This window comes from Capricornis sumatraensis, unplaced genomic scaffold (assembly GCF_032405125.1).
Source record: "Capricornis sumatraensis isolate serow.1 unplaced genomic scaffold, serow.2 scaffold1, whole genome shotgun sequence".
Classification (NCBI taxonomy): Eukaryota; Metazoa; Chordata; class Mammalia; order Artiodactyla; family Bovidae; genus Capricornis; species Capricornis sumatraensis.
The window spans coordinates 9312232-9451667 of NW_027184612.1; positions in this window are offsets into that span (position 1 = coordinate 9312232).

Sequence of the window (139436 nt, forward strand, 5' to 3'; positions counted from 1 at the left end):
TCGAGTTACGACGGGGACCTCAGGGACCCGCCCTGGTGGCCTCAGGAGAGGCCAGTCCCTAGGCGTGTTGCTAGGGGGCCTCTCGGGATTTCTCTCCCGTTGATACCGGGGCGAAAAACCTTGTGTGTAGTCAGGGCCGGAACCGAGGATTCCTCTCAGGGGCTGACATGGATCTTTGGGTACTTCTGGAGTCTCCCCAGGGGAGTCAGGCCTTGTCTCGAGTGGGGGCATGCACGTGCGCTTTCCTTCCAGGCTGTAGCAGCAATGTCACGCTTCCCGTGGCGTGGATCAAAGGATCTGTGGTATTCCCTCGAGGCTTTCCCTCGAGGCTTTCCCACAGGGCTGTCCCACGTGCCACCGTGGTGTGAGTCGATCCTCGGCGTGAAAGATGAGCCAGTGCAGGGCAAAGAGGTTCCTCTGGAATGGACTGAGACATCTGGGGGACTCTTGGAATGGTGGTACGACCATGGAGTTCCTCTCGCCTTTCCTGTTGAGAGTGCCTCCTCTTGAGATGCGACGGGAACGCCGGGAATTCTTTCCCGTTGAAAGCAGGGAAAGGATCCCTCATCTCGAGCTACGAGGGGGAAACGGGGCTCCTCTGGATGTGGGCGGGACCATCGTGCTTCCTCTCTAGTGGAGACGGGTATGGTGGTGAACTTCTTGAGTTGCAGCAAGGCTGTGAAAGACCCTTTCGAAGTTCCAGAGGTAAGGTGTCATTAGTCTCCAGACGCCTCATCGGAAATAGGCCTCATCTCGCCTGGAAGGGAGAACTTCCTGGATTTTCTCGAGTTGCGGCAGGTGTTCTCGAGTTACGACGGGGACCTCAGGGACCCGCCCTGGTGGCCTCAGGAGAGGCCAGTCCCTATGCGAGTTGCTAGGGGGCCTCTCGGGATTCCTCTCCCGTCGATACCGGGGCCAAAAACCTTGTGTGGAGTCAGGGCCGGAACCGAGGATTCCTCTCAGGGGCTGACATGGATCTTTGGGAACTTCTGGAGTCTCCCCAGGGGAGTCAGGCCTCGTCTCGAGTGGGGGCATGGACGTCCACTTTCCTTCCAGGCTGTAGCAGCAATGTCACGCTTCCCGTCGCGTGGATCAAATGATGTGTGGTTTTCCCTAGAGGCTTTCCCACAGGGCTGTCCCACGTGCCACCGTGGTGTGAGTCGATCCTCGGCGTGAAAGATGAGCCAGTGCAGGGCAAAGAGGTTCCTCTGGAATGGACTGAGACATCTGGGGGACTCTTGGAATGGTGGTACGACCATGGAGTTCCTCTCGCCTTTCCTGTTGAGAGTGCCTCCTCTTGAGATGCGACGGGAACGCCGGGAATTCTTTCCCGTTGAAAGCAGGGAAAGGATCCCTCATCTCGAGCTACGAGGGGGAAACGGGGCTCCTCTGGATGTGGGCGGCACCATCGTGCTTCCTCTCGAGTGGAGACGGGTATGGCAGTGAACTTCTTGAGTTGCAGCAAGGGTGTGAAACACCCTTTCGAAGTTCCAGAGGTTAGGTGTCATTAGTCTCCAGAGGCCTCATCGGAAATAGGCCTCATCTCGCCTGGAAGGGAGAACTTCCTGGATTTTCTCGAGTTGCGGCAGGTGTTTTCGAATTACGACGGGGACCTCAGGGACCCGCCCTGGTGGCCTCCGGAGAGGCCAGTCCCCATGCGAGTTGTTAGGGGGCCTCTCGGGATTCCTCTCCCGTCGATACCAGGGCCAAAAACCTTGTGTGGAGTCAGGGCCGGAACCGAGGATTCCTCTCGGGGCTGACATGGATCTTTGGGTACTTCTGGAGTCTCCCCAGTGGAGTCAGGCCTCGTCTCGAGTGGGGGCATGCACGTGCGCTTTCCTTTCAGGCTGTAGCAGCAATGTCACGCTTCCCGTCACGTGGATCAAAGGATCTGTGGTTTTCCCTCGAGGCTTTCCCTCGAGGCTTTCCCACAGGGCTGTCCCACGTGCCACCGTGGTGTGAGTCGATCCTCGGCGTGAAAGATGAGCCAGTGCAGGGCAAAGAGGTTCCTCTGGAATGGACTGAGACATCTGGGGGACTCTTGGAATGGTGGTACGACCATGGAGTTCCTCTCGCCTTTCCTGTTGAGAGTGCCTCCTCTTGAGATGCGACGGGAACGCCGGGAATTCTTTCCCGTTGAAAGCAGGGAAAGGATCCCTCATCTCGAGCTACGAGGGGGAAACGGGGCTCCTCTGGATGTGGGCGGGACCATCGTGCTTCCTCTCGAGTGGAGACGGGTATGGCGGTGAACTTCTTGAGTTGCAGCAAGGGTGTGAAAGACCCATTCGAAGTTCCAGAGGTTAGGTGTCATTAGACTCCAGACGCCTCATCGGAAATAGGCCTCATCTCGCCTGGAAGGGAGAACTTCCTGGATTTTCTCGAGTTGCGGCAGGTGTTCTCGAGTTTCGACGGGGACCTCAGGAACCCGCCCTGGTGGCCTCAGGAGAGGCCAGTCCCCATGCGAGTTGCTAGGGGGCCTCTCGGGATTCCTCTCCCGTCGATACCGGGGCCAAAAACCTTGTGTGGAGTCAGGGCCGGAACCGAGGATTCCTCTCAGGGGCTGACATGGATCTTTGGGTACTTCTGGAGTCTCCCCAGTGGAGTCAGGCCTCGTCTCGAGTGGGGGCATGCACGTGCGCTTTCTTTTCAGGCTGTAGCAGCAATGTCACGCTTCCTGTCACGTGGATCAAAGGATATGTGGTTTTCCCTCGAGGCTTTCCCTCGAGGCTTTCCCACAGGGCTGTCCCACGTGCCACCGTGGTGTGAGTCGATCCTCGGCGAGAAAGATGAGCCAGTGCAGGGCAAAGAGGTTCCTCTGGAATGGACTGAGACATCTGGGGGACTCTTGGAATGGTGGTACGACCATGGAGTTCCTCTCGCCTTTCCTGTTGAGAGTGCCTCCTCTTGAGATGCGACGGGAACGCCGGGAATTCTTTCCCGTTGAAAGCAGGGAAAGGATCCCTCATCTCGAGCTACGAGGGGGAAACGGGGCTCCTCTGGATGTGGGCGGGACCATCGTGCTTCCTCTCTAGTGGAGACGGGTATGGCGGTGAACTTCTTGAGTTGCAGCAAGGTTGTGAAAGACCCTTTCGAAGTTCCAGAGGTTAGGTGTCATTAGTCTCCAGAGGCCTCATCGGAAATAGGCCTCATCTCGCCTGGAAGGGAGAACTTCCTGGATTTTCTCGAGTTGCGGCCGGTGTTCTCGAGTTACGACGGGGACCTCAGGGACCCGCCCTGGTGGCCTCAGGAAAGGCCAGTCCCTAGGCGAGTTGCTAGGGGGCCTCTCGGGATTCCTCTCCCGTTGATACCGGGTCCAAAAACCTTGTGTGGAGTCAGGGCCGGAACCGAGGATTCCTCTCAGGGGCTGACATGGATCTTTGGGTACTTCTGGAGTCTCCCCAGGGGAGTCAGGCCTCGTCTCGAGTGGGGGCATGCACGTGCGCTTTCCTTCCAGGCTGTAGCAGCAATGTCACGCTTCCCGTCGCGTGGATCAAAGGATGGGTGGTTTTCCCTCGAGGCTTTCCCACAGGGCTGTCCCACGTGCCACCGTGGTGTGAGTCGATCCTCGGCGTGAAAGATGAGCCAGTGCAGGGCAAAGAGGTTCCTCTGGAATGGACTGAGACATCTGGGGGACTATTGGAATTGTGGTACGACCATGGAGTTCCTCTCGCCTTTCCTGTTGAGAGTGCCTCCTCTTGAGATGCGACGGGAACGCCGGGAATTTTTTCCCGTTGAAAGCAGGGAAAGGATCCCTCATCTCGAGCTACGAGGGGGAAACGGGGCTCCTCTGGATGTGGGCGGGACCATCGTGCTTCCTCTCGAGTGGAGACGGGTATGGCGTTGAACTTCTTGAGTTGCAGCAAGGGTGTGAAAGACCCTTTCGAAGTTCCAGAGGTTAGGTGTCATTAGTCTCCAGACGCCTCATCGGAAATAGGCCTCATCTCGCCTGGAAGGGAGAACTTCCTGGATTTTCTCGAGTTGCGGCAGGTGTTCTCGAGTTACGACGGGGACCTCAGGGACCCGCCCTGGTGGCCTCAGGAGAGGCCAGTCCCCATGCGAGTTGTTAGGGGGCCTCTCGGGATTCCTCTCCCGTCGATACTGGGGCCAAAAACCTTGTGTGGAGTCAGGGCCGGAACCGAGGATTCCTCTCAGGGGCTGACATGGATCTTTGGGTACTTCTGGAGTCTCCCCAGTGGAGTCAGGCCTCGTCTCGAGTGGGGGCATGCGCGTGCGCTTTCCTTCCAGGCTTTAGCAGCAATGTCACGCTTCCCGTCGCTTGGATCAAAGGATCTGTGGTTTTCCCTCGAGGCTTTCCCTCGAGGCTTTCCCACAGGGCTGTCCCACGTGCCACCGTGGTGTGAGTCGATCCTCGGCGTGAAAGATGAGCCAGTGCAGGGCAAAGAGGTTCCTCTGGAATGGACTGAGACATCTGGGGGACTCTTGGAATGGTGGTACGACCATGGAGTTCCTCTCGCCTTTCCTGTTGAGAGTGCCTCCTCTTGAGATGCGACGGGAACGCCGGGAATTCTTTCCCGTTGAAAGCAGGGAAAGGATCCCTCATCTCGAGCTACGAGGGGGAAACGGGGCTCCTCTGGATGTGGGCGGGACCATCGTGCTTCCTCTCTAGTGGAGACGGGTATGGCGGTGAACTTCTTGAGTTGCAGCAAGGGTGTGAAAGACCCTTTCGAAGTTCCAGAGGTTAGGTGTCATTAGTCTCCAGACGCCTCATCGGAAATAGGCCTCATCTCGCCTGGAAGGGAGAACTTCCTGGATTTTCTCGAGTTGCGGCCGGTGTTCTCGAGTTACGACGGGGACCTCAGGGACCCGCCCTGGTGGCCTCAGGAAAGGCCAGTCCCTAGGCGAGTTGCTAGGGGGCCTCTCGGGATTCCTCTCCCGTTGATACCGGGTCCAAAAACCTTGTGTGGAGTCAGGGCCGGAACCGAGGATTCCTCTCAGGGGCTGACATGGATCTTTGGGTACTTCTGGAGTCTCCCCAGGGGAGTCAGGCCTCGTCTCGAGTGGGGGCATGCACGTGCGCTTTCCTTCCAGGCTGTAGCAGCAATGTCACGCTTCCCGTCGCGTGGATCAAAGGATCTGTGGTTTTCCCTCGAGGCTTTCCCTCGAGGCTTTCCCACAGGGCTGTCCCACGTGCCACCGTGGTGTGAGTCGATCCTCGGCGTGAAAGATGAGCCAATGCAGGGCAAAGAGGTTCCTCTTGAATGGACTGAGACATCTGGGGGACTCTTGGAATGGTGGTACGACCATGGAGTTCCTTTCGCCTTTCCTGTTGAGAGTGCCTCGTCTTGAGATGCGACGGGAACGCCGGGAATTCTTTCCCGTTGAAAGCAGGGAAAGTATCCCTCATCTCGAGCTACGAGGGGGAAACGGGGCTCCTCTGGATGTGGGCGGGACCATCGTGCTTCCTCTCTAGTGGAGACGGGTATGGCGGTGAACTTCTTGAGTTGCAGCAAGGGTGTGAAAGTCCCTTTCGAAGTTCCAGAGGTTAGGTGTCATTAGTCTCCAGACGCCTCATCGGAAATAGGCCTCATCTCGCCTGGAAGGGAGAACTTCCTGGATTTTCTCGAGTTGCGGCAGGTGTTCTCGAGTTACGACGGGGACCTCAGGGACCCGCCCTGGTGGCCTCAGGAGAGGCCAGTCCCTAGGCGTGTTGCTAGGGGGCCTCTCGGGATTTCTCTCCCGTTGATACCGGGGCGAAAAACCTTGTGTGGAGTCAGGGCCGGAACCGAGGATTCCTCTCAGGGGCTGACATGGATCTTTGGGTACTTCTGGAGTCTCCCCAGGGGAGTCAGGCCTCGTCTCGAGTGGGGGCATGCACGTGCGCTTTCCTTCCAGGCTGTAGCAGCAATGTCACGCTTCCCGTGGCGTGGATCAAAGGATCTGTGGTTTTCCCTCGAGGCTTTCCCTCGAGGCTTTCCCACAGGGCTGTCCCACGTGCCACCGTGGTGTGAGTCGATCCTCGGCGTGAAAGATGAGCCAGTGCAGGGCAAAGAGGTTCCTCTGGAATGGACTGAGACATCTGGGGGACTCTTGGAATGGTGGTACGACCATGGAGTTCCTCTCGCCTTTCCTGTTGAGAGTGCCTCCTCTTGAGATGCGACGGGAACGCCGGGAATTCTTTCCCGTTGAAAGCAGGGAAAGGATCCCTCATCTCGAGCTACGAGGGGGAAACGGGGCTCCTCTGGATGTGGGCGGGACCATCGTGCTTCCTCTCTAGTGGAGACGGGTATGGTGGTGAACTTCTTGAGTTGCAGCAAGGCTGTGAAAGACCCTTTCGAAGTTCCAGAGGTAAGGTGTCATTAGTCTCCAGACGCCTCATCGGAAATAGGCCTCATCTCGCCTGGAAGGGAGAACTTCCTGGATTTTCTCGAGTTGCGGCAGGTGTTCTCGAGTTACGACGGGGACCTCAGGGACCCGCCCTGGTGGCCTCAGGAGAGGCCAGTCCCTATGCGAGTTGCTAGGGGGCCTCTCGGGATTCCTCTCCCGTCGATACCGGGGCCAAAAACCTTGTGTGGAGTCAGGGCCGGAACCGAGGATTCCTCTCAGGTGCTGACATGGATCTTTGGGAACTTCTGGAGTCTCCCCAGGGGAGTCAGGCCTCGTCTCGAGTGGGGGCATGGACGTCCACTTTCCTTCCAGGCTGTAGCAGCAATGTCACGCTTCCCGTCGCGTGGATCAAATGATGTGTGGTTTTCCCTAGAGGCTTTCCCACAGGGCTGTCCCACGTGCCACCGTGGTGTGAGTCGATCCTCGGCGTGAAAGATGAGCCAGTGCAGGGCAAAGAGGTTCCTCTGGAATGGACTGAGACATCTGGGGGACTCTTGGAATGGTGGTACGACCATGGAGTTCCTCTCGCCTTTCCTGTTGAGAGTGCCTCCTCTTGAGATGCGACGGGAACGCCGGGAATTCTTTCCCGTTGAAAGCAGGCAAAGGATCCCTCATCTCGAGCTACGAGGGGGAAACGGGGCTCCTCTGGATGTGGGCGGGACCATCGTGCTTCCTCTCGAGTGGAGACGGGTATGGCAGTGAACTTCTTGAGTTGCAGCAAGGGTGTGAAACACCCTTTCGAAGTTCCAGAGGTTAGGTGTCATTAGTCTCCAGACGCCTCATCGGAAATAGGCCTCATCTCGCCTGGAAGGGAGAACTTCCTGGATTTTCTCGAGTTGCGGCAGGTGTTCTCGAGTTACGACGGGGACCTCAGGGACCCGCCCTGGTGGCCTCAGGAGAGGCCAGTCCCCATGCGAGTTGCTAGGGGGCCTCTCGGGATTCCTCTCCCGTCGATACCGGGGCCAAAAACCTTGTGTGCAGTCAGGGCCGGAACCGAGGATTCCTCTCAGGGGCTGACATGGATCTTTGGGTACTTCTGGAGTCTCCCCAGGGGAGTCAGGCCTCGTCTCGAGTGGGGGCATGCGCGTGCGCTTTCCTTCCAGGCTTTAGCAGCAATGTCACGCTTCCCGTCGCTTGGATCAAAGGATCTGTGGTTTTCCCTCGAGGCTTTCCCTCGAGGCTTTCCCACAGGGCTGTCCCACGTGCCACCGTGGTGTGAGTCGATCCTCGGCGTGAAAGATGAGCCAGTGCAGGGCAAAGAGGTTCCTCTGGAATGGACTGAGACATCTGGGGGATTCTTGGAATGGTGGTACGACCATGGAGTTCCTCTCGCCTTTCCTGTTGAGAGTGCCTCCTCTTGAGATGCGACGGGAACGCCGGGAATTCTTTCCCGTTGAAAGCAGGGAAAGGATCCCTCATCTCGAGCTACGAGGGGGAAACGGGGCTCCTCTGGATGTGGGCGGGACCATCGTGCTTCCTCTCGAGTGGAGACGGGTATGGCGGTGAACTTCTTGAGTTGCAGCAAGGGTGTGAAAGACCCTTTCGAAGTTCCAGAGGTTAGGTGTCATTAGTCTCCAGACGCCTCATCGGAAATAGGCCTCATCTCGCCTGGAAGGGAGAACTTCCTGGATTTTCTCGAGTTGCGGCAGGTGTTCTCGAGTTTCGACGGGGACCTCAGGGACCCGCCCTGGTAACCTCAGGAGAGGCCAGTCCCCATGCGAGTTGCTAGGGGGCCTCTCGGGATTCCTCTCCCGTCGATACCGGGGCCAAAAAGCTTGTGTGGAGTCAGGGCCGGAACCGAGGATTCCTCTCAGGGGCTGACATGGATCTTTGGGTACTTCTGGAGTCTCCCCAGGGGAGTCAGGCCTCGTCTCGAGTGGGGGCATGCACGTGCGCTTTCCTTCCAGGCTGTAGCAGCAATGTCACGCTTCCCGTCGCGTGGATCAAAGGATCTGTGGTTTTCCCTCGAGGCTTTCCCTCGAGGCTTTCCCACAGGGCTGTCCCACGTGCCACCGTGTTGTGAGTCGATCCTCGGCGTGAAAGATGAGCCAGTGCAGGGCAAAGAGGTTCCTCTGGAATGGACTGAGACATCTGGGGGACTCTTGGAATGGTGGTACGACCATGGAGTTCCTCTCGCCTTTCCTGTTGAGAGTGCCTCCTCTTGAGATTCGACGGGAACGCCGGGAATACTTTCCCGTTGAAAGCAGGGAAAGGATCCCTCTTCTCGAGCTACGAGGGGGAAACGGGGCTCCTCTGGATGTGGGCGGGACCATCGTGCTTCCTCTCGAGTGGAGACGGGTATGGCGGTGAACTTCTTGAGTTGCAGCAAGGGTGTGAAAGACCCTTTCGAAGTTCCAGAGGTTTGGTGTCATTAGTCTCCAGAGGCCTCATCGGAAATAGGCCTCATCTCGCCTGGAAGGGAGAACTTCCTGGATTTTCTCGAGTTGCGACAGGTGTTCTCGAGTTACGACGGGGACCTCAGGGACCCGCCCTGGTGGCCTCAGGAGAGGCCAGTCCCCATGCGAGTTGCTAGGGGGCCTCTCGGGATTCCTCTCCCGTCGATACCGGGGCCAAAAAGCTTGTGTGGAGTCAGGGCCGGAACCGAGGATTCCTCTCAGGGGCTGACATGGATCTTTGGGTACTTCTGGAGTCTCCCCAGGGGAGTCAGGCCTCGTCTCGAGTGGGGGCATGCACGTGCGCTTTCCTTCCAGGCTGTAGCAGCAATGTCACGCTTCCCGTCGCGTGGATAAAAGGATCTGTGGTTTTCCCTCGAGGCTTTCCCTCGAGGCTTTCCCACAGGGCTGTCCCACGTGCCACCGTGGTGTGAGTCGATACTCGGCGTGAAAGATGAGCCAATGCAGGGCAAAGAGGTTCCTCTTGAATGGACTGAGACATCTGGGGGACTCTTGGAATGGTGGTACGACCATGGAGTTCCTTTCGCCTTTCCTGTTGAGAGTGCCTCGTCTTGAGATGCGACGGGAACGCCGGGAATTCTTTCCCGTTGAAAGCAGGGAAAGTATCCCTCATCTCGAGCTACGAGGGGGAAACGGGGCTCCTGTGGATGTGGGCGGGACCATCGTGCTTCCTCTCTAGTGGAGACGGGTATGGCGGTGAACTTCTTGAGTTGCAGCAAGGGTGTGAAAGTCCCTTTCGAAGTTCCAGAGTTTAGGTGTCATTAGTCTCCAGACGCCTCATCGGAAATAGGCCTCATCTCGCCTGGAAGGGAGAACTTCCTGGATTTTCTCGAGTTGCGGCAGGTGTTCTCGAGTTACGACGGGGACCTCAGGGACCCGCCCTGGTGGCCTCAGGAGAGGCCAGTCCCTAGGCGTGTTGCTAGGGGGCCTCTCGGGATTTCTCTCCCGTTGATACCGGGGCGAAAAACCTTGTGTGTAGTCAGGGCCGGAACCGAGGATTCCTCTCAGGGGCTGACATGGATCTTTGGGTACTTCTGGAGTCTCCCCAGGGGAGTCAGGCCTTGTCTCGAGTGGGGGCATGCACGTGCGCTTTCCTTCCAGGCTGTAGCAGCAATGTCACGCTTCCCGTGGCGTGGATCAAAGGATCTGTGGTATTCCCTCGAGGCTTTCCCTCGAGGCTTTCCCACAGGGCTGTCCCACGTGCCACCGTGGTGTGAGTCGATCCTCGGCGTGAAAGATGAGCCAGTGCAGGGCAAAGAGGTTCCTCTGGAATGGACTGAGACATCTGGGGGACTCTTGGAATGGTGGTACGACCATGGAGTTCCTCTCGCCTTTCCTGTTGAGAGTGCCTCCTCTTGAGATGCGACGGGAACGCCGGGAATTCTTTCCCGTTGAAAGCAGGGAAAGGATCCCTCATCTCGAGCTACGAGGGGGAAACGGGGCTCCTCTGGATGTGGGCGGCACCATCGTGCTTCCTCTCGAGTGGAGACGGGTATGGCAGTGAACTTCTTGAGTTGCAGCAAGGGTGTGAAACACCCTTTCGAAGTTCCAGAGGTTAGGTGTCATTAGTCTCCAGAGGCCTCATCGGAAATAGGCCTCATCTCGCCTGGAAGGGAGAACTTCCTGGATTTTCTCGAGTTGCGGCAGGTGTTTTCGAATTACGACGGGGACCTCAGGGACCCGCCCTGGTGGCCTCCGGAGAGGCCAGTCCCCATGCGAGTTGCTAGGGGGCCTCTCGGGATTCCTCTCCCGTCGATACCAGGGCCAAAAACCTTGTGTGGAGTCAGGGCCGGAACCGAGGATTCCTCTCGGGGCTGACATGGATCTTTGGGTACTTCTGGAGTCTCCCCAGTGGAGTCAGGCCTCGTCTCGAGTGGGGGCATGCACGTGCGCTTTCCTTCCAGGCTGTAGCAGCAATGTCATGCTTCCCGTCGCGTGGATCAAAGGATCTGTGGTTTTCCCTCGAGGCTTTCCCTCGAGGCTTTCCAACAGGGCTGTCCCACGTGCCACCGTGGTGTGAGTCGATCCTCGGCGTGAAAGATGAGCCAGTGCAGGGCAAAGAGTTTCCTCTGGAATGGACTGAGACATCTGGGGGACTCTTGGAATGGTGGTACGACCATGGAGTTCCTCTCGCCTTTCCTGTTGAGAGTGCCTCCTCTTGAGATGCGACGGGAACGCCGGGAATACTTTCCCGTTGAAAGCAGGGAAAGGATCCCTCTTCTCGAGCTACGAGGGGGAAACGGGGCTCCTCTGGATGTGGGCGGGACCATCGTGCTTCCTCTCGAGTGGAGACGGGTATGGCGGTGAACTTCTTGAGTTGCAGCAAGGGTGTGAAAGACCCTTTCGAAGTTCCAGAGGTTTGGTGTCATTAGTCTCCAGAGGCCTCATCGGAAATAGGCCTCATCTCGCCTGGAAGGGAGAACTTCCTGGATTTTCTCGAGTTGCGACAGGTGTTCTCGAGTTACGACGGGGACCTCAGGGACCCGCCCTGGTGGCCTCAGGAGAGGCCAGTCCCCATGCGAGTTGCTAGGGGGCCTCTCGGGATTCCTCTCCCGTCGATACCGGGGCCAAAAAGCTTGTGTGGAGTCAGGGCCAGAACCGAGGATTCCTCTCAGGGGCTGACATGGATCTTTGGGTACTTCTGGAGTCTCCCCAGGGGAGTCAGGCCTCGTCTCGAGTGGGGGCATGCACGTGCGCTTTCCTTCCAGGCTGTAGCAGCAATGTCACGCTTCCCGTCGCGTGGATAAAAGGATCTGTGGTTTTCCCTCGAGGCTTTCCCTCGAGGCTTTCCCACAGGGCTGTCCCACGTGCCACCGTGGTGTGAGTCGATACTCGGCGTGAAAGATGAGCCAATGCAGGGCAAAGAGGTTCCTCTTGAATGGACTGAGACATCTGGGGGACTCTTGGAATGGTGGTACGACCATGGAGTTCCTTTCGCCTTTCCTGTTGAGAGTGCCTCGTCTTGAGATGCGACGGGAACGCCGGGAATTCTTTCCCGTTGAAAGCAGGGAAAGTATCCCTCATCTCGAGCTACGAGGGGGAAACGGGGCTCCTCTGGATGTGGGCGGGACCATCGTGCTTCCTCTCTAGTGGAGACGGGTATGGCGGTGAACTTCTTGAGTTGCAGCAAGGGTGTGAAAGTCCCTTTCGAAGTTCCAGAGTTTAGGTGTCATTAGTCTCCAGACGCCTCATCGGAAATAGGCCTCATCTCGCCTGGAAGGGAGAACTTCCTGGATTTTCTCGAGTTGCGGCAGGTGTTCTCGAGTTACGACGGGGACCTCAGGGACCCGCCCTGGTGGCCTCAGGAGAGGCCAGTCCCTAGGCGTGTTGCTAGGGGGCCTCTCGGGATTTCTCTCCCGTTGATACCGGGGCGAAAAACCTTGTGTGTAGTCAGGGCCGGAACCGAGGATTCCTCTCAGGGGCTGACATGGATCTTTGGGTACTTCTGGAGTCTCCCCAGGGGAGTCAGGCCTTGTCTCGAGTGGGGGCATGCACGTGCGCTTTCCTTCCAGGCTGTAGCAGCAATGTCACGCTTCCCGTGGCGTGGATCAAAGGATCTGTGGTATTCCCTCGAGGCTTTCCCTCGAGGCTTTCCCACAGGGCTGTCCCACGTGCCACCGTGGTGTGAGTCGATCCTCGGCGTGAAAGATGAGCCAGTGCAGGGCAAAGAGGTTCCTCTGGAATGGACTGAGACATCTGGGGGACTCTTGGAATGGTGGTACGACCATGGAGTTCCTCTCGCCTTTCCTGTTGAGAGTGCCTCCTCTTGAGATGCGACGGGAACGCCGGGAATTCTTTCCCGTTGAAAGCAGGGAAAGGATCCCTCATCTCGAGCTACGAGGGGGAAACGGGGCTCCTCTGGATGTGGGCGGGACCATCGTGCTTCCTCTCTAGTGGAGACGGGTATGGTGGTGAACTTCTTGAGTTGCAGCAAGGCTGTGAAAGACCCTTTCGAAGTTCCAGAGGTAAGGTGTCATTAGTCTCCAGACGCCTCATCGGAAATAGGCCTCATCTCGCCTGGAAGGGAGAACTTCCTGGATTTTCTCGAGTTGCGGCAGGTGTTCTCGAGTTACGACGGGGACCTCAGGGACCCGCCCTGGTGGCCTCAGGAGAGGCCAGTCCCTATGCGAGTTGCTAGGGGGCCTCTCGGGATTCCTCTCCCGTCGATACCGGGGCCAAAAACCTTGTGTGGAGTCAGGGCCGGAACCGAGGATTCCTCTCAGGGGCTGACATGGATCTTTGGGAACTTCTGGAGTCTCCCCAGGGGAGTCAGGCCTCGTCTCGAGTGGGGGCATGGACGTCCACTTTCCTTCCAGGCTGTAGCAGCAATGTCACGCTTCCCGTCGCGTGGATCAAATGATGTGTGGTTTTCCCTAGAGGCTTTCCCACAGGGCTGTCCCACGTGCCACCGTGGTGTGAGTCGATCCTCGGCGTGAAAGATGAGCCAGTGCAGGGCAAAGAGGTTCCTCTGGAATGGACTGAGACATCTGGGGGACTCTTGGAATGGTGGTACGACCATGGAGTTCCTCTCGCCTTTCCTGTTGAGAGTGCCTCCTCTTGAGATGCGACGGGAACGCCGGGAATTCTTTCCCGTTGAAAGCAGGGAAAGGATCCCTCATCTCGAGCTACGAGGGGGAAACGGGGCTCCTCTGGATGTGGGCGGCACCATCGTGCTTCCTCTCGAGTGGAGACGGGTATGGCAGTGAACTTCTTGAGTTGCAGCAAGGGTGTGAAACACCCTTTCGAAGTTCCAGAGGTTAGGTGTCATTAGTCTCCAGAGGCCTCATCGGAAATAGGCCTCATCTCGCCTGGAAGGGAGAACTTCCTGGATTTTCTCGAGTTGCGGCAGGTGTTTTCGAATTACGACGGGGACCTCAGGGACCCGCCCTGGTGGCCTCCGGAGAGGCCAGTCCCCATGCGAGTTGTTAGGGGGCCTCTCGGGATTCCTCTCCCGTCGATACCAGGGCCAAAAACCTTGTGTGGAGTCAGGGCCGGAACCGAGGATTCCTCTCGGGGCTGACATGGATCTTTGGGTACTTCTGGAGTCTCCCCAGTGGAGTCAGGCCTCGTCTCGAGTGGGGGCATGCACGTGCGCTTTCCTTTCAGGCTGTAGCAGCAATGTCACGCTTCCCGTCACGTGGATCAAAGGATCTGTGGTTTTCCCTCGAGGCTTTCCCTCGAGGCTTTCCCACAGGGCTGTCCCACGTGCCACCGTGGTGTGAGTCGATCCTCGGCGTGAAAGATGAGCCAATGCAGGGCAAAGAGGTTCCTCTGGAATGGACTGAGACATCTGGGGGACTCTTGGAATGGTAGTACGACCATGGAGTTCCTCTCGCCTTTCCTGTTGAGAGTGCCTCCTCTTGAGATGCGACGGGAACGCCGGGAATTCTTTCCCGTTGAAAGCAGGGAAAGGATCCCTCATCTCGAGCTACGAGGGGGAAACGGGGCTCCTCTGGATGTGGGCGGGACCATCGTGCTTCCTCTCTAGTGGAGACGGGTATGGCGGTGAACTTCTTGAGTTGCAGCAAGGGTGTGAAAGACCATTTCGAAGTTCCAGAGGTTAGGTGTCATTAGTCTCCAGACGCCTCATCGGAAATAGGCCTCATCTCGCCTGGAAGGGAGAACTTCCTGGATTTTCTCGAGTTGCGGCAGGTGTTCTCGAGTTACGACGGGGACCTCAGGGACCCGCCCTGGTGGCCTCAGGAGAGGCCAGTCCCTAGGCGTGTTGCTAGGGGGCCTCTCAGGATTCCTCTCCCGTTGATACCGGGGCGAAAAACCTTGTGTGGAGTCAGGGCCGGAACCGAGGATTGCTCTCAGGGGCTGACATGGATCTTTGGGTACTTCTGGAGTCTCCCCAGGGGAGTCAGGCCTCGACTCGAGTGGGGGCATGCACGTGCGCTTTCCTTCCAGGCTGTAGCAGCAATGTCATGCTTCCCGTCGCGTGGATCAAAGGATCTGTGGTTTTCCCTCGAGGCTTTCCCTCGAGGCTTTCCAACAGGGCTGTCCCACGTGCCACCGTGGTGTGAGTCGATCCTCGGCGTGAAAGATGAGCCAGTGCAGGGCAAAGAGTTTCCTCTGGAATGGACTGAGACATCTGGGGGACTCTTGGAATGGTGGTACGACCATGGAGTTCCTCTCGCCTTTCCTGTTGAGAGTGCCTCCTCTTGAGATGCGACGGGAACGCCGGGAATTCTTTCCCGTTGAAAGCAGGGAAAGGATCCCTCATTTCGAGCTACGAGGGGGAAACGGGGCTCCTCTGGATGTGGGCGGGACCATCGTGCTTCCTCTCTAGTGGAGACGGGTATGGTGGTGAACTTCTTGAGTTACAGCAAGGCTGTGAAAGACCCTTTCGAAGTTCCAGAGGTAAGGTGTCATTAGTCTCCAGACGCCTCATCGGAAATAGGCCTCATCTCGCCTGGAAGGGAGAACTTCCTGGATTTTCTCGAGTTGCGGCAGGTGTTCTCGAGTTACGACGGGGACCTCAGGGACCCGCCCTGGTGGCCTCAGGAGAGGCCAGTCCCTATGCGAGTTGCTAGGGGGCCTCTCGGGATTCCTCTCCCGTCGATACCGGGGCCAAAAACCTTGTGTGGAGTCAGGGCCGGAACCGAGGATTCCTCTCAGGGGCTGACATGGATCTTTGGGTACTTCTGGAGTCTCCCCAGGGGAGTCAGGCCTCGTCTCGAGTGGGGGCATGCACGTGCACTTTCCTTCCAGGCTGTAGCAGCAATGTCACGCTTCCCGTCGCGTGGATCAAATGATGTGTGGTTTTCCCTAGAGGCTTTCCCACAGGGCTGTCCCACGTGCCACCGTGGTGTGAGTCGATCCTCGGCGTGAAAGGTGAGCCAGTGCAGGGCAAAGAGGTTCCTCTGGAATGGACCGAGACATCTGGGGGACTCTTGGAATGGTGGTACGACCATGGAGTTCCTCTCGCCTTTCCTGTTGAGAGTGCCTCCTCTTGAGATGCGACGGGAACGCCGGGAATTTTTTCCCGTTGAAAGCAGGGAAAGGATCCCTCATCTCGAGCTACGAGGGCGAAACGGGGCTCCTCTGGATGTGGGCGGGACCATCGTGCTTTCTCTCGAGTGGAGACGGGTATGGCGGTGAACTTCTTGAGTTGCAACAAGGGTGTGAAAGACCCTTTCGAAGTTCCAGAGGTTAGGTGTCATTAGTCTCCAGACGCCTCATCGGAAATAGGCCTCATCTCGCCTGGAAGGGAGAACTTCCTGGATTTTCTCGAGTTGCGGCAGGTGTTCTCGAGTTACGACGGGGACCTCAGGAACCGGCCCTGGTGGCCTCAGGAGAGGCCAGTCCCCATGCGAGTTGCTAGGGGGCCTCTCGGGATTTCTCTCCCGTCGATACCGGGGCCAAAAACCTTGTGTGGAGTCAGGGCCGGAACCGAGGATTCCTCTCAGGGGCTGATATGGATCTTTGGATACTTCTGGAGTCTCGCCAGGGGAGACAGGCCTCGTTTCGTGAGGGGGCATGCACGTGCACATTCCTTCCAGGCTGTAGCAGCAATGTCACGCTTCCCGTCGCGTGGATCAAAGGATCTGTGGTTTTCCCTCGAGGCTTTCCCTCGAGGCTTTCCCACAGGGCTGTCCCACGTGCCACCGTGGTTTGAGTCGATCCTCGGCGTGAAAGATGAGCCAGTGCAGGGCAAAGAGGTTCCTCTGGAATGGACTGAGACATCTGGGGGACTCTTGGAATGGTGGTACGACCATGGAGTTCCTCTCGCCTTTCCTGTTGAGAGTGCCTCCTCTTGAGATGCGACGGGAACGCCGGGAATTCTTTCCCGTTGAAAGCAGGGAAAGGATCCCTCATCTCGAGCTACGAGGGGGAAACGGGGCTCTTCTGGATGTGGGCGGGACCATCGTGCTTCCTCTCGAGTGGAGACGGGTATGGCGGTGAACTTCTTGAGTCGCAGCAAGGGTGTGAAAGACCCTTTCGAAGTTCCAGAGGTTAGGTGTCATTAGTCTCCAGACGCCTCATCGGAAATAGGCCTCATCTCGCCTGGAAGGGAGAACTTCCTGGATTTTCTCGAGTTGCGGCAGGTGTTCTCGAGTTACGACGGGGACCTCAGGGACCCGCCCTGGTGGCCTCAGGAGAGGCCAGTCCCCATGCGAGTTGCTAGGGGGCCTCTCGGGATTCCTCTCCCGTCGATACCGGGGCCAAAAACCTTGTGTGGAGTCAGGGCCGGAACCGAGGATTCCTCTCAGGGGCTGACATGGATCTTTGGGTACTTCTGGAGTCTCCACAGTGGAGTCAGGCCTCGTCTCGAGTGGGGGCATGCACGTGCGCTTTCCTTCCAGGCTGTAGCAGCAATGTCACGCTTCCCGTCGCGTGGATCAAAGGATCTGTGGTTTTCCCTCGAGGCTTTCCCTCGAGGCTTTCCCACAGGGCTGTCCCACGTGCCACCGTGGTGTGAGTCGATCCTCGGCGTGAAAGATGAGCCAGTGCAGGGCAAAGAGGTTCCTCTGGAATGGACTGAGACATCTGGGGGACTCTTTGAATGGTGGTACGACCATGGAGTTCCTCTCGCCTTTCCTGTTGAGAGTGCCTCCTCTTGAGATGCGACGGGAACGCCGAGAATTCTTTCCCGTTGAAACCAGGGAAAGGATCCCTCATCTCGAGCTACGAGGGGGAAACGGGGCTCCTCTGGATGTGGGCGGGACCATCGTGCTTCCTCTCGAGTGGAGACGGGTATGGCGGTGAACTTCTTGAGTTGCAGCAAGGGTGTGAAAGACCCTTTCGAAGTTCCAGAGGTTTGGTGTCATTAGTCTCCAGAGGCCTCATCGGAAATAGCCCTCATCTCGCCTGGAAGGGAGAACTTCCTGGATTTTCTCGAGTTGCGGCAGGTGTTCTCGAGTTACGACGGGGACCTCAGGGACCCGCCCTGGTGGCCTCAGGAGAGGCCAGTCCCCATGCGAGTTGCTAGGGGGCCTCTCGGGATTCCTCTCCCGTCGATACCGGGGCCAAAAACCTTGTGTGGAGTCAGGGCCGGAACCGAGGATTCCTCTCAGGGGCTGACATGGATCTTTGGGTACTTCTGGAGTCTCCCCAGTGGAGTCAGGCCTCGTCTCGAGTGGGGGCATGCACGTGCGCTTTCCTTCCAGGCTTTAGCAGCAATGTCACGCTTCCCGTCGCGTGGATCAAAGGATCTGTGGTTTTCCCTCGAGGCTTTCCCTCGAGGCTTTCCCACAGGGCTGTCCCACGTGCCACCGTGGTGTGAGTCGATCCTCGGCGTGAAAGATGAGCCAGTGCAGGGCAAAGAGGTTCCTCTGGAATGGACTGAGACATCTGGGGGACTCTTGGAATGGTGGTACGACCATGGAGTTCCTCTCGCCTTTCCTGTTGAGAGTGCCTCCTCTTGAGATGCGACGGGAACGCAGGGAATTCTTTCCCGTTGAAAGCAGGGAAAGGATCCCTCATCTCGAGCTACGAGGGGGAAACGGGGCTCCTTTGGATGTGGTCGGGACCATCCTGCTTCCTCTCGAGTGGAGACGGGTATGGTGGTGAACTTCTTGAGTTGCAGCAAGGGTGTGAAAGACCCTTTCGAAGTTCCAGAGGTTAGGTGTCATTAGTCTCCAGACGCCTTGTCGGAAATAGGCCTCATCTCGCCTGGAAGGGAGAACTTCCTGGATTTTCTCGAGTTGCTGCAGGTGTTCTCGAGTTACGACGGGGACCTCAGGGACCCGCCCTGGTGGCCTCAGGAGAGGCCAGTCCCCATGCGAGTTGCTAGGGGGCCTCTCGGGATTCCTCTCCCGTCGATACCGGGGCCAAAAACCTTGTGTGGAGTCAGGGCTGGAACCGAGGATTCCTCTCAGGGGCTGACATGGATCTTTGGGTACTTCTGGAGTCTCCCCAGGGGAGTCAGGCCTCGTCTCGAGTGGGGGCATGCACGTGCGCTTTCCTTCCAGGCTGTAGCAGCAATGTCACGCTTCCCGTGGCGTGGATCAAAGGATCTGTGGTTTTCCCTCGAGGCTTTCCCTCGAGGCTTTCCCACAGGGCTGTCCCACGTGCCACCGTGGTGTGAGTCGATCCTCGGCGTGAAAGATGAGCCAGTGCAGGGCAAAGAGCTTCCTCTGGAATGGACTGAGACATCTGGTGGACTCTTGGAATGGTGGTACGACCATGGAGTTCCTCTCGCCTTTCCTGTTGAGAGTGCCTCCTCTTGAGATGCGACGGGAACGCCGGGAATTCTTTCCCGTTGAAAGCAGGGAAAGGATCCCTCATCTCGAGCTACGAGGGGGAAACGGGGATATTCTGGATGTGGGCGGGACCATCTTGCTTCCTCTCGAGTGGAGACGGGTATGGCGGTGAACTTCTTGAGTCGCAGCAAGGGTGTGAAAGACCCTTTCGAAGTTCCAGAGGTTAGGTGTCATTAGTCTCCAGACGCCTCATCGGAAATAGGCCTCATCTCGCCTGGAAGGGAGAACTTCCTGGATTTTCTCGAGTTGCGGCAGGTGCTCTCGAGTTACGACGAGGACCTCAGGGACACGCCCTCGTGGCCTCAGGAGAGGCCAGTCCCCATGCGAGTTGCTAGGGGGCCTCTCGGGATTCCTCTCCCGTCGATACCGGGGCCAAAAACCTTGTGTGGAGTCAGGGCCGGAACCGAGGATTCCTCTCAGGGGCTGACATGGATCTTTGGGTACTTCTGGAGTCTCCCCAGGGGAGTCAGGCCTCGTCTCGAGTGGGGGCATGCACGTGCGCTTTCCTTCCAGGCTGTAGCAGCAATGTCACGCTTCCCGTCGCGTGGATCAAAGGATCTGTGGTTTTCCCTCGAGGCTTTCCCTCGAGGCTTTCCCACAGGGCTGTCCCACGTGCCACCGTGGTGTGAGTCGATCCTCGGCGTGAAAAATGAGCCAGTGCAGGGCAAAGAGGTTCCTCTGGAATGGACTGAGACATCTGGGGGACTCTTGGAATGGTGGTACGACCATGGAGTTCCTCTCGCCTTTCCTGTTGAGAATGCCTCCTCTTGAGATGCGACGGGAACGCAGGGAATTCTTTCCCGTTGAAAGCAGGGAAAGGATCCCTCATCTCGAGCTACGAGGGGGAAACGGGGCTCCTCTGGATGTGGTCGGGACCATCGTGCTTCCTCTCGAGTGGAGACGGGTATGGTGGTGAACTTCTTGAGTTGCAGCAAGGGTGTGAAAGACCCTTTCGAAGTTCCAGAGGTTAGGTGTCATTAGTCTCCAGACGCCTCATCGGAAATAGGCCTCATCTCGCCTGGAAGGGAGAACTTCCTGGATTTTCTCGAGTTGCGGCAGGTGTTCTCGAGTTACGACGGGGACCTCAGGGACCGGCCCTGGTGGCCTCAGGAGAGGCCAGACCCCATGCGAGTTGCTAGGGGGCCTCTCGGGATTCCTCTTCCGTCGATAGCGGGGCCAAAAACCTTGTGTGGAGTCAGGGCCGGAACCGAGGATTCCTCTCAGGGGCTGATATGTATCTTTGGATACTTCTGGAGTCTCGCCAGGGGAGACAGGCCTCGTTTCGTGAGGGGGCATGCACGTGCACTTTCCTTCCAGGCTTTAGCAGCAATGTCACGCTTCCCGTGGCGTGGATCAAAGGATCTGTGGTTTTCCCTCGAGGCTTTCCCTCGAGGCTTTCCCACAGGGCTGTCTCACGTGCCACCGTTGTGTGAGTCGATCCTCGGCGTGAAAGATGAGCCAGTGCAGGGCAAAAAGGTTCCTCTGGATTGGACTGAGACATCTGGGGGACTCTTGGAATGGTGGTACGACCATGGAGTTCCTCTCGCCTTTCCTGTTGAGAGTGCCTCCTCTTGAGATGCGACGGGAACGCCGGGAAATCTTTCCCGTTGAAAGCAGGGAAAGGATCCCTCATCTCGAGCTACGAGGGGGAAACGGGGCTCCTCTGGATGTGGGCGGGACCATCGTGCTTCCTTTCGAGTGGAGACGGGTATGGCGGTGAAATTCTTGAGTTGCAGCAAGGGTGTGAAAGACCCTTTCGAAGTTCCAGAGGTTAGGTGTCATTAGTCTCCAGACGCCTCATCGGAAATAGGCCTCATTTCGCCTGGAAAGGAGAACTTCCTGGATTTTCTCGAGTTGCGGCAGGTGCTCTCGATTTACGACGGGGACCTCACGGACCCGCCCTGGTGGCCTAAGGAACGGCCAGTCCCCATGCTAGTTGCTAGGGGGCCTCTCGGGATTCCTCTCCCGTCGATACCGGGGCCAAAAACCTTGTGTGGAGTCAGGGCCGGAACCGAGGATTCCTCTCAGGGGCTGACATGGATCTTTGGGTACTTCTGGAGTCTCCCCAGGGGAGTCAGGCCTCGTGTCGTGTGGGGGCATGCACGTGCGCTTTCCTTCCAGGCTGTAGCAGCAATGTCACGCTTCCCGTGGCGTGGATCAAAGGATCTGTGGTTTTGCCTCGAGGCTATCCCTCGAGGCTTTCCCACAGGGCTGTCCCACGTGCCACCGTGGTGTGAGTCGATCCTCGGCGTGAAAGATCAGCCAGTGCAGGGCAAAGAGGTTCCTCTGGAATGGACTGAGACATCTGGGGGACTCTTGGAATGGTGGTACGACCATGGAGTTCCTCTCGCCTTTCCTGTTGAGAGTGCCTCCTCTTGAGATGCGACGGGAACGCTGGGAATTCTTTCCCGTTGAAACCAGGGAAAGGATCCCTCATCTCGAGCTACGAGGGGGAAACGGGGCTCCTCTGGATGTGGGCGGGACGATCGTGCTTCCTCTCGAGTGGACACGGGTATGGCGCTGAACTTCTTGAGTTGCAGCAAGGGTGTGAAAGACCCTTTCGAAGTTCCAGAGGTTAGGTGTCATTCGTCTCCAAACGCCTCATCGGAAATAGGCCTCATCTCGCCTGGAATGGAGAACTTCCTGGATATTCTCGAGTTGCGGCAGGTGTTCTCGAGTTACGCCGGGGACCTCAGGGACCCACCCTGGTGGCCTCAGGAGAGGCCAGTCCCCATGCGAGTTGCTAGGGGGCCTCTCGGGATTCCTCTCCCATCGATACTGGGGCAAAAACCTTGTGTGGAGTCAGGGCCGGAACCGAGGATTCCTCTCAGGGGCTGACATGGATCTTTGGGTACTTCTGGAGTCTCCCCAGGGGAGTCAGGCCTCGTCTCGAGTGGGGGCATGCACGTGCGCTTTCCTTCCAGGCTGTAGCAGCAATGTCACGCTTCCCGTCGCGTGGATCAAAGGATCTGTGGTTTTCCCTCGAGGCTTTCCCTCGAGGCTTTCCCACAGGGCTGTCCCACGTGCCACCGTGGTGTGAGTCGATCCTCGGCGTGAAAGATGAGCCAGTGCAGGGCAAAGAGGCTCCTCTGTAATGGACTGAGACATCTGGGGGACTCTTGGAATGGTGGTACGACCATGGAGTTCCTCTCGCCTTTCCTGTTGAGAGTGCCTCCTCTTGAGATGCGACGGGAACGCCGGGAAATCTTTCCCGTTGAAAGCAGGGAAAGGATCCCTCATCTCGAGCTACGAGGGGGAAACGGGGCTCCTCTGGATGTGGGCGGGACCATCGTGCTTCCTCTCGAGTGGAGACGGGTACGGCGGTGAACTTCTTGAGTTGCAGCAAGGGTGTGAAAGACCCTTTCGAAGTTCCAGAGGTTAGGTGTCATTTCTCTCCAGAGGCCTCATCGGAAATAGGCCTCATCTCGCCTGGAAGGGAGAACTTCCTGGATTTTCTCGAGTTGCGGCAGGTGTTCTCGAGTTACGACGGGAACCTCAGGGACCCGCCCTGGTGGCCTCCGGAGAGGCCAGTCCCCATGCGAGTTGCTAGGGGCCCTCTCGGGATTCCTCTCCCGTCGATACCGGGGCCAAAAACCTTGTGTGGAGTCAGGGCCGGAACCGAGGATTCCTCTCAGGGGCTGACATGGATCTTTGGGTACTTCTGGAGTCTCCCCAGGGGAGTCAGGCCTCGTCTCAGGTGGGGGCATGCACGTTCGCTTTCCTTCCAGGCTGTAGCAGCAATGTCACACTTCCCGTCGCGTGGATCAAAGGATCTGTGGTTTTCCCTCGAGGCTTTCCCTCGAGGCTTTCCCACAGGGCTGTCCCACGTGCCACCGTGGTGTGAGTCGATCCTCGGCGTGAAAGATGAGCCAGTGCAGGGCAAAGAGGTTCCTCTGGAATGGACTGAGACATCTGGGGGACTCTTGGAATGGTGGTACGACCATGGAGTTCCTCTCGCCTTTCCTGTTGAGAGTGCCTCCTCTTGAGATGCGACGGGAACGCCGGGAATTCTTTCCCTTTGATAGCAGGGAAAGGATCCCTCATCTCGAGCTACGAGTGGGAAACGGGGCTCCTCTGGATGTGGGCGGGACCATCGTGTTTCCTCTCGAGTGGAGACGGGTATGGCGGTGAACTTCTTGAGTTGCAGCAAGGGTGAGAAAGACCCTTTCAAAGTTCCAGAGGTTCGGTGTCATTAGTCTCCAGACGCCTCATCGGAAATAGGCCTCATCTCACCTGGAAGGGAGAACTTCCTGGATTTTCTCGAGTTGCGGCAGGTGTTCTTGAGATACGACGGGGACCTCAGGGACCCGCCCTGGTGTCCTCAGGAAAGGCCAGTCCCCATGCGAGTTGCTCGGGGGCCTCTCGGGATTCCTCTCCCGTCGATACCGGGGCCAAAATCCTTCTGTGGATTCAGGGCCGGAACCGAGGATTCCTCTCAGGGGCTGACATGGGTCTTTGGGTACTTCTGGAGTCTCCCCAGGGGGGTCAGGCCTCCTCTCGAGTGGGGGCATGCACGTGCGCCTTCCTTCCAGGCTGTAGCAGCAATGTCACGCTTCCCGTCGCATGGATCAAAGGATCTGTGGTTTTCCCTCGAGGCTTTCCCTCGAGGCTTTCCCACAGGGCTGTCTCACGTGCCACCGTTGTGTGAGTCGATCCTCGGCGTGAAAGATGAGCCAGTGCAGGGCAAAAATGTTCCTCTGGAATGGACTGAGACATCTGGGGGACTCTTGGAATGGTGGTACGACCATGGAGTTACTCTCGCCTTTCCTGTTGAGAGTGCCTCCTCTTGAGATGCGACGGGAACGCCGGGAAATCTTTCCCGTTGAAAGCAGGGAAAGGATCCCTCATCTCGAGCTACGAGGGGGAAACGGGGCTCCTCTGGATGTGGGCGGGACGATCGTGCTTCCTTTCGAGTGGAGACGGGTATGGTGGTGAAATTCTTGAGTTGCAGCAAGGGTGTGAAAGACCCTTTCGAAGTTCCAGAGGTTAGGTGTCATTAGTCTCCAGACGCCTCATCGGAAATAGGCCTCATTTCGCCTGGAAAGGAGAACTTCCTGGATTTTCTCGAGTTGCGGCAGGTGTTCTCGATTTACGACGGGGACCTCACGGACCCGCCCTGGTGGCATAAGGAACGGCCAGTCCCCATGCTAGTTGCTAGGGGGCCTCTCGGGATTCCTCTCCCGTCGATACCGGGGCCAAAATCCTTGTGTGGAGTCAGGGCCGGAACCGAGGATTCCTCTCAGGGGATGACATGGATCTTTGGGTACTTCTGGAGTCTCCCCAGGGGAGTCAGGACTCGTCTCGAGTGGGGGCATGCACGTGCGCTTTCCTTCCATGCTGTAGCAGCAATGTCATGCTTCCCGTCGCGTGGATCAAAGGATCTGTGGTTTTCCCTCGAGGCTTTCCCTCGAGGCTTTCCCACAGGGCTGTCCCACGTGCCACCGTGGTGTGAGTCGATCCTCGGCGTGAAAGATGAGCCAGTGCAGGGCAAAGAGGTTCCTCTGGAATGGACTGAGACATCTGGGGGACTCTTGGAATGGTGGTACGACCATGGAGTTCCTCTCGCGTTTCCTGTTGAGAGTGCCTCCTCTTGAGATGCGACGGGAACGCCGGGAATTCTTTCCCGTTGAAAGCAGGGAAAGGATCCCTCATCTCGAGCTACGAGGGGGAAACGGGGCTCCTCTGGATGTGGGCGGGACCATCGTGCTTCCTCTCGAGTGGAGACGGGTATGGCGGTGAACTTCTTGAGTTGCAGCAAGGATGTGAAAGACCCTTTCGAAGTTCCAGAGGTTAGGTGTCATTAGTCTCCAGACGCCTCATCGGAAATAGGCCTCATCTCGCCTGGAAGGGAGAACTTCCTGGATTTTCTCGAGTTGCGGCAGGTGTTCTCGAGTTACGTCGGGGACCTCAGGGACCCGCCCTGGTGGCCTCAGGAGAGGCCAGTCCCCATGCGAGTTGCTAGGGGGCCTCTCGGGATTCCTCTCCCGTCGATACCGGGGCCAAAAACCTTGTGTGGAGTCAGGGCCGGAACCGAGGATTCCTCTCAGGGGCTGACATGGATCTTTGGGTACTTCTGGAGTCTCCCCTGGGGAGTCAGGCCTCGTCTCGAGTGGGGGCATGCACGTGCGCTTTCCTTCCAGGCTGTAGCAGCAATGTCACGCTTCCCGTCGCGTGGATCAAAGGATCTGTGGTTTTCCCTCGAGGCTTTCCCTCGAGGCTTTCCCACAGGGCTGTCCCACGTGCCACCGTGGTGTGAGTCGATCCTCGGCGTGAAAGATGAGCCAGTGCAGGGCAAAGAGGCTCCTCTGTAATGGACTGAGACATCTGGGGGACTCTTGGAATGGTGGTACGACCATGGAGTTCCTCTCGCCATTCCTGTTGAGAGTGCCTCCTCTTGAGATGCGACGGGAACGGCGGGAATTCTTTCCCGTTGAAAGCAGGGAAAGGATCCCTCATCTCGAGCTACGAGGGGGAAACGGGGCTCCTCTGGATGTGGGCGGGACCATCGTGCTTCCTCTCGAGTGGAGACGGGTATGGCGGTGAACTTCTTGAGTTGCAGCAAGGGTGTGAAAGACCCTTTCGAAGTTCCAGAGTTTAGGTGTCATTTCTCTCCAGAGGCCTCATCGGAAATAGGCCTCATCTCGCCTGGAAGGGAGAACTTCCTGGATTTTCTCGAGTTGCGGCAGGTGTTCTCGAGTTACGACGGGAACCTCAGGGACCCGCCCTGGTGGCCTCCGGAGAGGCCAGTCCCCATGCGAGTTGCTAGGGGGCCTCTCGGGATTCCTCTCCGGTCGATACCGGGGCAAAAAACCTTGTGTGGAGTCAGGGCCGGAACCGAGGATTCCTCTCAGGGGCTGACATGGATCTTTGGGTACTTCTGGAGTCTCCCCAGGGGAGTCAGGCCTCGTCTCGAGTGGGGGCATGCACGTGCGCTTTCCTTCCAGGCTGTAGCAGCAATGTCACGCTTCCCGTGCCGTGGATCAAAGGATCTGTGGTTTTCCCTCGAGGCTTTCGCTCGAGGCTTTCCCACAGGGCTGTCCCACGTGCCACGGTGGTGTGAGTCGATCCTCGGCGTGAAAGATGAGCCAGTGCAGGGCAAAGAGGTTCCTCTGGAATGGACTGAGACATCTGGGGGACTCTTGGAATGATGGTAAGACCATGGAGTTCCTCTCGCCTTTCCTGTTGAGAGTGCCTCCTCTTGAGATGTGACGGGAACGCCGGGAATTCTTTCCCGTTGAAAGCAGGGAAAGGATCCCTCATCTCGAGCTACGAGGGGGAAACTGGGCTCCTCTGGATGTGGGCGGGACCATGGTGCTTCCTCTCGAGTGGAGACGGGTATGGCGGTGAACTTCTTGAGTTGCAGCAAGGATGTGAAAGACCCTTTCGAAGTTCCAGAGTTTGGGTGTCATTAGTCTCCAGAGGCCTCATCGGAAATAGGCCTCATCTCGCCTGGAAGGGAGAACTTCCTGGATTTTCTCGAGTTGCGGCAGGTGTTCTCGAGTTACGACGGGGACCTCAGGGACCCGCCCTGGTGGCCTCAGGAGAGGCCAGTCCCCATGCGAGTTGCTAGGGGGCCTCTCGGGATTCCTCTCCCGTAGATACCGGGGCCAAAAACCTTGTGTGGAGTCAGGGCCGGAACCGAGGATTCCTCTCAGGGGCTGACATGGATCTTTGGGTACTTGTGGAGTCTCCCCAGGGGAGTCAGGCCTCGTCTCGAGTGGGGGCATGCACGTGCGCTTTCCTTCCAGGCTGTAGCAGCAATGTCACGCTTCCCGTGGCGTGGATCAAAGGATCTGTGGTTTTCCCTCGAGGCTTTCGCTCGAGGCTTTCCCACAGGGCTGTCCCACGTGCCACGGTGGTGTGAGTCGATCCTCGGCGTGAAAGATGAGCCAGTGCAGGGCAAAGAGGTTCCTCTGGAATGGACTGAGACATCTGGGGGACTCTTGGAATGATGGTACGACCATGGAGTTCCTCTCGCCTTTCCTGTTGAGAGTGCCTCCTCTTGAGATGCGACGGGAACGCCGGGAATTCTTTCCCGTTGAAAGCAGGGAAAGGATCCCTCATCTCGAGCTCCGAGGGGGAAACTGGGCTCCTCTGGATGTGGGCGGGACCATCGTGCTTCCTCTCGAGTGGAGACGGGTATGGCGGTGAACTTCTTGAGTTGCAGCAAGCATGTGAAAGACCCTTTCGAAGTTCCAGAGGTTAGGTGTCATTAGTCTCCAGAGGCCTCATCGGATATAGGCCTCATCTCGCCTGGAAGGGAGAACTTCCTGGATTTTCTCGAGTTGCGGCAGGTGTTCTCGAGTTACGACGGGGACCTCAGGGACCCGCCGTGGTGGCCTCAGGAGAGGCCAGTCCCCATGCGAGTTGCTAGGGGGCCTCTCGGGATTCCTCTCCCGTCGATACCGGGGCCAAAAACCTTGTGTGGAGTCAGGGCCAGAACCGAGGATTCCTCTCAGGGGCTGACATGGATCTTTGGGTACTTCTGGAGTCTCCCCAGGGGAGTCAGGCCTCGTCTCGAGTGGGGGCATGCACGTGCGCTTTCCTTCCAGGCTGTAGCAGCAATGTCACGCTTCCCGTGGCGTGGATCAAAGGATCTGTGGTTTTCCCTCGAGGCTTTCCCTCGAGGATTTCCCACAGGGCTGTCCCACGTGCCACCGTTGTGTGTGTCGATCCTCGGCGTGAAAGATGAGCCAGTGCAGGGCAAGGAGGTTCCTCTGGAATGGACTGAGACATCTGGGGGACTCTTGGAATGGTGGTACGACCATGGAGTTCCTCTCGCCTTTCCTGTTGAGAGTGCCTCCTCTTGAGATGCGACGGGAACGCCGGGAATTCTTTCCCGTTGAAAGCAGGGAAAGGATCCCTCATCTCGAGCTCCGAGGGGGAAACGGGGCTCCTCTGGATGTGGGCGGGTCCATCGTGCTTCCTCTCGAGTGGAGACGGTATGGCGGTGAACTTCTTGAGTTGCAGCAAGGGTGTGAAAGACCCTTTCGAAGTTCCAGAGGTTAGGTGTCATTAGTCTCCAGACGCCTCATCGGAAATAGGCCTCATCTCGCCTGGAAGGGAGAACTTCCTGGATTTTCTCGAGTTGCGGCAGGTGTTCTCGAGTTACGACGGGGACCTCAGGGACCCGCCCTGGTGGCCTCAGGAGAGGCCAGTCCCCATGCGAGTTGCTAGGGGGCCTCTCGGGATTCCTCTCCCGTCGATACCGGGGCCAAAAACCTTGTGTGGAGTCAGGGCCGGAACCAAGGATTCCTCTCAGGGGCTGACATGGATCTTTGGGTACTTCTGGAGTCTCCCCAGGGGAGTCAGGCCTCGTCTCGAGTGGGGGCATGCACGTGCGCTTTCCTTCCAGGCTGTAGCACCAATGTCACGCTTCCCGTAGCGTGGATCAAAGGATCTGTGGTTTTCCCTCGAGGCTTTCCCTCGAGGCTTTCCCACAGGGCTGTCCCACGTGCCACCGTGGTGTGAGTCGATCCTCGGCGTGAAAGATGAGCCAGTGCAGGGCAAAGAGGTTCCTCTGGAATGGACTGAGACATCTGGGGGACTCTTGGAATGGTGGTACGACCATGGAGTTCCTCTCGCCTTTCCTGTTGAGAGTGCCTCCTCTTGAGATGCGACGGGAACGCCGGGAATTCTTTCCCGTTGAAAGCAGGGAAAGGATCCCTCATCTCGAGCTACGAGGGGGAAACTGGGCTCCTCTGGATGTGGGCGGGACGATCGTGCTTCCTCTCGAGTGGACACGGGTATGGCGCTGAACTTCTTGAGTTGCAGCAAGGGTGTGAAAGACCCTTTCGAAGTTCCAGAGGTTAGGTGTCATTCGTCTCCAAACGCCTCATCGGAAATAGGCCTCATCTCGCCTGGAAGGGAGAACTTCCTGGATTTTCTCGAGTTGCGACAGGTGTTCTCGAGTTACGACGGGGACCTCAGGGACCCGCCCTGGTGGCCTCAGGAGAGGCCAGTCCCCATGCGAGTTGCTAGGGGGCCTCTCGGGATTCCTCTCCCATCGATACTGGGGCAAAAACCTTGTGTGGAGACAGGGCCGGAACCGAGGATTCCTCTCAGGGGCTGACATGGATCTATGGGTACTTCTGGAGTCTCCCCAGGGGAGTCAGGCCTCGTCTCGAGTGGGGGCATGCACGTGCGCCTTCCTTCCAGGCTGTAGCAGCAATGTCACGCTTCCCGTGGCGTGGATCAAAGGATCTGTGGTTTTCCCTCGAGGCTTTCCCTCGAGGCTTTCCCACAGGGCTGTCCCACGTGCCACCGTGGTGTGAGTCGATCCTCGGCGTGAAAGATGAGCCAGTGCAGGGCAAAGAGGCTCCTCTGGAATGGACTGAGACATCTGGGGGACTCCTGGAATGGTGGTACGACCATGGAGTTCCTCTCGCCTTTCCTGTTGAGAGTGCCTCCTCTTGAGATGCGACGGGAACGCCGGGAATTCTTTCCCGTTGAAAGCAGGGAAAGGATCCCTCATCTCGAGCTACGAGGGGGAAACGGGGCTCCTCTGGATGTGGGCGGGACCATCGTGCTTCCTCTCGAGTGGAGACGGGTATGGCAGTGAACTTCTTGAGTTGCAGCAAGGGTGTGAAAGACCCTTTCGAAGTTCCAGAGGTTAGGTGTCATTTGTCTCCAGAGGCCTCATCGGAAATAGGCCTCATCTCGCCTGGAAGGGAGAACTTCCTGGATTTTCTCGAGTTGCGGCAGGTGTTCTCGAGTTACGACGGGGACCTCAGGGACCCGCCCTGGTGGCCTCAGGAGAGGCCAGTCCCCATGCGAGTTGCTAGGGGCCCTCTCGGGATTCCTCTCCCGTCGATACCGGGGCCAAAAACCTTGTGTGGAGTCAGGGCCGGAACCGAGGATTCCTCTCAGGGGCTGACATGGATCTTTGGGTACTTCTGGAGTCTCCCCAGGGGAGTCAGGCCTCGTCTCGAGTGGGGGCATGCACGTGCGCTTTCCTTCCAGGCTGTAGCAGCAATGTCACGCTTCCCGTGCCGTGGATCAAAGGATCTGTGGCTTTCCCTCGAGGCTTTCCCTCGAGGCTTTCCCACAGGGCTGTCCCACGTGCCACCGTGGTGTGAGTCGATCCTCGGCGTGAAAGATGAGCCAGTGCAGGGCAAAGAGGCTCCTCTGGAATGGACTGAGACATCTGGGGGACTCTTGGAATGGTGGTACGACCATGGAGTTCCTCTCGCCTTTCCTGTTGAGAGTGCCTCCTCTTGAGATGCGACGGGAACGCCGGGAATTCTTTCCCGTTGAAAGCAGGGAAAGGATCCCTCATCTCGAGCTCCGAGGGGGAAACGGGGCTCCTCTGGATGTGGGCGGGACCATCGTGCTTCCTCTCGAGTGGAGACGGGTATGGCGGTGAACTTCTTGAGTTGCAGCAAGGGTGTGAAAGACCCTTTCGAAGTTCCAGAGTTTAGGTGTCATTAGTCTCCAGACGCCTCATCGGAAATAGGCCTCATCTCGCCTGGAAGGGAGAACTTCCTGGATTTTCTCGAATTGCGGCAGGTGTTCTCGAGTTACGACGGGGACCTCAGGGACCCGCCCTGGTGGCCTCAGGAGAGGCCAGTCCCCATGCGAGTTACTAGGGGGCCTCTCGGGATTCCTCTCCGGTCGATACCGGGGCAAAAAACCTTGTGTGGAGTCAGGGCCGGAACCGAGGATTCCTCTCAGGGGCTGACATGGATCTTTGGGTACTTCTGGAGTCTCCCCAGGGGAGTCAGGCCTCGTCTCGAGTGGGGGCATGCACGTGCGCTTTCCTTCCAGGCTGTAGCAGCAATGTCACGCTTCCCGTCGCGTGGATCAAAGGATCTGTGGTTTTCCCTCGAGGCTTTCGCTCGAGGCTTTCCCACAGGGCTGTCCCACGTGCCACGGTGGTGTGAGTCGATCCTCGGCGTGAAAGATGAGCCAGTGCAGGGCAAAGAGGTTCCTCTGGAATGGACTGAGACATCTGGGGGACTCTTGGAATGATGGTAAGACCATGGAGTTCCTCTCGCCTTTCCTGTTGAGAGTGCCTCCTCTTGAGATGTGACGGGAACGCCGGGAATTCTTTCCCGTTGAAAGCAGGGAAAGGATCCCTCATCTCGAGCTACGAGGGGGAAACTGGGCTCCTCTGGATGTGGGCGGGACCATGGTGCTTCCTCTCGAGTGGAGACGGGTATGGCGGTGAACTTCTTGAGTTGCAGCAAGGATGTGAAAGACCCTTTCGAAGTTCCAGAGTTTAGGTGTCATTAGTCTCCAGAGGCCTCATCGGAAATAGGCCTCATCTCGCCTGGAAGGGAGAACTTCCTGGATTTTCTCGAGTTGCGGCAGGTGTTCTCGAGTTACGACGGGGACCTCAGGGACCCGCCCTGGTGGCCTCAGGAGAGGCCAGTCCCCATGCGAGTTGCTAGGGGGCCTCTCGGGATTCCTCTCCCGTAGATACCGGGGCCAAAAACCTTGTGTGGAGTCAGGGCCGGAACCGAGGATTCCTCTCAGGGGCTGACATGGATCTTTGGGTACTTGTGGAGTCTCCCCAGGGGAGTCAGGCCTCGTCTCGAGTGGGGGCATGCACGTGCGCTTTCCTTCCAGGCTGTAGCAGCAATGTCACGCTTCCCGTGCCGTGGATCAAAGGATCTGTGGTTTTCCCTCGAGGCTTTCCCTCGAGGCTTTCCCACAGGGCTGTCCCACGTGCCACCGTGGTGTGAGTCGATCCTCGGCGTGAAAGATCAGCCAGTGCAGGGCAAAGAGGTTCCTCTGGAATGGACTGAGACATCTGGGGGACTCTTGGAATGGTGGTACGACCATGGAGTTCCTCTCGCCTTTCCTGTTAAGAGTGCCTCCTCAAGAGATGCGACGGGAACGCCGGGAATTCTTTCCCGTTGAAAGCAGGGAAAGGATCCCTCATCTCGAGCTACGAGGGGGAAACTGGGCTCCTCTGGATGTGGGCGGGACGATCGTGCTTCCTCTCGAGTGGACACGGGTATGGCGCTGAACTTCTTGAGTTGCAGCAAGGGTGTGAAAGACCCTTTCGAAGTTCCAGAGGTTAGGTGTCATTCGTCTCCAAACGCCTCATCGGAAATAGGCCTCATCTCGCCTGGAAGGGAGAACTTCCTGGATTTTCTCGAGTTGCGGCAGGTGTTCTCGAGTTACGACGGGGACCTCAGGGACCCGCCCTGGTGGCCTCAGGAGAGGCCAGTCCCCATGCGAGTTACTAGGGGGCCTCTCGGGATTCCTCTCCGGTCGATACCGGGGCAAAAAACCTTGTGTGGAGTCAGGGCCGGAACCGAGGATTCCTCTCAGGGGCTGACATGGATCTTTGGGTACTTCTGGAGTCTACCCAGGGGAGTCAGGCCTCGTCTCGAGTGGGGGCATGCACGTGCGCTTTCCTTCCAGGCTGTAGCACCAATGTCACGCTTCCCGTAGCGTGGATCAAAGGATCTGTGGTTTTCCCTCGAGGCTTTCCCTCGAGGCTTTCCCACAGGGCTGTCCCACGTGCCACCGTGGTGTGAGTCGATCCTCGGCGTGAAAGATCAGCCAGTGCAGGGCAAAGAGGTTCCTCTGGAATGGACTGAGACATCTGGGGGACTCTTGGAATGGTGGTACGACCATGGAGTTCCTCTCGCCTTTCCTGTTGAGAGTGCCTCCTCTTGAGATGCGACGGGAACGCCGGGAATTCTTTCCCGTTGAAAGCAGGGAAAGGATCCCTCATCTCGAGCTACGAGGGGGAAACTGGGCTCCTCTGGATGTGGGCGGGACGATCGTGCTTCCTCTCGAGTGGACACGGGTATGGCGCTGAACTTCTTGAGTTGCAGCAAGGGTGTGAAAGACCCTTTCGAAGTTCCAGAGGTTAGGTGTCATTCGTCTCCAAACGCCTCATCGGAAATAGGCCTCATCTCGCCTGGAAGGGAGAACTTCCTGGATTTTCTCGAGTTGCGGCAGGTGTTCTCGAGTTACGACGGGGACCTCAGGGACCCGCCCTGGTGGCCTCAGGAGAGGCCAGTCCCCATGCGAGTTACTAGGGGGCCTCTCGGGATTCCTCTCCCATCGATACCGGGGCAAAAAACCTTGTGTGGAGTCAGGGCCGGAACCGAGGATTCCTCTCAGGGGCTGACATGGATCTTTGGGTACTTCTGGAGTCTCCCCAGGGGAGTCAGGCCTCGTCTCGAGTGGGGGCATGCACGTGCGCTTTCCTTCCAGGCTGTAGCAGCAATGTCACGCTTCCTGTCCCGTGGATCAAAGGATCTGTGGTTTTCCCTCGAGGTTTTCGCTCGAGGCTTTCCCACAGGGCTGTCCCACGTACCACGGTGGTGTGAGTCGATCCTCGGCGTGAAAGATGAGCCAGTGCAGGGCAAAGAGGTTCCTCTGGAATGGACTGAGACATCTGGGGGACTCTTGGAATGATGGTACGACCATGGAGTTCCTCTCGCCTTTCCTGTTGAGAGTGCCTCCTCTTGAGATGCGACGGGAACGCCGGGAATTCTTTCCCGTTGAAAGCAGGGAAAGGATCCCTCATCTCGAGCTCCGAGGGGGAAACTGGGCTCCTCTGGATGTGGGCGGGACCATCGTGCTTCCTCTCGAGTGGAGACGGGTATGGCGGTGAACTTCTTGAGTTGCAGCAAGCATGTGAAAGACCCTTTCGAAGTTCCAGAGGTTAGGTGTCATTAGTCTCCAGAGGCCTCATCGGATATAGGCCTCATCTCGCCTGGAAGGGAGAACTTCCTGGATTTTCTCGAGTTGCGGCAGGTGTTCTCGAGTTACGACGGGGACCTCAGGGACCCGCCGTGGTGGCCTCAGGAGAGGCCAGTCCCCATGCGAGTTGCTAGGGGGCCTCTCGGGATTCCTCTCCCGTCGATACCGGGGCCAAAAACCTTGTGTGGAGTCAGGGCCGGAACCGAGGATTCCTCTCAGGGGCTGACATGGATCTTTGGGTACTTCTGGAGTCTCCCCAGGGGAGTCAGGCCTCGTCTCGAGTGGGGGCATGCACGTGCGCTTTCCTTCCAGGCTGTAGCAGCAATGTCACGCTTCCCGTGGCGTGGATCAAAGGATCTGTGGTTTTCCCTCGAGGCTTTCCCTCGAGGCTTTCCCACAGGGCTGTCCCACGTGCCACCGTTGTGTGTGTCGATCCTCGGCGTGAAAGATGAGCCAGTGCAGGGCAAGGAGGTTCCTCTGGAATGGACTGAGACATCTGGGGGACTCTTGGAATGGTGGTACGACCATGGAGTTCCTCTCGCCTTTCCTGTTGAGAGTGCCTCCTCTTGAGATGCGACGGGAACGCCGGGAATTCTTTCCCGTTGAAAGCAGGGAAAGGATCCCTCATCTCGAGCTCCGAGGGGGAAACGGGGCTCCTCTGGATGTGGGCGGGACCATCGTGCTTCCTCTCGAGTGGAGACGGTATGGCGGTGAACTTCTTGAGTTGCAGCAAGGGTGTGAAAGACCCTTTCGAAGTTCCAGAGGTTAGGTGTCATTAGTCTCCAGACGCCTCATCGGAAATAGGCCTCATCTCGCCTGGAAGGGAGAACTTCCTGGATTTTCTCGAGTTGCGGCAGGTGTTCTCGAGTTACGACGGGGACCTCAGGGACCCGCCCTGGTGGCCTCAGGAGAGGCCAGTCCCCATGCGAGTTGCTAGGGGGCCTCTCGGGATTCCTCTCCCGTCGATACCGGGGCCAAAAACCTTGTGTGGAGTCAGGGCCGGAACCAAGGATTCCTCTCAGGGGCTGACATGGATCTTTGGGTACTTCTGGAGTCTCCCCAGGGGAGTCAGGCCTCGTCTCGAGTGGGGGCATGCACGTGCGCTTTCCTTCCAGGCTGTAGCACCAATGTCACGCTTCCCGTAGCGTGGATCAAAGGATCTGTGGTTTTCCCTCGAGGCTTTCCCTCGAGGCTTTCCCACAGGGCTGTCCCACGTGCCACCGTGGTGTGAGTCGATCCTCGGCGTGAAAGATCAGCCAGTGCAGGGCAAAGAGGTTCCTCTGGAATGGACTGAGACATCTGGGGGACTCTTGGAATGGTGGTACGACCATGGAGTTCCTCTCGCCTTTCCTGTTGAGAGTGCCTCCTCTTGAGATGCGACGGGAACGCCGGGAATTCTTTCCCGTTGAAAGCAGGGAAAGGATCCCTCATCTCGAGCTACGAGGGGGAAATTGGGCTCCTCTGGATGTGGGCGGGACGATCGTGCTTCCTCTCGAGTGGACACGGGTATGGCGCTGAACTTCTTGAGTTGCAGCAAGGGTGTGAAAGACCCTTTCGAAGTTCCAGAGGTTAGGTGTCATTCGTCTCCAAACGCCTCATCGGAAATAGGCCTCATCTCGCCTGGAAGGGAGAACTTCCTGGATTTTCTCGAGTTGCGACAGGTGTTCTCGAGTTACGACGGGGACCTCAGGGACCCGCCCTGGTGGCCTCAGGAGAGGCCAGTCCCCATGCGAGTTGCTAGGGGGCCTCTCGGGATTCCGCTCCCATCGATACTGGGGCAAAAACCTTGTGTGGAGACAGGGCCGGAACCGAGGATTCCTCTCAGGGGCTGACATGGATCTATGGGTACTTCTGGAGTCTCCCCAGGGGAGTCAGGCCTCGTCTCGAGTGGGGGCATGCACGTGCGCTTTCCTTCCAGGCTGTAGCAGCAATGTCACGCTTCCCGTGGCGTGGATCAAAGGATCTGTGGTTTTCCCTCGAGGCTTTCCCTCGAGGCTTTCCCACAGGGCTGTCCCACGTGCCACCGTGGTGTGAGTCGATCCTCGGCGTGAAAGATGAGCCAGTGCAGGGCAAAGAGGCTCCTCTGGAATGGACTGAGACATCTGGGGGACTCTTGGAATGGTGGTACGACCATGGAGTTCCTCTCGCCTTTCCTGTTGAGAGTGCCTCCTCTTGAGATGCGACGGGAACGCCGGGAATTCTTTCCCGTTGAAAGCAGGGAAAGGATCCCTCATCTCGAGCTACGAGGGGGAAACGGGGCTCCTCTGGATGTGGGCGGGACCATCGTGCTTCCTCTCGAGTGGAGACGGGTATGGCGGTGAACTTCTTGAGTTGCAGCAAGGGTGTGAAAGACCCTTTCGAAGTTCCAGAGGTTAGGTGTCATTTGTCTCCAGAGGCCTCATCGGAAATAGGCCTCATCTCGCCTGGAAGGGAGAACTTCCTGGATTTTCTCGAGTTGCGGCAGGTGTTCTCGAGTTACGACGGGGACCTCAGGGACCCGCCCTGGTGGCCTCAGGAGAGGCCAGTCCCCATGCGAGTTGCTAGGGGCCCTCTCGGGATTCCTCTCCCGTCGATACCGGGGCCAAAAACCTTGTGTGGAGTCAGGGCCGGAACCGAGGATTCCTCTCAGGGGCTGACATGGATCTTTGGGTACTTCTGGAGTCTCCCCAGGGGAGTCAGGCCTCGTCTCGAGTGGGGGCATGCACGTGCGCTTTCCTTCCAGGCTGTAGCAGCAATGTCACGCTTCCCGACGCGCGGATCAAAGGATCTGTGGCTTTCCCTCGAGGCTTTCCCTCGAGGCTTTCCCACAGGGCTGTCCCACGTGCCACCGTGGTGTGAGTCGATCCTCGGCGTGAAAGATGAGCCAGTGCAGGGCAAAGAGGCTCCTCTGGAATGGACTGAGACTTCTGGGGGACTCTTGGAATGGTGGTACGACCATGGAGTTCCTCTCGCCTTTCCTGTTGAGAGTGCCTCCTCTTGAGATGCGACGGGAACGCCGGGAATTCTTTCCCGTTGAAAGCAGGGAAAGGATCCCTCATCTCGAGCTCCGAGGGGGAAACGGGGCTCCTCTGGATGTGGGCGGGACCATCGTGCTTCCTCTCGAGTGGAGACGGGTATGGCGGTGAACTTCTTGAGTTGCAGCAAGGGTGTGAAAGACCCTTTCGAAGTTCCAGAGTTTAGGTGTCATTAGTCTCCAGACGCCTCTTCGGAAATAGGCCTCATCTCGCCTGGAAGGGAGAACTTCCTGGATTTTCTCGAGTTGCGGCAGGTGTTCTCGAGTTACGACGGGGACCTCAGGGACCCGCCCTGGTGGCCTCAGGAGAGGCCAGTCCCCATGCGAGTTGCTAGGGGGCCTCTCGGGATTCCTCTCCCGTCGATACCGGGGTCAAAAACCTTGTGTGGAGTCAGGGCCGGAACCGAGGATTCCTCTCAGGGGCTGACATGGATCTTTGGGTACTTCTGGAGTCTCCCCAGGGGAGTCAGGCCTCGTCTCGAGTGGGGGCATGCACGTGCGCTTTCCTTCCAGGCTGTAGCAGCAATGTCACGCTTCCCGTGGCGTGGATCAAAGGATCTGTGGTTTTCCCTCGAGGCTTTCCCTCGAGGCTTTCCCACAGGGCTGTCCCACGTGCCACCGTGGTGTGAGTCGATCCTCGGCGTGAAAGATCAGCCAGTGCAGGGCAAAGAGGTTCCTCTGGAATGGACTGAGACATCTGGGGGACTCTTGGAATGGTGGTACGACCATGGAGTTCCTCTCGCCTTTCCTGTTGAGAGTGCCTCCTCTTGAGATGCGACGGGAACGCCGGGAATTCTTTCCCGTTGAAAGCAGGGAAAGGATCCCTCATCTCGAGCTCCGAGGGGGAAACGGGGCTCCTCTGGATGTGGGCGGGACCATCGTGCTTCCTCTCGAGTGGAGACGGTATGGCGGTGAACTTCTTGAGTTGCAGCAAGGGTGTGAAAGTCCCTTTCGAAGTTCCAGAGGTTAGGTGTCATTAGTCTCCAGACGCCTCATCGGAAATAGGCCTCATCTCGCCTGGAAGGGAGAACTTCCTGGATTTTCTCGAGTTGCGGCAGGTGTTCTCGAGTTACGACGGGGACCTCAGGGACCCGCCCTGGTGGCCTCAGGAGAGGCCAGTCCCCATGCGAGTTGCTAGGGGGCCTCTCGGGATTCCTCTCCCGTCGATACCGGGGCCAAAAACCTTGTGTGGAGTCAGGGCCGGAACCAAGGATTCCTCTCAGGGGCTGACATGGATCTTTGGGTACTTCTGGAGTCTCCCCAGGGGAGTCAGGCCTCGTCTCGAGTGGGGGCATGCACGTGCGCTTTCCTTCCAGGCTGTAGCAGCAATGTCACGCTTCCCGACGCGCGGATCAAAGGATCTGTGGCTTTCCCTCGAGGCTTTCCCTCGAGGCTTTCCCACAGGGCTGTCCCACGTGCCACCGTGGTGTGAGTCGATCCTCGGCGTGAAAGATGAGCCAGTGCAGGGCAAAGAGGCTCCTCTGGAATGGACTGAGACTTCTGGGGGACTCTTGGAATGGTGGTACGACCATGGAGTTCCTCTCGCCTTTCCTGTTGAGAGTGCCTCCTCTTGAGATGCGACGGGAACGCCGGGAATTCTTTCCCGTTGAAAGCAGGGAAAGGATCCCTCATCTCGAGCTCCGAGGGGGAAACGGGGCTCCTCTGGATGTGGGCGGGACCATCGTGCTTCCTCTCGAGTGGAGACGGGTATGGCGGTGAACTTCTTGAGTTGCAGCAAGGGTGTGAAAGACCCTTTCGAAGTTCCAGAGTTTAGGTGTCATTAGTCTCCAGACGCCTCTTCGGAAATAGGCCTCATCTCGCCTGGAAGGGAGAACTTCCTGGATTTTCTCGAGTTGCGGCAGGTGTTCTCGAGTTACGACGGGGACCTCAGGGACCCGCCCTGGTGGCCTCAGGAGAGGCCAGTCCCCATGCGAGTTGCTAGGGGGCCTCTCGGGATTCCTCTCCCGTCGATACCGGGGTCAAAAACCTTGTGTGGAGTCAGGGCCGGAACCGAGGATTCCTCTCAGGGGCTGACATGGATCTTTGGGTACTTCTGGAGTCTCCCCAGGGGAGTCAGGCCTCGTCTCGAGTGGGGGCATGCACGTGCGCTTTCCTTCCAGGCTGTAGCAGCAATGTCACGCTTCCCGTGGCGTGGATCAAAGGATCTGTGGTTTTCCCTCGAGGCTTTCCCTCGAGGCTTTCCCACAGGGCTGTCCCACGTGCCACCGTGGTGTGAGTCGATCCTCGGCGTGAAAGATCAGCCAGTGCAGGGCAAAGAGGTTCCTCTGGAATGGACTGAGACATCTGGGGGACTCTTGGAATGGTGGTACGACCATGGAGTTCCTCTCGCCTTTCCTGTTGAGAGTGCCTCCTCTTGAGATGCGACGGGAACGCCGGGAATTCTTTCCCGTTGAAAGCAGGGAAAGGATCCCTCATCTCGAGCTCCGAGGGGGAAACGGGGCTCCTCTGGATGTGGGCGGGACCATCGTGCTTCCTCTCGAGTGGAGACGGTATGGCGGTGAACTTCTTGAGTTGCAGCAAGGGTGTGAAAGTCCCTTTCGAAGTTCCAGAGGTTAGGTGTCATTAGTCTCCAGACGCCTCATCGGAAATAGGCCTCATCTCGCCTGGAAGGGAGAACTTCCTGGATTTTCTCGAGTTGCGGCAGGTGTTCTCGAGTTACGACGGGGACCTCAGGGACCCGCCCTGGTGGCCTCAGGAGAGGCCAGTCCCCATGCGAGTTGCTAGGGGGCCTCTCGGGATTCCTCTCCCGTCGATACCGGGGCCAAAAACCTTGTGTGGAGTCAGGGCCGGAACCAAGGATTCCTCTCAGGGGCTGACATGGATCTTTGGGTACTTCTGGAGTCTCCCCAGGGGAGTCAGGCCTCGTCTCGAGTGGGGGCATGCACGTGCGCTTTCCTTCCAGGCTGTAGCACCAATGTCACGCTTCCCGTAGCGTGGATCAAAGGATCTGTGGTTTTCCCTCGAGGCTTTCCCTCGAGGCTTTCCCACAGGGCTGTCCCACGTGCCACCGTGGTGTGAGTCGATCCTCGGCGTGAAAGATGAGCCAGTGCAGGGCAAAGAGGTTCCTCTGGAATGGACTGAGACATCTGGGGGACTCTTGGAATGATGGTACGACCATGGAGTTCCTCTCGCCTTTCCTGTTGAGAGTGCCTCCTCTTGAGATGCGACGGGAACGCCGGGAATTCTTTCCCGTTGAAAGCAGGGAAAGGATCCCTCATCTCGAGCTCCGAGGGGGAAACTGGGCTCCTCTGGATGTGGGCGGGACCATCGTGCTTCCTCTCGAGTGGAGACGGGTATGGCGGTGAACTTCTTGAGTTGCAGCAAGCATGTGAAAGACCCTTTCGAAGTTCCAGAGGTTAGGTGTCATTAGTCTCCAGAGGCCTCATCGGATATAGGCCTCATCTCGCCTGGAAGGGAGAACTTCCTGGATTTTCTCGAGTTGCGGCAGGTGTTCTCGAGTTACGACGGGGACCTCAGGGACCCGCCCTGGTGGCCTCAGGAGAGGCCAGTCCCCATGCGAGTTGCTAGGGGGCCTCTCGGGATTCCTCTCCCGTCGATACCGGGGCCAAAAACCTTGTGTGGAGTCAGGGCCGGAACCGAGGATTCCTCTCAGGGGCTGACATGGATCTTTGGGTACTTCTGGAGTCTCCCCAGGGGAGTCAGGCCTCGTCTCGAGTGGGGGCATGCACGTGCGCTTTCCTTCCAGGCTGTAGCAGCAATGTCACGCTTCCCGTGGCGTGGATCAAAGGATCTGTGGTTTTCCCTCGAGGCTTTCCCTCGAGGCTTTCCCACAGGGCTATCCCACGTGCCACCGTTGTGTGTGTCGATCCTCGGCGTGAAAGATGAGCCAGTGCAGGGCAAGGAGGTTCCTCTGGAATGGACTGAGACATCTGGGGGACTCTTGGAATGGTGGTACGACCATGGAGTTCCTCTCGCCTTTCCTGTTGAGAGTGCCTCCTCTTGAGATGCGACGGGAACGCCGGGAATTCTTTCCCGTTGAAAGCAGGGAAAGGATCCCTCATCTCGAGCTCCGAGGGGGAAACGGGGCTCCTCTGGATGTGGGCGGGACCATCGTGCTTCCTCTCGAGTGGAGACGGTATGGCGGTGAACTTCTTGAGTTGCAGCAAGGGTGTGAAAGACCCTTTCGAAGTTCCAGAGGTTAGGTGTCATTAGTCTCCAGACGCCTCATCGGAAATAGGCCTCATCTCGCCTGGAAGGGAGAACTTCCTGGATTTTCTCGAGTTGCGGCAGGTGTTCTCGAGTTACGACGGGGACCTCAGGGACCCGCCCTGGTGGCCTCAGGAGAGGCCAGTCCCCATGCGAGTTGCTAGGGGGCCTCTCGGGATTCCTCTCCCGTCAATACCGGGGCCAAAAATCTTGTGTGGAGTCAGGGCCGGAACCAGGGATTCCTCTCAGGGGCTGACATGGATCTTTGGGTACTTCTGGAGTCTCCCCAGGGGAGTCAGGCCTCGTCTCGAGTGGGGGCATGCACGTGCGCTTTCCTTCCAGGCTGTAGCACCAATGTCACGCTTCCCGTAGCGTGGATCAAAGGATCTGTGGTTTTCCCTTGAGGCTTTCCCTCGAGGCTTTCCCACAGGGCTGTCCCACGTGCCACCGTGGTGTGAGTCGATCCTCGGCGTGAAAGATCAGCCAGTGCAGGGCAAAGAGGTTCCTCTGGAATGGACTGAGACATCTGGGGGACTCTTGGAATGGTGGTACGACCATGGAGTTCCTCTCGCCTTTCCTGTTGAGAGTGCCTCCTCTTGAGATGCGACGGGAACGCCGGGAATTCTTTCCCGTTGAAAGCAGGGAAAGGATCCCTCATCTCGAGCTACGAGGGGGAAACTGGGCTCCTCTGGATGTGGGCGGGACGATCGTGCTTCCTCTCGAGTGGACACGGGTATGGCGCTGAACTTCTTGAGTTGCAGCAAGGGTGTGAAAGACCCTTTCGAAGTTCCAGAGGTTAGGTGTCATTCGTCTCCAAACGCCTCATCGGAAATAGGCCTCATCTCGCCTGGAAGGGAGAACTTCCTGGATTTTCTCGAGTTGCGACAGGTGTTCTCGAGTTACGACGGGGACCTCAGGGAACCGCCCTGGTGGCCTCAGGAGAGCCCAGTCCCCATGCGAGTTGCTAGGGGGCCTCTCGGGATTCCTCTCCCATCGATACTGGGGCAAAAACCTTGTGTGGAGTCAGGGCCGGAACCGAGGATTCCTCTCAGGGGCTGACATGGATCTTTGGGTACTTCTGGAGTCTCCCCAGGGGGTCAGGCCTCGTCTCGAGTGGGGGCATGCACGTGCGCTTTCCTTCCAGGCTGTAGCAGCAATGTCACGCTTCCCGTCGCGTGGATCAAAGGATCTGTGGTTTTCCCTCGAGGCTTTCCCTCGAGGCTTTCCCACAGGGCTGTCCCACGTGCCACCGTGGTGTGAGTCGATCCTCGGCGTGAAAGATGAGCCAGTGCAGGGCAAAGAGGTTCCTCTGGAATGGACTGAGACATCTGGGGGACTCTTGGAATGGTGGTACGACCATGGAGTTCCTCTCGCCTTTCCTGTTGAGAGTACCTCCTCTTGAGATGCGACGGGAACGCCGGGAATTCTTTCCCGTTGAAAGCAGGGAAAGGATCCCCCATCTCGAGCTCCGAGGGGGAAACGGGGCTCCTCTGGATGTGGGCGGGACCATCGTGCTTCCTCTCGAGTGGAGACGGTATGGCGGTGAACTTCTTGAGTTGCAGCAAGGGTGTGAAAGACCCTTTCGAAGTTCCAGAGGTTAGGTGTCATTAGTCTCCAGACGCCTCATCGGAAATAGGCCTCATCTCGCCTGGAAGGGAGAACTTCCTGGATTTTCTCGAGTTGCGGCAGGTGTTCTCGAGTTACGACGGGGACCTCAGGGACCCGCCCTGGGGGCCTCAGGAGAGGCCAGTCCCCATGCGAGTTGCTAGGGGGCCTCTCGGGATTCCTCTCCCGTCGATACCGGGGCCAAAAACCTTGTGTGGAGTCAGGGCCGGAACCAAGGATTCCTCTCAGGGGCTGACATGGATCTTTGGGTACTTCTGGAGTCTCCCCAGGGGAGTCAGGCCTCGTCTCGAGTGGGGGCATGCACGTGCGCTTTCCTTCCAGGCTGTAGCACCAATGTCACGCTTCCCGTAGCGTGGATCAAAGGATCTGTGGTTTTCCCTCGAGGCTTTCCCTCGAGGCTTTCCCACAGGGCTGTCCCACGTGCCACCGTGGTGTGAGTCGATCCTCGGCGTGAAAGATCAGCCAGTGCAGGGCAAAGAGGTTCCTCTGGAATGGACTGAGACATCTGGGGGACTCTTGGAATGGTGGTACGACCATGGAGTTCCTCTCGCCTTTCCTGTTGAGAGTGCCTCCTCTTGAGATGCGACGGGAACGCCGGGAATTCTTTCCCGTTGAAAGCAGGGAAAGGATCCCTCATCTCGAGCTACGAGGGGGAAACTGGGCTCCTCTGGATGTGGGCGGGACGATCGTGCTTCCTCTCGAGTGGACACGGGTATGGCGCTGAACTTCTTGAGTTGCAGCAAGGGTGTGAAAGACCCTTTCGAAGTTCCAGAGGTAAGGTGTCATTTGTCTCTAGAGGCCTCATCGGAAATAGGCCTCATCTCGCCTGGAAGGGAGAACTTCCTGGATTTTCTCGAGTTGCGGCAGGTGTTCTCGAGTTACGACGGGGACCTCAGGGACCCGCCCTGGTGGCCTCAGGAGAGGCCAGTCCCCATGCGAGTTGCTAGGGGCCCTCTCGGGATTCCTCTCCCGTCGATACCGGGGCCAAAAACCTTGTGTGGAGTCAGGGCCGGAACCGAGGATTCCTCTCAGGGGCTGACATGGATCTTTGGGTACTTCTGGAGTCTCCCCAGGGGAGTCAGGCCTCGTCTCGAGTGGGGGCATGCACGTGCGCTTTCCTTCCAGGCTGTAGCAGCAATGTCACGCTTCCCGACGCGCGGATCAAAGGATCTGTGGCTTTCCCTCGAGGCTTTCCCTCGAGGCTTTCCCACAGGGCTGTCCCACGTGCCACCGTGGTGTGAGTCGATCCTCGGCGTGAAAGATGAGCCAGTGCAGGGCAAAGAGGCTCCTCTGGAATGGACTGAGACTTCTGGGGGACTCTTGGAATGGTGGTACGACCATGGAGTTCCTCTCGCCTTTCCTGTTGAGAGTGCCTCCTCTTGAGATGCGACGGGAACGCCGGGAATTCTTTCCCGTTGAAAGCAGGGAAAGGATCCCTCATCTCGAGCTCCGAGGGGGAAACGGGGCTCCTCTGGATGTGGGCGGGACCATCGTGCTTCCTCTCGAGTGGAGACGGGTATGGCGGTGAACTTCTTGAGTTGCAGCAAGGGTGTGAAAGACCCTTTCGAAGTTCCAGAGTTTAGGTGTCATTAGTCTCCAGACGCCTCTTCGGAAATAGGCCTCATCTCGCCTGGAAGGGAGAACTTCCTGGATTTTCTCGAGTTGCGGCAGGTGTTCTCGAGTTACGACGGGGACCTCAGGGACCCGCCCTGGTGGCCTCAGGAGAGGCCAGTCCCCATGCGAGTTGCTAGGGGGCCTCTCGGGATTCCTCTCCCGTCGATACCGGGGTCAAAAACCTTGTGTGGAGTCAGGGCCGGAACCGAGGATTCCTCTCAGGGGCTGACATGGATCTTTGGGTACTTCTGGAGTCTCCCCAGGGGAGTCAGGCCTCGTCTCGAGTGGGGGCATGCACGTGCGCTTTCCTTCCAGGCTGTAGCAGCAATGTCACGCTTCCCGTGGCGTGGATCAAAGGATCTGTGGTTTTCCCTCGAGGCTTTCCCTCGAGGCTTTCCCACAGGGCTGTCCCACGTGCCACCGTGGTGTGAGTCGATCCTCGGCGTGAAAGATCAGCCAGTGCAGGGCAAAGAGGTTCCTCTGGAATGGACTGAGACATCTGGGGGACTCTTGGAATGGTGGTACGACCATGGAGTTCCTCTCGCCTTTCCTGTTGAGAGTGCCTCCTCTTGAGATGCGACGGGAACGCCGGGAATTCTTTCCCGTTGAAAGCAGGGAAAGGATCCCTCATCTCGAGCTCCGAGGGGGAAACGGGGCTCCTCTGGATGTGGGCGGGACCATCGTGCTTCCTCTCGAGTGGAGACGGTATGGCGGTGAACTTCTTGAGTTGCAGCAAGGGTGTGAAAGTCCCTTTCGAAGTTCCAGAGGTTAGGTGTCATTAGTCTCCAGACGCCTCATCGGAAATAGGCCTCATCTCGCCTGGAAGGGAGAACTTCCTGGATTTTCTCGAGTTGCGGCAGGTGTTCTCGAGTTACGACGGGGACCTCAGGGACCCGCCCTGGTGGCCTCAGGAGAGGCCAGTCCCCATGCGAGTTGCTAGGGGGCCTCTCGGGATTCCTCTCCCGTCGATACCGGGGCCAAAAACCTTGTGTGGAGTCAGGGCCGGAACCAAGGATTCCTCTCAGGGGCTGACATGGATCTTTGGGTACTTCTGGAGTCTCCCCAGGGGAGTCAGGCCTCGTCTCGAGTGGGGGCATGCACATGCGCTTTCCTTCCAGGCTGTAGCACCAATGTCACGCTTCCCGTAGCGTGGATCAAAGGATCTGTGTTTTTCCCTCGAGGCTTTCCCTCGAGGCTTTCCCACAGGGCTGTCCCACGTGCCACCGTGGTGTGAGTCGATCCTCGGCGTGAAAGATGAGCCAGTGCAGGGCAAAGAGGCTCCTCTGGAATGGACTGAGACATCTGGGGGACTCTTGGAATGGTGGTACGACCATGGAGTTCCTCTCGCCTTTCCTGTTGAGAGTGCCTCCTCTTGAGATGCGACGGGAACGCCGGGAATTCTTTCCCGTTGAAAGCAGGGAAAGGATCCCTCATCTCGAGCTCCGAGGGGGAAACTGGGCTCCTCTGGATGTGGGCGGGACCATCGTGCTTCCTCTCGAGTGGAGACGGTATGGCGGTGAACTTCTTGAGTTGCAGCAAGGGTGTGAAAGACCCTTTCGAAGTTCCAGAGGTTACGTGTCATTAGTCTCCAGACGCCTCATCGGAAATAGGCCTCATCTCGCCTGGAAGGGAGAACTTCCTGGATTTTCTCGAGTTGCGGCAGGTGTTCTCGAGTTACGACGGGGACCTCAGGGACCCGCCCCGGTGGCCTCAGGAGAGGCCAGTCCCCATGCGAGTTGCTAGGGGGCCTCTCGGGATTCCTCTCCCGTCGATACCGGGGCCAAAAACCTTGTGTGGAGTCAGGGCCGGAACCAAGGATTCCTCTCAGGGGCTGACATGGATCTTTGGGTACTTCTGGAGTCTCCCCAGGGGAGTCAGGCCTCGTCTCGAGTGGGGGCATGCACGTGCGCTTTCCTTCCAGGCTGTAGCAGCAATGTCACGCTTCCCGTAGCGTGGATCAAAGGATCTGTGGTTTTCCCTCGAGGCTTTCCCTCGAGGCTTTCCCACAGGGCTGTCCCACGTGCCACCGTGGTGTGAGTCGATCCTCGGCGTGAAAGATGAGCCAGTGCAGGGCAAAGAGGTTCCTCTGGAATGGACTGAGACATCTGGGGGACTCTTGGAATGATGGTACGACCATGGAGTTCCTCTCGCCTTTCCTGTTGAGAGTGCCTCCTCTTGAGATGCGACGGGAACGCCGGGAATTCTTTCCCGTTGAAAGCAGGGAAAGGATCCCTCATCTCGAGCTCCGAGGGGGAAACTGGGCTCCTCTGGATGTGGGCGGGACCATCGTGCTTCCTCTCGAGTGGAGACGGGTATGGCGGTGAACTTCTTGAGTTGCAGCAAGCATGTGAAAGACCCTTTCGAAGTTCCAGAGGTTAGGTGTCATTAGTCTCCAGAGGCCTCATCGGATATAGGCCTCATCTCGCCTGGAAGGGAGAACTTCCTGGATTTTCTCGAGTTGCGGCAGGTGTTCTCGAGTTACGACGGGGACCTCAGGGACCCGCCCTGGTGGCCTCAGGAGAGGCCAGTCCCCATGCGAGTTGCTAGGGGGCCTCTCGGGATTCCTCTCCCGTCGATACCGGGGCCAAAAACCTTGTGTGGAGTCAGGGCCGGAACCGAGGATTACTCTCAGGGGCTGACATGGATCTTTGGGTACTTCTGGAGTCTCCCCAGGGGAGTCAGGCCACGTCTCGAGTGGGGGCATGCACGTGCGCTTTCCTTCCAGGCTGTAGCAGCAATGTCACGCTTCCCGTGGCGTGGATCAAAGGATCTGTGGTTTTCCCTCGAGGCTTTCCCTCGAGGCTTTCCCACAGGGCTATCCCACGTGCCACCGTTGTGTGTGTCGATCCTCGGCGTGAAAGATGAGCCAGTGCAGGGCAAGGAGGTTCCTCTGGAATGGACTGAGACATCTGGGGGACTCTTGGAATGGTGGTACGACCATGGAGTTCCTCTCGCCTTTCCTGTTGAGAGTGCCTCCTCTTGAGATGCGACGGGAACGCCGGGAATTCTTTCCCGTTGAAAGCAGGGAAAGGATCCCTCATCTCGAGCTCCGAGGGGGAAACGGGGCTCCTCTGGATGTGGGCGGGACCATCGTGCTTCCTCTCGAGTGGAGACGGTATGGCGGTGAACTTCTTGAGTTGCAGCAAGGGTGTGAAAGACCCTTTCGAAGTTCCAGAGGTTAGGTGTCATTAGTCTCCAGACGCCTCATCGGAAATAGGCCTCATCTCGCCTGGAAGGGAGAACTTCCTGGATTTTCTCGAGTTGCGGCAGGTGTTCTCGAGTTACGACGGGGACCTCAGGGACCCGCCCTGGTGGCCTCAGGAGAGGCCAGTCCCCATGCGAGTTGCTAGGGGGCCTCTCGGGATTCCTCTCCCGTCAATACCGGGGCCAAAAATCTTGTGTGGAGTCAGGGCCGGAACCAGGGATTCCTCTCAGGGGCTGACATGGATCTTTGGGTACTTCTGGAGTCTCCCCAGGGGAGTCAGGCCTCGTCTCGAGTGGGGGCATGCACGTGCGCTTTCCTTCCAGGCTGTAGCACCAATGTCACGCTTCCCGTAGCGTGGATCAAAGGATCTGTGGTTTTCCCTTGAGGCTTTCCCTCGAGGCTTTCCCACAGGGCTGTCCCACGTGCCACCGTGGTGTGAGTCGATCCTCGGCGTGAAAGATCAGCCAGTGCAGGGCAAAGAGGTTCCTCTGGAATGGACTGAGACATCTGGGGGACTCTTGGAATGGTGGTACGACCATGGAGTTCCTCTCGCCTTTCCTGTTGAGAGTGCCTCCTCTTGAGATGCGACGGGAACGCCGGGAATTCTTTCCCGTTGAAAGCAGGGAAAGGATCCCTCATCTCGAGCTACGAGGGGGAAACTGGGCTCCTCTGGATGTGGGCGGGACGATCGTGCTTCCTCTCGAGTGGACACGGGTATGGCGCTGAACTTCTTGAGTTGCAGCAAGGGTGTGAAAGACCCTTTCGAAGTTCCAGAGGTTAGGTGTCATTCGTCTCCAAACGCCTCATCGGAAATAGGCCTCATCTCGCCTGGAAGGGAGAACTTCCTGGATTTTCTCGAGTTGCGACAGGTGTTCTCGAGTTACGACGGGGACCTCAGGGAACCGCCCTGGTGGCCTCAGGAGAGCCCAGTCCCCATGCGAGTTGCTAGGGGGCCTCTCGGGATTCCTCTCCCATCGATACTGGGGCAAAAACCTTGTGTGGAGTCAGGGCCGGAACCGAGGATTCCTCTCAGGGGCTGACATGGATCTTTGGGTACTTCTGGAGTCTCCCCAGGGGGTCAGGCCTCGTCTCGAGTGGGGGCATGCACGTGCGCTTTCCTTCCAGGCTGTAGCAGCAATGTCACGCTTCCCGTCGCGTGGATCAAAGGATCTGTGGTTTTCCCTCGAGGCTTTCCCTCGAGGCTTTCCCACAGGGCTGTCCCACGTGCCACCGTGGTGTGAGTCGATCCTCGGCGTGAAAGATGAGCCAGTGCAGGGCAAAGAGGTTCCTCTGGAATGGACTGAGACATCTGGGGGACTCTTGGAATGGTGGTACGACCATGGAGTTCCTCTCGCCTTTCCTGTTGAGAGTGCCTCCTCTTGAGATGCGACGGGAACGCCGGGAATTCTTTCCCGTTGAAAGCAGGGAAAGGATCCCCCATCTCGAGCTCCGAGGGGGAAACGGGGCTCCTCTGGATGTGGGCGGGACCATCGTGCTTCCTCTCGAGTGGAGACGGTATGGCGGTGAACTTCTTGAGTTGCAGCAAGGGTGTGAAAGACCCTTTCGAAGTTCCAGAGGTTAGGTGTCATTAGTCTCCAGACGCCTCATCGGAAATAGGCCTCATCTCGCCTGGAAGGGAGAACTTCCTGGATTTTCTCGAGTTGCGGCAGGTGTTCTCGAGTTACGACGGGGACCTCAGGGACCCGCCCTGGGGGCCTCAGGAGAGGCCAGTCCCCATGCGAGTTGCTAGGGGGCCTCTCGGGATTCCTCTCCCGTCGATACCGGGGCCAAAAACCTTGTGTGGAGTCAGGGCCGGAACCAAGGATTCCTCTCAGGGGCTGACATGGATCTTTGGGTACTTCTGGAGTCTCCCCAGGGGAGTCAGGCCTCGTCTCGAGTGGGGGCATGCACGTGCGCTTTCCTTCCAGGCTGTAGCACCAATGTCACGCTTCCCGTAGCGTGGATCAAAGGATCTGTGGTTTTCCCTCGAGGCTTTCCCTCGAGGCTTTCCCACAGGGCTATCCCACGTGCCACCGTGGTGTGAGTCGATCCTCGGCGTGAAAGATCAGCCAGTGCAAGGCAAAGAGGTTACTCTGGAATGGACTGAGACATCTGGGGGACTCTTGGAATGGTGGTACGACCATGGAGTTCCTCTAGCCTTTCCTGTTGAGAGTGCCTCCTCTTTAGATGCGACGGGAACGCCGGGAATTCTTTCCCGTTGAAAGCAGGGAAAGGATCCCTCATCTCGAGCTACGAGGGGGAAACAGGGCTCTTCTGGATGTGGGCGGGACGATCGTGCTTCCTCTCCAGTGGACACGGGTATGGCGCTGAACTTCTTGAGTTGCAGCAAGGGTGTGAAAGACCCTTTCGAAGTTCCAGAGGTTAGGTGTCATTCGTCTCCAAACGCCTCATCGGAAATAGGCCTCATCTCGCCTGGAAGGGAGAACTTCCTGGATTTTCTCGAGTTGCGGCAGGTGTTCTCGAGTTACGACGGGGACCTCAGGGATCCGCCCTGGTGGCCTCAGGAGAGGCCAGTCCCCATGCGAGTTACTAGGGGCCCTCTCGGGATTCCTCTCCGGTCGATACCGGGGCAAAAAACCTTGTGTGGAGTCAGGGCCGGAACCGAGGATTCCTCTCAGGGGCTGACATGGATCTTTGGGTACTTCTGGAGTCTCCCCAGGGGGTCAGGCCTCGTCTCGAGTGGGGGCATGCACGTGCGCTTTCCTTCCAGGCTGTAGCAGCAATGTCACGCTTCCCGTCGCGTGGATCAAAGGATCTGTGGTTTTCCCTCGAGGCTTTCCCTCGAGGCTTTCCCACAGGGCTGTCCCACGTGCCACCGTGGTGTGAGTCGATCCTCGGCGTGAAAGATGAGCCAGTGCAGGGCAAAGAGGTTCCTCTGGAATGGACTGAGACATCTGGGGGACTCTTGGAATGGTGGTACGACCATGGAGTTCCTCTCGCCTTTCCTGTTGAGAGTGCCTCCTCTTGAGATGCGACGGGAACGCCGGGAATTCTTTCCCGTTGAAAGCAGGGAAAGGATCCCCCATCTCGAGCTCCGAGGGGGAAACGGGGCTCCTCTGGATGTGGGCGGGACCATCGTGCTTCCTCTCGAGTGGAGACGGTATGGCGGTGAACTTCTTGAGTTGCAGCAAGGGTGTGAAAGACCCTTTCGAAGTTCCAGAGGTTAGGTGTCATTAGTCTCCAGACGCCTCATCGGAAATAGGCCTCATCTCGCCTGGAAGGGAGAACTTCCTGGATTTTCTCGAGTTGCGGCAGGTGTTCTCGAGTTACGACGGGGACCTCAGGGACCCGCCCTGGGGGCCTCAGGAGAGGCCAGTCCCCATGCGAGTTGCTAGGGGGCCTCTCGGGATTCCTCTCCCGTCGATACCGGGGCCAAAAACCTTGTGTGGAGTCAGGGCCGGAACCAAGGATTCCTCTCAGGGGCTGACATGGATCTTTGGGTACTTCTGGAGTCTCCCCAGGGGAGTCAGGCCTCGTCTCGAGTGGGGGCATGCACGTGCGCTTTCCTTCCAGGCTGTAGCACCAATGTCACGCTTCCCGTAGCGTGGATCAAAGGATCTGTGGTTTTCCCTCGAGGCTTTCCCTCGAGGCTTTCCCACAGGGCTATCCCACGTGCCACCGTGGTGTGAGTCGATCCTCGGCGTGAAAGATCAGCCAGTGCAAGGCAAAGAGGTTACTCTGGAATGGACTGAGACATCTGGGGGACTCTTGGAATGGTGGTACGACCATGGAGTTCCTCTAGCCTTTCCTGTTGAGAGTGCCTCCTCTTTAGATGCGACGGGAACGCCGGGAATTCTTTCCCGTTGAAAGCAGGGAAAGGATCCCTCATCTCGAGCTACGAGGGGGAAACAGGGCTCTTCTGGATGTGGGCGGGACGATCGTGCTTCCTCTCCAGTGGACACGGGTATGGCGCTGAACTTCTTGAGTTGCAGCAAGGGTGTGAAAGACCCTTTCGAAGTTCCAGAGGTTAGGTGTCATTCGTCTCCAAACGCCTCATCGGAAATAGGCCTCATCTCGCCTGGAAGGGAGAACTTCCTGGATTTTCTCGAGTTGCGGCAGGTGTTCTCGAGTTACGACGGGGACCTCAGGGATCCGCCCTGGTGGCCTCAGGAGAGGCCAGTCCCCATGCGAGTTACTAGGGGCCCTCTCGGGATTCCTCTCCGGTCGATACCGGGGCAAAAAACCTTGTGTGGAGTCAGGGCCGGAACCGAGGATTCCTCTCAGGGGCTGACATGGATCTTTGGGTACTTCTGGAGTCTCCCCAGGGGAGTCAGGCCTCGTCTCGAGTGGGGGCATGCACGTGCGCTTTCCTTCCAGGCTGTAGCACTAATGTCACGCTTCCCGTAGCGTGGATCAAAGGATCTGTGGTTTTCCCTCGAGGCTTTCCCTCGAGGCTTTCCCACAGGGCTGTCCCACGTGCCACCGTGGTGTGAGTCGATCCTCGGCGTGAAAGATCAGCCAGTGCAGGGCAAAGAGGTTCCTCTGGAATTGACTGAGACATCTGGGGGACTCTTGGAATGGTGGTACGACCATGGAGTTCCTCTCGCCTTTCCTGTTGAGAGTGCCTCCTCTTGAGATGCGACGGGAACGCCGGGAATTCTTTCCCGTTGAAAGCAGGGAAAGGATCCCTCATCTCGAGCTCCGAGGGGAAAACGGGTCTCCTCTGGATGTGGGCGGGACCATCGTGCTTCCTCTCGAGTGGAGACGGTATGGCGGTGAACTTCTTGAGTTGCAGCAAGGGTGTGAAAGACCCTTTCGAAGTTCCAGAGGTTAGGTGTCATTAGTCTCCAGACGCCTCATCGGAAATAGGCCTCACTTCGCCTGGAAAGGAGAACTTCCTGGATTTTCTCGAGTTGCGGCAGGTGTTCTCGATTTACAACGGGGACCTCAGGGACCCGCCCTGGTGGCCTCAGGTACGGCCAGTCCCCATGCGAGTTGCTAGGGGGCCTCTCGGGATTCCTCTCCCGTCGATACCGGGGCCAAAAACCTTGTGTGGAGTCAGGGCCGGAACCGAGGATTCCTCTCAGGGGCTGACATGGATCTTTGGGTACTTCTGGAGTCTCCCCAGGGGAGTCAGGACTCGTCTCGAGTGGGGGCATGCACGTTCGCTTTCCTTCCAGGCTGTAGCAGCAATGTCATGCTTCCCGTCGCGTGGATCAAAGGATCTGTGGTTTTCCCTCGAGGCTTTCCCTCGAGGCTTTCCCACAGGGCTGTCCCACGTGCCACCGTGGTGTGAGTCGATCCTCGGCATGACAGATGAGCCAGTGCAGGGCAAAGAGTTTCCTCTGGAATGGCCTGAGAAATCTCGGGGACTCTTGGAATGGTGGTACGACCATGGAGTTCCTCTCAATTTCCTGTTGTGAGTGCCTCCACTTGAGATGCGACGGGAACGCCGGGAATTCTATCCCGTTGATAGCAGGGAAAGGATCCCTCATCTCGAGCTACGAGGGGGAAACGGGGCTCCTCTGGATGTGGGCGGGACCATCGTGTTTAATCTCGAGTGGAGACGGGTATGGCGGTGAACTTCTTGAGTTGCAGCAAGGGTGTGAAAGACCCTTTCGAAGTTCCAGAGGTTCGGTGTCATTAGTCTCCAGACGCCTCATCGGAAATAGGCCTCATCTCGCCTGGAAGGGAGAACTTCCTGGATTTTCTCGAGTTGCGGCAGGTGTTCTCGAGTTACGACGGGGACCTCAGGGACCCGCCCTGGTGGCCTCAGGAGAGGCCAGTCCCCATGCGAGTTGCTAGGGGGCCTCTCGGGATTCCTCTCCCGTCGATACCGGGGCCAAAAACCTTGTGTGGAGTCAGGGCCGGAACCGAGGATTCCTCTCAGGGGCTGACATGGATCTTTGGGTACTTGTGGAGTCTCCCCAGGGGAGTCAGGCCTCGTCTCGAGTGGGGGCATGCACGTGCGCTTTCCTTCCAGGCTGTAGCAGCAATGTCACGCTTCCCGTCGCGTGGATCAAAGGATCTGTGATTTTCCCTCGAGGCTTTCGCTCGAGGCTTTCCCACAGGGCTGTCCCACATGCCACCGTGGTGTGAGTCGATCCTCGGCGTGAAAGATGAGCCAGTGCAGGGCAAAGAGGCTCCTCTGGAATGGACTGAGACATCTGGGGGACTCTTGGAATGGTGGTACGACCATGGAGTTCCTCTCGCCTTTCCTGTTGAGAGTGCCTCCTCTTGAGATGCGACGGGAACGCCGGGAATTCTTTCCCGTTGAAAGCAGGGAATGGATCCCTCATCTCGAGCTACGAGGGGGAAACGGGGCTCCTCTGGATGTGGGCGGGACCATCGTGCTTCCTCTCGAGTGGAGACGGGTATGGCGGTGAACTTCTTGAGTTGCAGCAAGGGTGTGAAAGACCCTTTCGAAGTTCCAGAGGTTAGGTGTCATTTGTCTCCAGAGGCCTCATCGGAAATAGGCCTCATCTCGCCTGGAAGGGAGAAGTTCCTGGATTTTCTCGAGTTGCGGCAGGTGTTCTCGAGTTACGACGGGGACCTCAGGGACCCGCCGTGGTGGCCTCAGGAGAGGCCAGTCCCCATGCGAGTTGCTAGGGGGCCTCTCGGAATTCCTCTCCCGTCGATACCGGGGCCAAAAACCTTGTGTGGAGTCAGGGCCGGAACCGAGGATTCCTCTCAGGGGCTGACATGGATCTTTGGGTACTTCTGGAGTCTCCCCAGGGGAGTCAGGCCTCGTCTCGAGTGGGGGCATGCACGTGCGCTTTCCTTCCAGGCTGTAGCAGCAATGTCACGCTTCCCGTCTCGTGGATCAAAGAATCTGTGGTTTTCCCTCGAGGCTTTCCCTCGAGGCTTTCCCACAGGGCTGTCCCACGTGCCACCGTGGTGTGAGTCGATCCTCGGCGTGAAAGATGAGCCAGTGCAGGGCAAAGAGGCTCCTCTGGAATGGACTGAGACATCTGGGGGACTCTTGGCATGGTGGTACGACCATGGAGTTCCTCTCGCCTTTCCTGTTGAGAGTGCCTCCTCTTGAGATGCGACGGGAACGCCGGGAATTCTTTCCCTTTGAAAGCAGGGAAAGGATCCCTCATCTCGAGCTCCGAGGGGGAAACGGGGCTCCTCTGGATGTGGGCGGGACCATCGTGCTTCCTCTCGAGTGGAGACGGGTATGGAGGTGAACTTCTTGAGTTGCATCAAGGGTGTGAAAGACCCTTTCGAAGTTCCAGAGGTTTGTTGTCATTTGTCTCCAGACGCCTCATCGGAAATAGGCCTCAATCGCCTGGAAGGGAGAACTTCCTGGATTTTCTCGAGTTGCGGCAGGTGTTCTCGAGTTACGACGGGGACCTCAGGGACCCGCCCTGGTGGCCTCAGGAGAGGCCAGTCCCCATGCGAGATGCTAGGGGGCCTCTCGGGATTCCTCTCCCGTCGATACCGGGGCAAAAACCTTGTGTGGAGTCAGGGCCGGAACCGAGGATTCCTCTCAGGTGCTGACATGGATCTTTGGGTACTTGTGGAGTCTCCCCAGGGGAGTCAGGCCTCGTCTCGAGTGGGGGCATGCACGTGCGCTTTCCTTCCAGGCTGTAGCAGCAATGTCACGCTTCCCGTCGCGTGGATCAAAGGATCTGTGGTTTTCCCTCGAGGCTTTCCTTCGTGGCTTTCCCACAGGGCTATCCCACGTGCCACCGTGGTGTGAGTCGATCCTCGGCGTGAAAGATGAGCCAGTGCAGGGCAAAGAGCCTCCTCTGGAATGGACTGAGACATCTGGGGGACTCTTGGAATGGTGGTACGACCATGGAGTTCCTCTCGCCTTTCCTGTTGAGAGTGCCTCCTCTTGAGATGCGATGGGAACGCCGGGAATTCTTTCCCGTTGAAAGCAGGGAAAGGATCCCTCATCTCGAGCTACGAGGGGGAAACGGGGCTCCTCTGGATGTGGGCGGGACCATCGTGCTTCCTCTCGAGTGGAGACGGGTACGGCGGTGAACTTATTGAGTTGCAGCAAGGGTGTGAAAGACCCTTTCGAAGTTCCAGAGGTTAGGTGTCATTTGTCTCCAGAGGCCTCATCGGAAATAGGCCTCATCTCGCCTGGAAGGGAGAACTTCCTGGATTTTCTCGAGTTGCGGCAGGTGTTCTCGAGTTACGACGGGGACCTCAGGGACCCGCCCTGGTGGCCTCAGGTACGGCCAGTCCCCATGCGAGTTGCTAGGGGGCCTCTCGGGATTCCTCTCCCGTCGATACCGGGGCCAAAAACCTTGTGTGGAGTCAGGGCCGGAACCGAGGATTCCTCTCAGGGGCTGACATGGATCTTTGGGTACTTCTGGAGTCTCCCCAGGGGAGTCAGGACTCGTCTCGAGTGGGGGCATGCACGTGCGCTTTCCTTCCAGGCTGTAGCAGCAATGTCATGCTTCCCGTCGCGTGGATCAAAGGATCTGTGGTTTTCCCTCGAGGCTTTCCCTCGAGGCTTTCCCACAGGGCTGTCCCACGTGCCACCGTGGTGTGAGTCGATCCTCGGCATGACAGATGAGCCAGTGCAGGGCAAAGAGTTTCCTCTGGAATGGCATGAGAAATCTCGGGGACTCTTGGAATGGTGGTACGACCATGGAGTTCCTCTCAATTTCCTGTTGAGAGTGCCTCCACTTGAGATGCGACGGGAACGCCGGGAATTCTATCCCGTTGATAGCAGGGAAAGGATCCCTCATCTCGAGCTACGAGGGGGAAACGGGGCTCCTCTGGATGTGGGCGGGACCATCGTGTTTAATCTCGAGTGGAGACGGGTATGGCGGTGAACTTCTTGAGTTGCAGCAAGGGTGTGAAAGACCCTTTCGAAGTTCCAGAGGTTCGGTGTCATTAGTCTCCAGACGCCTCATCGGAAATAGGACTCATCTCGCCTGGAAGGGAGAACTTCCTGGATTTTCTCGAGTTGCGGCAGGTGTTCTCGAGTTACGACGGGGACCTCAGGGACCCGCCCTGGTGGCCTCAGGAGAGGCCAGTCCCCATGCGAGTTGCTAGGGGGCCTCTCGGGATTCCTCTCCCGTCGATACCGGGGCCAAAAACCTTGTGTGGAGTCAGGGCCGGAACCGAGGATTCCTCTCAGGGGCTGACATGGATCTTTGGGTACTTGTGGAGTCTCCCCAGGGGAGTCAGGCCTCGTCTCGAGTGGGGGCATGCACGTGCGCTTTCCTTCCAGGCTGTAGCAGCAATGTCACGCTTCCCGTCGCGTGGATCAAAGGATCTGTGATTTTCCCTCGAGGCTTTCGCTCGAGGCTTTCCCACAGGGCTGTCCCACGTGCCACCGTGGTGTGAGTCGATACTCGGCGTGAAAGATGAGCCAGTGCAGGGCAAAGAGGCTCCTCTGGAATGGACTGAGACATCTGGGGGACTCTTGGAATGGTGGTACGACCATGGAGTTCCTCTCGCCTTTCCTGTTGAGAGTGCCTCCTCTTGAGATGCGACGGGAACGCCGGGAATTCTTTCCCGTTGAAAGCAGGGAATGGATCCCTCATCTCGAGCTCCGAGGGGGAAACGGGTCTCCTCTTGATGTGTGCGGGACCATCGTGCTTCCTCTCGAGTGGAGACGGGTATGGCGGTGAACTTCTTGAGTTGCAGCAAGGGTGTGAAAGACCCTTTCGAAGTTCCAGAGTTTAGGTGTCATTAGTCTCCAGACGCCTCAACGGAAATAGGCCTCATCTCGCCTGGAAGGGAGAACTTCCTGGATTTTCTCGAGTTGCGGCAGGTGTTCTCGAGTTACGACGGGGACCTCAGGGACCCGCCCTGGTGGCCTCAGGAGAGGCCAGTCCCCATGCGAGTTGCTAGGGGGCCTCTCGGGATTCCTCTCCCGTCGATACCGGGGCCAAAAACCTTGTGTGGAGTCAGGGCCGGAACCGAGGATTCCTCTCAGGGGCTGACATGGATCTTTGGGTACTTGTGGAGTCTCCCCAGGGTAGTCAGGCCTCGTCTCGAGTGGGGGCATGCACGTGCGCTTTCCTTCCAGGCTGTAGCAGCAATGTCACGCTTCCCGTCGCGTGGATCAAAGGATCTGTAGTTTTCCCTCGAGGCTTTCGCTCGTGGCTTTCCCACAGGGCTGTCCCACGTGCCACCGTGGTGTGAGTCGATCCTCGGCGTGAAAGATGAGCCAGTGCAGGGCAAAGAGGCTCCTCTGGAATGGACTGAGACATCTGGGGGACTCTTGGAATGGTGGTACGACCATGGAGTTCCTCTCGCCTTTCCTGTTGAGAGTGCCTCCTCTTGAGATGCGACGGGAACGCCGGGAATTCTTTCCCGTTGACAGCAGGGAATGGATCCCTCATCTCGAGCTACGAGGGGGAAACGGGGCTCCTCTGGATGTGGGCGGGACCATCGTGCTTCCTCTCGAGTGGAGACGGGTATGGCGGTGAACTTCTTGAGTTGCAGCAAGGGTGTGAAAGACCCCTTCGAAGTTCCAGAGGTTAGGTGTCATTTGTCTCCAGAGGCCTCATCGGAAATAGGCCTCATCTCGCCTGGAAGGGAGAACTTCCTGGATTTTCTCGAGTTGCGTCAGGTGTTCTCGAGTTACGACGGGGACCTCAGGGACCCGCCCTGGTGGCCTCAGGAGAGGCCAGTCCCCATGCGAGATGCTAGGGGGCCTCTCGGGATTCCTCTCCCGTCGATACCGGGGCAAAAACCTTGTGTGGAGTCAGGGCCGGAACCGAGGATTCCTCTCAGGGGCTGACATGGATCTTTGGGTACTTGTGGAGTCTCCCCAGGGGAGTCAGGCCTCGTCTCGTGTGGGGGCATGCACGTGGGCTTTCCTTCCAGGCTGTAGCAGCAATGTCACGCTTCCCGTCGCATGGATCAAAGGATCTGTGGTTCTCCCTCGAGGCTTTCCCACAGGGCTGTCCCACGTGACACCGTGGTGTGAGTCGATCCTCGGCGTGAAAGATGAGCCAGTGCAGGGGAAAGAGGTTCCTCTGGAATGGACTGAGACATCTGGGGGACTCTTGGAATGGTGGTACGACCATGGAGTTCCTCTCGCCTTTCCTGTTGAGAGTTCCTCCTCTTGAGATGTGACGGGAACGCCGGGAAATATTTCCCGTTGATAGCAGGGAAAGGATCCCTCATCTCGAGCTACGAGGGGGAAACGGGGCTCCTCTGGATGTGGGCGGGACCATCGTGCTTCCTCTCGAGTGGAGACGGGTAAGGCGGTGAACTTCTTGAGTTGCAGCAAGGGTGTGAAAGACCCTTTCGAAGTTCCAGAGGTTCGGTGTCATTAGTCTCAAGACGCCTCATCGGAAATAGGCCTCATCTCGCCTGGAAGGGAGAACTTCCTGGATTTTCTCGAGTTGCGTCAGGTGTTCTCGAGTTACGACGGGGACCTCAGGGATCCGCCCTGGTGGCCTCAGGAAAGGCCAGTCCCCATGGCAGTTCCTAGGGGGCCTTTCGGGATTCCTCTCCCGTCGATACCGGGGCCAAAATCCTTGTGTGGAGTCAGGGCCGGAAAGGAGGATTCCTCTAAGGGGCTGACATGGATCTTTGGGTCTTTCTGGAGTCTCCCCAGGGGAGTCAGGCCTCGTCTCGAGTGGGGGCATGCACGTGCGCTTTCCTTCAAGGCTGTAGCAGCAATGTCACGCTTCCCGTGGCGTGGATCAAAGGATCTGTGGTTTTCCCTCTAGGCTTTCCCTCGAGGCTATCCCACAGGGCTGTCCCACGTGCCACCGTGGTGTGAGTCGATCTTCGGCATGAAAGATGAGTCAGTGCAGGGCAAAGAGGTTCCTCTGGAATAGACTGAAACATCTGGGGGACTCTTGGAATGGTGGTACGACCATGGAGTTCCTCTCGTCTTTCCTGTTGAGAGTGCCTCCTCTTGAGATGCGACGGGAACGCCGAAAATACTTTCCCGTTGATAGCAGGGAAAGGATCCCTCATCTCGAGCTCGAGGGGCAAACGGGGCTCCTCTGGCTGTGGGCGGGACCATCATGTTTCCTCTCGAGTGGAGACGGATATGGCGGTGAACTTCTTGAGTTGCAGCAAGGGTGTGAAAGACCCTTTCGAAGTTCCAGAGGTTCCGTGTCATTAGTCTCCAGACGCCTCATCGGAAATAGGCCTCATCTCGCCTGGAAGGGAGAACTTCCTGGATTTTCTCGAGTTGCAGCAGGTGTTCTCGAGTTACGACGGGGACCTCAGGGACCCGCCCTGGTGGCCTCAGGAAAGGCCAATCCCCATGCGAGTTGCTCGGGGGCCTCTCAGGATTCCTCTCCTGTCGATACCGGGGCCAAAAAACTTGTGTGGAGTCAGGGCCGGAACCGAGGATTCCTCTCAGGGGCTGACATGGATCTTTGGGTACATTTGGAGTCTCCCCAGGGGAGTCAGGCCTTGTCTCGAGTGGGGGCATGCAAGTGCGCTTTCCTTCCAGGCTGTAGCAGCAATGTCTCGGTTCCCGTCGCGTGGATCAAAGGATCTGTGGTTTTCCCTCGAGGCTTTCCGACAGGGCTGTCCCACGTGCCACCGTGGTGTGAGTCGATTCTCGGCGTGAAAGATGAGACAGTGCAGGGCAAAGAGGTTCCTCTGGATTGGACTGAGACATCTGGGGGACTCTTGGAATGGTGGTAGGACCATGGAGTTCCTCTCGCCTTTCCTGTTGAGAGTGCCTCCTCTTGAGATGCGACGGGAACGCCGGGAATTCTTTCCCGTTGAAAGCAGGGAAAGGATCCCTCATCTCGAGCTACGAGGGGGAATCGGGGCTCCTCTGGATGTGGGCGGGACCATCGTGTTTCCTCTCGAGTGGAGACAGGTATGGCGGTGAACTTCTTGAGTTGCAGCAAGGGTGTGAAAGACCCTTTCGAAGTTCCAGAGGTTCGGTGTCATTAGTCTCCAGACGCCTCATCGGAAATAGGCCTCAACTCGCCTGGAAGGGAGAACTTCCTGGATTTTCTCGAGTTGCGGCAGGTGTTCTCGAGTTACGACGGGGACCTCAGGGACCCGCCCTGGTGTCCTCAGGAAAGGCCAGTCCCCATGCGAGTTGCTCGGGGGCCTCTCGGGATTCCTCTCCCGTCGATACTGGGGCAAAAACCTTGTGTGGAGTCAGGGCCGGAACCGAGGATTTCTCTCAGGGCCTGACATGATTCTTTGGGTACTTCTGGAGTCTCCCCAGGGGAGTCAGGCCTCGTCTCGAGTGGGGGCATGCACGTGCGCTTTCCTTCCAGGCTGTAGCAGCAATGTCACGCTTCCCGTCGCGTGGATCAAAGGATCTGTGGTTTTCCCTCGAGGCTTTCCCTCGAAGCTTTCCCACAGGGCTGTCCCACGTGCCACCGTGGTGTGAGTCGATCCTCGGCGTGAAAGATGAGCCAGTGCAGGGCAAAGAGGCTCCTCTGGAATGGACTGAGACATCTGGGGGACTCTTGGAATGGTGGTACGACCATGGAGTTCCTCTCGCCTTTCCTGTTGAGAGTGCCTCCTCTTGAGATGCGACGGGAACGCCGGGAATTCTTTCCCGTTGAAAGCAGGGAAAGGATCCCTCATCTCGAGCTACGAGGGGGAAACGGGGCTCCTCTGGATGTGGGCGGGACCATCGTGCTTCCTCTCGAGTGGAGACGGGTACGGCGGTGAACTTCTTGAGTTGCAGCAAGGGTGTGAAAGACCCTTTCGAAGTTCCAGAGGTTAGGTGTCATTTGTCTCCAGAGGCCTCATCGGAAATAGGCCTCATCTCGCCTGGAAGGGAGAACTTCCTGGATTTTCTCGAGTTGCGACAGGTGTTCTCGAGTTACGACGGGGACCTCAGGGACCCGCCCTGGTGTCCTCAGGAGAGGCCAGTCCCCATGCGAGTTCCTAGGGGGCCTCTCGGGATTCCTCTCCCGTCGATACCGGGGCCAAAAACCTTGTGTGGAGTCAGGGCCGGAACCGAGGATTCCTCTCAGGGGCTGACATGGATCTTTGGGTACTTCTGGAGTCTCCCCAGGGGAGTCAGGCCTCGTCTCGAGTGGGGGCATGCACGTGCGCTTTCCTTCCAGGCTGTAGCAGCAATGTCACACTTCCCGTCGCGTGGATCAAAGGATCTGTGGTTTTCCCTCGAGGCTTTCCCTCGAGGCTTTCCCACAGGGCTGTCCCACGTGCCACCGTGGTGTGAGTCTATCCTCGGCGTGAAAGATGAGCCAGTGCAGGGCAAAGAGGTTCCTCAGGAATGGACTGAGACATCTGGGGGACTCTTGGAATGGTGGTACGACCATGGAGATCCTCTTGCCTTTCCTGTTGAGAGTGCCTCCTCTTGAGATGCGACGGGAACGCCGGGAATTCTTTCCCGTTGAAAGCAGGGAAAGGATCCCTCATCTCGAGCACCGAGGGGAAAACGGGGCTCCTCTGGATGTGGGCGGGACCATCGTGCTTCCTCTCGAGTGGAGACGGGTATGGCGGAGAACTTCTTGAGTTGCAGCAAGGGTGTGAAAGACCCTTTCAAAGTTCCAGAGGTTAGGTGTCATTAGTCTCCAGACGCCTCATCGGAAATAGGCCTCATCTCGCCTGGAAGGGAGAACTTCCTGGATTTTCTCGAGTTGCGGCAGGTGTTCTCGAGTTACGACGGGGACCTCAGGGACCCGCCGTGGTGGCCTCAGGAGAGGCCAGTCCCCATGCGAGTTGCTAGGGGGCCTCTCGGGATTCCTCTCCCGTCGATACCGGGGCCAAAAAGCTTGTGTGGATTCAGGGCCGGAACCGAGGATTCCTCTCAGGGGCTGACATAGATCTTTGGGTACTTCTGGAGTCTCCCCAGGGGAGTCAGGCCTCGTCTCGAGTGGGGGCATGCACGTGCGCTTTCCTTCCAGGCTGTAGCAGCAATGTCACGCTTCCCGTCGCGTGGATCAAAGGATCTGTGGTTTTCCCTCGAGGCTTTCCCTCGAGGCTTTCCCACAGGGCTGTCCCACGTGCCACCGTGTTGTGAGTCGATCCTCGGCGTGAAAGATGAGCCAGTGCAGGGCAAAGAGGTTCCTCTGGAATGGACTGAGACATCTGGGGGACTCTTGGAATGGTGGTACGACCATGGAGTTCCTCTCGCCTTTCCTGTTTAGAGTGCCTCCTCTTGAGATGCGACGGGAACGCCGGGAATTCTTTCCCGTTGAAACCAGGGAAAGGATCCCTCATCTCGAGCTACGAGGGGGAAACGGGGCTCCTCTGGATGTGGGCGGGACCATCGTGCTTCCTCTCGAGTGGAGACGGGTATGGCGGTGAACTTCTTGAGTTGCAGCAAGGGTGTGAAAGACCCTTTCGAAGTTCCAGAGGTTTGGTGTCATTAGTCTCCAGAGGCCTCATCGGAAATAGGCCTCATCTCGCCTGGAAGGGAGAACTTCCTGGATTTTCTCGAGTTGCGGCAGGTGTTCTCGAGTTACGACGGGGACCTCAGGGACCCGCCCTGGTGGCCTCCGGAGAGGCCAGTCCCCATGCGAGTTGCTAGGGGGCCTCTCGGGATTCCTCTCCCGTCGATACCGGGGCCAAAAACCTTGTGTGGAGTCAGGGCCGGAACCGAGGATTCCTCTCAGGGGCTGACATGGATCTTTGGGTACTTCTGGAGTCTCCCCAGTGGAGTCAGGCCTCGTCTCGAGTGGGGGCATGCACGTGCGCTTTCCTTCCAGGCTGTAGCAGCAATGTCACGCTTCCCGTCACTTGGATCAAAGGATCTGTGGTTTTCCCTCGAGGTTTTCCCTCGAGGCTTTCCCACAGGGCTGTCCCACGTGCCACCGTGGTGTGAGTCGACCCTCGGCGTGAAAGATGAGCCAGTGCAGGGCAAAGAGCTTCCTCTGGAATGGACTGAGACATCTGGGGGACTCTTGGAATGGTGGTACGACCATGGAGTTCCTCTCGCCTTTCCTGTTGAGAGTGCCTCCTCTTGAGATGCGACGGGAACGCAGGGAATTCTTTCCCGTTGAAAGCAGGGAAAGGATCCCTCATCTCGAGCTACGAGGGGGAAACGGGGCTCCTTTGGATGTGGTCGGGACCATCGTGCTTCCTCTCGAGTGGAAACGTTATGGTGGTGAACTTCTTGAGTTGCAGCAAGGGTGTGAAAGACCCTTTCGAAGTTCCAGAGGTTAGGTGTCATTAGTCTCCAGACGCCTCATCGGAAATAGGCCTCATCTCGCCTGGAAGGGAGAACTTCCTGGATTTTCTCGAGTTGCGGCAGGTGTTCTCGTGTTACGACGGGGACCTCAGGGACCGGCCCTGGTGGCCTCAGGAGAGGCCAGTCCCCATGCGAGTTGCTAGGGGGCCTCTCGGGATTCCTCTCCCGTCGATACCGGGGCCAAAAAGCTTGTGTGGAGTCAGGGCCGGAACCGAGGATTCCTCTCAGGGGCTGACATGGATCTTTGGGTACTTCTGGAGTCTCCCCAGGGGAGTCAGGCCTCGTCTCGAGTGGGGGCATGCACGTGCGCTTTCCTTCCAGGCTGTAGCAGCAATGTCACGCTTCCCGTCGCGTGGATCAAAGGATCTGTGGTTTTCCCTCGAGGCTTTCCCTCGAGGCTTTCCCACAGGGCTGTCCCACGTGCCACCGTGTTGTGAGTCGATCCTCGGCGTGAAAGATGAGCCAGTGCAGGGCAAAGAGGTTCCTCTGGAATGGACTGAGACATCTGGGGGACTCTTGGAATGGTGGTACGACCATGGAGTTCCTCTCGCCTTTCCTGTTTAGAGTGCCTCCTCTTGAGATGCGACGGGAACGCCGGGAATTCTTTCCCGTTGAAAGCAGGGAAAGGATCCCTCATCTCGAGCTACGAGGGGGAAACGGGGCTCCTCTGGATGTGGGCGGGACCATCGTGCTTCCTCTCGAGTGGAGACGGGTATGGCGGTGAACTTCTTGAGTTGCAGCAAGGGTGTGAAAGACCCTTTCGAAGTTCCAGAGGTTTGGTGTCATTAGTCTCCAGAGGCTTCATCGGAAATAGGCCTCATCTCGCCTGGAAGGGAGAACTTCCTGGATTTTCTCGAGTTGCGGCAGGTGTTCTCGAGTTACGACGGGGACCTCAGGGACCCGCCCTGGTGGCCTCCGGAGAGGCCAGTCCCCATGCGATGTGCTAGGGGGCCTCTCGGGATTCCTCTCCCGTCGATACCGGGGCCAAAAACCTTGTGTGGAGTCAGGGCCGGAACCGAGGATTCCTCTCAGGGGCTGACATGGATCTTTGGGTACTTCTGGAGTCTCCCCAGTGGAGTCAGGCCTCGTCTCGAGTGGGGGCATGCACGTGCGCTTTCCTTCCAGGCTGTAGCAGCAATGTCACGCTTCCCGTCGCTTGGATCAAAGGATCTGTGGTTTTCCCTCGAGGCTTTCCCTCGAGGCTTTCCCACAGGGCTATCCCAAGTGCCACCGTGGTGTGAGTCGATCCTCGGCGTGAAAGATGAGCCAGTGCAGGGCAAAGAGCTTCCTCTGGAATGGACTGAGACATCTGGGGGACTCTTGAAATGGTGGTACGACCATGGAGTTCCTCTCGCCTTTCCTGTTGAGAGTGCCTCCTCTTGAGATGCGACGGGAACGCAGGGAATTCTTTCCCGTTGAAAGCAGGGAAAGGATCCCTCATCTCGAGCTACGAGGGGGAAACGGGGCTCCTTTGGATGTGGTCGGGACCATCGTGCTTCCTCTCGAGTGGAAACGGGTATGGTGGTGAACTTCTTGAGTTGCAGCAAGGGTGTGAAAGACCCTTTCGAAGTTCCAGAGGTTAGGTGTCATTAGTCTCCAGACGCCTCATCGGAAATAGGCCTCATGTCGCCTGGAAGGGAGAACTTCCTGGATTTTCTCGAGTTGCGGCAGGTGTTCTCGAGTTACGACGGGGACCTCAGGGACCGGCCCTGGTGGCCTCAGGAGAGGCCAGTCCCCATGCGAGTTGCTAGGGGGCCTCTCGGGATTCCTCTCCCGTCGATACCGGGGCCAAAAAGCTTGTGTGGAGTCAGGGCCGGAACCGAGGATTCCTCTCAGGGGCTGACATGGATCTTTGGGTACTTCTGGAGTCTCCCCAGGGGAGTCAGGCCTCGTCTCGAGTGGGGGCATGCACGTGCGCTTTCCTTCCAGGCTGTAGCAGCAATGTCACGCTTCCCGTCGCGTGGATCAAAGGATCTGTGGTTTTCCCTCGAGGTTTTCCCTCGAGGCTTTCCCACAGGGCTGTCCCACGTGCCACCGTGTTGTGAGTCGATCCTCGGCGTGAAAGATGAGCCAGTGCAGGGCAAAGAGGTTCCTCTGGAATGGACTGAGACATCTGGGGGACTCTTGGAATGGTGGTACGACCATGGAGTTCCTCTCGCCTTTCCTGTTTAGAGTGCCTCCTCTTGAGATGCGACGGGAACGCCGGGAATTCTTTCCCGTTGAAAGCAGGGAAAGGATCCCTCATCTCGAGCTACGAGGGGGAAACGGGGCTCCTCTGGATGTGGGCGGGACCATCGTGATTCCTCTCGAGTGGAGACGGGTATGGCGGTGAACTTCTTGAGTTGCAGCAAGGGTGTGAAAGACCCTTTCGAAGTTCCAGAGGTTTGGTGTCATTAGTCTCCAGAGGCCTCATCGGAAATAGGCCTCATCTCGCCTGGAAGGGAGAACTTCCTGGATTTTCTCGAGTTGCGGCAGGTGTTCTCGAGTTACGACGGGGACCTCAGGGACCCGCCCTGGTGGCCTCCGGAGAGGCCAGTCCCCATGCGAGTTGCTAGGGGGCCTCTCGGGATTCCTCTCCCGTCGATACCGGGGCCAAAAACCTTGTGTGGAGTCAGGGCCGGAACCGAGGATTCCTCTCAGGGGCTGACATGGATCTTTGGGTACTTCTGGAGTCTCCCCAGTGGAGTCAGGCCTCGTCTCGAGTGGGGGCATGCACGTGCGCTTTCCTTCCAGGCTGTAGCAGCAATGTCACGCTTCCCGTCGCTTGGATCAAAGGATCTGTGGTTTTCCCTCGAGGCTTTCCCTCGAGGCTTTCCCACAGGGCTATCCCACGTGCCACCGTGGTGTGAGTCGATCCTCGGCGTGAAAGATGAGCCAGTGCAGGGCAAAGAGCTTCCTCTGGAATGGACTGAGACATCTGGGGGACTCTTGAAATGGTGGTACGACCATGGAGTTCCTCTCGCCTTTCCTGTTGAGAGTGCCTCCTCTTGAGATGCGACGGGAACGCAGGGAATTCTTTCCCGTTGAAAGCAGGGAAAGGATCCCTCATCTCGAGCTACGAGGGGGAAACGGGGCTCCTTTGGATGTGGTCGGGACCATCGTGCTTCCTCTCGAGTGGAAACGGGTATGGTGGTGAACTTCTTGAGTTGCAGCAAGGGTGTGAAAGACCCTTTCGAAGTTCCAGAGGTTAGGTGTCATTAGTCTCCAGACGCCTCATCGGAAATAGGCCTCATGTCGCCTGGAAGGGAGAACTTCCTGGATTTTCTCGAGTTGCGGCAGGTGTTCTCGAGTTACGACGGGGACCTCAGGGACCGGCCCTGGTGGCCTCAGGAGAGGCCAGTCCCCATGCGAGTTGCTAGGGGGCCTCTCGGGATTCCTCTCCCGTCGATACCGGGGCCAAAAAGCTTGTGTGGAGTCAGGGCCGGAACCGAGGATTCCTCTCAGGGGCTGACATGGATCTTTGGGTACTTCTGGAGTCTCCCCAGGGGAGTCAGGCCTCGTCTCGAGTGGGGGCATGCACGTGCGCTTTCCTTCCAGGCTGTAGCAGCAATGTCACGCTTCCCGTCGCGTGGATCAAAGGATCTGTGGTTTTCCCTCGAGGCTTTCCCTCGAGGCTTTCCCACAGGGCTGTCCCACGTGCCACCGTGGAGTGAGTCGATCCTCGGCGTGAAAGATGAGGCAGTGCAGGGCAAAGAGGTTCCTCTGGAATGGACTGAGACATCTGGGGGACTCTTGGAATGGTGGTACGACCATGGAGTTCCTCTCGCCTTTCCTGTTGAGAGTGCCTCCTCTTGAGATGCGACGGGAACGCCGGGAATTCTTTCCCGTTGAAAGCAGGGAAAGGATCCCTCATCTCGAGCTACGAGGGGGAAACGGGGCTCCTCTGGATGTGGGCGGGACCATCGTGCTTCCTCTCGAGTGGAGACGGGTATGGCGGTGAACTTCTTGAGTTGCAGCAAGGGTGTGAAAGACCCTTTCGAATTTCCAGAGGTTTGGTGTCATTAGTCTCCAGAGGCCTCATCGGAAATAGGCCTCATCTCGCCTGGAAGGGAGAACTTCCTGGATTTTCTCGAGTTGCGGCAGGTGTTCTCGAGTTACGACGGGGACCTCAGGGACCCGCCCTGGTGGCCTCAGGAGAGGCCAGTCCCCATGCGAGTTGCTAGGGGGTCTCTCGGGATTCCTCTCCCGTCGATACCGGGGCCAAAAAGCTTATGTGTAGTCAGGGCCGGAACCGAGGATTCTTCTCAGGGGCTGACATGGATCTTTGGGTACTTCTGGAGTCTCCCCAGGGGAGTCAGCCCTCGTCTCGAGTGGGGGCATGCATGTGCGCTTTCCTTCCAGGCTGTAGCAGCAATGTCATGCTTCCCGTCGCGTGGATCAAAGGATCTGTGGTTTTCCCTCGAGGCTTTCCCTCGAGGCTTTCCCACAGGGCTGTCCCACGTGCCACCGTGTTGTGAGTCGATCCTCGGCGTGAAAGATGAGCCAGTGCAGGGCAAAGAGGTTCCTCTGAAATGGACTGAGACATCTGGGGGACTCTTGGAATGGTGGTACGACCATGCAGTTCCTCTCGCCTTTCCTGTTGAGAGTGCCTCCTCTTGATATGCGACGGGAAGGCCGGGAATTCTTTCCCGTTGAAAGCAGGGAAAGGATCCCTCATCTCGAGCTACGAGGGGGAAACGGGGCTCCTCTGGATGTGGGCGGGACCATCGTGCTTCCTCTCGAGTGGAGACGGGTATGGCGGTGAACTTTTTGAGTTGCACCAAGGGTGTGAAAGACCCTTTCGAAGTTCCAGAGGTTTGGTGTCATTAGTCTCCAGAGGCCTCATCGGAAATAGGCCTCATCTCGCCTGGAAGGGAGAACTTCCTGGATTTTCTCGAGTTGCGGCAGGTGTTCTCGAGTTACGACGGGGACCTCAGGGACCCGCCCTGGTGGCCTCAGGAGAGGCCAGTCCCCATGCGAGTTGCTAGGGGGCCTCTCGGGATTCCTCTCCCGTCGATACCGGGGCCAAAAACCTTGTGTGGAGTCAGGGCCGGAACCGAGGATTCCTCTCAGGGGCTGACATGGATCTTTGGGTACTTCTGGAGTCTCCCCAGTGGAGTCAGACCTCGTCTCGAGTGGGGGCATGCACGTGCGCTTTCCTTCCAGGCTGTAGCAGCAATGTCACGCTTCCCGTCGCGTGGATCAAAGGATCTGTGGTTTTCCCTCGAGGCTTTCCCTCGAGTCTTTCCCACAGGGCTGTCCCACGTGCCACCGTGGTGTGAGTCGATCCTCGGCGTGAAAGATGAGCCAGTGCAGGGCAAAGAGGTTCCTCAGGAATGGACTGAGACATCTGGGGGACTCTTGGAATGGTGGTACGACCATGGAGATCCTCTTGCCTTTCCTGTTGAGAGTGCCTCCTCTTGAGATGCGACGGGAACGCCGGGAATTATTTCCCGTTGAAAGCAGGGAAAGAATCCCTCATCTCGAGCACCGAGGGGAAAACGGGGCTCCTCTGGATGTGGGCGGGACCATCGTGCTTCCTTTCGAGTGGAGACGGGTATGGCGGAGAACTTCTTGAGTTGCAGCAAGGGTGTGAAAGACCCTTTCGAAGTTCCAGAGGTTAGGTGTCATTAGTCTCCAGACGCCTCATCGGAAATAGGCCTCATCTCGCCTGGAAGGGAGAACTTCCTGGATTTTCTCGAGTTGCGGCAGGTGTTCTCGAGTTACGACGGGGACCTCAGGGACCCGCCGTGGTGGCCTCAGGAGAGGCCAGTCCCCATGCGAGTTGCTAGGGGGCCTCTCGGGATTCCTCTCCCGTCGATACCGGGGCCAAAAAGCTTGTGTGGATTCAGGGCCGGAACCGAGGATTCCTCTCAGGGGCTGACATGGATCTTTGGGTACTTCTGGAGTCTCCCCAGGGGAGTCAGGCCTCGTCTCGAGTGGGGGCATGCACGTGCGCTTTCCTTCCAGGCTGTAGCAGCAATGTCACGCTTCCCGTCGCGTGGATCAAAGGATCTGTGGTTTTCCCTCGAGGCTTTCCCTCGAGGCTTTCCCACAGGGCTGTCCCACGTGCCACCGTGTTGTGAGTCGATCCTCGGCGTGAAAGATGAGCCAGTGCAGGGCAAAGAGGTTCCTCTGGAATGGACTGAGACATCTGGGGGACTCTTGGAATGGTGGTACGACCATGGAGTTCCTCTCGCCTTTCCTGTTTAGAGTGCCTCCTCTTGAGATGCGACGGGAACGCTGGGAATTCTTTCCCGTTGAAACCAGGGAAAGGATCCCTCATCTCGAGCTACGAGGGGGAAACGGGGCTCCTCTGGATGTGGGCGGGACCATCGTGCTTCCTCTCGAGTGGAGACGGGTATGGCGGTGAACTTCTTGAGTTGCAGCAAGGGTGTGAAAGACCCTTTCGAAGTTCCAGAGGTTAGGTGTCATTAGTCTCCAGACGCCTCATCGGAAATAGGCCTCATCTCGCCTGGAAGGGAGAACTTCCTGGATTTTCTCGAGTTGTGGCAGGTGTTCTCGAGTTACGACGGGGACCTCAGGGACCGGCCCTGGTGGCCTCAGGAGAGGCCAGTCCCAATGCGAGTTGCTAGGGGGCCTCTCGGGATTCCTCTCCCGTCGATACCGGGGCCAAAAAGCTTGTGTGGAGTCAGGGCCGGAACCGAGGATTCCTCTCAGGGGCTGACATGGATCTTTGGGTACTTCTGGAGTCTCCCCAGGGGAGTCAGGCCTCGTCTCGAGTGGGGGCATGCACGTGCGCTTTCCTTCCAGGCTGTAGCAGCAATGTCACGCTTCCCGTCGCGTGGATCAAAGGATCTGTGGTTTTCCCTCGAGGCTTTCCCTCGAGGCTTTCCCACAGGGCTGTCCCACGTGCCACCGTGTTGTGTGTCGATCCTCGGCGTGAAAGATGAGCCAGTGCAGGGCAAAGAGGTTCCTCTGGAATGGACTGAGACATCTGGGGGACTCTTGGAATGGTGGTACGACCATGGAGTTCCTCTCGCCTTTCCTGTTTAGAGTGCCTCCTCTTGAGATGCGACGGGAACGCCGGGAATTCTTTCCCGTTGAAAGCAGGGAAAGGATCCCTCATCTCGAGCTACGAGGGGGAAACGGGGCTCCTCTGGATGTGGGCGGGACCATCGTGCTTCCTCTCGAGTGGAGCCGGGTATGGCGGTGAACTTCTTGAGTTGCAGCAAGGGTGTGAAAGACCCTTTCGAAGTTCCAGAGGTTTGGTGTCATTAGTCTCCAGAGGCCTCATCGGAAATAGGCCTCATCTCGCCTGGAAGGGAGAACTTCCTGGATTTTCTCGAGTTGCGGCAGGTGTTCTCGAGTTACGACGGGGACCTCAGGGACCCGCCCTGGTGGCCTCCGGAGAGGCCAGTCCCCATGCGAGTTGCTAGGGGGCCTCTCGGGATTCCTCTCCCGTCGATACCGGGGCCAAAAACCTTGTGTGGAGTCAGGGCCGGAACCGAGGATTCCTCTCAGGGGCTGACATGGATCTTTGGGTACTTCTGGAGTCTCCCCAGGGGAGTCAGGCCTCGTCTCGAGTGGGGGCATGCACGTGCGCTTTCCTTCCAGGCTGTAGCAGCAATGTCACGCTTCCCGTCGCGTGGATCAAAGGATCTGTGGTTTTCCCTCGAGGCTTTCCCTCGAGGCTTTCCCACAGGGCTGTCCCACGTGCCACCGTGTTGTGAGTCGATCCTCGGCGTGAAAGATGAGCCAGTGCAGGGCCAAGAGGTTCCTCTGGAATGGACTGAGACATCTGGGGGACTCTTGGAATGGTGGTACGACCATGGAGTTCCTCTCGCCTTTCCTGTTTAGAGTGCCTCCTCTTGAGATGCGACGGGAACGCCGGGAATTCTTTCCCGTTGAAAGCAGGGAAAGGATCCCTCATCTCGAGCTACGAGGGGGAAACGGGGCTCCTCTGGATGTGGGCGGGACCATCGTGCTTCCTCTCGAGTGGAGACGGGTATGGCGGTGAACTTCTTGAGTTGCAGCAAGGGTGTGAAAGACCCTTTCGAAGTTCCAGAGGTTTGGTGTCATTAGTCTCCAGAGGCCTCATCGGAAATAGGCCTCATCTCGCCTGGAAGGGAGAACTTCCTGGATTTTCTCGAGTTGCGGCAGGTGTTCTCGAGTTACGACGGGGACCTCAGGGACCCGCCCTGGTGGCCTCCGGAGAGGCCAGTCCCCATGCGAGTTGCTAGGGGGCCTCTCGGGATTCCTCTCCCGTCGATACCGGGGCCAAAAACCTTGTGTGGAGTCAGGGCCGGAACCGAGGATTCCTCTCAGGGGCTGACATGGATCTTTGGGTACTTCTGGAGTCTCCCCAGGGGAGTCAGGCCTCGTCTCGAGTGGGGGCATGCACGTGCGCTTTCCTTCCAGGCTGTAGCAGCAATGTCACGCTTTCCGTCGCTTGGATCAAAGGATCTGTGGTTTTCCCTCGAGGCTTTCCCTCGAGGCTTTCCCACAGGGCTATCCCACGTGCCACCGTGGTGTGAGTCGATCCTCGGCGTGAAAGATGAGCCAGTGCAGGGCAAAGATCTTCCTCTGGAATGGACTGAGACATCTGGGGGACTCTTGGAATGGTGGTACGACCATGGAGTTCCTCTCGCCTTTCCTGTTGAGAGTGCCTCCTCTTGAGATGCGACGGGAACGCAGGGAATTCTTTCCCGTTGAAAACAGGGAAAGGATCCCTCATCTCGAGCTACGAGGGGGAAACGGGGCTCCTCTGGATGTGGTCGGGACCATCGTGCTTCCTCTCGAGTGGAGACGGGTATGGTGGTGAACTTCTTGAGTTGCAGCAAGGGTGTGAAAGACCCTTTCGAAGTTCCAGAGGTTAGGTGTCATTAGTCTCCAGACGCCTCATCAGAAATAGGCCTCATCTCGCCTGGAAGGGAGAACTTCCTGGATTTTCTCGAGTTGCGGCAGGTGTTCTCGAGTTACGACGGGGACCTCAGGGACCGGCCCTGGTGGCCTCAGGAGAGGCCAGTCCCGATGCGAGTTGCTAGGGGGCCTCTCGGGATTCCTCTCCCGTCGATACCGGGGCCAAAAAGCTTGTGTGGAGTCAGGGCCGGAACCGAGGATTCCTCTCAGGGGCTGACATGGATCTTTGGGTACTTCTGGAGTCTCCCCAGGGGAGTCAGGCCTCGTCTCGAGTGGGGGCATGCACGTGCGCTTTCCTTCCAGGCTGTAGCAGCAATGTCACGCTTCCCGTCGCGTGGATCAAAGGATCTGTGGTTTTCTCTCGAGGCTTTCCCTCGAGGCTTTCCCACAGGGCTGTCCCACGTGCCACCGTGTTGTGAGTCGATCCTCGGCGTGAAAGATGAGCCAGTGCAGGGCAAAGAGGTTCCTCTGGAATGGACTGAGACATCTGGGGGACTCTTGGAATGGTGGTACGACCATGGAGTTCCTCTCGCCTTTCCTGTTTAGAGTGCCTCCTCTTGAGATGCGACGGGAACGCCGGGAATTCTTTCCCGTTGAAAGCAGGGAAAGGATCCCTCATCTCGAGCTACGAGGGGGAAACGGGGCTCCTCTGGATGTGGGCGGGACCATCGTGCTTCCTCTCGAGTGGAGACGGGTATGGCGGTGAACTTCTTGAGTTGCAGCAAGGGTGTGAAAGACCCTTTCGAAGTTCCAGAGGTTTGGTGTCATTAGTCTCCAGAGGCCTCATCGGAAATAGGCCTCATCTCGCCTGGAAGGGAGAACTTCCTGGATTTTCTCGAGTTGCGGCAGGTGTTCTCGAGTTACGACGGGGACCTCAGGGACCCGCCCTGGTGGCCTCCGGAGAGGCCAGTCCCCATGCGAGTTGCTAGGGGGCCTCTCGGGATTCCTCTCCCGTCGATACCGGGGCCAAAAACCTTGTGTGGAGTCAGGGCCGGAACCGAGGATTCTTCTCAGGGGCTGACATGGATCTTTGGGTACTTCTGGAGTCTCCCCAGTGGAGTCAGGCCTCGTCTCGAGTGGGGGCATGCACGTGCGCTTTCCTTCCAGGCTGTAGCAGCAATGTCACGCTTCCCGTCGCTTGGATCAAAGGATCTGTGGTTTTCCCTCGAGGCTTTCCCTCGAGGCTTTCCCACAGGGCTATCCCACGTGCCACCGTGGTGTGAGTCGATCCTCGGCGTGAAAGATGAGCCAGTGCAGGGCAAAGAGCTTCCTCTGGAATGGACTGAGACATCTGGGGGACTCTTGGAATGGTGGTACGACCATGGAGTTCCTCTCGCCTTTCCTGTTGAGAGTGCCTCCTCTTGAGATGCGACGGGAACGCAGGGAATTCTTTCCCGTTGAAAGCAGGGAAAGGATCCCTCATCTCGAGCTACGAGGGGGAAACGGGGCTCCTTTGGATGTGGTCGGGACCATCGTGCTTCCTCTCGAGTGGAAACGGGTATGGTGGTGAACTTCTTGAGTTGCAGCAAGGGTGTGAAAGACCCTTTCGAAGTTCCAGAGGTTAGGTGTCATTAGTCTCCAGACGCCTCATCGGAAATAGGCCTCATGTCGCCTGGAAGGGAGAACTTCCTGGATTTTCTCGAGTTGCGGCAGGAGTTCTCGAGTTACGACGGGGACCTCAGGGACCGGCCCTGGTGGCCTCAGGAGAGGCCAGTCCCCATGCGAGTTGCTAGGGGGCCTCTCGGGATTCCTCTCCCGTCGATACCGGGGCCAAAAAGCTTGTGTGGAGTCAGGGCCGGAACCGAGGATTCCTCTCAGGGGCTGACATGGATCTTTGGGTACTTCTGGAGTCTCCCCAGGGGAGTCAGGCCTCGTCTCGAGTGGGGGCATGCACGTGCGCTTTCCTTCAAGGCTGTAGCAGCAATGTCACGCTTCCCGTCGCGTGGATCAAAGGATCTGTGGTTTTCCCTCGAGGCTTTCCCTCGAGGCTTTCCCACAGGGCTGTCCCACGTGCCACCGTGGTGTGAGTCGATCCTCGGCGTGAAAGATGAGGCAGTGCAGGGCAAAGAGGTTCCTCTGGAATGGACTGAGACATCTGGGGGACTCTTGGAATGGTGGTACGACCATGGAGTTCCTCTCGCCTTTCCTGTTGAGAGTGCCTCCTCTTGAGATGCGACGGGAACGCCGGGAATTCTTTCCCGTTGAAAGCAGGGAAAGGATCCCTCATCTCGAGCTACGAGGGGGAAACGGGGCTCCTCTGGATGTGGGCGGGACCATCGTGCTTCCTCTCGAGTGGAGACGGGTATGGCGGTGAACTTCTTGAGTTGCAGCAAGGGTGTGAAAGACCCTTTCGAATTTCCAGAGGTTTGGTGTCATTAGTCTCCAGAGGCCTCATCGGAAATAGGCCTCATCTCGCCTGGAAGGGAGAACTTCCTGGATTTTCTCGAGTTGCGGCAGGTGTTCTCGAGTTACGACGGGGACCTCAGGGACCCGCCCTGGTGGCCTCAGGAGAGGCCAGTCCCCATGCGAGTTGCTAGGGGTCTCTCGGGATTCCTCTCCCGTCGATACCGGGGCCAAAAAGCTTATGTGGAGTCAGGGCCGGAACCGAGGATTCTTCTCAGGGGCTGACATGGATCTTTGGGTACTTCTGGAGTCTCCCCAGGGGAGTCAGCCCTCGTCTCGAGTGGGGGCATGCATGTGCGCTTTCCTTCCAGGCTGTAGCAGCAATGTCATGCTTCCCGTCCCGTGGATCAAAGGATCTGTGGTTTTCCCTCGAGGCTTTCCCTCGAGGCTTTCCCACAGGGCTGTCCCACGTGCCACCGTGTTGTGAGTCGATCCTCGGCGTGAAAGATGAGCCAGTGCAGGGCAAAGAGGTTCCTCTGAAATGGACTGAGACATCTGGGGGACTCTTGGAATGGTGGTACGACCATGGAGTTCCTCTCGCCTTTCCTGTTGAGAGTGCCTCCTCTTGAGATGCGACGGGAACGCCGGGAATTCTTTCCCGTTGAAAGCAGGGAAAGGATCCCTCATCTCGAGCTACGAGGTGGAAACGGGGCTCCTCTGGATGTGGGCGGGACCATCGTGCTTCCTCTCGAGTGGAGACGGGTATGGCGGTGAACTTTTTGAGTTGCACCAAGGGTGTGAAAGACCCTTTCGAAGTTCCAGAGGTTTGGTGTCATTAGTCTCCAGAGGCCTCATCGGAAATAGGCCTCATCTCGCCTGGAAGGGAGAACTTCCTGGATTTTCTCGAGTTGCGGCAGGTGTTCTCGAGTTACGACGGGGACCTCAGGGACCCGCCCTGGTGGCCTCAGGAGAGGCCAGTCCCCATGCGAGTTGCTAGGGGGCCTCTCGGGATTCCTCTCCCGTCGATACCGGGGCCAAAAACCTTGTGTGGAGTCAGGGCCGGAACCGAGGATTCCTCTCAGGGGCTGACATGGATCTTTGGGTACTTCTGGAGTCTCCCCAGTGGAGTCAGACCTCGTCTCGAGTGGGGGCATGCACGTGCGCTTTCCTTCCAGGCTGTAGCAGCAATGTCACGCTTCCCGTCGCGTGGATCAAAGGATCTGTGGTTTTCCCTCGAGGCTTTCCCTCGAGTCTTTCCCACAGGGCTGTCCCACGTGCCACCGTGGTGTGAGTCGATCCTCGGCGTGAAAGATGAGCCAGTGCAGGGCAAAGAGGTTCCTCTGGAATGGACTGAGACATCTGGGGGACTCTTGGAATGGTGGTATGACCATGGAGTTCCTCTCGCCTTTCCTGTTTAGAGTGCCTCCTCTTGAGATGCGACGGGAACGCCGGGAATTCTTTCCCGTTGAAAGCAGGGAAAGGATCCCTCATCTCGAGCTACGAGGGGGAAACGGGGCTCCTCTGGATGTGGGCGGGACCATCGTGCTTCCTCTCGAGTGGAGACGGGTATGGCGGTGAACTTCTTGAGTTGCAGCAAGGGTGTGAAAGACCCTTTCGAAGTTCCAGAGGTTTGGTGTCATTAGTCTCCAGAGGCCTCATAGGAAATAGGCCTCATCTCGCCTGGAAGGGAGAACTTCCTGGATTTTCTCGAGTTGCGGCAGGTGTTCTCGAGTTACGACGGGGACCTCAGGGACCCGCCCTGGTGGCCTCCGGAGAGGCCAGTCCCCATGCGAGTTGCTAGGGGGCCTCTCGGGATTCCTCTCCTGTCGATACCGGGGCCAAAAACCTTGTGTGGAGTCAGGGCCGGAACCGAGGATTCCTCTCAGGGGCTGACATGGATCTTTGGGTACTTCTGGAGTCTCCCCAGGGGAGTCAGGCCTCGTCTCGAGTGGGGGCATGCACGTGCGCTTTCCTTCCAGGCTGTAGCAGCAATGTCACGCTTTCCGTCGCTTGGATCAAAGGATCTGTGGTTTTCCCTCGAGGCTTTCCCTCGAGGCTTTCCCACAGGGCTATCCCACGTGCCACCGTGGTGTGAGTCGATCCTCGGCGTGAAAGATGAGCCAGTGCAGGGCAAAGAGCTTCCTCTGGAATGGACTGAGACATCTGGGGGACTCTTGGAATGGTGGTACGACCATGGAGTTCCTCTCGCCTTTCCTGTTGAGAGTGCCTCCTCTTGAGATGCGACGGGAACGCAGGGAATTCTTTCCCGTTGAAAACAGGGAAAGGATCCCTCATCTCGAGCTACGAGGGGGAAACGGGGCTCCTTTGGATGTGGTCGGGACCATCGTGCTTCCTCTCGAGTGGAGACGGGTATGGTGGTGAACTTCTTGAGTTGCAGCAAGGGTGTGAAAGACCCTTTCGAAGTTCCAGAGGTTAGGTGTCATTCATCTCCAGACGCCTCATCGGAAATAGGCCTCATCTCGCCTGGAAGGGAGAACTTCCTGGATTTTCTCGAGTTGCGGCAGGTGTTCTCGAGTTACGACGGGGACCTCAGGGACCGGCCCTGGTGGCCTCAGGAGAGGCCAGTCCCGATGCGAGTTGCTAGGAGGCCTCTCGGGATTCCTCTCCCGTCGATACCGGGGCCAAAAAGCTTGTGTGGAGTCAGGGCCGGAACCGAGGATTCCTCTCAGGGGCTGACATGGATCTTTGGGTACTTCTGGAGTCTCCCCAGGGGAGTCAGGCCTCGTCTCGAGTGGGGGCATGCACGTGCGCTTTCCTTCCAGGCTGTAGCAGCAATGTCACGCTTCCCGTCGCGTGGATCAAAGGATCTGTGGTTTTCCCTCGAGGCTTTCCCTCGAGGCTTTCCCACAGGGCTGTCCCACGTGCCACCGTGGTGTGAGTCGATCCTCGGCGTGAAAGATGAGGCAGTGCAGGGCAAAGAGGTTCCTCTGGAATGGACTGAGACATCTGGGGGACTCTTGGAATGGTGGTACGACCATGGAGTTCCTCTCGCCTTTCCTGTTGAGAGTGCCTCCTCTTGAGATGCGACGGGAACGCCGGGATTTCTTTCCCGTTGAAAGCAGGGAAAGGATCCCTCATCTCGAGCTACGAGGGGGAAACGGGGCTCCTCTGGATGTGGGCGGGACCATCGTGCTTCCTCTCGAGTGGAGACGGGTATGGCGGTGAACTTCTTGAGTTGCAGCAAAGGTGTGAAAGACCCTTTCGAAGTTCCAGAGGTTTGGTGTCATTAGTCCCAGAGGCCTCATCGGAAATAGGCCTCATCTCGCCTGGAAGGGAGAACTTCCTGGATTTTCTCGAGTTGCGGCAGGTGTTCTCGAGTTACGACGGGGACCTCAGGGACCCGCCCTGGTGGCCTCAGGAGAGGCCAGTCCCCATGCGAGTTGCTAGGGGGCCTCTCGGGATTCCTCTCCCGTCGATACCGGGGCCAAAAACCTTGTGTGGAGTCAGGGCCGGAACCGAGGATTCCTCTCAGGGGCTGACATGGATCTTTGGGTACTTCTGGAGTCTCCCCAGTGGAGTCAGACCTCGTCTCGAGTGGGGGCATGCACGTGCGCTTTCCTTCCAGGCTGTAGCAGCAATGTCACGCTTCCCGTCGCGTGGATCAAAGGATCTGTGGTTTTCCCTCGAGGCTTTCCCTCGAGGCTTTCCCACAGGGCTGTCCCACGTGCCACCGTGGTGTGAGTCGATCCTCGGCGTGAAAGATGAGCCAGTGCAGGGCAAAGAGGTTCCTCTGGAATGGACTGAGACATCTGGGGGACTCTTGGAATGGTGGTACGACCATGGAGTTCCTCTCGCCTTTCCTGTTGAGAGTGCCTCCTCTTGAGATGCGACGGGAACGCCGGGAATTCTTTCCCGTTGAAAGCAGGGAAAGGATCCCTCATCTCGAGCTACGAGGGGGAAACGGGGCTCCTCTGGATGTGGGCGGGACCATCGTGCTTCCTCTCGAGTGGAGACGGGTATGGCGGTGAACTTCTTGAGTTGCACCAAGGGTGTGAAAGACCCTTTCGAAGTTCCAGAGGTTTGGTGTCATTAGCCTCCAGAGGCCTCATCGGAAATAGGCCTCATCTCGCCTGGAAGGGAGAACTTCCTGGATTTTCTCGAGTTGCGGCAGGTGTTCTCGAGTTACGACGGGGACCTCAGGGACCCGCCCTGGTGGCCTCAGGAGAGGCCAGTCCCCATGCGAGTTGCTAGGGGGCCTCTCGGGATTCCTCTCCCGTCGATACCGGGGCCAAAAACCTTGAGTGGAGTCAGGGCCGGAACCGAGGATTCCTCTCAGGGGCTGACATGGATCTTTGGGTACTTCTGGAGTCTCCCCAGGGGAGTCAGGCCTCGTCTCGAGTGGGGGCATGCACGTGCGCTTTCCTTCCAGGCTGTAGCAGCAATGTCACGCTTCCCGTCACGTGCATCAAAGGATCTGTGGTTTTCCCTCGAGGCTTTCCCTCGAGGCTTTCCCACAGGGCTGTCCCACGTGCCACCGTGGTGTGAGTCGATCCTCGGCGTGAAAGATGAGCCAGTGCAGGGCAAAGAGTTTCCTCTGGAATTGACTGAGACATCTGGGGGACTCTTGGAATGGTGGTACGACCATGGAGTTCCTCTCGCCTTTCCTGTTGAGAGTGCCTCCTCTTGAGATGCGACGGGAACGCCGGGAATTCTTTCCCGTTGAAAGCAGGGAAAGGATCCCTCATCTCGAGCTACGAGGGGGAAACGGGGCTCCTCTGGATGTGGGCGGGACCATCGTGCTTCCTCTCGAGTGGAGACGGGTATGGCGGTGAACTTCTTGAGTTGCACCAAGGGTGTGAAAGACCCTTTCGAAGTTCCAGAGGTTAGGTGTCATTAGTCTCCAGACGCCTCATCGGAAATAGGCCTCATCTCGCCTGGAAGGGAGAACTTCCTGGATTTTCTCGAGTTGCGGCAGGTGTTCTCGAGTTACGACGGGGACCTCAGGGACCCGCCCTGGTGGCCTCAGGAGAGGCCAGTCCCCATGCGAGTTGCTAGGGGGCCTCTCGGGATTCCTCTCCCGTCGATACCGGGGCCAAAAACCTTGTGTGGAGTCAGGGCCGGAACCGAGGATTCCTCTCAGGGGCTGACATGGATCTTTGGGTACTTCTGGAGTCTCCCCAGGGGAGTCAGGCCTCGTCTCGAGTGGAGGCATGCACGTGCACTTTCCTTCCAGGCTGTAGCAGCAATGTCACGCTTCCCGTCGCGTGGATCAAAGGATCTGTGGTTTTCCCTCGAGGCTTTCCCACAGGGCTGTCCCACGTGCCACCGTGGTGTGAGTCGATCCTCGGCGTGAAAGATGAGCCAGTGCAGGGCAAAGAGGTTCCTCTGGAATGGACTGAGACATCTGGGGGACTCTTGGAATGGTGGTACGACCATGGAGTTCCTCTCGCCTTTCCTGTTGAGAGTGCCTCCTCTTGAGATGCGACGGGAACGCCGGGAATTCTTTCCCGTTGAAAGCAGGGAAAGGATCCCTCATCTCGAGCTACGAGGGGGAAACGGGGCTCCTCTGGATGTGGGCGGGACCATCGTGCTTCCTCTCGAGTGGAGACGGGTATGGCGGTGAACTTCTTGAGTTGTACCAAGGGTGTGAAAGACCCTTTCGAAGTTCCAGAGGTTTGGTGTCATTAGTCTCCAGAGGCCTCATCGGAAATAGGCCTCATCTCGCCTGGAAGGGAGAACTTCCTGGATTTTCTCGAGTTGCGGCAGGTGTTATCGAGTTACGACGGGGACCTCAGGGACCCGCCCTGGTGGCCTCAGGAGAGGCCAGTCCCTAGTCGAGTTGCTAGGGGGCCTCTCGGGATTCCTCTCCCGTTGATACCGGGGCCAAAAACCTTGTGTGGAGTCAGGGCCGGAACCGAGGATTCCTCTCAGGGGCTGACATGGATCTTTGGGTACTTCTGGAGTCTCCCCAGGGGAGTCAGGCCTCGTCTCGAGTGGGGGCATGCACGTGCGCTTTCCTTCCAGGCTGTAGCAGCAATGTCACGCTTCCCGTCGCGTGGATCAAAGGATCTGTGGTTTTCCCTCGAGGCTTTCCCTCGAGGCTTTCCCACAGGGCTGTCCCACGTGCCACCGTGGTGTGAGTCAATCCTGGGCGTGAAAGATGAGCCAGTGCAGGGCAAAGAGGTTCCTCTGGAATGGACTGAGACATCTGGGGGACTCTTGGAATGGTGGTACGACCATGGAGTTCCTCTCGCCTTTCCTGTTGAGAGTGCCTCCTCTTGAGATGCGACGGGAACGCCGGGAATTCTTTCCCCTTTAAAGCAGGGAAAGGATCCCTCATCTCGAGCTACGAGGGGGAAACGGGGCTCCTCTGGATGTGGGCGGGACCATCGTGCTTCCTCTCGAGTGGAGACGGGTATGGCGGTGAACTTCTTGAGTTGCAGCAAGCATGTGAAAGACCCTTTCGAAGTTCCAGAGGTTAGGTGTCATTAGTCTCCAGAGGCCTCATCGGATATAGGCCTCATCTCGCCTGGAAGGGAGAACTTCCTGGATTTTCTCGAGTTGCGGCAGGTGTTCTCGAGTTACGACGGGGACCTCAGGGACCCGCCCTGGTGGCCTCAGGAGAGGCCAGTCCCCATGCGAGTTGCTAGGGGGCCTCTCGGGATTCCTCTCCCGTCGATACCGGGGCCAAAAACCTTGTGTGGAGTCAGGGCCGGAACCGAGGATTCCTCTCAGGGGCTGACATGGATCTTTGGGTACTTCTGGAGTCTCCCCAGGGGAGTCAGGCCTCGTCTCGAGTGGGGGCATGCACGTGCGCTTTCCTTCCAGGCTGTAGCAGCAATGTCACGCTTCCCGTGGCGTGGATCAAAGGATCTGTGGTTTTCCCTCGAGGCTTTCCCTCGAGGCTTTCCCACAGGGCTATCCCACGTGCCACCGTTGTGTGTGTCGATCCTCGGCGTGAAAGATGAGCCAGTGCAGGGCAAGGAGGTTCCTCTGGAATGGACTGAGACATCTGGGGGACTCTTGGAATGGTGGTACGACCATGGAGTTCCTCTCGCCTTTCCTGTTGAGAGTGCCTCCTCTTGAGATGCGACGGGAACGCCGGGAATTCTTTCCCGTTGAAAGCAGGGAAAGGATCCCTCATCTCGAGCTCCGAGGGGGAAACGGGGCTCCTCTGGATGTGGGCGGGACCATCGTGCTTCCTCTCGAGTGGAGACGGTATGGCGGTGAACTTCTTGAGTTGCAGCAAGGGTGTGAAAGACCCTTTCGAAGTTCCAGAGGTTAGGTGTCATTAGTCTCCAGACGCCTCATCGGAAATAGGCCTCATCTCGCCTGGAAGGGAGAACTTCCTGGATTTTCTCGAGTTGCGGCAGGTGTTCTCGAGTTACGACGGGGACCTCAGGGACCCGCCCTGGTGGCCTCAGGAGAGGCCAGTCCCCATGCGAGTTGCTAGGGGGCCTCTCGGGATTCCTCTCCCGTCAATACCGGGGCCAAAAATCTTGTGTGGAGTCAGGGCCGGAACCAGGGATTCCTCTCAGGGGCTGACATGGATCTTTGGGTACTTCTGGAGTCTCCCCAGGGGAGTCAGGCCTCGTCTCGAGTGGGGGCATGCACGTGCGCTTTCCTTCCAGGCTGTAGCACCAATGTCACGCTTCCCGTAGCGTGGATCAAAGGATCTGTGGTTTTCCCTTGAGGCTTTCCCTCGTGGCTTTCCCACAGGGCTGTCCCACGTGCCACCGTGGTGTGAGTCGATCCTCGGCGTGAAAGATCAGCCAGTGCAGGGCAAAGAGGTTCCTCTGGAATGGACTGAGACATCTGGGGGACTCTTGGAATGGTGGTACGACCATGGAGTTCCTCTCGCCTTTCCTGTTGAGAGTGCCTCCTCTTGAGATGCGACGGGAACGCCGGGAATTCTTTCCCGTTGAAAGCAGGGAAAGGATCCCTCATCTCGAGCTACGAGGGGGAAACTGGGCTCCTCTGGATGTGGGCGGGACGATCGTGCTTCCTCTCGAGTGGACACGGGTATGGCGCTGAACTTCTTGAGTTGCAGCAAGGGTGTGAAAGACCCTTTCGAAGTTCCAGAGGTTAGGTGTCATTCGTCTCCAAACGCCTCATCGGAAATAGGCCTCATCTCGCCTGGAAGGGAGAACTTCCTGGATTTTCTCGAGTTGCGACAGGTGTTCTCGAGTTACGACGGGGACCTCAGGGAACCGCCCTGGTGGCCTCAGGAGAGCCCAGTCCCCATGCGAGTTGCTAGGGGGCCTCTCGGGATTCCTCTCCCATCGATACTGGGGCAAAAACCTTGTGTGGAGTCAGGGCCGGAACCGAGGATTCCTCTCAGGGGCTGACATGGATCTTTGGGTACTTCTGGAGTCTCCCCAGGGGGTCAGGCCTCGTCTCGAGTGGGGGCATGCACGTGCGCTTTCCTTCCAGGCTGTAGCAGCAATGTCACGCTTCCCGTCGCGTGGATCAAAGGATCTGTGGTTTTCCCTCGAGGCTTTCCCTCGAGGCTTTCCCACAGGGCTGTCCCACGTGCCACCGTGGTGTGAGTCGATCCTCGGCGTGAAAGATGAGCCAGTGCAGGGCAAAGAGGTTCCTCTGGAATGGACTGAGACATCTGGGGGACTCTTGGAATGGTGGTACGACCATGGAGTTCCTCTCGCCTTTCCTGTTGAGAGTGCCTCCTCTTGAGATGCGACGGGAACGCCGGGAATTCTTTCCCGTTGAAAGCAGGGAAAGGATCCCCCATCTCGAGCTCCGAGGGGGAAACGGGGCTCCTCTGGATGTGGGCGGGACCATCGTGCTTCCTCTCGAGTGGAGACGGTATGGCGGTGAACTTCTTGAGTTGCAGCAAGGGTGTGAAAGACCCTTTCGAAGTTCCAGAGGTTAGGTGTCATTAGTCTCCAGACGCCTCATCGGAAATAGGCCTCATCTCGCCTGGAAGGGAGAACTTCCTGGATTTTCTCGAGTTGCGGCAGGTGTTCTCGAGTTACGACGGGGACCTCAGGGACCCGCCCTGGGGGCCTCAGGAGAGGCCAGTCCCCATGCGAGTTGCTAGGGGGCCTCTCGGGATTCCTCTCCCGTCGATACCGGGGCCAAAAACCTTGTGTGGAGTCAGGGCCGGAACCAAGGATTCCTCTCAGGGGCTGACATGGATCTTTGGGTACTTCTGGAGTCTCCCCAGGGGAGTCAGGCCTCGTCTCGAGTGGGGGCATGCACGTGCGCTTTCCTTCCAGGCTGTAGCACCAATGTCACGCTTCCCGTAGCGTGGATCAAAGGATCTGTGGTTTTCCCTCGAGGCTTTCCCTCGAGGCTTTCCCACAGGGCTGTCCCACGTGCCACCGTGGTGTGAGTCGATCCTCGGCGTGAAAGATCAGCCAGTGCAAGGCAAAGAGGTTACTCTGGAATGGACTGAGACATCTGGGGGACTCTTGGAATGGTGGTACGACCATGGAGTTCCTCTAGCCTTTCCTGTTGAGAGTGCCTCCTCTTTAGATGCGACGGGAACGCCGGGAATTCTTTCCCGTTGAAAGCAGGGAAAGGATCCCTCATCTCGAGCTACGAGGGGGAAACAGGGCTCTTCTGGATGTGGGCGGGACGATCGTGCTTCCTCTCCAGTGGACACGGGTATGGCGCTGAACTTCTTGAGTTGCAGCAAGGGTGTGAAAGACCCTTTCGAAGTTCCAGAGGTTAGGTGTCATTCGTCTCCAAACGCCTCATCGGAAATAGGCCTCATCTCGCCTGGAAGGGAGAACTTCCTGGATTTTCTCGAGTTGCGGCAGGTGTTCTCGAGTTACGACGGGGACCTCAGGGATCCGCCCTGGTGACCTCAGGAGAGGCCAGTCCCCATGCGAGTTACTAGGGGCCCTCTCGGGATTCCTCTCCGGTCGATACCGGGGCAAAAAACCTTGTGTGGAGTCAGGGCCGGAACCGAGGATTCCTCTCAGGGGCTGACATGGATCTTTGGGTACTTCTGGAGTCTCCCCAGGGGAGTCAGGCCTCGTCTCGAGTGGGGGCATGCACGTGCGCTTTCCTTCCAGGCTGTAGCACTAATGTCACGCTTCCCGTAGCGTGGATCAAAGGATCTGTGGTTTTCCCTCGAGGCTTTCCCTCGAGGCTTTCCCACAGGGCTGTCCCACGTGCCACCGTGGTGTGAGTCGATCCTCGGCGTGAAAGATCAGCCAGTGCAGGGCAAAGAGGTTCCTCTGGAATTGACTGAGACATCTGGGGGACTCTTGGAATGGTGGTACGACCATGGAGTTCCTCTCGCCTTTCCTGTTGAGAGTGCCTCCTCTTGAGATGCGACGGGAACGCCGGGAATTCTTTCCCGTTGAAAGCAGGGAAAGGATCCCTCATCTCGAGCTCCGAGGGGGAAACGGGTCTCCTCTGGATGTGGGCGGGACCATCGTGCTTCCTCTCGAGTGGAGACGGTATGGCGGTGAACTTCTTGAGTTGCAGCAAGGGTGTGAAAGACCCTTTCGAAGTTCCAGAGGTTAGGTGTCATTAGTCTCCAGACGCCTCATCGGAAATAGGCCTCACTTCGCCTGGAAAGGAGAACTTCCTGGATTTTCTCGAGTTGCGGCAGGTGTTCTCGATTTACAACGGGGACCTCAGGGACCCGCCCTGGTGGCCTCAGGAGAGGCCAGTCCCCATGCGAGTTGCTAGGGGGCCTCTCGGGATTCCTCTCCCGTCGATACCGGGGCCAAAAACCTTGTGTGGAGTCAGGGCCGGAACCGAGGATTCCTCTCAGGGGCTGACATGGATCTTTGGGTACTTCTGGAGTCTCCCCAGGGGAGTCAGGACTCGTCTCGAGTGGGGGCATGCACGTTCGCTTTCCTTCCAGGCTGTAGCAGCAATGTCATGCTTCCCGTCGCGTGGATCAAAGGATCTGTGGTTTTCCCTCGAGGCTTTCCCTCGAGGCTTTCCCACAGGGCTGTCCCACGTGCCACCGTGGTGTGAGTCGATCCTCGGCATGACAGATGAGCCAGTGCAGGGCAAAGAGTTTCCTCTGGAATGGCCTGAGAAATCTCGGGGACTCTTGGAATGGTGGTACGACCATGGAGTTCCTCTCAATTTCCTGTTGTGAGTGCCTCCACTTGAGATGCGACGGGAACGCCGGGAATTCTATCCCGTTGATAGCAGGGAAAGGATCCCTCATCTCGAGCTACGAGGGGGAAACGGGGCTCCTCTGGATGTGGGCGGGACCATCGTGTTTAATCTCGAGTGGAGACGGGTATGGCGGTGAACTTCTTGAGTTGCAGCAAGGGTGTGAAAGACCCTTTCGAAGTTCCAGAGGTTCGGTGTCATTAGTCTCCAGACGCCTCATCGGAAATAGGCCTCATCTCGCCTGGAAGGGAGAACTTCCTGGATTTTCTCGAGTTGCGGCAGGTGTTCTCGAGTTACGACGGGGACCTCAGGGACCCGCCCTGGTGGCCTCAGGAGAGGCCAGTCCCCATGCGAGTTGCTAGGGGGCCTCTCGGGATTCCTCTCCCGTCGATACCGGGGCCAAAAACCTTGTGTGGAGTCAGGGCCGGAACCGAGGATTCCTCTCAGGGGCTGACATGGAACTTTGGGTACTTGTGGAGTCTCCCCAGGGGAGTCAGGCCTCGTCTCGAGTGGGGGCATGCACGTGCGCTTTCCTTCCAGGCTGTAGCAGCAATGTCACGCTTCCCGTCGCGTGGATCAAAGGATCTGTGATTTTCCCTCGAGGCTTTCGCTCGAGGCTTTCCCACAGGGCTGTCCCACATGCCACCGTGGTGTGAGTCGATCCTCGGCGTGAAAGATGAGCCAGTGCAGGGCAAAGAGGCTCCTCTGGAATGGACTGAGACATCTGGGGGACTCTTGGAATGGTGGTACGACCATGGAGTTCCTCTCGCCTTTCCTGTTGAGAGTGCCTCCTCTTGAGATGCGACGGGAACGCCGGGAATTCTTTCCCGTTGAAAGCAGGGAATGGATCCCTCATCTCGAGCTACGAGGGGGAAACGGGGCTCCTCTGGATGTGGGCGGGACCATCGTGCTTCCTCTCGAGTGGAGACGGGTATGGCGGTGAACTTCTTGAGTTGCAGCAAGGGTGTGAAAGACCCTTTCGAAGTTCCAGAGGTTAGGTGTCATTTGTCTCCAGAGGCCTCATCGGAAATAGGCCTCATCTCGCCTGGAAGGGAGAAGTTCCTGGATTTTCTCGAGTTGCGGCAGGTGTTCTCGAGTTACGACGGGGACCTCAGGGACCCGCCGTGGTGGCCTCAGGATAGGCCAGTCCCCATGCGAGTTGCTAGGGGGCCTCTCGGAATTCCTCTCCCGTCGATACCGGGGCCAAAAACCTTGTGTGGAGTCAGGGCCGGAACCGAGGATTCCTCTCAGGGGCTGACATGGATCTTTGGGTACTTCTGGAGTCTCCCCAGGGGAGTCAGGCCTCGTCTCGAGTGGGGGCATGCACGTGCGCTTTCCTTCCAGGCTGTAGCAGCAATGTCACGCTTCCCGTCGCGTGGATCAAAGAATCTGTGGTTTTCCCTCGAGGCTTTCCCTCGAGGCTTTCCCACAGGGCTGTCCCACGTGCCACCGTGGTGTGAGTCGATCCTCGGCGTGAAAGATGAGCCAGTGCAGGGCAAAGAGGCTCCTCTGGAATGGACTGAGACATCTGGGGGACTCTTGGCATGGTGGTACGACCATGGAGTTCCTCTCGCCTTTCCTGTTGAGAGTGCCTCCTCTTGAGATGCGACGGGAACGCCGGGAATTCTTTCCCTTTGAAAGCAGGGAAAGGATCCCTCATCTCGAGCTCCGAGGGGGAAACGGGGCTCCTCTGGATGTGGGCGGGACCATCGTGCTTCCTCTCGAGTGGAGACGGGTATGGAGGTGAACTTCTTGAGTTGCAGCAAGGCTGTGAAAGACCCTTTCGAAGTTCCAGAGGTTTGTTGTCATTTGTCTCCAGACGCCTCATCGGAAATAGGCCTCAATCGCCTGGAAGGGAGAACTTCCTGGATTTTCTCGAGTTGCGGCAGGTGTTCTCGAGTTACGACGGGGACCTCAGGGACCCGCCCTGGTGGCCTCAGGAGAGGCCAGTCCCCATGCGAGATGCTAGGGGGCCTCTCGGGATTCCTCTCCCGTCGATACCGGGGCAAAAACCTTGTGTGGAGTCAGGGCCGGAACCGAGGATTCCTCTCAGGTGCTGACATGGATCTTTGGGTACTTGTGGAGTCTCCCCAGGGGAGTCAGGCCTCGTCTCGAGTGGGGGCATGCACGTGCGCTTTCCTTCCAGGCTGTAGCAGCAATGTCACGCTTCCCGTCGCGTGGATCAAAGGATCTGTGGTTTTCCCTCGAGGCTTTCCTTCGTGGCTTTCCCACAGGGCTATCCCACGTGCCACCGTGGTGTGAGTCGATCCTCGGCGTGAAAGATGAGCCAGTGCAGGGCAAAGAGCCTCCTCTGGAATGGACTGAGACATCTGGGGGACTCTTGGAATGGTGGTACGACCATGGAGTTCCTCTCGCCTTTCCTGTTGAGAGTGCCTCCTCTTGAGATGCGACGGGAACGCCGGGAATTCTTTCCCGTTGAAAGCAGGGAAAGGATCCCTCATCTCGAGCTACGAGGGGGAAACGGGGCTCCTCTGGATGTGGGCGGGACCATCGTGCTTCCTCTCGAGTGGAGACGGGTACGGCGGTGAACTTATTGAGTTGCAGCAAGGGTGTTAAAGACCCTTTCGAAGTTCCAGAGGTTAGGTGTCATTTGTCTCCAGAGGCCTCATCGGAAATAGGCCTCATCTCGCCTGGAAGGGAGAACTTCCTGGATTTTCTCGAGTTGCGGCAGGTGTTCTCGAGTTACGACGGGGACCTCAGGGACCCGCCCTGGTGGCCTCAGGTACGGCCAGTCCCCATGCGAGTTGCTAGGGGGCCTCTCGGGATTCCTCTCCCGTCGATACCGGGGCCAAAAACCTTGTGTGGAGTCAGGGCCGGAACCGAGGATTCCTCTCAGGGGCTGACATGGATCTTTGGGTACTTCTGGAGTCTCCCCAGGGGAGTCAGGACTCGTCTCGAGTGGGGGCATGCACGTGCGCTTTCCTTCCAGGCTGTAGCAGCAATGTCATGCTTCCCGTCGCGTGGATCAAAGGATCTGTGGTTTTCCCTCGAGGCTTTCCCTCGAGGCTTTCCCACAGGGCTGTCCCACGTGCCACCGTGGTGTGAGTCGATCCTCGGCATGACAGATGAGCCAGTGCAGGGCAAAGAGTTTCCTCTGGAATGGCATGAGAAATCTCGGGGACTCTTGGAATGGTGGTACGACCATGGAGTTCCTCTCAATTTCCTGTTGAGAGTGCCTCCACTTGAGATGCGACGGGAACGCCGGGAATTCTATCCCGTTGATAGCAGGGAAAGGATCCCTCATCTCGAGCTACGAGGGGGAAACGGGGCTCCTCTGGATGTGGGCGGGACCATCGTGTTTAATCTCGAGTGGAGACGGGTATGGCGGTGAACTTCTTGAGTTGCAGCAAGGGTGTGAAAGACCCTTTCGAAGTTCCAGAGGTTCGGTGTCATTAGTCTCCAGACGCCTCATCGGAAATAGGACTCATCTCGCCTGGAAGGGAGAACTTCCTGGATTTTCTCGAGTTGCGGCAGGTGTTCTCGAGTTACGACGGGGACCTCAGGGACCCGCCCTGGTGGCCTCAGGAGAGGCCAGTCCCCATGCGAGTTGCTAGGGGGCCTCTCGGGATTCCTCTCCCGTCGATACCGGGGCCAAAAACCTTGTGTGGAGTCAGGGCCGGAACCGAGGATTCCTCTCAGGGGCTGACATGGATCTTTGGGTACTTGTGGAGTCTCCCCAGGGGAGTCAGGCCTCGTCTCGAGTGGGGGCATGCACGTGCGCTTTCCTTCCAGGCTGTAGCAGCAATGTCACGCTTCCCGTCGCGTGGATCAAAGGATCTGTGATTTTCCCTCGAGGCTTTCGCTCGAGGCTTTCCCACAGGGCTGTCCCACGTGCCACCGTGGTGTGAGTCGATACTCGGCGTGAAAGATGAGCCAGTGCAGGGCAAAGAGGCTCCTCTGGAATGGACTGAGACATCTGGGGGACTCTTGGAATGGTGGTACGACCATGGAGTTCCTCTCGCCTTTCCTGTTGAGAGTGCCTCCTCTTGAGATGCGACGGGAACGCCGGGAATTCTTTCCCGTTGAAAGCAGGGAATGGATCCCTCATCTCGAGCTCCGAGGGGGAAACGGGTCTCCTCTTGATGTGTGCGGGACCATCGTGCTTCCTCTCGAGTGGAGACGGGTATGGCGGTGAACTTCTTGAGTTGCAGCAAGGGTGTGAAAGACCCTTTCGAAGTTCCAGAGTTTAGGTGTCATTAGTCTCCAGACGCCTCAACGGAAATAGGCCTCATCTCGCCTGGAAGGGAGAACTTCCTGGATTTTCTCGAGTTGCGGCAGGTGTTCTCGAGTTACGACGGGGACATCAGGGACCCGCCCTGGTGGCCTCAGGAAAGGCCAATCCCCATGCGAGTTGCTCGGGGGCCTCTCAGGATTCCTCTCCTGTCGATACCGGGGCCAAAAAACTTGTGTGGAGTCAGGGCCGGAACCGAGGATTCCTCTCAGGGGCTGACATGGATCTTTGGGTACTTTTGGAGTCTCCCCAGGGGAGTCAGGCCTTGTCTCGAGTGGGGGCATGCAAGTGCGCTTTCCTTCCAGGCTGTAGCAGCAATGTCTCGGTTCCCGTCGCGTGGATCAAAGGATCTGTGGTTTTCCCTCGAGGCTTTCCGACAGGGCTGTCCCACGTGCCACCGTGGTGTGAGTCGATTCTCGGCGTGAAAGATGAGACAGTGCAGGGCAAAGAGGTTCCTCTGGATTGGACTGAGACATCTGGGGGACTCTTGGAATGGTGGTAGGACCATGGAGTTCCTCTCGCCTTTCCTGTTGAGAGTGCCTCCTCTTGAGATGCGACGGGAACGCCGGGAATTCTTTCCCGTTGAAAGCAGGGAAAGGATCCCTCATCTCGAGCTACGAGGGGGAAACGGGGCTCCTCTGGATGTGGGCGGGACCATCGTGTTTCCTCTCGAGTGGAGACAGGTATGGCGGTGAACTTCTTGAGTTGCAGCAAGGGTGTGAAAGACCCTTTCGAAGTTCCAGAGGTTCGGTGTCATTAGTCTCCAGACGCCTCATCGGAAATAGGCCTCAACTCGCCTGGAAGGGAGAACTTCCTGGATTTTCTCGAGTTGCGGCAGGTGTTCTCGAGTTACGACGGGGACCTCAGGGACCCGCCCTGGTGTCCTCAGGAAAGGCCAGTCCCCATGCGAGTTGCTCGGGGGCCTCTCGGGATTCCTCTCCCGTCGATACTGGGGCAAAAACCTTGTGTGGAGTCAGGGCCGGAACCGAGGATTTCTCTCAGGGCCTGACATGATTCTTTGGGTACTTCTGGAGTCTCCCCAGGGGAGTCAGGCCTCGTCTCGAGTGGGGGCATGCACGTGCGCTTTCCTTCCAGGCTGTAGCAGCAATGTCACGCTTCCCGTCGCGTGGATCAAAGGATCTGTGGTTTTCCCTCGAGGCTTTCCCTCGAAGCTTTCCCACAGGGCTGTCCCACGTGCCACCGTGGTGTGAGTCGATCCTCGGCGTGAAAGATGAGCCAGTGCAGGGCAAAGAGGCTCCTCTGGAATGGACTGAGACATCTGGGGGACTCTTGGAATGGTGGTACGACCATGGAGTTCCTCTCGCCTTTCCTGTTGAGAGTGCCTCCTCTTGAGATGCGACGGGAACGCCGGGAATTCTTTCCCGTTGAAAGCAGGGAAAGGATCCCTCATCTCGAGCTACGAGGGGGAAACGGGGCTCCTCTGGATGTGGGCGGGACCATCGTGCTTCCTCTCGAGTGGAGACGGGTACGGCGGTGAACTTCTTGAGTTGCAGCAAGGGTGTGAAAGACCCTTTCGAAGTTCCAGAGGTTAGGTGTCATTTGTCTCCAGAGGCCTCATCGGAAATAGGCCTAATCTCGCCTGGAAGGGAGAACTTCCTGGATTTTCTCGAGTTGCGACAGGTGTTCTCGAGTTACGACGGGGACCTCAGGGACCCGCCCTGGTGTCCTCAGGAGAGGCCAGTCCCCATGCGAGTTCCTAGGGGGCCTCTCGGGATTCCTCTCCCGTCGATACCGGGGCCAAAAACCTTGTGTGGAGTCAGGGCCGGAACCGAGGATTCCTCTCAGGGGCTGACATGGATCTTTGGGTACTTCTGGAGTCTCCCCAGGGGAGTCAGGCCTCGTCTCGAGTGGGGGCATGCACGTGCGCTTTCCTTCCAGGCTGTAGCAGCAATGTCACACTTCCCGTCGCGTGGATCAAAGGATCTGTGGTTTTCCCTCGAGGCTTTCCCTCGAGGCTTTCCCACAGGGCTGTCCCACGTGCCACCGTGGTGTGAGTCTATCCTCGGCGTGAAAGATGAGCCAGTGCAGGGCAAAGAGGCTCCTCTGGAATGGACTGAGACATCTGGGGGACTCTTGGAATGGTGGTACGATCATGGAGTTCCTCTCGCCTTTCCTGTTGAGAGTGCCTCCTCTTGAGATGCGACGGGAACGCCGGGAATTCTTTCCCGTTGAAAGCAGGGAAAGGATCCCTCATCTCGAGCTACGAGGGGGAAACGGGGCTCCTCTGGATGTGGGCGGGACGATCGTGCTTCCTCTCGAGTGGACACGGGTATGGCGCTGAACTTCTTGAGTTGCAGCAAGGGTGTGAAAGACCCTTTCGAAGTTCCAGAGGTTAGGTGTCATTCGTCTCCAAACGCCTCATCGGAAATAGGCCTCATCTCGCCTGGAAGGGAGAACTTCCTGGATTTTCTCGAGTTGCGACAGGTGTTCTCGAGTTACGACGGGGACCTCAGGGACACGCCCTGGTGGCCTCAGGAGAGGCCAGTCCCCATGCGAGTTGCTAGGGGGCCTCTCGGGATTCCTCTCCCGTCGATACTGGGGCAAAAACCTTGTGTGGAGTCAGGGCCGGAACCGAGGATTTCTCTCAGGGCCTGACATGGATCTTTGGGTACTTCTGGAGTCTCCCCAGGGGAGTCAGGCCTCGTCTCGAGTGGGGGCATGCACGTGCGCTTTCCTTCCAGGCTGTAGCAGCAATGTCACGCTTCCCGTCGCGTGGATCAAAGGATCTGTGGTTTTCCCTCGAGGCTTTCCCTCGAGGCTTTCCCACAGGGCTGTCCCACGTGCCACCGTGGTGTGAGTCGATCCTCGGCGTGAAAGATGAGCCAGTGAAGGGCAAAGAGGCTCCTCTGGAATGGACTGAGACATCTGGGGGACTCTTGGAATGGTGGTACGACCATGGAGTTCCTCTCGCCTTTCCTGTTGAGAGTGCCTCCTCTTGAGATGCGACGGGAACGCCGGGAATTCTTTCCCGTTGAAAGCAGGGAAAGGATCCCTCATCTCGAGCTCCGAGGGGGAAACGGGGCTCCTCTGGATGTGGGCAGGACCATCGTGCTTCCTCTCGAGTAGAGACGGGTACGGCGGGGAACTTCTTGAGTTGCAGCAAGGGTGTGAAAGACCCTTTCGAAGTTCCAGAGGTTAGGTGTCATTTGTCTCCAGAGGCCTCATCGGAAATAGGCCTCATCTCGCCTGGAAGGGAGAACTTCCTGGATTTTCTCGAGTTGCGACAGGTGTTCTCGAGTTACGACGGGGACCTCAGGGACCCGCCCTGGTGGCCTCAGGAGAGGCCAGTCCCCATGCGAGTTGCTAGGGGGCCTCTCGGGATTCCTCTCCCGTCGATACCGGGGCCAAAAACCTTGTGTGGAGTCAGGGCCGGAACCGAGGATTCCTCTCAGGGGCTGACATGGATCTTTGGGTACTTCTGGAGTCTCCCCAGGGGAGTCAGGCCTCGTCTCGAGTGGGGGCATGCACGTGCGCTTTCCTTCCATGCTGTAGCAGCAATGTCACGCTTCCCGTCGCGTGGATCAAAGGATCTGTGGTTTTCCCTCGAGGCTTTCCCTCGAGGCTTTCCCACAGGGCTGTCCCACGTGCCACCGTGGTGTGAGTCGATCCTCGGCGTGAAACATGAGCCAGTGCAGGGCAAAGAGTTTCCTCTGGAATGGACTGAGACATCTGGGGGACTCTTGAAATGGTGGTACGACCATGGAGTTCCTCTCGCCTTTCCTGTTGAGTGCCTCCTCTTGAGATGCGACGGGAACGCCGGGAATTCTTTCCCGTTGAAAGCAGGGAAAGGATCCCTCATCTCGAGCTACGAGGGGGAAACGGGGCTCCTCTGGATGTGGGCGGGACCATCGTGCTTCCTCTCGAGTGGACACGGGTATGGCGGTGAACTTCTTGAGTTGCAGCAAGGATGTGAAAGACCCTTTCAAAGTTCCAGAGGTTAGGTGTCATTCGTCTCCAGACGCCTCATCGGAAATAGGCCTCATCTCGCCTGGAAGGTAGAACTTCCTGGATTTTCTCGAGTTGCGGCAGGTGTTGTCGAGTTACGACGGGGACCTCAGGGACCCGCCCTGGTGGCCTCAGGAGAGGCCAGTCCCCATGCGAGATGCTAGGGGGCCTCTCGGGATTCCTCTCCCGTCGATACCGGGGCAAAAACCTTGTGTGGAGTCAGGGCCGGAACCGAGGATTCCTCTCAGGGGCTGACATGGATCTTTGGGTACTTGTGGAGACTCCCCAGCGGAGTCAGGCCTCGTCTCGAGTGGGGGCATGCACGTGCGCTTTCCTTCCAGGCTGTAGCACCAATGTCACGCTTCCCGTCGCGTGGATCAAAGGATCTGTGGTTTTCCCTCGAGGCTTTCCCACAGAGCTCTCCCACGTGCCACCGTGGTGTGAGTCGATCCTTGGCGTGAAAGATGAGCCAGTGCAGGGCAAAGAGGTTCCTCTGGAAAGGACTGAGACATCTGGGGGACTCTTGGAATGGTGGTACGACCATGGAGTTCCTCTCGCCTTTCCTGTTGAGAGTGCCTCCTCTTCAGATGCGACGGGAACGCCGGGAATTCTTTCCCGTTGAAAGCAGGGAAAGGATCCCTCATCTCGAGCTACGAGGGGGAACGGGGCTCCTCTGGATGTGGGCGGGACCATCGTGCTTCCTCTCTAGTGGAGACGGGTATGGCGGTGAACTTCTTGAGTTGCAGCAAGGATGTGAAAGACCCTTTCGAAGTTCCAGAGGTTAGGTGTCATTAGTCTCCAGACGCCTCATCGGAAATAGGCCTCATCTCGCCTGGAAGGGAGAACTTTCTGGATTTTCTCGAGTTGCGGCAGGTGTTCTCGAGTTACGACGGGGACCTCAGGGACCCGCCCTGGTGGCCTCAGGAGAGGCCAGTCCCCATGCGAGTTGCTAGGGGGCCTCTCGGGATTCCTCTCCCGTCGATACCGGGGCCAAAAACCTTGTGTGGATTCAGGGCCGGAACCGAGGATTCCTCTCAGGGGCTGACATGGATCTTTGGGTACTTCTGGAGTCTCCCCAGGGGAGTCAGGCCTCGTCTCGAGTGGGGGCATGCACGTGCGCTTTCCTTCCAGGCTGTAGCAGCAATGTCACGCTTCCCGTCGTGTGGATCAAAGGATCTGTGGTTTTCCCTCGAGGCTTTCCCTCGAGGCTTTCACACAGGGCTGTCCCACGTGCCACCGTGGTGTGTGTGGATCCTCGGCGTGAAAGATGAGCCAGTGCAGGGCAAAGAGGTTCCTCTGGAATGGACTGAGACATCTGGGGGACTCTTGGAATGGTGGTACGACCATGGAGTTCCTCTCGCCTTTCCTGTTGAGAGTGCCTCCTCTTGAGATGCGACGGGAACGCCGGGAATTCTTTCCCGTTGAAAGCAGGGAAAGGATCCCTCATCTCGAGCTCCGAGGGGGAAACGGGGCTCCTCTGGATGTGGGCGGGACCATCGTGCTTCTTCTCGAGTGGAGACGGGTATGGCGGTGAACTTCTTGAGTTGCAGCAAGGGTGTGAAAGACCCTTTCGAAGTTCCAGAGGTTAGGTGTCATTAGTCTCCAGACGCCTCATTGGAAATAGGCCTCATCTCGCCTGGAATGGAGAACTTCCTGGATTTTCTCGAGTTGCGGCAGGTGTTCTCGAGTTACGACGGGGACCTCAGGGACCCGCCCTGGTGGCCTCAGGAGAGGCCAGTGCCCATGCGAGTTGCTAGGGGGCCTCTCGAGATTCCTCTCCCGTCGATACCGGGGCCAAAAACCTTGTGTGGAGTCAGGGCCGGAACCAAGGATTCCTCTCAGGGGCTGACATGGATCTTTGGGTACTTCTGGAGTCTCCCCAGGGGAGTCAGGCCTCGTCTCGAGTGGGGGCATGCACGTGCGCTTTCCTTCCAGGCTGTAGCAGCAATGTCACGCTTCCCGTGGCGTGGATCAAAGGATCTGTGGTTTTCCCTCGAGGCTTTCCCTCGAGGCTTTCCCACAGGGCTGTCCCACGTGCCACCGTGGTGTGAGTCGATCCTCGGCGTGAAACATGAGCCAGTGCAGGGCAAAGAGTTTCCTCTGGAATGGACTGAGACATCTGGGGGACTCTCGGAATGGTGGTACGACCATGGAGTTCCTCTCGCCTTTCCTGTTGAGTGCCTCCTCTTGAGATGCGACGGGAACGCCGGGAATTCTTTCCCATTGAAAGCAGGGAAAGGATCCCTCATCTCGAGCTACGAGGGGGAAACGGGGCTCCTCTGGATGTGGGCGGGACCATCGTGCTTCCTCTCGAGTGGACACGGGTATGGCGGTGAACTTCTTGAGTTGCAGCAAGGATGTGAAAGACCCTTTCAAAGTTCCAGAGGTTAGGTGTCATTCGTCTCCAGACGCCTCATCGGAAATAGGCCTCATCTCGCCTGGAAGGTAGAACTTCCTAGATTTTCTCGAGTTGCGGCAGGTGTTGTCGAGTTACGACGGGGACCTCAGGGACCCGCCCTGGTGGCCTCAGGAGAGGCCAGTCCCCATGCGAGATGCTAGGGGGCCTCTCGGGATTCCTCTCCCGTCGATACCGGGGCAAAAACCTTGTGTGGAGTCAGGGCCGGAACCGAGGATTCCTCTCAGGGGCTGACATGGATCTTTGGGTACTTGTGGAGACTCCCCAGCGGAGTCAGGCCTCGTCTCGAGTGGGGGCATGCACGTGCGCTTTCCTTCCAGGCTGTAGCAGCAATGTCACGCTTCCCGTCGCGTGGATCAAAGGATCTGTGGTTTTCCCTCGAGGCTTTCCCACAGAGCTCTCTCACGTGCCACCGTGGTGTGAGTCGATCCTCGGCGTGAAAGATGAGCCAGTGCAGGGCAAAGAGGTTCCTCTGGAAAGGACTGAGACATCTGGGGGACTCTTGGAATGGTGGTACGACCATGGAGTTCCTCTCGCCTTTCCTGTTGAGAGTGCCTCCTCTTGAGATGCGACGGGAACGCCGGGAATTCTTTCCCGTTGAAAGCAGGGAAAGGATCCCTCATCTCGAGCTACGAGGGGGAAACGGGGCTCCTCTGGATGTGGGCGGGACCATCATGCTTCCTCTCGAGTGGACACGGGTATGGCGGTGAACTTCTTGAGTTGCAGCAAGGGTGTGAAAGACCCTTTCGAAGTTCCAGAGGTTAGGTGTCATTAGTCTCCCGACGCCTCATCGGAAATAGGCCTCATCTCGCCTGGAAGGGAGAACTTCCTGGATTTTCTCGAGTTGCGGCAGGTGTTCTCGAGTTACGACGGGACCTCAGGGACCCGCCCTGGTGGCCTCAGGAGAGGCCAGTGCCCATGCTAGTTGCTACGGGGCCTCTCGGGATTCCTCTCCCATCGATACCGGGGCCCAAAACCTTGTGTGGAGTCAGGGCCGGAACCGAGGATTCCTCTCAGGGGCTGACATGGATCTTTGGGTACTTCTGGAGTCTCCCCAGGGGAGTCAGGCCTCGTCTCGAGTGGGGGCATGCACGTGCGCTTTCCTTCCAGGCTGTAGCAGCAATGTCACGCTTCCCGTCGCGTGGATCAAAGGATCTGTGGTTTTCCCTCGAGGCTTTCCCTCGAGGCTTTCCCACAGGGCTGTCCCACGTGCCACCGTGGTGTGAGTCGATCCTCGGCGTGAAAGATGAGCCAGTGCAGGGCAAAGAGGCTCCTCTGGAATGGACTGAGACATCTGGGGGACTCTTGGAATGGTGGTACGACCATGGAGTTCCTCTCGCCTTTCCTGTTGAGAGTGCCTCCTCTTGAGATGCGACGGGAACGCCGGGAATTCTTTCCCGTTGAAAGCAGGGAAAGGATCCCTCATCTCGAGCTACGAGGGGGATACGGGGCTCCTCTGGATGTGGGCGGGACGATCGTGCTTCCTCTCGAGTGGACACGGGTATGGCGCTGAACTTCTTGAGTTGCAGCAAGGGTGTGAAAGACCCTTTCGAAGTTCCAGAGGTTAGGTGTCATTCGTCTCCAAACGCCTCATCGGAAATAGGCCTCATCTCGCCTGGAAGGGAGAACTTCCTGGATTTTCTCGAGTTGCGACAGGTGTTCTCGAGTTACGACGGGGACCTCAGGGACACGCCCCGGTGGCCTCAGGAGAGGCCAGTCCCCATGCGAGTTGCTAGGGGGCCTCTCGGGATTCCTCTCCCGTCGATACTGGGGCAAAAACCTTGTGTGGAGTCAGGGCCGGAACCGAGGATTTCTCTCAGGGCCTGACATGGATCTTTGGGTACTTCTGGAGTCTCCCCAGGGGAGTCAGGCCTCGTCTCGAGTGGGGGCATGCACGTGCGCTTTCCTTCCAGGCTGTAGCAGCAATGTCACGCTTCCCGTCGCGTGGATCAAAGGATCTGTGGTTTTCCCTCGAGGCTTTCCCTCGAGGCTTTCCCACAGGGCTGTCCCACGTGCCACCGTGGTGTGAGTCGATCCTCGGCGTGAAAGATGAGCCAGTGAAGGGCAAAGAGGCTCCTCTGGAATGGACTGAGACATCTGGGGGACTCTTGGAATGGTGGTACGACCATGGAGTTCCTCTCGCCTTTCCTGTTGAGAGTGCCTCCTCTTGAGATGCGACGGGAACGCCGGGAATTCTTTCCCGTTGAAAGCAGGGAAAGGATCCCTCATCTCGAGCTCCGAGGGGGAAACGGGGCTCCTCTGGATGTGGGCGGGACCATCGTGCTTCCTCTCGAGTAGAGACGGGTACGGCGGGGAACTTCTTGAGTTGCAGCAAGGGTGTGAAAGACCCTTTCGAAGTTCCAGAGGTTAGGTGTCATTTGTCTCCAGAGGCCTCATCGGAAATAGGCCTCATCTCGCCTGGAAGGGAGAACTTCCTGGATTTTCTCGAGTTGCGACAGGTGTTCTCGAGTTACGACGGGGACCTCAGGGACCCGCCCTGGTGGCCTCAGGAGAGGCCAGTCCCCATGCGAGTTGCTAGGGGGCCTCTCGGGATTCCTCTCCCGTCGATACCGGGGCCAAAAACCTTGTGTGGAGTCAGGGCCGGAACCGAGGATTCCTCTCAGGGGCTGACATGGATCTTTGGGTACTTCTGGAGTCTCCCCAGGGGAGTCAGGCCTCGTCTCGAGTGGGGGCATGCACGTGCGCTTTCCTTCCAGGCTGTAGCAGCAATGTCACGCTTCCCGACGCGTGGATCAAAGGATCTGTGGTTTTCCCACGAGGCTTTCCCTCGAGGCTTTCCCACAGGGCTGTCCCACGTTCCACCGTGGTGTGAGTCGATCCTCGGCGTGAAAGATGAGCCAGTGCAGGGCAAAGAGGCTCCTCTGGAATGGACTGAGACATCTGGGGGACTCTTGGAATGGTGGTACGACCATGGAGTTCCTCTCGCCATTCCTGTTGAGAGTGCCTCCTCTTCAGATGCGACGGGAACGCCGGGAATTCTTTCCCGTTGAAAGCAGGGAAAGGATCCCTCATCTCGAGCTACGAGGGGGAAACGGGGCTCCTCTGGATGTGGGCGGGACCATCGTGCTTCCTCTCGAGTGGAGACGGGTATGGCGGTGAACTTCTTGAGTTGCAGCAAGGATGTGAAAGACCCTTTCGAAGTTCCAGAGGTTAGGTGTCATTAGTCTCCAGACGCCTCATCGGAAATAGGCCTCATCTCGCCTGGAAGGGAGAACTTCCTGGATTTTCTCGAGTTGCGGCAGGTGTTCTCGAGTTACGACGGGGACCTCAGGGACCCGCCCTGGTGGCCTCAGGAGAGGCCAGTCCCCATGCGAGTTGCGAGGGGGCCTCTCGGGATTCCTCTCCCGTCGATACCGGGGCCAAAAACATTTTGTGGAGTCAGGGCCGGAACCGAGGATTCCTCTCAGGGGCTGACATGGATCTTTGGGTACTTGTGGAGACTCCCCAGCGGAGTCAGGCCTCGTCTCGAGTGGGGGCATGCACGTGCACTTTCCTTCCAGGCTGTAGCACCAATGTCACGCTTCCCGTCGCGTGGATCAAAGGATCTGTGGTTTTCCCTCGAGGCTTTCCCACAGAGCTCTCCCACGTGCCACCGTGGTGTGAGTCGATCCTCGGCGTGAAAGATGAGCCAGTGCAGGGCAAAGAGGTTCCTCTGGAAAGGACTGAGACATCTGGGGGACTCTTGGAATGGTGGTACGACCATGGAGTTCCTCTCGCCTTTCCTGTTGAGAGTGCCTCCTCTTGAGATGCGACGGGAACGCCGGGAATTCTTTCCCGTTGAAAGCAGGGAAAGGATCCCTCATCTCGAGCTGCGAGGGGGAAACGGGGCTCCTCTGGATGTGGGCGGGACCATCATGCTTCCTCTCGAGTGGACACGGGTATGGCGGTGAACTTCTTGAGTTGCAGCAAGGGTGTGAAAGACCCTTTCGAAGTTCCAGAGGTTAGGTGTCATTAGTCTCCCGACGCCTCATCGGAAATAGGCCTCATCTCGCCTGGAAGGGAGAACTTCCTGGATTTTCTCGAGTTGCGGCAGGTGTTCTCGAGTTACGACGGGACCTCAGGGACCCGCCCTGGTGGCCTCAGGAGAGGCCAGTGCCCATGCGAGTTGCTAGGGGGCCTCTCGGGATTCCTCTCCCATCGATACCGGGGCCCAAAACCTTGTGTGGAGTCAGGGCCGGAACCGAGGATTCCTCTCAGGGGCTGACATGGATCTTTGGGTACTTCTGGAGTCTCCCCAGGGGAGTCAGGCCTCGTCTCGAGTGGGGGCATGCACGTGCGCTTTCCTTCCAGGCTGTAGCAGCAATGTCACGCTTCCCGTCGCGTGGATCAAAGGATCTGTGGTTTTCCCTCGAGGCTTTCCCACAAGGCTGTCCCACGTGCCACCGTGGTGTGAGTCGATCCTCGGCGTGAAAGATGAGCCAGTGCAGGGCAAAGAGGTTCCTCTGGAATGCACTGAGACATGTGGGGGACTCTTGGAATGGTGGTACGACCATGGAGTTCCTCTCGCCTTTCCTGTTGAGAGTGCCTCCTCTTGAGATGCGACGGGAACGCCGGGAATTCTTTCCCGTTGAAAGCAGGGAAAGGATCCCTCATCTCGAGCTACGAGGGGGAAACGGGGCTCCTGTGGATGTGGGCGGGACCATCGTGCTTCCTCTCGAGTGGAGACGGGTATGGCGGTGAACTTCTTGAGTTGCAGCAAGGGTGTGAAAGACCCTTTCGAAGTTCCAGAGGTTAGGTGTCATTAGTCTCCAGACGCCTCATCGGAAATAGGCCTCATCTCGCCTGGAAGGGAGAACTTCCTGGATTTTCTCGAGTTGCGGCAGGTGTTCTCGAGTTACGATGGGGAACTCAGGGACCCGCCCTGGTGGCCTCAGGAGAGGCCAGTCCCCATGCGAGTTGCTAGGGGGCCTCTCGGGATTCCTCTCCCGTCGATACCGGGGCCAAAAACCTTGTGTGGAGTCAGGGCCGGAACCGAGGATTCCTCTCAGGGGCTGACATGGATCTTTGGGTACTTCTGGAGTCTCCCCAGGGGAGTCAGGGCTCGTCTCGAGTGGGGGCATGCACGTGCGCTTTCCTTCCAGGCTGTAGCAGCAATCTCACGCTTCCCGTCGCGTGGATCAAAGGATCTGTGGTTTTCCCTCGAGGCTTTCCCTCGAGGCTTTCCCACAGTGCTGTCCCACGTGCCACCGCGGTGTGAGTGGATCCTCGGCGTGAAACATGAGCCAGTGCAGGGCAAAGAGCTTCCTCTGGAATGGACTGAGACATCTGGGGGACTATTGGAATGGTGGTACGACCATGGAGTTCCTCTCGCCTTTCCTGTTGAGAGTGCCTCCTCTTGAGATGCGTCGGGAACTCCGGGAATTCTTTCCCGTTGAAAACAGGGAAAGGATCCCTCATCTCGAGCTCCGAGGGGGAAACAGGTCTCCTCTGGATGTGGGCGGGACCATCGTGCTTCCTCTCGAGTGGAGACGGGTATGGCGGTGAACTTCTTGAGTTGCAGCAAGGGTGTGAAAGACCCTTTCGAAGTTCCAGACGTTAGGTGTCATTAGTCTGCAGACGCCTCATCGGAAATAGGCCTCATCTCGCCTGGAATTGAGAACTTCCTTGATTTTCTCGAGTTGCGGCAGGTGTTCTCGAGTTACGACGGGGACCTCAGGGACCCGCCCTGGTGGCCTCAGGAGAGGCCAGTCCCCATGCGAGTTGCTAGGGGGCCTCTCGGGATTCCTCTCCCGTCGATACCGGGGCCAAAACCCTTTGGTGGAGTCAGGGCCGGAACCGAGGATTCCTCTCAGGGGCTGACATGGATCTTTGGGTACTTGTGGAGTCTCCCCAGGGGAGTCAGGCCTCGTCTCGAGTGGGGGCATGCACGTGCGCTTTCCTTCCAGGCTGTAGCAGCAATCTCACACTTCCCGTGGCGTGGATCAAAGGATCTGTGGTTTTCCCTCGAGGCTTTCCCTCGAGGCTTTCCCACAGGGCTGTCCCACGTGCCACCGTGGTGTGAGTGGATCCTCGGCGTGAAAGATGAGCCAGTGCAGGGCAAAGAGGTTCCTCTGGAATGGACTGAGACATCTGGGGGACTCTTGGAATGGTGGTACGACCATGGAGTTCCTCTCGCCTTTCCTGTTGAGAGTGCCTCCTCTTGAGATGCGACGGGAACGCCGGGAATTCTTTCCCGTTGAAAGCAGGGAAAGGATCCCTCATCTCGAGCTACGAGGGGGAAATGGTGCTCCTCTGGATGTGGGCGGGACCATCGTGCTTCCTCTTGAGTGGACACGGGTATGGAGGTGAACTTCTTGAGTTGCAGCAAGGGTGTGAAAGACCCTTTCGAAGTTCCAGAGGTTAGGTGTCATTAGTCTCCAGACGCCTCATCGGAAATAGGCCTCATCTCGCCTGGAAGGGAGAACTTCCTGGATTTTCTCGAGTTGCGGCAGGTGTTCTCGAGTTACGACGGGGACCTCAGGGACCCGCCCTGGTGGCCTCAGGAGAGGCCAGTCCCCATGCGAGTTGCTAGGGGGCCTCTCGGAATTCCTCTCCCGTCGATACCGGGGCCAAAAACCTTTGGTGGAGTCAGGGCCGGAACCGAGGATTCCTCTCAGGGGCTGACATGGATCTTTGGGTACTTCTGGAGTCTCCCCAGGGGAGTCAGGCCTCGTCTCGAGTGGGGGCATGCACGTGCGATTTCCTTCCAGGCTGTAGCAGCAATGTCACGCTTCCCGTCGCGTGGATCAAAGGATCTGTGGTTTTCCCTCGAGGCTTTCCCTCGAGGCTTTCCCACAGGGCTGTCCCACGTGCCACCGTGGTGTGAGTCGATCCTCGGCGTGAAACATGAGCCAGTGCAGGGCAAAGAGCTTCCTCTGGAATGGACTGAGACATCTGGGGGACTATTGGAATGGTGGTACTACCATGGAGTTCCTCTCGCCTTTCCTGTTGAGAGTGCCTCCTCTTGAGATACGTCGGGAACGCCGGGAATTCTTTCCCGTTGAAAGCAGGGAAAGGATCCCTCATCTCGAGCTCCGAGGGGGAAACGGGGCTCCTCTGGATGTGGGCGGGACCATCGTGCTTCCTCTCGAGTGGACACGGGTATGGCGGTGAACTTCTTGAGTTGCAGCAAGGGTGTGAAAGACCCTTTCGAAGTTCCAGACGTTAGGTGTCATTAGTCTCCAGACGCCTCATCGGAAATAGGCCTCATCTCGCCTGGAAGGGAGAACTTCCTGGATTTCTCGAGTTGCGGCAGGTGTTCTCGAGTTACGACGGGGACCTCAGGGACCCGCCCTGGTGGCCTCAGGAGACGCCATTCCCCAAGCGAGTTGCTAGGGGGCCTCTCGGGATTCCTCTCCCGTCGATACCGGGGCCAAAAACCTTGTGTGGAGTCAGGGCCGGAACCGAGGATTCCTCTCAGGGGCTGATATGGATCTTTGGGTACATCTGGAGTCTCGCCAGGGGAGACAGGCCTCGTCTCGAGTCGGGTCATGCACGTGCACTTTCCTTCCAGGCTGTAGCAGCAATGTCACGCTTCCCGTCGCATGGATCAAAGGATCTGTGGTTTTCCCTCGAGGCTTTCCCTCGAGGCTTTCCCACAGGGCTATCCCACGTGCCACCGTGGTGTGAGTGGATCCTTTGCGTGAAAGATGAGCCAGTGCAGGGCAAAGAGGTTCCTCTGGAATGGACTGAGACATCTGGGGGACTCTTGGAATGGTGGTACGACCATGGAGTTCCTCTCGCCTTTCCTGTTGAGAGTGCCTCCTCTTGAGATGCGACGGGAACGCCGGGAATTCTTTCCCGTTGAAAGCAGGGAAAGGATCCCTCATCTCGAGCTACGAGGGGGAAACGGGGCTCCTCTGGATGTGGGCGGGACCATCGTGCTTCCTCTCGAGTGGACACGGGTATGGCGGTGAACTTCTTGAGTTGCAGCAAGGGTGTGAAAGACCCTTTCGAAGTTCCAGAGGTTAGGTGTCATTAGTCTCCAGACGCCTCATCGGAAATAGGCCTCATCTCGCCTGGAAGGGAGAATTTCCTGGATTTTCTCGAGTTTCGGCAGGTGTTCTCGAGTTACGACGGGGACCTCAGGGACCCGCCCTGGTGGCCTCAGGAGACGCCAGTCCCCATGCGAGTTGCTAGGGGGCCTCTCGGGATTCCTCTCCCGTCGATACCGTGGCCAAAAACCTTGTGTGGAGTCAGGGCCGGAACCGAGGATTCCTCTCAGGGTCTGATATGGATCTTTGGGTACATCTGGAGTCTCGCCAGGGGTGACAGGCCTCGTCTCGAGTCGGGGCATGCACGTGCACTTTCCTTCCAGGCTGTAGCAGCAATGTCACGCTTCCCGTCGCGTGGATCAAAGGATCTGTGGTTTTCCCTCGAGGCTTTCCCTCGAGGCTTTCCCACAGGGCTGTCCCACGTGCCACCGTGGTGTGAGTCGATCCTCGGCGTGAAAGATGAGCCAGTGCAGGGCAAAGAGGTTCCTCTGGAATGGACTGAGACATCTGGGGGACTCTTGGAATGGTGGTACGACCATGGAGTTCCTCTCGCCTTTCCTGTTGAGAGTGCCTCCAATTGAGATGCGACGGGAACGCCGGGAATTCTTTCCCGTTGAAAGCAGGAAAAGGATCCCTCATCTCGAGCTACGAGGGGGAAACGGGGCTCCTCTGGATGTGGGCGGGACCATCGTGCTTCCTCTCGAGTGGAGACGGGTATGGCGGTGAACTTCTTGAGTGGCAGCAAGGGTGTGAAAGACCCTTTCGAAGTTCCAGAGTTTAGGTGTCATTAGTCTCCAGACGCCTCATCGGAAATAGGCCTCATCTCGCCTGGAAGGGAGAACTTCCTGGATTTTCTCGAGTTGCGGCAGGTGTTCTCGAGTTACGACGGGGACCTCAGGGACCCGCCCTGGCGGCCTCAGCAGAGGCCAGTCCCCATGCGAGTTGCTAGGGGGCCTCTCGGAATTCCTCTCCCGTCGATACCGGGGCCAAAACCCTTTGGTGGAGTCAGTGCCGGAACCGAGGATTCCTCTCAGGGGCTGACATGGATCTTTGGGTACTTCTGGAGTCTCCCCAGGGGAGTCAGGCCTCGTCTCGAGTGGGGGCATGCACGTGCGCTTTCCTTCCAGGCTGTAGCAGCAATGTCACGCTTCCCGTCGCGTGGATCAAAGGATCTGTGGTTTTCCCTCGAGGCTTTCCCTCGAGGCTTTCCCACAGGGCTGTCCCACGTGCCACCGTGGTGTGAGTCGATCCTCGGCGTGAAAGATGAGCCAGTGCAGGGCAAAGAGGCTCCTCTGGAATGGACTGAGACATCTGGGGGACTCTTGGAATGGTGGTACGACCATGGAGTTCCTCTCGCCTTTCCTGTTGAGAGTGCCTCCTCTTGAGATGCGTCGGGAACTCCGGGAATTCTTTCCCGTTGAAAGCAGGGAAAGGATCCCTCATCTCGAGCTCCGAGGGGGAAACAGGTCTCCTCTGGATGTGGGCGGGACCATCGTGCTTCCTCTCGAGTGGAGACGGGTATGGCGGTGAACTTCTTGAGTTGCAGCAAGGGTGTGAAATACCCTTTCGAAGTTCCAGACGTTAGGTGTCATTAGTCTGCAGACGCCTCATCGGAAATAGGCCTCATCTCGCCTGGAATGGAGAACTTCCTTGATTTTCTCGAGTTGCGGCAGGTGTTCTCGAGTTACGACGGGGACCTCAGGGACCCGCCCTGGTGGCCTCAGGAGAGGCCAGTCCCCATGCGAGTTGCTAGGGGGCCTCTCGGGATTCCTCTCCCGTCGATACCGGGGCCAAAACCCTTTGGTGGAGTCAGGGCCGGAACCGAGGATTCCTCTCAGGGGCTGACATGGATCTTTGGGTACTTGTGGAGTCTCCCCAGGGGAGTCAGGCCTCGTCTCGAGTGGGGGCATGCACGTGCGCTTTCCTTCCAGGCTGTAGCAGCAATCTCACACTTCCCGTGGCGTGGATCAAAGGATCTGTGGTTTTCCCTCGAGGCTTTCCCTCGAGGCTTTCCCACAGGGCTGTCCCACGTGCCACCGTGGTGTGAGTGGATCCTCGGCGTGAAAGATGAGCCAGTGCAGGGCAAAGAGGTTCCTCTGGAATGGACTGAGACATCTGGGGGACTCTTGGAATGGTGGTACGACCATGGAGTTCCTCTCGCCTTTCCTGTTGAGAGTGCCTCCTCTTGAGATGCGACGGGAACGCCGGGAATTCTTTCCCGTTGAAAGCAGGGAAAGGATCCCTCATCTCGAGCTACGAGGGGGAAATGGTGCTCCTCTGGATGTGGGCGGGACCATCGTGCTTCCTCTTGAGTGGACACGGGTATGGCGGTGAACTTCTTGAGTTGCAGCAAGGGTGTGAAAGACCCTTTCGAAGTTCCAGAGGTTAGGTGTCATTAGTCTACAGACGCCTCATCGGAAATAGGCCTCATCTCGCCTGGAAGGGAGAACTTCCTGGATTTTCTCGAGTTGCGGCAGGTGTTCTCGAGTTACGACGGGGACCTCAGGGACCCGCCCTGGTGGCCTCAGGAGAGGCCAGTCCCCATGCGAGTTGCTAGGGGGCCTCTCGGAATTCCTCTCCCGTCGATACCGGGGCCAAAAACCTTTGGTGGAGTCAGGGCCGGAACCGAGGATTCCTCTCAGGGGCTGACATGGATCTTTGGGTACTTCTGGAGTCTCCCCAGGGGAGTCAGGCCTCGTCTCGAGTGGGGGCATGCACGTGCGATTTCCTTCCAGGCTGTAGCAGCAATGTCACGCTTCCCGTCGCGTGGATCAAAGGATCTGTGGTTTTCCCTCGAGGCTTTCCCTCGAGGCTTTCCCACAGGGCTGTCCCACGTGCCACCGTGGTGTGAGTCGATCCTCGGCGTGAAACATGAGCCAGTGCAGGGCAAAGAGCTTCCTCTGGAATGGACTGAGACATCTGGGGGACTATTGGAATGGTGGTACTACCATGGAGTTCCTCTCGCCTTTCCTGTTGAGAGTGCCTCCTCTTGAGATACGTCGGGAACGCCGGGAATTCTTTCCCGTTGAAAGCAGGGAAAGGATCCCTCATCTCGAGCTCCGAGGGGGAAACGGGGCTCCTCTGGATGTGGGCGGGACCATCGTGCTTCCTCTCGAGTGGACACGGGTATGGCGGTGAACTTCTTGAGTTGCAGCAAGGGTGTGAAAGACCCTTTCGAAGTTCCAGACGTTAGGTGTCATTAGTCTCCAGACGCCTCATCGGAAATAGGCCTCATCTCGCCTGGAAGGGAGAACTTCCTGGATTTCTCGAGTTGCGGCAGGTGTTCTCGAGTTACGACGGGGACCTCAGGGACCCGCCCTGGTGGCCTCAGGAGACGCCATTCCCCAAGCGAGTTGCTAGGGGGCCTCTCGGGATTCCTCTCCCATCGATACCGGGGCCAAAAACCTTGTGTGGAGTCAGGGCCGGAACCGAGGATTCCTCTCAGGGGCTGATATGGATCTTTGGGTACATCTGGAGTCTCGCCAGGGGAGACAGGCCTCGTCTCGAGTCGGGTCATGCACGTGCACTTTCCTTCCAGGCTGTAGCAGCAATGTCACGCTTCCGGTCGCATGGATCAAAGGATCTGTGGTTTTCCCTCGAGGCTTTCCCTCGAGGCTTTCCCACAGGGCTATCCCACGTGCCACCGTGGTGTGAGTGGATCCTTGGCGTGAAAGATGAGCCAGTGCAGGGCAAAGAGGTTCCTCTGGAATGGACTGAGACATCTGGGGGACTCTTGGAATGGTGGTACGACCATGGAGTTCCTCTCGCCTTTCCTGTTGAGAGTGCCTCCTCTTGAGATGCGACGGGAACGCCGGGAATTCTTTCCCGTTGAAAGCAGGGAAAGGATCCCTCATCTCGAGCTACGAGGGGGAAACGGGGCTCCTCTGGATGTGGGCGGGACCATCGTGCTTCCTCTCGAGTGGACACGGGTATGGCGGTGAACTTCTTGAGTTGCAGCAAGGGTGTGAAAGACCCTTTCGAAGTTCCAGAGGTTAGGTGTCATTAGTCTCCAGACGCCTCATCGGAAATAGGCCTCATCTCGCCTGGAAGGGAGAATTTCCTGGATTTTCTCGAGTTTCGGCAGGTGTTCTCGAGTTACGACGGGGACCTCAGGGACCCGCCCTGGTGGCCTCAGGAGACGCCAGTCCCCATGCGAGTTGCTAGGGGGCCTCTCGGGATTCCTCTCCCGTCGATACCGTGGCCAAAAACCTTGTGTGGAGTCAGGGCCGGAACCGAGGATTCCTCTCAGGGTCTGATATGGATCTTTGGGTACATCTGGAGTCTCGCCAGGGGTGACAGGCCTCGTCTCGAGTCGGGGCATGCACGTGCACTTTCCTTCCAGGCTGTAGCAGCAATGTCACGCTTCCCGTCGCGTGGATCAAAGGATCTGTGGTTTTCCCTCGAGGCTTTCCCTCGAGGCTTTCCCACAGGGCTGTCCCACGTGCCACCGTGGTGTGAGTCGATCCTCGGCGTGAAAGATGAGCCAGTGCAGGGCAAAGAGGTTCCTCTGGAATGGACTGAGACATCTGGGGGACTCTTGGAATGGTGGTACGACCATGGAGTTCCTCTCGCCTTTCCTGTTGAGAGTGCCTCCACTTGAGATGCGACGGGAACGCCGGGAATTCTTTCCCGTTGAAAGCAGGGAAAGGATCCCTCATCTCGAGCTACGAGGGGGAAACGGGGCTCCTCTGGATGTGGGCGGGACCATCGTGCTTCCTCTCGAGTGGAGACGGGTATGGCGGTGAACTTCTTGAGTGGCAGCAAGGGTGTGAAAGACCCTTTCGAAGTTCCAGAGTTTAGGTGTCATTAGTCTCCAGACGCCTCATCGGAAATAGGCCTCATCTCGCCTGGAAGGGAGAACTTCCTGGATTTTCTCGAGTTGCGGCAGGTGTTCTCGAGTTACGACGGGGACCTCAGGGACCCGCCCTGGCGGCCTCAGCAGAGGCCAGTCCCCATGCGAGTTGCTAGGGGGCCTCTCGGAATTCCTCTCCCGTCGATACCGGGGCCAAAAACATTTGGTGGAGTCAGGGCCGGAACCGAGGATTCCTCTCAGGGGCTGACATGGATCTTTGGGTACTTCTGGAGTCTCCCCAGGGGAGTCAGGCCTCGTCTCGAGTGGGGGCATGCACGTGCGCTTTCCTTCCAGGCTGTAGCAGCAATGTCACGCTTCCCGTCGCGTGGATCAAAGGATCTGTGGTTTTCCCTCGAGGCTTTCCCTCGAGGCTTTCCCACAGGGCTGTCCCACGTGCCACCGTGGTGTGAGTCGATCCTCGGCGTGAAACATGAGCCAGTGCAGGGCAAAGAGCTTCCTCTGGAATGGACTGAGACATCTGGGGGACTATTGGAATGGTGGTACGACCATGGAGTTCCTCTCGCCTTTCCTGTTGAGAGTGCCTCCTCTTGAGATGCGTCGGGAACGCCGGGAATTCTTTCCCGTTGAAAGCAGGGAAAGGATCCCTCATCTCGAGCTCCGAGGGGGAAACGGGGCTCCTCTGGATGTGGGCGGGACCATCGTGCTTCCTCTCGAGTGGAGACGGGTATGGCGGTGAACTTCTTGAGTTGCAGCAAGGGTGTGAAAGACCCTTTCGAAGTTCCAGACGTTAGGTGTCATTAGTCTGCAGACGCCTCATCGGAAATAGGCCTCATCTCGCCTGGAATGGAGAACTTCCTGGATTTTCTCGAGTTGCGGCAGGTGTTCTCGAGTTACGACGGGGACCTCAGGGACCCGCCCTGGGGGCCTCAGGAGAGTCCAGTCCCATGCGAGTTGCTAGGGGGCCTCTCGGGATTCCTCTCCCGTCGATACCGGGGCCAAAACCCTTTGGTGGAGTCAGTGCCGGAACCGAGGATTCCTCTCAGGGGCTGACATGGATCTTTGGGTACTTCTGGAGTCTCCCCAGGGGAGTCAGGCCTCGTCTCGAGTGGGGGCATGCACGTGCGCTTTCCTTCCAGGCTGTAGCAGCAATCTCACACTTCCCGTGGCGTGGATCAAAGGATCTGTGGTTTTCCCTCGAGGCTTTCCCTCGAGGCTTTCCCACAGGGCTGTCCCACGTGCCACCGTGGTGTGAGTGGATCCTCGGCGTGAAACATGAGCCAGTGCAGGGCAAAGAGCTTCCTCTGGAATGGACTGAGACATCTGGGGGACTCTTGGAATGGTGGTACGACCATGGAGTTCCTCTCGCCTTTCCTGTTGCGAGTGCCTCCTCTTGAGATGCGTCGGGAACGCCGGGAATTCTTTCCCGTTGAAAGCAGGGAAAGGATCCCTCATCTCGAGCTCCGAGGGGGAAACGGGGCTCCTCTGGATGTGGGCGGGACCATCGTGCTTCCTCTTGAGTGGACACGGGTATGGCGGTGAACTTCTTGAGTCGCAGCAAGGGTGTGAAAGACCCTTTCGAAGTTCCAGACGTTAGGTGTCATTAGTCTCCAGACGCCTCATCGGAAATAGGCCTCATCTCGCCTGGAAGGGAAAACTTCCTGGATTTCTCGAGGTGCGGCAGGTGTTCTCGAGTTACGACGGGGACCTCAGGGACCCGCCCTGGTGGCCTCAGGAGACGCCATTCCCCAAGCGAGTTGCTAGGGGGCCTCTCGGGATTCCTCTCCCGTCGATACCGGGGCCAAAAACCTTGTGTAGAGTCAGGGCCGGAACCGAGGATTCCTCTCAGGGGCTGATATGGATCTTTGGGTACATCTGGAGTCTCGCCAGGGGAGACAGGCCTCGTCTCGAGTCGGGTCATGCACGTGCACTTTCCTTCCAGGCTGTAGCAGCAATGTCACGCTTTCCGTCGCACGGATCAAAGGATCTGTGGTTTTCCCTCGAGGCTTTCCCTCGAGGCTTTCCCACAGGGCTATCCCACGTGCCACCGTGGTGTGAGTGGATCCTCGGCGTGAAAGATGAGCCAGTGCAGGGCAAAGAGGTTCCTCTGGAATGGACTGAGACATCTGGGGGACTCTTGGAATGGTGGTACGACCATGGAGTTCCTCTCGCCTTTCCTGTTGAGAGTGCCTCCTCTTGAGATGCGACGGGAACGCCGGGAATTCTTTCCCGTTGAAAGCAGGGAAAGGATCCCTCATCTCGAGCTACGAGGGGGAAACGGGGCTCATTTGGATGTGGGCGGGACCATCGTGCTTCCTCTCGAGTGGACACGGGTATGGCGGTGAACTTCTTGAGTTGCAGCAAGGGTGTGAAAGACCCTTTCGAAGTTCCAGAAGTTAGGTGTCATTAGTCTCCAGACGCCTCATCGGAAATAGGCCTCATCTCGCCTGGAAGGGAGAACTTCCTGGATTTTCTCGAGTTGCGGCAGGTGTTCTCGAGTTACGACGGGGACCTCAGGGACCCGCCCTGGTGGCCTCAGGAGAGGCCAGTCCCCATGCGAGTTGCTAGGGGGCCTCTCGGGATTACTCTTCCGTCGATACCGGGGCCAAAACCCTTTGGTGGAGTCAGGGCCAGAACCGAGGATTCCTCTCAGGGGCTGACATGGATCTTTGGGTACTTCTGGAGTCTCCCCAGGGGAGTCAGGCCTCGTCTCGAGTGGGGGCATGCACGTGCGCTTTACTTCCAGGCTATAGCAGCAATGTCACGCTTCCCGTCGCGTGGATCAAACGACCTGTGGTTTTCCCTCGAGGCTTTCCCTCGAGGCTTTCCCACAGGGCTGTCCCACGTGCCACCGTGGTGTGAGTCGATCCTCGGCGTGAAAGATGAGCCAGTGCAGGGCAAAGAGGTTCCTCTGGAATGGACTGAGACATCTGGGGGACTCTTGGAATGGTGGTACGACCATGGAGTTCCTCTCGCCTTTCCTGTTGAGAGTGCCTCCTCTTGAGATGCGACGGGAACGCCGGGAATTCTTTCCCGTTGAAAGCAGGGAAAGGATCCCTCATCTCGAGCTACGAGGGGGAAACGGGGCTCCTCTGGATGTGGGCGGGACCATCGTGCTTCCTCTCGAGTGGAGACGGGTATGGCGGTGAACTTCTTGAGTTGCAGCAAGGGTGTGAAAGACCCTTTCGAAGTTCCAGAGGTTAGGTGTCATTAGTCTCCTGACGCCTCATCGGAAATAGGCCTCATCTCGCCTGGAAGGGAGAACTTCCTGGATTTTCTCGAGTTGCGGCAGGTGTTCTCGAGTTACGACGGGGACCTCAGGGACCCGCCCTCGTGGCCTCAGGAGACGCCATTCCGCAAGCGAGTTGCTAGGGGGCCTCTCGGGATTCCTCTCCCGTCGATACCGGGGCCGAAAACCTTGTGTGGAGTCAGGGCCGGAACCGAGGATTCCTCTCAGGGGCTGATATGGATCTTTGGGTACATCTGGAGTCTCGCCAGGGGAGACAGGCCTCGTCTCGAGTCGGGGAATGCACGTGCACTTTCCTTCCAGGCTGTAGCAGCAATGTCACGCTTCCCGTCGCATGGATCAAAGGATCTGTGGTTTTCCCTCGAGGCTTTCCCTCGAGGCTTTCCCACAGGGCTGTCCCACGTGCCACCGTGGTGTGAGTGGATCCTCGGCGTGAAACATGAGCCAGTGCAGGGCAAAGAGCTTCCTCTGGAATGGACTGAGACATCTGGGGGACTCTTGGAATGGTGGTACGACCATGGAGTTCCTCTCGCCTTTCCTGTTGCGAGTGCCTCCTCTTGAGATGCGTCGGGAACGCCGGGAATTCTTTCCCGTTGAAAGCAGGGAAAGGATCCCTCATCTCGAGCTCCGAGGGGGAAACGGGGCTCCTCTGGATGTGGGCGGGACCATCGTGCTTCTTCTTGAGTGGACACGGGTATGGCGGTGAACTTCTTGAGTTGCAGCAAGGGTGTGAAAGACCCTTTCGAAGTTCCAGACGTTAGGTGTCATTAGTCTCCAGACGCCTCATCGGAAATAGGCCTCATCTCGCCTGGAAGGGAGAACTTCCTGGATTTCTCGAGGTGCGGCAGGTGTTCTCGAGTTACGACGGGGACCTCAGGGACCCGCCCTGGTGGCCTCAGGAGACGCCATTCCCCAAGCGAGTTGCTAGGGGGCCTCTCGGGATTCCTCTCCCGTCGATACCGGGGCCAAAAACCTTGTGTAGAGTCAGGGCCGGAACCGAGGATTCCTCTCAGGGGCTGATATGGATCTTTGGGTACATCTGGAGTCTCGCCAGGGGAGACAGGCCTCGTCTCGAGTCGGGTCATGCACGTGCACTTTCCTTCCAGGCTGTAGCAGCAATGTCACGCTTCCCGTCGCACGGATCAAAGGATCTGTGGTTTTCCCTCGAGGCTTTCCCTCGAGGCTTTCCCACAGGGCTATCCCACGTGCCACCGTGGTGTGAGTGGATCCTCGGCGTGAAAGATGAGCCAGTGCAGGGGAAAGAGGTTCCTCTGGAATGGACTGAGACATCTGGGGGACTCTTGGAATGGTGGTACGACCATGGAGTTCCTCTCGCCTTTCCTGTTGAGAGTGCCTCCTCTTGAGATGCGACGGGAACGCCGGGAATTCTTTCCCGTTGAAAGCAGGGAAAGGATCCCTCATCTCGAGCTACGAGGGGGAAACGGGGCTCATCTGGATGTGGGCGGGACCATCGTGCTTCCTCTCGAGTGGACACGGGTATGGCGGTGAACTTCTTGAGTTGCAGCAAGGGTGTGAAAGACCCTTTCGAAGTTCCAGAGGTTAGGTGTCATTAGTCTCCAGACGCCTCATCGGAAATAGGCCTCATCTCGCCTGGAAGGGAGAACTTCCTGGATTTTCTCGAGTTGCGGCAGGTGTTCTCGAGTTACGACGGGGACCTCAGGGACCCGCCCTGGTGGCCTCAGGAGAGGCCAGTCCCCATGCGAGTTGCTAGGGGGCCTCTCGGGATTACTCTTCCGTCGATACCGGGGCCAAAACCCTTTGGTGGAGTCAGGGCCAGAACCGAGGATTCCTCTCAGGGGCTGACATGGATCTTTGGGTACTTCTGGAGTCTCCCCAGGGGAGTCAGGCCTCGTCTCGAGTGGGGGCATGCACGTGCGCTTTACTTCCAGGCTATAGCAGCAATGTCACGCTTCCCGTCGCGTGGATCAAACGACCTGTGGTTTTCCCTCGAGGCTTTCCCTCGAGGCTTTCCCACAGGGCTGTCCCACGTGCCACCGTGGTGTGAGTCGATCCTCGGCGTGAAAGATGAGCCAGTGCAGGGCAAAGAGGTTCCTCTGGAATGGACTGAGACATCTGGGGGACTCTTGGAATGGTGGTACGACCATGGAGTTCCTCTCGCCTTTCCTGTTGAGAGTGCCTCCTCTTGAGATGCGACGGGAACGCCGGGAATTCTTTCCCGTTGAAAGCAGGGAAAGGATCCCTCATCTCGAGCTACGAGGGGGAAACGGGGCTCCTCTGGATGTGGGCGGGACCATCGTGCTTCCTCTCGAGTGGAGACGGGTATGGCGGTGAACTTCTTGAGTTGCAGCAAGGGTGTGAAAGACCCTTTCGAAGTTCCAGAGGTTAGGTGTCATTAGTCTCCTGACGCCTCATCGGAAATAGGCCTCATCTCGCCTGGAAGGGAGAACTTCCTGGATTTTCTCGAGTTGCGGCAGGTGTTCTCGAGTTACGACGGGGACCTCAGGGACCCGCCCTCGTGGCCTCAGGAGACGCCATTCCGCAAGCGAGTTGCTAGGGGGCCTCTCGGGATTCCTCTCCCGTCGATACCGGGGCCGAAAACCTTGTGTGGAGTCAGGGCCGGAACCGAGGATTCCTCTCAGGGGCTGATATGGATCTTTGGGTACATCTGGAGTCTCGCCAGGGGAGACAGGCCTCGTCTCGAGTCGGGGAATGCACGTGCACTTTCCTTCCAGGCTGTAGCAGCAATGTCACGCTTCCCGTCGCATGGATCAAAGGATCTGTGGTTTTCCCTCGAGGCTTTCCCTCGTGGCTTTCCCACAGGGCTATCCCACGTGCCACCGTGGTGTGAGTGGATCCTCGGCGTGAAAGATGAGCCAGTGCAGGGCAAAGAGGTTCCTCTGGAATGGACTGAGACATCTGGGGGACTCTTGGAATTGTGGTACGACCATGGAGTTCCTCTCGACTTTCCTGTTGAGAGTGCCTCCTCTTGAGATGCGACGGGAACGCCGGGAATTCTTTCCCGTTGAAAGCAGGGAAAGGATCCCTCATCTCGAGCTACGAGGGGGAAACGGGGCTCCTCTGGATGTGGGCGGGACCATCGTGCTTCCTCTCGAGTGGACACGGGTATGGCGGTGAACTTCTTGAGTTGCAGCAAGGGTGTGAAAGACCCTTTCGAAGTTCCAGAGGTTAGGTGTCATTAGTCTCCAGACTCCTCATCGGAAATAGGCCTCATCTCGCCTGGAAGGGAGAATTTCCTGGATTTTCTCGAGTTGCGGCAGGTGTTCTCGAGTTACGACGGGGACCTCAGGGACCCGCCCTGGTGGCCTCAGGAGACGCCAGTCCCCATGCGAGTTGCAAGGGGGCCTCTCGGGATTCCTCTCCCGTCGATACCGTGGCCAAAAACCTTGTGTGGAGTCAGGGCCGGAACCGAGGATTCCTCTCAGGGTCTGATATGGATCTTTGGGTACATCTGGAGTCTCGCCAGGGGAGACAGGCCTCGTCTCGAGTCGGGGCATGCACGTGCACTTTCCTTCCAGGCTGTAGCAGCAATGTCACGCTTCCCGTCGCGTGGATCAAAGGATCTGTGGTTTTCCCTCGAGGCTTTCCCTCGAGGCTTTCCCACAGGGCTGTCCCACGTGCCACCGTGGTGTGAGTCGATCCTCGGCGTGAAAGATGAGCCAGTGCAGGGCAAAGAGGTTCCTCTGGAATGGACTGAGACATCTGGGGGACTCTTGGAATGGTGGTACGACCATGGAGTTCCTCTCGCCTTTCCTGTTGAGAGTGCCTCCTCTTGAGATGCGACGGGAACGCCGGGAATTCTTTCCCGTTGAAAGCAGGGAAAGGATCCCTCATCTCGAGCTACGAGGGGGAAACGGGGCTCCTCTGGATGTGGGCGGGACCATCGTGCTTCCTCTCGAGTGGAGACAGGTATGGCGGTGAACTTCTTGAGTTGCAGCAAGGGTGTGAAAGACCCTTTCGAAGTTCCAGAGTTTAGGTGTCATTAGTCTCCAGACGCCTCATCGGAAATAGGCCTCATCTCGCCTGGAAGGGAGAACTTCCTGGATTTTCTCGAGTTGCGGCAGGTGTTCTCGAGTTACGACGGGGACCTCAGGGACCCGCCCTGGTGGCCTTAGGAGAGGGCAGTCCCCATGCGAGTTGCTAGGAGGCCTCTCGGGATTCCTCTCCCGTCGATACCGGGGCCAAAAACATTTGGTGGAGTCAGGGCCGGAACCGAGGATTCCTCTCAGGGGCTGACATGGATCTTTGAGTACTTCTGGAGTCTCCCCAGGGGAGTCAGGCCTCGTCTCGAGTGGGGGCATGCACATGCGCTTTCCTTCCAGGCTGTAGCAGCAATGTCACGCTTCCCGTCGCGTGGATCAAAGGATCTGTGGTTTTCCCTCGAGGCTTTCCCTTGAGGCTTTCCCACAGGGCTGTCCCACGTGCCACCATGGTGTGAGTCGATCCTCGGCGTGAAAGATGAGCCAGTGCAGGGCAAAGAGGTTCCTCTGGAATGGACTGAGACATCTGGGGGACTCTTGGAATGGTGGTACGACCATGGAGTTCCTCTCGACTTTCCTGTTGAGAGTGCCTCCTCTTGAGATGCGACGGGAACACCGGGAATTCTTTCCCGTTGAAAGCATGGAAAGGTTCCCTCATCTCGAGCTACGAGGGGGAAACGGTGCTCCTATGGATGTGGGCGGGACCATCGTGCTTCCTCTCGATTGGACACGTGTATGGCGGTGAACTTCTTGAGTCGCAGCAAGGGTGTGAAAGACCCTTTCGAAGTTCCAGAGGTTAGGTGTCATCAGTCTCCAGACGCCTCATCGGAAATAGGCCTCATCTCGCCTGGAAGGGAGAACTTCCTGGATTTTCTCGAGTTGCGGCAGGTGTTCTCGAGTTACGACGGGGACCTCAGGGACCCGCCCTGGTGGCCTCAGGAGAGGCCAGTCCCCATGCGAGTTGCTAGGGGGCCTCTCGGGATTCCTCTCCCGTCGATACCGGGGCCAAAAACCTTGTGTGGAGTCAGGGCCGGAACCGAGGATTCCTCTCAGGGGCTGACATGGATCTTTGGGTACTTGTGGAGTCTCCCCAGGGGAGTCAGGCCTCGTCTCGAGTGGGGGCATGCACGTGCGCTTTCCTTCCAGGCTGTAGCAGCAATGTCACGCTTCCCGTCGCGTGGATCAAAGGATCTGTGATTTTCCCTCGAGGCTTTCGCTCGAGGCTTTCCCACAGGGCTGTCCCACGTGCCACCGTGGTGTGAGTCGATACTCGGCGTGAAAGATGAGCCAGTGCAGGGCAAAGAGGCTCCTCTGGAATGGACTGAGACATCTGGGGGACTCTTGGAATGGTGGTACGACCATGGAGTTCCTCTCGCCTTTCCTGTTGAGAGTGCCTCCTCTTGAGATGCGACGGGAACGCCGGGAATTCTTTCCCGTTGAAAGCAGGGAATGGATCCCTCATCTCGAGCTCCGAGGGGGAAACGGGTCTCCTCTTGATGTGTGCGGGACCATCGTGCTTCCTCTCGAGTGGAGACGGGTATGGCGGTGAACTTCTTGAGTTGCAGCAAGGGTGTGAAAGACCCTTTCGAAGTTCCAGAGTTTAGGTGTCATTAGTCTCCAGACGCCTCAACGGAAATAGGCCTCATCTCGCCTGGAAGGGAGAACTTCCTGGATTTTCTCGAGTTGCGGCAGGTGTTCTCGAGTTACGACGGGGACCTCAGGGACCCGCCCTGGTGTCCTCAGGAAAGGCCAATCCCCATGCGAGTTGCTCGGGGGCCTCTCAGGATTCCTCTCCTGTCGATACCGGGGCCAAAAAACTTGTGTGGAGTCAGGGCCGGAACCGAGGATTCCTCTCAGGGGCTGACATGGATCTTTGGGTACTTTTGGAGTCTCCCCAGGGGAGTCAGGCCTTGTCTCGAGTGGGGGCATGCAAGTGCGCTTTCCTTCCAGGCTGTAGCAGCAATGTCTCGGTTCCCGTCGCGTGGATCAAAGGATCTGTGGTTTTCCCTCGAGGCTTTCCGACAGGGCTGTCCCACGTGCCACCGTGGTGTGAGTCGATTCTCGGCGTGAAAGATGAGACAGTGCAGGGCAAAGAGGTTCCTCTGGATTGGACTGAGACATCTGGGGGACTCTTGGAATGGTGGTAGGACCATGGAGTTCCTCTCGCCTTTCCTGTTGAGAGTGCCTCCTCTTGAGATGCGACGGGAACGCCGGGAATTCTTTCCCGTTGAAAGCAGGGAAAGGATCCCTCATCTCGAGCTACGAGGGGGAAACGGGGCTCCTCTGGATGTGGGCGGGACCATCGTGTTTCCTCTCGAGTGGAGACAGGTATGGCGGTGAACTTCTTGAGTTGCAGCAAGGGTGTGAAAGACCCTTTCGAAGTTCCAGAGGTTCGGTGTCATTAGTCTCCAGACGCCTCATCGGAAATAGGCCTCAACTCGCCTGGAAGGGAGAACTTCCTGGATTTTCTCGAGTTGCGGCAGGTGTTCTCGAGTTACGACGGGGACCTCAGGGACCCGCCCTGGTGTCCTCAGGAAAGGCCAGTCCCCATGCGAGTTGCTCGGGGGCCTCTCGGGATTCCTCTCCCGTCGATACTGGGGCAAAAACCTTGTGTGGAGTCAGGGCCGGAACCGAGGATTTCTCTCAGGGCCTGACATGATTCTTTGGGTACTTCTGGAGTCTCCCCAGGGGAGTCAGGCCTCGTCTCGAGTGGGGGCATGCACGTGCGCTTTCCTTCCAGGCTGTAGCAGCAATGTCACGCTTCCCGTCGCGTGGATCAAAGGATCTGTGGTTTTCCCTCGAGGCTTTCCCTCGAAGCTTTCCCACAGGGCTGTCCCACGTGCCACCGTGGTGTGAGTCGATCCTCGGCGTGAAAGATGAGCCAGTGCAGGGCAAAGAGGCTCCTCTGGAATGGACTGAGACATCTGGGGGACTCTTGGAATGGTGGTACGACCATGGAGTTCCTCTCGCCTTTCCTGTTGAGAGTGCCTCCTCTTGAGATGCGACGGGAACGCCGGGAATTCTTTCCCGTTGAAAGCAGGGAAAGGATCCCTCATCTCGAGCTACGAGGGGGAAACGGGGCTCCTCTGGATGTGGGCGGGACCATCGTGCTTCCTCTCGAGTGGAGACGGGTACGGCGGTGAACTTCTTGAGTTGCAGCAAGGGTGTGAAAGACCCTTTCGAAGTTCCAGAGGTTAGGTGTCATTTGTCTCCAGAGGCCTCATCGGAAATAGGCCTCATCTCGCCTGGAAGGGAGAACTTCCTGGATTTTCTCGAGTTGCGACAGGTGTTCTCGAGTTACGACGGGGACCTCAGGGACCCGCCCTGGTGTCCTCAGGAGAGGCCAGTCCCCATGCGAGTTCCTAGGGGGCCTCTCGGGATTCCTCTCCCGTCGATACCGGGGCCAAAAACCTTGTGTGGAGTCAGGGCCGGAACCGAGGATTCCTCTCAGGGGCTGACATGGATCTTTGGGTACTTCTGGAGTCTCCCCAGGGGAGTCAGGCCTCGTCTCGAGTGGGGGCATGCACGTGCGCTTTCCTTCCAGGCTGTAGCAGCAATGTCACACTTCCCGTCGCGTGGATCAAAGGATCTGTGGTTTTCCCTCGAGGCTTTCCCTCGAGGCTTTCCCACAGGGCTGTCCCACGTGCCACCGTGGTGTGAGTCTATCCTCGGCGTGAAAGATGAGCCAGTGCAGGGCAAAGAGGCTCCTCTGGAATGGACTGAGACATCTGGGGGACTCTTGGAATGGTGGTACGATCATGGAGTTCCTCTCGCCTTTCCTGTTGAGAGTGCCTCCTCTTGAGATGCGACGGGAACGCCGGGAATTCTTTCCCGTTGAAAGCAGGGAAAGGATCCCTCATCTCGAGCTACGAGGGGGAAACGGGGCTCCTCTGGATGTGGGCGGGACGATCGTGCTTCCTCTCGAGTGGACACGGGTATGGCGCTGAACTTCTTGAGTTGCAGCAAGGGTGTGAAAGACCCTTTCGAAGTTCCAGAGGTTAGGTGTCATTCGTCTCCAAACGCCTCATCGGAAATAGGCCTCATCTCGCCTGGAAGGGAGAACTTCCTGGATTTTCTCGAGTTGCGACAGGTGTTCTCGAGTTACGACGGGGACCTCAGGGACACGCCCTGGTGGCCTCAGGAGAGGCCAGTCCCCATGCGAGTTGCTAGGGGGCCTCTCGGGATTCCTCTCCCGTCGATACTGGGGCAAAAACCTTGTGTGGAGTCAGGGCCGGAACCGAGGATTTCTCTCAGGGCCTGACATGGATCTTTGGGTACTTCTGGAGTCTCCCCAGGGGAGTCAGGCCTCGTCTCGAGTGGGGGCATGCACGTGCGCTTTCCTTCCAGGCTGTAGCAGCAATGTCACGCTTCCCGTCGCGTGGATCAAAGGATCTGTGGTTTTCCCTCGAGGCTTTCCCTCGAGGCTTTCCCACAGGGCTGTCCCACGTGCCACCGTGGTGTGAGTCGATCCTCGGCGTGAAAGATGAGCCAGTGAAGGGCAAAGAGGCTCCTCTGGAATGGACTGAGACATCTGGGGGACTCTTGGAATGGTGGTACGACCATGGAGTTCCTCTCGCCTTTCCTGTTGAGAGTGCCTCCTCTTGAGATGCGACGGGAACGCCGGGAATTCTTTCCCGTTGAAAGCAGGGAAAGGATCCCTCATCTCGAGCTCCGAGGGGGAAACGGGGCTCCTCTGGATGTGGGCGGGACCATCGTGCTTCCTCTCGAGTAGAGACGGGTACGGCGGGGAACTTCTTGAGTTGCAGCAAGGGTGTGAAAGACCCTTTCGAAGTTCCAGAGGTTAGGTGTCATTTGTCTCCAGAGGCCTCATCGGAAATAGGCCTCATCTCGCCTGGAAGGGAGAACTTCCTGGATTTTCTCGAGTTGCGACAGGTGTTCTCGAGTTACGACGGGGACCTCAGGGACCCGCCCTGGTGGCCTCAGGAGAGGCCAGTCCCCATGCGAGTTGCTAGGGGGCCTCTCGGGATTCCTCTCCCGTCGATACCGGGGCCAAAAACCTTGTGTGGAGTCAGGGCCGGAACCGAGGATTCCTCTCAGGGGCTGACATGGATCTTTGGGTACTTCTGGAGTCTCCCCAGGGGAGTCAGGCCTCGTCTCGAGTGGGGGCATGCACGTGCGCTTTCCTTCCATGCTGTAGCAGCAATGTCACGCTTCCCGTCGCGTGGATCAAAGGATCTGTGGTTTTCCCTCGAGGCTTTCCCTCGAGGCTTTCCCACAGGGCTGTCCCACGTGCCACCGTGGTGTGAGTCGATCCTCGGCGTGAAACATGAGCCAGTGCAGGGCAAAGAGTTTCCTCTGGAATGGACTGAGACATCTGGGGGACTCTTGAAATGGTGGTACGACCATGGAGTTCCTCTCGCCTTTCCTGTTGAGTGCCTCCTCTTGAGATGCGACGGGAACGCCGGGAATTCTTTCCCGTTGAAAGCAGGGAAAGGATCCCTCATCTCGAGCTACGAGGGGGAAACGGGGCTCCTCTGGATGTGGGCGGGACCATCGTGCTTCCTCTCGAGTGGACACGGGTATGGCGGTGAACTTCTTGAGTTGCAGCAAGGATGTGAAAGACCCTTTCAAAGTTCCAGAGGTTAGGTGTCATTCGTCTCCAGACGCCTCATCGGAAATAGGCCTCATCTCGCCTGGAAGGTAGAACTTCCTGGATTTTCTCGAGTTGCGGCAGGTGTTGTCGAGTTACGACGGGGACCTCAGGGACCCGCCCTGGTGGCCTCAGGAGAGGCCAGTCCCCATGCGAGATGCTAGGGGGCCTCTCGGGATTCCTCTCCCGTCGATACCGGGGCAAAAACCTTGTGTGGAGTCAGGGCCGGAACCGAGGATTCCTCTCAGGGGCTGACATGGATCTTTGGGTACTTGTGGAGACTCCCCAGCGGAGTCAGGCCTCGTCTCGAGTGGGGGCATGCACGTGCGCTTTCCTTCCAGGCTGTAGCACCAATGTCACGCTTCCCGTCGCGTGGATCAAAGGATCTGTGGTTTTCCCTCGAGGCTTTCCCACAGAGCTCTCCCACGTGCCACCGTGGTGTGAGTCGATCCTTGGCGTGAAAGATGAGCCAGTGCAGGGCAAAGAGGTTCCTCTGGAAAGGACTGAGACATCTGGGGGACTCTTGGAATGGTGGTACGACCATGGAGTTCCTCTCGCCTTTCCTGTTGAGAGTGCCTCCTCTTCAGATGCGACGGGAACGCCGGGAATTCTTTCCCGTTGAAAGCAGGGAAAGGATCCCTCATCTCGAGCTACGAGGGGGAACGGGGCTCCTCTGGATGTGGGCGGGACCATCGTGCTTCCTCTCTAGTGGAGACGGGTATGGCGGTGAACTTCTTGAGTTGCAGCAAGGATGTGAAAGACCCTTTCGAAGTTCCAGATGTTAGGTGTCATTAGTCTCCAGACGCCTCATCGGAAATAGGCCTCATCTCGCCTGGAAGGGAGAACTTTCTGGATTTTCTCGAGTTGCGGCAGGTGTTCTCGAGTTACGACGGGGACCTCAGGGACCCGCCCTGGTGGCCTCAGGAGAGGCCAGTCCCCATGCGAGTTGCTAGGGGGCCTCTCGGGATTCCTCTCCCGTCGATACCGGGGCCAAAAACCTTGTGTGGATTCAGGGCCGGAACCGAGGATTCCTCTCAGGGGCTGACATGGATCTTTGGGTACTTCTGGAGTCTCCCCAGGGGAGTCAGGCCTCGTCTCGAGTGGGGGCATGCACGTGCGCTTTCCTTCCAGGCTGTAGCAGCAATGTCACGCTTCCCGTCGTGTGGATCAAAGGATCTGTGGTTTTCCCTCGAGGCTTTCCCTCGAGGCTTTCACACAGGGCTGTCCCACGTGCCACCGTGGTGTGTGTGGATCCTCGGCGTGAAAGATGAGCCAGTGCAGGGCAAAGAGGTTCCTCTGGAATGGACTGAGACATCTGGGGGACTCTTGGAATGGTGGTACGACCATGGAGTTCCTCTCGCCTTTCCTGTTGAGAGTGCCTCCTCTTGAGATGCGACGGGAACGCCGGGAATTCTTTCCCGTTGAAAGCAGGGAAAGGATCCCTCATCTCGAGCTCCGAGGGGGAAACGGGGCTCCTCTGGATGTGGGCGGGACCATCGTGCTTCTTCTCGAGTGGAGACGGGTATGGCGGTGAACTTCTTGAGTTGCAGCAAGGGTGTGAAAGACCCTTTCGAAGTTCCAGAGGTTAGGTGTCATTAGTCTCCAGACGCCTCATTGGAAATAGGCCTCATCTCGCCTGGAATGGAGAACTTCCTGGATTTTCTCGAGTTGCGGCAGGTGTTCTCGAGTTACGACGGGGACCTCAGGGACCCGCCCTGGTGGCCTCAGGAGAGGCCAGTGCCCATGCGAGTTGCTAGGGGGCCTCTCGAGATTCCTCTCCCGTCGATACCGGGGCCAAAAACCTTGTGTGGAGTCAGGGCCGGAACCAAGGATTCCTCTCAGGGGCTGACATGGATCTTTGGGTACTTCTGGAGTCTCCCCAGGGGAGTCAGGCCTCGTCTCGAGTGGGGGCATGCACGTGCGCTTTCCTTCCAGGCTGTAGCAGCAATGTCACGCTTCCCGTGGCGTGGATCAAAGGATCTGTGGTTTTCCCTCGAGGCTTTCCCTCGAGGCTTTCCCACAGGGCTGTCCCACGTGCCACCGTGGTGTGAGTCGATCCTCGGCGTGAAACATGAGCCAGTGCAGGGCAAAGAGTTTCCTCTGGAATGGACTGAGACATCTGGGGGACTCTCGGAATGGTGGTACGACCATGGAGTTCCTCTCGCCTTTCCTGTTGAGTGCCTCCTCTTGAGATGCGACGGGAACGCCGGGAATTCTTTCCCATTGAAAGCAGGGAAAGGATCCCTCATCTCGAGCTACGAGGGGGAAACGGGGCTCCTCTGGATGTGGGCGGGACCATCGTGCTTCCTCTCGAGTGGACACGGGTATGGCGGTGAACTTCTTGAGTTGCACCAAGGATGTGAAAGACCCTTTCAAAGTTCCAGAGGTTAGGTGTCATTCGTCTCCAGACGCCTCATCGGAAATAGGCCTCATCTCGCCTGGAAGGTAGAACTTCCTAGATTTTCTCGAGTTGCGGCAGGTGTTGTCGAGTTACGACGGGGACCTCAGGGACCCGCCCTGGTGGCCTCAGGAGAGGCCAGTCCCCATGCGAGATGCTAGGGGGCCTCTCGGGATTCCTCTCCCGTCGATACCGGGGCAAAAACCTTGTGTGGAGTCAGGGCCGGAACCGAGGATTCCTCTCAGGGGCTGACATGGATCTTTGGGTACTTGTGGAGACTCCCCAGCGGAGTCAGGCCTCGTCTCGAGTGGGGGCATGCACGTGCGCTTTCCTTCCAGGCTGTAGCAGCAATGTCACGCTTCCCGTCGCGTGGATCAAAGGATCTGTGGTTTTCCCTCGAGGCTTTCCCACAGAGCTCTCTCACGTGCCACCGTGGTGTGAGTCGATCCTCGGCGTGAAACATGAGCCAGTGCAGGGCAAAGAGGTTCCTCTGGAAAGGACTGAGACATCTGGGGGACTCTTGGAATGGTGGTACGACCATGGAGTTCCTCTCGCCTTTCCTGTTGAGAGTGCCTCCTCTTGAGATGCGACGGGAACGCCGGGAATTCTTTCCCGTTGAAAGCAGGGAAAGGATCCCTCATCTCGAGCTACGAGGGGGAAACGGGGCTCCTCTGGATGTGGGCGGGACCATCATGCTTCCTCTCGAGTGGACACGGGTATGGCGGTGAACTTCTTGAGTTGCAGCAAGGGTGTGAAAGACCCTTTCGAAGTTCCAGAGGTTAGGTGTCATTAGTCTCCCGACGCCTCATCGGAAATAGGCCTCATCTCGCCTGGAAGGGAGAACTTCCTGGATTTTCTCGAGTTGCGGCAGGTGTTCTCGAGTTACGACGGGACCTCAGGGACCCGCCCTGGTGGCCTCAGGAGAGGCCAGTGCCCATGCTAGTTGCTACGGGGCCTCTCGGGATTCCTCTCCCATCGATACCGGGGCCCAAAACCTTGTGTGGAGTCAGGGCCGGAACCGAGGATTCCTCTCAGGGGCTGACATGGATCTTTGGGTACTTCTGGAGTCTCCCCAGGGGAGTCAGGCCTCGTCTCGAGTGGGGGCATGCACGTGCGCTTTCCTTCCAGGCTGTAGCAGCAATGTCACGCTTCCCGTCGCGTGGATCAAAGGATCTGTGGTTTTCCCTCGAGGCTTTCCCTCGAGGCTTTCCCACAGGGCTGTCCCACGTGCCACCGTGGTGTGAGTCGATCCTCGGCGTGAAAGATGAGCCAGTGCAGGGCAAAGAGGCTCCTCTGGAATGGACTGAGACATCTGGGGGACTCTTGGAATGGTGGTACGACCATGGAGTTCCTCTCGCCTTTCCTGTTGAGAGTGCCTCCTCTTGAGATGCGACGGGAACGCCGGGAATTCTTTCCCGTTGAAAGCAGGGAAAGGATCCCTCATCTCGAGCTACGAGGGGGATACGGGGCTCCTCTGGATGTGGGCGGGACGATCGTGCTTCCTCTCGAGTGGACACGGGTATGGCGCTGAACTTCTTGAGTTGCAGCAAGGGTGTGAAAGACCCTTTCGAAGTTCCAGAGGTTAGGTGTCATTCGTCTCCAAACGCCTCATCGGAAATAGGCCTCATCTCGCCTGGAAGGGAGAACTTCCTGGATTTTCTCGAGTTGCGACAGGTGTTCTCGAGTTACGACGGGGACCTCAGGGACACGCCCCGGTGGCCTCAGGAGAGGCCAGTCCCCATGCGAGTTGCTAGGGGGCCTCTCGGGATTCCTCTCCCGTCGATACTGGGGCAAAAACCTTGTGTGGAGTCAGGGCCGGAACCGAGGATTTCTCTCAGGGCCTGACATGGATCTTTGGGTACTTCTGGAGTCTCCCCAGGGGAGTCAGGCCTCGTCTCGAGTGGGGGCATGCACGTGCGCTTTCCTTCCAGGCTGTAGCAGCAATGTCACGCTTCCCGTCGCGTGGATCAAAGGATCTGTGGTTTTCCCTCGAGGCTTTCCCTCGAGGCTTTCCCACAGGGCTGTCCCACGTGCCACCGTGGTGTGAGTCGATCCTCGGCGTGAAAGATGAGCCAGTGAAGGGCAAAGAGGCTCCTCTGGAATGGACTGAGACATCTGGGGGACTCTTGGAATGGTGGTACGACCATGGAGTTCCTCTCGCCTTTCCTGTTGAGAGTGCCTCCTCTTGAGATGCGACGGGAACGCCGGGAATTCTTTCCCGTTGAAAGCAGGGAAAGGATCCCTCATCTCGAGCTCCGAGGGGGAAACGGGGCTCCTCTGGATGTGGGCGGGACCATCGTGCTTCCTCTCGAGTAGAGACGGGTACGGCGGGGAACTTCTTGAGTTGCAGCAAGGGTGTGAAAGACCCTTTCGAAGTTCCAGAGGTTAGGTGTCATTTGTCTCCAGAGGCCTCATCGGAAATAGGCCTCATCTCGCCTGGAAGGGAGAACTTCCTGGATTTTCTCGAGTTGCGACAGGTGTTCTCGAGTTACGACGGGGACCTCAGGGACCCGCCCTGGTGGCCTCAGGAGAGGCCAGTCCCCATGCGAGTTGCTAGGGGGCCTCTCGGGATTCCTCTCCCGTCGATACCGGGGCCAAAAACCTTGTGTGGAGTCAGGGCCGGAACCGAGGATTCCTCTCAGGGGCTGACATGGATCTTTGGGTACTTCTGGAGTCTCCCCAGGGGAGTCAGGCCTCGTCTCGAGTGGGGGCATGCACGTGCGCTTTCCTTCCAGGCTGTAGCAGCAATGTCACGCTTCCCGACGCGTGGATCAAAGGATCTGTGGTTTTCCCACGAGGCTTTCCCTCGAGGCTTTCCCACAGGGCTGTCCCACGTTCCACCGTGGTGTGAGTCGATCCTCGGCGTGAAAGATGAGCCAGTGCAGGGCAAAGAGGCTCCTCTGGAATGGACTGAGACATCTGGGGGACTCTTGGAATGGTGGTACGACCATGGAGTTCCTCTCGCCATTCCTGTTGAGAGTGCCTCCTCTTCAGATGCGACGGGAACGCCGGGAATTCTTTCCCGTTGAAAGCAGGGAAAGGATCCCTCATCTCGAGCTACGAGGGGGAAACGGGGCTCCTCTGGATGTGGGCGGGACCATCGTGCTTCCTCTCGAGTGGAGACGGGTATGGCGGTGAACTTCTTGAGTTGCAGCAAGGATGTGAAAGACCCTTTCGAAGTTCCAGAGGTTAGGTGTCATTAGTCTCCAGACGCCTCATCGGAAATAGGCCTCATCTCGCCTGGAAGGGAGAACTTCCTGGATTTTCTCGAGTTGCGGCAGGTGTTCTCGAGTTACGACGGGGACCTCAGGGACCCGCCCTGGTGGCCTCAGGAGAGGCCAGTCCCCATGCGAGTTGCGAGGGGGCCTCTCGGGATTCCTCTCCCGTCGATACCGGGGCCAAAAACATTTTGTGGAGTCAGGGCCGGAACCGAGGATTCCTCTCAGGGGCTGACATGGATCTTTGGGTACTTGTGGAGACTCCCCAGCGGAGTCAGGCCTCGTCTCGAGTGGGGGCATGCACGTGCACTTTCCTTCCAGGCTGTAGCACCAATGTCACGCTTCCCGTCGCGTGGATCAAAGGATCTGTGGTTTTCCCTCGAGGCTTTCCCACAGAGCTCTCCCACGTGCCACCGTGGTGTGAGTCGATCCTCGGCGTGAAAGATGAGCCAGTGCAGGGCAAAGAGGTTCCTCTGGAAAGGACTGAGACATCTGGGGGACTCTTGGAATGGTGGTACGACCATGGAGTTCCTCTCGCCTTTCCTGTTGAGAGTGCCTCCTCTTGAGATGCGACGGGAACGCCGGGAATTCTTTCCCGTTGAAAGCAGGGAAAGGATCCCTCATCTCGAGCTGCGAGGGGGAAACGGGGCTCCTCTGGATGTGGGCGGGACCATCATGCTTCCTCTCGAGTGGACACGGGTATGGCGGTGAACTTCTTGAGTTGCAGCAAGGGTGTGAAAGACCCTTTCGAAGTTCCAGAGGTTAGGTGTCATTAGTCTCCCGACGCCTCATCGGAAATAGGCCTCATCTCGCCTGGAAGGGAGAACTTCCTGGATTTTCTCGAGTTGCGGCAGGTGTTCTCGAGTTACGACGGGACCTCAGGGACCCGCCCTGGTGGCCTCAGGAGAGGCCAGTGCCCATGCGAGTTGCTAGGGGGCCTCTCGGGATTCCTCTCCCATCGATACCGGGGCCCAAAACCTTGTGTGGAGTCAGGGCCGGAACCGAGGATTCCTCTCAGGGGCTGACATGGATCTTTGGGTACTTCTGGAGTCTCCCCAGGGGAGTCAGGCCTCGTCTCGAGTGGGGGCATGCACGTGCGCTTTCCTTCCAGGCTGTAGCAGCAATGTCACGCTTCCCGTCGCGTGGATCAAAGGATCTGTGGTTTTCCCTCGAGGCTTTCCCACAAGGCTGTCCCACGTGCCACCGTGGTGTGAGTCGATCCTCGGCGTGAAAGATGAGCCAGTGCAGGGCAAAGAGGTTCCTCTGGAATGCACTGAGACATGTGGGGGACTCTTGGAATGGTGGTACGACCATGGAGTTCCTCTCGCCTTTCCTGTTGAGAGTGCCTCCTCTTGAGATGCGACGGGAACGCCGGGAATTCTTTCCCGTTGAAAGCAGGGAAAGGATCCCTCATCTCGAGCTACGAGGGGGAAACGGGGCTCCTGTGGATGTGGGCGGGACCATCGTGCTTCCTCTCGAGTGGAGACGGGTATGGCGGTGAACTTCTTGAGTTGCAGCAAGGGTGTGAAAGACCCTTTCGAAGTTCCAGAGGTTAGGTGTCATTAGTCTCCAGACGCCTCATCGGAAATAGGCCTCATCTCGCCTGGAAGGGAGAACTTCCTGGATTTTCTCGAGTTGCGGCAGGTGTTCTCGAGATACGATGGGGAACTCAGGGACCCGCCCTGGTGGCCTCAGGAGAGGCCAGTCCCCATGCGAGTTGCTAGGGGGCCTCTCGGGATTCCTCTCCCGTCGATACCGGGGCCAAAAACCTTGTGTGGAGTCAGGGCCGGAACCGAGGATTCCTCTCAGGGGCTGACATGGATCTTTGGGTACTTCTGGAGTCTCCCCAGGGGAGTCAGGGCTCGTCTCGAGTGGGGGCATGCACGTGCGCTTTCCTTCCAGGCTGTAGCAGCAATCTCACGCTTCCCGTCGCGTGGATCAAAGGATCTGTGGTTTTCCCTCGAGGCTTTCCCTCGAGGCTTTCCCACAGTGCTGTCCCACGTGCCACCGCGGTGTGAGTGGATCCTCGGCGTGAAACATGAGCCAGTGCAGGGCAAAGAGCTTCCTCTGGAATGGACTGAGACATCTGGGGGACTATTGGAATGGTGGTACGACCATGGAGTTCCTCTCGCCTTTCCTGTTGAGAGTGCCTCCTCTTGAGATGCGTCGGGAACTCCGGGAATTCTTTCCCGTTGAAAACAGGGAAAGGATCCCTCATCTCGAGCTCCGAGGGGGAAACAGGTCTCCTCTGGATGTGGGCGGGACCATCGTGCTTCCTCTCGAGTGGAGACGGGTATGGCGGTGAACTTCTTGAGTTGCAGCAAGGGTGTGAAAGACCCTTTCGAAGTTCCAGACGTTAGGTGTCATTAGTCTGCAGACGCCTCATCGGAAATAGGCCTCATCTCGCCTGGAATTGAGAACTTCCTTGATTTTCTCGAGTTGCGGCAGGTGTTCTCGAGTTACGACGGGGACCTCAGGGACCCGCCCTGGTGGCCTCAGGAGAGGCCAGTCCCCATGCGAGTTGCTAGGGGGCCTCTCGGGATTCCTCTCCCGTCGATACCGGGGCCAAAACCCTTTGGTGGAGTCAGGGCCGGAACCGAGGATTCCTCTCAGGGGCTGACATGGATCTTTGGGTACTTGTGGAGTCTCCCCAGGGGAGTCAGGCCTCGTCTCGAGTGGGGGCATGCACGTGCGCTTTCCTTCCAGGCTGTAGCAGCAATCTCACACTTCCCGTGGCGTGGATCAAAGGATCTGTGGTTTTCCCTCGAGGCTTTCCCTCGAGGCTTTCCCACAGGGCTGTCCCACGTGCCACCGTGGTGTGAGTGGATCCTCGGCGTGAAAGATGAGCCAGTGCAGGGCAAAGAGGTTCCTCTGGAATGGACTGAGACATCTGGGGGACTCTTGGAATGGTGGTACGACCATGGAGTTCCTCTCGCCTTTCCTGTTGAGAGTGCCTCCTCTTGAGATGCGACGGGAACGCCGGGAATTCTTTCCCGTTGAAAGCAGGGAAAGGATCCCTCATCTCGAGCTACGAGGGGGAAATGGTGCTCCTCTGGATGTGGGCGGGACCATCGTGCTTCCTCTTGAGTGGACACGGGTATGGAGGTGAACTTCTTGAGTTGCAGCAAGGGTGTGAAAGACCCTTTCGAAGTTCCAGAGGTTAGGTGTCATTAGTCTCCAGACGCCTCATCGGAAATAGGCCTCATCTCGCCTGGAAGGGAGAACTTCCTGGATTTTCTCGAGTTGCGGCAGGTGTTCTCGAGTTACGACGGGGACCTCAGGGACCCGCCCTGGTGGCCTCAGGAGAGGCCAGTCCCCATGCGAGTTGCTAGGGGGCCTCTCGGAATTCCTCTCCCGTCGATACCGGGGCCAAAAACCTTTGGTGGAGTCAGGGCCGGAACCGAGGATTCCTCTCAGGGGCTGACATGGATCTTTGGGTACTTCTGGAGTCTCCCCAGGGGAGTCAGGCCTCGTCTCGAGTGGGGGCATGCACGTGCGATTTCCTTCCAGGCTGTAGCAGCAATGTCACGCTTCCCGTCGCGTGGATCAAAGGATCTGTGGTTTTCCCTCGAGGCTTTCCCTCGAGGCTTTCCCACAGGGCTGTCCCACGTGCCACCGTGGTGTGAGTCGATCCTCGGCGTGAAACATGAGCCAGTGCAGGGCAAAGAGCTTCCTCTGGAATGGACTGAGACATCTGGGGGACTATTGGAATGGTGGTACTACCATGGAGTTCCTCTCGCCTTTCCTGTTGAGAGTGCCTCCTCTTGAGATACGTCGGGAACGCCGGGAATTCTTTCCCGTTGAAAGCAGGGAAAGGATCCCTCATCTCGAGCTCCGAGGGGGAAACGGGGCTCCTCTGGATGTGGGCGGGACCATCGTGCTTCCTCTCGAGTGGACACGGGTATGGCGGTGAACTTCTTGAGTTGCAGCAAGGGTGTGAAAGACCCTTTCGAAGTTCCAGACGTTAGGTGTCATTAGTCTCCAGACGCCTCATCGGAAATAGGCCTCATCTCGCCTGGAAGGGAGAACTTCCTGGATTTCTCGAGTTGCGGCAGGTGTTCTCGAGTTACGACGGGGACCTCAGGGACCCGCCCTGGTGGCCTCAGGAGACGCCATTCCCCAAGCGAGTTGCTAGGGGGCCTCTCGGGATTCCTCTCCCGTCGATACCGGGGCCAAAAACCTTGTGTGGAGTCAGGGCCGGAACCGAGGATTCCTCTCAGGGGCTGATATGGATCTTTGGGTACATCTGGAGTCTCGCCAGGGGAGACAGGCCTCGTCTCGAGTCGGGTCATGCACGTGCACTTTCCTTCCAGGCTGTAGCAGCAATGTCACGCTTCCCGTCGCATGGATCAAAGGATCTGTGGTTTTCCCTCGAGGCTTTCCCTCGAGGCTTTCCCACAGGGCTATCCCACGTGCCACCGTGGTGTGAGTGGATCCTTTGCGTGAAAGATGAGCCAGTGCAGGGCAAAGAGGTTCCTCTGGAATGGACTGAGACATCTGGGGGACTCTTGGAATGGTGGTACGACCATGGAGTTCCTCTCGCCTTTCCTGTTGAGAGTGCCTCCTCTTGAGATGCGACGGGAACGCCGGGAATTCTTTCCCGTTGAAAGCAGGGAAAGGATCCCTCATCTCGAGCTACGAGGGGGAAACGGGGCTCCTCTGGATGTGGGCGGGACCATCGTGCTTCCTCTCGAGTGGACACGGGTATGGCGGTGAACTTCTTGAGTTGCAGCAAGGGTGTGAAAGACCCTTTCGAAGTTCCAGAGGTTAGGTGTCATTAGTCTCCAGACGCCTCATCGGAAATAGGCCTCATCTCGCCTGGAAGGGAGAATTTCCTGGATTTTCTCGAGTTTCGGCAGGTGTTCTCGAGTTACGACGGGGACCTCAGGGACCCGCCCTGGTGGCCTCAGGAGACGCCAGTCCCCATGCGAGTTGCTAGGGGGCCTCTCGGGATTCCTCTCCCGTCGATACCGTGGCCAAAAACCTTGTGTGGAGTCAGGGCCGGAACCGAGGATTCCTCTCAGGGTCTGATATGGATCTTTGGGTACATCTGGAGTCTCGCCAGGGGTGACAGGCCTCGTCTCGAGTCGGGGCATGCACGTGCACTTTCCTTCCAGGCTGTAGCAGCAATGTCACGCTTCCCGTCGCGTGGATCAAAGGATCTGTGGTTTTCCCTCGAGGCTTTCCCTCGAGGCTTTCCCACAGGGCTGTCCCACGTGCCACCGTGGTGTGAGTCGATCCTCGGCGTGAAAGATGAGCCAGTGCAGGGCAAAGAGGTTCCTCTGGAATGGAGTGAGACATCTGGGGGACTCTTGGAATGGTGGTACGACCATGGAGTTCTTCTCGCCTTTCCTGTTGAGAGTGCCTCCAATTGAGATGCGACGGGAACGCCGGGAATTCTTTCCCGTTGAAAGCAGGAAAAGGATCCCTCATCTCGAGCTACGAGGGGGAAACGGGGCTCCTCTGGATGTGGGCGGGACCATCGTGCTTCCTCTCGAGTGGAGACGGGTATGGCGGTGAACTTCTTGAGTGGCAGCAAGGGTGTGAAAGACCCTTTCGAAGTTCCAGAGTTTAGGTGTCATTAGTCTCCAGACGCCTCATCGGAAATAGGCCTCATCTCGCCTGGAAGGGAGAACTTCCTGGATTTTCTCGAGTTGCGGCAGGTGTTCTCGAGTTACGACGGGGACCTCAGGGACCCGCCCTGGCGGCCTCAGCAGAGGCCAGTCCCCATGCGAGTTGCTAGGGGGCCTCTCGGAATTCCTCTCCCGTCGATACCGGGGCCAAAACCCTTTGGTGGAGTCAGTGCCGGAACCGAGGATTCCTCTCAGGGGCTGACATGGATCTTTGGGTACTTCTGGAGTCTCCCCAGGGGAGTCAGGCCTCGTCTCGAGTGGGGGCATGCACGTGCGCTTTCCTTCCAGGCTGTAGCAGCAATGTCACGCTTCCCGTCGCGTGGATCAAAGGATCTGTGGTTTTCCCTCGAGGCTTTCCCTCGAGGCTTTCCCACAGGGCTGTCCCACGTGCCACCGTGGTGTGAGTCGATCCTCGGCGTGAAAGATGAGCCAGTGCAGGGCAAAGAGGCTCCTCTGGAATGGACTGAGACATCTGGGGGACTCTTGGAATGGTGGTACGACCATGGAGTTCCTCTCGCCTTTCCTGTTGAGAGTGCCTCCTCTTGAGATGCGTCGGGAACTCCGGGAATTCTTTCCCGTTGAAAGCAGGGAAAGGATCCCTCATCTCGAGCTCCGAGGGGGAAACAGGTCTCCTCTGGATGTGGGCGGGACCATCGTGCTTCCTCTCGAGTGGAGACGGGTATGGCGGTGAACTTCTTGAGTTGCAGCAAGGGTGTGAAAGACCCTTTCGAAGTTCCAGACGTTAGGTGTCATTAGTCTGCAGACGCCTCATCGGAAATAGGCCTCATCTCGCCTGGAATGGAGAACTTCCTTGATTTTCTCGAGTTGCGGCAGGTGTTCTCGAGTTACGACGGGGACCTCAGGGACCCGCCCTGGTGGCCTCAGGAGAGGCCAGTCCCCATGCGAGTTGCTAGGGGGCCTCTCGGGATTCCTCTCCCGTCGATACCGGGGCCAAAACCCTTTGGTGGAGTCAGGGCCGGAACCGAGGATTCCTCTCAGGGGCTGACATGGATCTTTGGGTACTTGTGGAGTCTCCCCAGGGGAGTCAGGCCTCGTCTCGAGTGGGGGCATGCACGTGCGCTTTCCTTCCAGGCTGTAGCAGCAATCTCACACTTCCCGTGGCGTGGATCAAAGGATCTGTGGTTTTCCCTCGAAGCTTTCCCTCGAGGCTTTCCCACAGGGCTGTCCCACGTGCCACCGTGGTGTGAGTGGATCCTCGGCGTGAAAGATGAGCCAGTGCAGGGCAAAGAGGTTCCTCTGGAATGGACTGAGACATCTGGGGGACTCTTGGAATGGTGGTACGACCATGGAGTTCCTCTCGCCTTTCCTGTTGAGAGTGCCTCCTCTTGAGATGCGACGGGAACGCCGGGAATTCTTTCCCGTTGAAAGCAGGGAAAGGATCCCTCATCTCGAGCTACGAGGGGGAAATGGTGCTCCTCTGGATGTGGGCGGGACCATCGTGCTTCCTCTTGAGTGGACACGGGTATGGCGGTGAACTTCTTGAGTTGCAGCAAGGGTGTGAAAGACCCTTTCGAAGTTCCAGAGGTTAGGTGTCATTAGTCTACAGACGCCTCATCGGAAATAGGCCTCATCTCGCCTGGAAGGGAGAACTTCCTGGATTTTCTCGAGTTGCGGCAGGTGTTCTCGAGTTACGACGGGGACCTCAGGGACCCGCCCTGGTGGCCTCAGGAGAGGCCAGTCCCCATGCGAGTTGCTAGGGGGCCTCTCGGAATTCCTCTCCCGTCGATACCGGGGCCAAAAACCTTTGGTGGAGTCAGGGCCGGAACCGAGGATTCCTCTCAGGGGCTGACATGGATCTTTGGGTACTTCTGGAGTCTCCCCAGGGGAGTCAGGCCTCGTCTCGAGTGGGGGCATGCACGTGCGATTTCCTTCCAGGCTGTAGCAGCAATGTCACGCTTCCCGTCGCGTGGATCAAAGGATCTGTGGTTTTCCCTCGAGGCTTTCCCTCGAGGCTTTCCCACAGGGCTGTCCCACGTGCCACCGTGGTGTGAGTCGATCCTCGGCGTGAAACATGAGCCAGTGCAGGGCAAAGAGCTTCCTCTGGAATGGACTGAGACATCTGGGGGACTATTGGAATGGTGGTACTACCATGGAGTTCCTCTCGCCTTTCCTGTTGAGAGTGCCTCCTCTTGAGATACGTCGGGAACGCCGGGAATTCTTTCCCGTTGAAAGCAGGGAAAGGATCCCTCATCTCGAGCTCCGAGGGGGAAACGGGGCTCCTCTGGATGTGGGCGGGACCATCGTGCTTCCTCTCGAGTGGACACGGGTATGGCGGTGAACTTCTTGAGTTGCAGCAAGGGTGTGAAAGACCCTTTCGAAGTTCCAGACGTTAGGTGTCATTAGTCTCCAGACGCCTCATCGGAAATAGGCCTCATCTCGCCTGGAAGGGAGAACTTCCTGGATTTCTCGAGTTGCGGCAGGTGTTCTCGAGTTACGACGGGGACCTCAGGGACCCGCCCTGGTGGCCTCAGGAGACGCCATTCCCCAAGCGAGTTGCTAGGGGGCCTCTCGGGATTCCTCTCCCATCGATACCGGGGCCAAAAACCTTGTGTGGAGTCAGGGCCGGAACCGAGGATTCCTCTCAGGGGCTGATATGGATCTTTGGGTACATCTGGAGTCTCGCCAGGGGAGACAGGCCTCGTCTCGAGTCGGGTCATGCACGTGCACTTTCCTTCCAGGCTGTAGCAGCAATGTCACGCTTCCGGTCGCATGGATCAAAGGATCTGTGGTTTTCCCTCGAGGCTTTCCCTCGAGGCTTTCCCACAGGGCTATCCCACGTGCCACCGTGGTGTGAGTGGATCCTTGGCGTGAAAGATGAGCCAGTGCAGGGCAAAGAGGTTCCTCTGGAATGGACTGAGACATCTGGGGGACTCTTGGAATGGTGGTACGACCATGGAGTTCCTCTCGCCTTTCCTGTTGAGAGTGCCTCCTCTTGAGATGCGACGGGAACGCCGGGAATTCTTTCCCGTTGAAAGCAGGGAAAGGATCCCTCATCTCGAGCTACGAGGGGGAAACGGGGCTCCTCTGGATGTGGGCGGGACCATCGTGCTTCCTCTCGAGTGGACACGGGTATGGCGGTGAACTTCTTGAGTTGCAGCAAGGGTGTGAAAGACCCTTTCGAAGTTCCAGAGGTTAGGTGTCATTAGTCTCCAGACGCCTCATCGGAAATAGGCCTCATCTCGCCTGGAAGGGAGAATTTCCTGGATTTTCTCGAGTTTCGGCAGGTGTTCTCGAGTTACGACGGGGACCTCAGGGACCCGCCCTGGTGGCCTCAGGAGACGCCAGTCCCCATGCGAGTTGCTAGGGGGCCTCTCGGGATTCCTCTCCCGTCGATACCGTGGCCAAAAACCTTGTGTGGAGTCAGGGCCGGAACCGAGGATTCCTCTCAGGGTCTGATATGGATCTTTGGGTACATCTGGAGTCTCGCCAGGGGTGACAGGCCTCGTCTCGAGTCGGGGCATGCACGTGCACTTTCCTTCCAGGCTGTAGCAGCAATGTCACGCTTCCCGTCGCGTGGATCAAAGGATCTGTGGTTTTCCCTCGAGGCTTTCCCTCGAGGCTTTCCCACAGGGCTGTCCCACGTGCCACCGTGGTGTGAGTCGATCCTCGGCGTGAAAGATGAGCCAGTGCAGGGCAAAGAGGTTCCTCTGGAATGGACTGAGACATCTGGGGGACTCTTGGAATGGTGGTACGACCATGGAGTTCCTCTCGCCTTTCCTGTTGAGAGTGCCTCCACTTGAGATGCGACGGGAACGCCGGGAATTCTTTCCCGTTGAAAGCAGGGAAAGGATCCCTCATCTCGAGCTACGAGGGGGAAACGGGGCTCCTCTGGATGTGGGCGGGACCATCGTGCTTCCTCTCGAGTGGAGACGGGTATGGCGGTGAACTTCTTGAGTGGCAGCAAGGGTGTGAAAGACCCTTTCGAAGTTCCAGAGTTTAGGTGTCATTAGTCTCCAGACGCCTCATCGGAAATAGGCCTCATCTCGCCTGGAAGGGAGAACTTCCTGGATTTTCTCGAGTTGCGGCAGGTGTTCTCGAGTTACGACGGGGACCTCAGGGACCCGCCCTGGTGGCCTCAGGAGAGGCCAGTCCCCATGCGAGTTGCTAGGGGGCCTCTCGGAATTCCTCTCCCGTCGATACCGGGGCCAAAAACCTTTGGTGGAGTCAGGGCCGGAACCGAGGATTCCTCTCAGGGGCTGACATGGATCTTTGGGTACTTCTGGAGTCTCCCCAGGGGAGTCAGGCCTCGTCTCGAGTGGGGGCATGCACGTGCGATTTCCTTCCAGGCTGTAGCAGCAATGTCACGCTTCCCGTCGCGTGGATCAAAGGATCTGTGGTTTTCCCTCGAGGCTTTCCCTCGAGGCTTTCCCACAGGGCTGTCCCACGTGCCACCGTGGTGTGAGTCGATCCTCGGCGTGAAACATGAGCCAGTGCAGGGCAAAGAGCTTCCTCTGGAATGGACTGAGACATCTGGGGGACTATTGGAATGGTGGTACTACCATGGAGTTCCTCTCGCCTTTCCTGTTGAGAGTGCCTCCTCTTGAGATACGTCGGGAACGCCGGGAATTCTTTCCCGTTGAAAGCAGGGAAAGGATCCCTCATCTCGAGCTCCGAGGGGGAAACGGGGCTCCTCTGGATGTGGGCGGGACCATCGTGCTTCCTCTCGAGTGGACACGGGTATGGCGGTGAACTTCTTGAGTTGCAGCAAGGGTGTGAAAGACCCTTTCGAAGTTCCAGACGTTAGGTGTCATTAGTCTCCAGACGCCTCATCGGAAATAGGCCTCATCTCGCCTGGAAGGGAGAACTTCCTGGATTTCTCGAGTTGCGGCAGGTGTTCTCGAGTTACGACGGGGACCTCAGGGACCCGCCCTGGTGGCCTCAGGAGACGCCATTCCCCAAGCGAGTTGCTAGGGGGCCTCTCGGGATTCCTCTCCCATCGATACCGGGGCCAAAAACCTTGTGTGGAGTCAGGGCCGGAACCGAGGATTCCTCTCAGGGGCTGATATGGATCTTTGGGTACATCTGGAGTCTCGCCAGGGGAGACAGGCCTCGTCTCGAGTCGGGTCATGCACGTGCACTTTCCTTCCAGGCTGTAGCAGCAATGTCACGCTTCCGGTCGCATGGATCAAAGGATCTGTGGTTTTCCCTCGAGGCTTTCCCTCGAGGCTTTCCCACAGGGCTATCCCACGTGCCACCGTGGTGTGAGTGGATCCTTGGCGTGAAAGATGAGCCAGTGCAGGGCAAAGAGGTTCCTCTGGAATGGACTGAGACATCTGGGGGACTCTTGGAATGGTGGTACGACCATGGAGTTCCTCTCGCCTTTCCTGTTGAGAGTGCCTCCTCTTGAGATGCGACGGGAACGCCGGGAATTCTTTCCCGTTGAAAGCAGGGAAAGGATCCCTCATCTCGAGCTACGAGGGGGAAACGGGGCTCCTCTGGATGTGGGCGGGACCATCGTGCTTCCTCTCGAGTGGACACGGGTATGGCGGTGAACTTCTTGAGTTGCAGCAAGGGTGTGAAAGACCCTTTCGAAGTTCCAGAGGTTAGGTGTCATTAGTCTCCAGACGCCTCATCGGAAATAGGCCTCATCTCGCCTGGAAGGGAGAATTTCCTGGATTTTCTCGAGTTTCGGCAGGTGTTCTCGAGTTACGACGGGGACCTCAGGGACCCGCCCTGGTGGCCTCAGGAGACGCCAGTCCCCATGCGAGTTGCTAGGGGGCCTCTCGGGATTCCTCTCCCGTCGATACCGTGGCCAAAAACCTTGTGTGGAGTCAGGGCCGGAACCGAGGATTCCTCTCAGGGTCTGATATGGATCTTTGGGTACATCTGGAGTCTCGCCAGGGGTGACAGGCCTCGTCTCGAGTCGGGGCATGCACGTGCACTTTCCTTCCAGGCTGTAGCAGCAATGTCACGCTTCCCGTCGCGTGGATCAAAGGATCTGTGGTTTTCCCTCGAGGCTTTCCCTCGAGGCTTTCCCACAGGGCTGTCCCACGTGCCACCGTGGTGTGAGTCGATCCTCGGCGTGAAAGATGAGCCAGTGCAGGGCAAAGAGGTTCCTCTGGAATGGACTGAGACATCTGGGGGACTCTTGGAATGGTGGTACGACCATGGAGTTCCTCTCGCCTTTCCTGTTGAGAGTGCCTCCACTTGAGATGCGACGGGAACGCCGGGAATTCTTTCCCGTTGAAAGCAGGGAAAGGATCCCTCATCTCGAGCTACGAGGGGGAAACGGGGCTCCTCTGGATGTGGGCGGGACCATCGTGCTTCCTCTCGAGTGGAGACGGGTATGGCGG